The sequence below is a fragment of the Echeneis naucrates genome, chromosome 5, assembly GCF_900963305.1.
Source record: "Echeneis naucrates chromosome 5, fEcheNa1.1, whole genome shotgun sequence".
Classification (NCBI taxonomy): Eukaryota; Metazoa; Chordata; class Actinopteri; order Carangiformes; family Echeneidae; genus Echeneis; species Echeneis naucrates.
Window position 1 is genome coordinate 6,539,001 of NC_042515.1, and position 142,159 is coordinate 6,681,159.

Consider the following 142,159-nt stretch of genomic DNA (forward strand, 5'->3'; position numbering starts at 1 on the left):
ACTCTAAAATTATTTGTTTTGCCTCAGAACCCTTTTATATCTCCTGCACAAGCATACATTAATTGTTTGTAGAAATCTGACTTACATTTCCTTAAAAAGCAGTATAAAAATGTGGTCAGTTGTACCTTTTTTTTTTTAAAGAAATGGGAAATTAAAAATGTATCGTGGAAAAAAACTGATATAACTCTTGTTGCACCCTTGGCAATCCCTCAGGCCACCCCAGGGTTTAGTGAAATCCTTTTAAGGAACTACTAGGTTGAAGTTTTTAAGAATAAGTCTAAAGACTGGGTCACATGACTTATGAGAAATAAATCAGTTTTTTTGGTTAGAATAAATGGCATGGCCTTTTGAAATTTTACCTCTTACTGCTTTCTCTACTGTTAGATATTAAAGAGTAGCCTGTAAAGGCGTGATTGGTATTGTTGCTTCTAACAGTGGGTATCTTTTATCCTGTGTACAGACTTATTCATCTATGTTTTCCTCTCTCATTGTGGGTCATAGCACCTGTCTCTGCTCGGGCTATGAATCTGACAGTTATGCCTGCTTCATCCAACGACGTTGTCACGCAAAGTAAAGCCTGACAGTCATTCAGACGTGTATTACTGCCTAATCGTAATTACCTTCTGTGTACAGCCTGAACCTGCTCAGGCCCAACCAGCTCAGGTTCAAGTGCATCCTTATTTTGGGACACAGCAACTGTTGTCTCTGAGCTGAGCTGTCAGGGTGGGACAAGGAGTGGGTGATTGATGCGTTTCCCAGAGTGGCGGATTGTTCCGCTGAGTTGCCTCACGCACCAATAATGACACATGATGGAAACCCCTGTCAGTGAGCCATGATAGGAAATGAAGATGGATAGTGTCTTGGATAGGAAGTGATTTTGTTGAGGAGGAAGTTAAGAACGTTTTTGTAGCGATAATAATCTTGCACAATAACCGCCCGCAGTGCAGCTCTGAACTACCGAGGCCACAACTCCAGATAACATGCTTTCATTGTCATTTTTAGGAATCTCTAATGTTTTCAATAGCTTTAAACTTTTATGACTCCATTTTGTAATTGATTTGCTTGCAAATTAAAAGCTTGCATTTGTGTATTGACTGCTGACTCAATACTGTAAAAGAAAGAACATCCTTTAAATAAATCTATGAGGAGAAAAGAATGGGTAGCAGTCTGAGGATTAATAAACCTGCTTTAGGTTTAATACACCAGTCACAAACATGGTTTATTATTCACAGAATTAATAATGTCTTTCATCTTCAATGGATTACTTATCAATTTGGACTACATGCCTCTCACTGTCACACACATTTCTATCTATTATGAGCCCAGGAGCCTGAGATGCTAATAATTATATGAAGAACTCTAGCACACAGCCGGAAAAGATCAGATTTATTCAAAATATTTAATATTTTCAATGCCACCCTGTTATCTTAGCAGATGATACATTTGAGTGGGCAATTGTCTTAGGCTTACACTGCCGATTTCAGTGAAATGAATCATTGTGTGGCCACAGCTCACTGAGTAAAGCTGCAAGCAAAGGCGGCAACCGCACTGTCGTTAGAAACCAGAGCTTGTGCCCTCCTCCTTCCTTTGGTTTATGGCTTTAGTCTCTTCACTTGAGCTGGGTGATTTTAATTTGTCAAAACTGTTTACCAGCATGCCTCCAAGGCTATTACTGGTGTGTCATGAGGGAGCAGATAGGTAATGAAAAGCATACAAATGGCAAATGAAAAAAAGCCTTGCCGAGAAGGAGAGAAGGGTTGTGTGGATAATGTTGTTGGATGATTCATGTAAAAGAGGCCGGCAGTGATTTATTATTCCATCTTTTCTTGAGAATCAATTATGCTAAAATGCTAATCAGGGACATTATGAATTTCTCCATTTGTTATGAATAATTCAAATATTTATTGGTATGGGTAGACATCTCAAACAAGTTCGTCCTTAGTATGATGCATAACCTATGCAACCTAATGAGGTGATGTCTGATTGTCCTCTTTTCTCACACAATGACTCACCTTTATCAAGTTCAATACTAATAAAAAGGCTGAAACGTCTGTCCTCAGATGCTTCAAACTAAATCCAACTGCACAAATAAACCCCTCCCACTGCCTTCCCTCCCTCCCTCCAGTGGCACAGACCTCTGCAACCATGAGAGCGGTACAATATGCCAGGGAAGAGGAGTGAAGTGGAGGAGGAGGAGGAGGAGGAGACATGTGACTGGCCAGAGAAGTAATGAGGCCACACAGACACAAGGATGACAAGGACACGTCTGGCTGGCTGTCGTCATTTAAGTCCCACAGAGCAGACCACCACACAGTCAACCCACATTAATGTCACACTGGCCCATCATGGGGAATTAATTACACACCTGTTAATGACAGGCCACTGGAGCAGTTCCTTCTAATATCCATCTGGGTGTGATACCTGATCACTTGGTGTTATGGCAGTCATTACTGCTCATAATCAAAACACACCAATGTGCCTGTGATCACGCTAACTACTGCAACATATGCTGTGTCTGCAGATGCTTTTATCTAAAATGCCACAGTGGCGTGACTGCATACATTTTCAGCATGAATGCTCCAGCAGGAAATCAAACCCTTCATATCTATAGCAAAAGCACAACCATATCCACCGAGCTATAAAGCAAGAATGTACAATATGTCATGGTCATTTAATCTGCTTCCTTGTTTACAGATGAACTGGTTAGTCTTCAGACTTGAACTGACACCATTACTTCAGTTGTTTTTACAAATTTAGAACAATTAGTCAAACAGAAAATAAATGTGATAATTTTTTTAAGTCATTCAAGACCACCTTGTTTAGATTGAACTAGATTAAACACTTAAGATTTCATTGAATTGATTTGCTAACCCTATTTATCAAAGTTTAGCACTAACCCTATTCCTCACCAAGAGCTTCAGCCATTGTTGCATTTATAAAGACAAGCAGTTATAATCCGCCCTCCTGAGCTAGTTGAACTGGTTAGCATGCTAACTTCATGAAAGGATAAGAAATGCAAGCACCAATAATGCTCTGTGAAGGAAGTCAATATAATATTGTAATTGCAACACTTCTAGATTGTTAAGTAAACAGCATGTAATGATAAAGAAGGCTATGGAGCAAGTATTGTAAGAATCGACAATCAGATTCCGGATATGATATTTTGGCTGACCAGGGAAAATTTTGTTTGCAATGATTAAAAACTGAAAAGAATCTAAGTTCACAGATCTTTTGGAATTAGTTAATGATTTATTATTTACTTTTCTGTTCTGATTATATGGTATATTGTCATATGGTTTATACCGCATCAACACTGCGCGCACCAACCTATCAGAGGCCTCCAGATGAGGCAAGAGTAGCTGCCAAACTGCATTTTGAGGAGGATTCAGTGAGTGAGTGTAGCAATGACATGCTAGTGTTAATTAGACAGCAGTAATCGAAGGATCGCTTGATCCAGTGCTCCAGCAGCCAACTGCAGCCTGGTAATCAGGTCACGCAGATTTATATGATAATCCCAGGGGCACAGCATGAAAGGAAAGGCTAACTCTGCATTGGCAGGGTGAGAGCCACGAATGTGAGGAGGAGATATCCCTCTGAAGTCAGACTCATTCTAAGGCCGTGGAAGGCAAGTCAAGCATTGAGGGGAGAGAGAGATTAGTTGAGGGAGAATAAGAGAGATAAATCATTCCTGCTATATAGATAATAATCTTGGCTACTATGGAATTTCGTTCAGCGGTAGAAAAAAGCTCAGGCTTGAGGTGTACAGAAAAGGCCAATACATGTGACAGCGGATTGGGCAGCATTACAGCATCCTATCATGTTCAGTGTGAAGCTGGTAGAGCTTAGGAACTAACAGTAAAAATAAGATGTTTTAGAAATCTTCATAGAAGTTTCTACAGAATAAGTTTCACTAAAAAGATTTTTTATTATTTTTGAAGAGTTCAGGAGGAGTGTGTACTATTAAGGCCTCTCCTTATTTTCTCTCAGTATTATCACAATAAAGCCAAACACCAAGCCAAAAGTCACATCTGATGGGCAAAGCTGTTAGCACGTTAGCAATTAGCTTGCCATCCATAGCAGTTCACAAACTACCCAACACAACAGTCACCAACAGTCAATACCTTCCCTAGGCTCTCCAAAAAAAATTGAATAAAGATGTTTTTTTGAATTTAACTGTGTTGCTCACCCAGACATAAAACAGGTTTTCAGGGGCTCAATAAATAATTCTAGCTATATGACTGAACTCATTTTGCTTTTATTTTGCAGTAACATATGAGGTTTACAGATATTGCACATGGACAACAACCCGAACACAGTCTGCAGTGATCAAATAAATGCAGGGGATAAGCACTGTTCATTTCATCTCGTTTTAGGGGGTTTTCTGAAAGTGCAATATCTCATCCTAATATCTATCCTATTTTTAGATAGCAGAGGCTGTGCACATATAGAACACCTGCCTACATATATGATGAAGAGCACATATCAGAGAGACGCTGTCCAACTTTGATTTTGATATGCATCAAGTTCACACGAACCAGTGTGTTTCCCGTATCAAAGACAGTCTGTGTGGCGGCATCAGAGCCATGTTGTTTGCCAGTCAGCAGTCACTCATCAGCATTGCACTTTCCCTGGCATTTGCAACCATATGCCATTACCAAAAATGTCTTGACTTTCCTGGAGTGACATTTTGCCCCTAAGTGAGGTATAGCACATCCACATTACACACTCAATATCTATTCTGTTTAAATGTTGAGAAAAAAACAAAAACACAGGGTGTCAGCTTGTAGAAAGGAAAAAAAAAAAAAAAAAAGCAAGAACAAAGGCAATACTTTTTATTCTTTATCTTTTTGTTTAGTTTGTTTTTGTTTTTTGTTTTGTTTTTAACATTCTACAGATAAGAAAAAAAATCTTTGACATTTTAGGCTACCACAAATTAGGGAGACAAATTTATGTGATGGATAATTAAACAGTAGTTCTTGGAACAACCAGACAGACACACAGCCGTGACATATTACAAACTTATAATTATAATTGCCTAATTGTTTTGGCAGCTACACACCCAGCAGACATTGAGCAACATTTGAAATTGTACTTCTGGCCACCTGGCAAATGTGAAGTCTGATATTCATTCTACTTTTTGCTTTGGTTTGGTCTGAAATAATCCTTTTGGTTTCTGGTCTTATGCGTGTAAGAATTCTAACAAACAATATCAGTCAAATGTTTAAGAATGGCCAAATTTTCATTTTTTTTAACCAAAATATACATAATGCATTAGCTCAGTTTGTTTCTTTAATTAAAAAAAAAAAACAAAACTAGAATCAATATCTCAAGATTGCTTCCCTCCACTTAACAAGTCCAAGAGAATGTTTTCTCCAAATATAATGGAATTCCCTCAAGGTGTTAATGGTAAATTACTGGTGCAGAGGTGTAAAACTGAATGCTAAACTCAGATTTGATTCCATCTCAACAGAAGTTGTCCATCATGTGACAGTTAGTGTATTCGCATCAAGAATTTTGTGAGTCAAAAAACGTTGGGGCACATACAGTCTGCATTAAGTTTCAAGACTTCATTGATGTCTATTGCTGCAGGTAAGATACTAATTAACAAATATCTTATTTATCTCTGCACAATTTATCACATTTCAGTAATTTCATGATTTTCTTATCTCAGGCTTATCTATTGTAGCATATTCACTCATTTACTGTAATAATACATACATATTCACACACACTGCTGTGTTGTCTATACGATGAGAAGTCTTTGCAGCAATTCTTCCTCCTACTTTCAGTTCCTATATCATTTAATTTCAGTGGCTAATGAGTCGTCACCAGAGGGTAGATATACACAAGTTGCACCTAGAACGCAATGTTCGGACAAGCAGACAGAAAGGAATGATAAGGATAGACTCAGACAAAGAGCCATTCTAGACAGCATGTGACCAACGAAGCGGCTTCACTTCTGAAAGGCTGCCTTGACCTTTTCAGTATTCATCACCAGATTGCATCTCCAGCCTCTAAACCAATCAGCACTGTGGAATCTCCAGGTCAGCAAAACAACCTCAAAGTAAAGGTCAGTATGGAGCATCAAGGGTCTGCGATAACTTCAAGACAGTGCATGGCCAAGAGGTTTATCTACCTGGTAAATGACATATTACTTCACTGCGGCCTAAGTCCACTTTAGTCAGCAGCAGGACTACTGCTGGCTACAGGAAAAAGCTTCTTATCCAAAAAACCACTGGGTTAGATAATATCAAACTTAGATCCAATGGTTTTTTTGTGATTAGAGTGAGGGCTATTTCTAGGTAAATATAAACCAAACACACAATTGTCAGCTTTATCTGCATTTATCCACTGCAGGAAACTGGAAAAATTGTTGTGCAATTACACAGGCTATTGGTGTTATTTTGTTTTATCTACTGTTAAAGAAGGTTTCCTGCTGGGTGGTGGTTGCTGCTTGACAAAGTTTTGGGTATTGTTACAATATGTCTTCTGAACTGATATCAGAAAGTAAGAGGCGGCAAAGATGGCTGGTTAGTCAGAAGAAGAAAATATATGATGGAGACTAGAGTTAACGGTGACAGCTGTTGGTGAGTGAAGGAATAAAGTTTGATGCCAAACTCACATCAAACCTTTCTTCTAGACTAGAAAGTACACTTTGTTAATGCTAATGCTGGCTATGCAGCAGTAACACATGCTACAAATCGTTCCTTTAACACCCAGATTTAGAGGATGGATTTCCTCAAATTGCCTCAGATTTTCACCTGTAGTTAAAGACTGCAAATAAAGATGGGCACAGCCTCCTTGACATCACCCTCAGGTCTTTGCAGACCGGTTTTACAAAACAGCAGGCTGTGTGTCGAGCTTGTCTTCTGTGTGCGTTAGTTTACCTCAAAGTGTCAGGCCCTCACAATTTCACAACGATATATGAAGACAAATTCAGCTGACACATGCTCCTTGTTTAAATAACGTCCACACCCCCTGAAATAATGTCACAGATACAAATGTGATTGCTTCTTGTATGAAAATTGTTAAATAAGGATATAAGAAACAGAAGAGATGACTCTTTGGCTCAACCCCCCCTCCCCAGCATGGCGCCATCTATTTCCAACAGTAGGTGGCTATCTGGAGTCTCATATTCTACCTCCCAGACATATAGATCAAAGATCTGATATTGAAACATAGATGGAAGAAAACGTGGGCCAGTCGACATTCAACCACCACTTCAGCTCACTCCAGCTTTATAACAGAGCTGTACAGTTTTGAGCTGGGAAAAATAAATGAAAATATGCTAAATCCATCCAGACACAGGCTTAAATGGTGGGGTTATTTTTGTTTGGTTGTTTAATGAAAGAATAAAAAGGTAATAAAAGCAAGATTTAGTTTTGTAATATTTCTACACCAGACAAGGATAATTCCAGTCATTTTGTCAGCTATGTGGAAACAATAAAAAAAAAAAAAACTGCAATAAGCAAAGAATAGACAAACACAAAAGCTTGACTAAATAGTACTTATTTTCCTCTTTATTATAAACACATCACTTATTGTGCATTTGCATCATAACAACAATTTCTGTCTGTACTTTACAGGTTATTAAGAGTAGATTTTCGCAGTTAATCAGTCATTATGCAACAGTGATTCAAAAAAGCTCAGCAAAAAAATTATATCTTCAAATCATTTATAGCATCCTTTCTGTGACAGTAAAGCAGGCTGATAAAAATTTGAATCTTTCACTAAGATCACCCAAATATTAGAAAAAAAAATCTAGTTATTTCTTTTACATTGAGTCACAGCATGAAGTGAATGGGCTGAGTATGGAGAACAACAACACATAACTGTAATGTCAGGACAATTAAAATGAAGAGAGAACTTTTGACAATTTTCTCTGGTACAGGAACGTCTTGATACAAGGACTGAGACAGCCCATTTGATTGCGTTGGCTGTTGATGTACTGACTCCAGCTGCTCCTACACCTTTTACTACAAAATGCATCCCTCCTTGTCAATTTCCATGAATGTGCTTAAAACAGCCAGCCCTTTCAATGATGATCTCATGTGTCTCACTTTCCTTGTGGAGGGCCTTGATGATTGGGTTCCGGATGACTGTCAAGCCAGCAGTTTGCCCAGAAGCTGTGGATGAACGCACTGAACTAGACAGGCGCCTGGTATTTAAACAATATAAAAAGTAATTTCACTAAATAAAATTATATCGAGTGATATTTTGAGAAACAGGATTTCTGCTTTTTATGAGCCTAAAGCCATAATCACTGAATTGAAAACAAAAAGTGGCCTACATGCTGACTGGCTGTCAGTAGCATATCTGAGTTGTTACCTAAAGGTCTCTTCTTTTGTTGTATAGTAAAAGAACATCAGTCCAACTGCACATCTCGTTGGTTATATGGTTCAGTTTCTTTCACAGATAGCCTAGATGGTAACACTAAGTTTTTACTTTTCTTTATCTTCGATTTTGCAGCTACAGAACTGAAGTGAATCATGATAGCGTGGAGTATTTGATAACTTGGAGCGGAGGTGCTGCCTTTGCCGGAGCCACTTTCTCAATGCAGCTCTGCTGCCGCCTGGCACTGATGATCAACAGTTGCTACTAAAACTCTACTGCTGGATATTTAATCACCTAATCAATCTTACCTGTGACAAAGGCTCCTTAGCCACTCTTGGCAAGAGCATCTCTCCCCGAAATCTCCACCACATTTCCCCACATCAATGGAACAGGAGAATAGGTGGAGAAGAGAAAAGACTGGGGGTGGGGGGGGGGGAGACGAGGGGAGGAGCGATGTAAGGAGAAGGAGGTGGGGGTGAGGGGGTGTTTAATCTACTGATTCAATTCAAGCCAATGCCCGTTGCTGTCCCTGCCTGTCAGAGAGGGCAAATGGAGCATGCAGACCAAATCACATTTTCTCACAACTTCTCAGTCTCACTCTTGCCATCTCTATGTCTATCTTTCACTCAGCCTTTTGCCCTTTTTAAAACATTTTCCTCCCCTTTCCTCATGCGCTTACTGAATGGCTCCATCTCTCCACATCTTTTTGCCTTATGAAAACAAAGCCTTTGTATCCAGCATTTATTTGAAATAAATAGTAACTCATGGACTTTGTGTTTGCTGGTCTAGATTACCATTTTGACACACAGACCTCGAAAATGCAGCTGAAAAACGACACATCCAGACCACTGAAGTTAACCTGCAAAAATTATTACCCATTCAATCCATTTGTTACATTAATAATACATGTAATAGGTGATGGAGTCCAGCCAGTCAGACACATTTGTCGAACAAAAGTGGGGAAATTTATTAACCATCACCTGCATATAATGGCACCTCGGATCAGAGGCACAATTTAGAAGGAAAAGAACTTCAGATTTCAAAAAGGTTCTTTTTAATTTCACATCAGTTAAAATGAAATCAGTGTGTAATAACAGTTGTTAAATCCCAAGCGCTTCTAGAGAAAATATTTAATTTGAATTAATTCAGAAGTTGGCAAATTGTGTTTTCTGGTGATCATTGTAAAATAGTCTTTCTAATTTTATTTGACAGGCAACGGTGAAGACATAGAACACAAGGGGAGAGAAGAGAGAATGACATGCTGCAGCAGTTTATGAGGCATGTGCTGCAATCATTTAGCCACAAAGGCACCTTCCTTTAAAAGCAATAGATTGACACAGTTATTACTCTTGTATGTTCCTGTCCAAGATGTAGTTAGGTACATAACGCCTATTAAACTATAATGTCGTTCTTTTAATGTTTTGTGGATTGGAGAAATTATGTGTGTGTGCACTGCTGAACTTCATAGGCACTGAGTTCAGATTTACTGACCCTGACAAAGTCACCAGGTTTGTGGTTTACCCCTTAAAATAAGCAAAGCTAACTATCTTCTAGCTGAAGTTTCATTATCTAGCAACCAAATATAAAATTGTTGTCAGTCTTCTTGTTTAACTGTTGGTGTGAGTGCAAATGATAATTCCCACAGTGTCAAACTCTTTTAAAATGTAGATTGGGCATCCGGATTAATGCTTATTCAGACTGGTGTATCACATTCTGTGTATTTTAAATAGGCTTGAATTAAATATGGGAGCAAATGTAAGAGCTCTTTCTTATTTAATACAAATGTTAAGCACTAGCCATGTCCTCACTCCCTAATTTGCTGCAATTAACTCATTAAATACCAAAGAAAGAAAGAAAGAAAGAAAGAAAAAAAAAAACTGCCTCTGTGAGCATTTGTGATGATGGGAACTGAAAAGATTTTTGTGAATAACTGCTACAACATAAATACGCCTGCAAGGTTAAATATATGTTATGAAATGATACTTATTATGCAACTGTATAATTTACCTCAGGCTTGTCTATGTCTAATTGTTTACCAGAGCCAGTTAAAGTGCTTTTCCTGTGGTTCTTCACCTTGCACCATGAGAAAGGGGGATACACAATTTGGTTGGATTACTCCCACAAGGTACACTGTGGTATAAATTATACTTTCAGTTTTCTGTTTAATTGTATTATTCATAAACTGTAAACTCCCATGCTACTGGAACAACTTTAAACTCTGGTTTAAGTGTCTGGCTTTGTTGTCTACCATAATCCCAGTTATGTGTCATTATCATGATGGGTATATGTAAAATTCAATATTTAAATCAGAGGCAACATATGAATAATATAAAGTTAAGCATACGCATAGTATGTAATTAGTAAAATATGTGTGTCTTATCTGCTTTGCATTGCTGTGTTCGAGATAAAACAGCTTTATTCATCCTTTTGCCAGCTTACTGAGTTGACACAGTAGCATACATGCCTTATGTTCTGTCTCTTGTTCTGTCCTCTTTTCATCTGTGCAGAGCCTAAGGCTGTGAGAGCCACTGTGCCGCTATAAGCTTTGCCAGCCTCACATGGGGCTTCTGGCTAGCCAGACCAACTCTCTCTTCAGCTCTCTCATTTATACCCAGCATAATTAAGAGCTTCAACCCTAAAAAGCTGGTGACTCTTGTAGAAATAACTCCCAGAGGATTCTACCGTAAAGCTGCCAAAGCAGCTCAGGGAGTTAAGTCAGAAATAACAGTGCAAACTTTCAGTGAGAGAGACTTCCTGCTCTGTGGAGTTACAGTTCACAAGACAAACCTAAGAGAGACATATTACTCCTATCACAACAGATGGTTAGTATAATCACTCTGCATTAATGGAGATGTCCTCCATTAGCAAATTCAGAAATATCACTTAAAGAAAATAAAAGGTATGAACATGTTCTCCTTCCTCTTTTACATCACAAGATAACTCTGAAATGTGCTGCTGAAATGTGCTTGTATTGTCATTTGCTCGTCTTTTTGACACATCAACAGCAGGTAGTCTAAAATGTACCTTCTTTTTTCTTCCGGTTTTATCTTTGTCAGTTGCTAAGTGAGTTGCAGTTGAAGTAATAAACTTACTGAGAGCATAAAACGAATAACATCATAATATGCATTCTAAATGGATGCATGAAACCAAAAGCAGAGGTCAATAATCCAAGCTGTTGATGGGATTTTGTGTACATATATGTTTTGCTAATCAGGTAAATTAAAGGCTCTTATTTTTAAACTCATAATACTGATGACTAGGAGTTGGAATCTTTTACCATCTCACGATTCGAATCGCAATTCTTATATGAATCGAATTTCTGGCGCACCCCTACTGATGACTGGGTCTGAGCAGTCTGTATCTCAACATAGGGATCTTTATAGGAAAGCCTACTTTCCTCTTTGTTGCTAAACAAATACAAGTCACTGTCCAGTGATGAAGGCAGTGTCTACAAAACAGCAAGTGGAATAAAGGTAGTGCAACAAAACTGGCAAAAAGAGATTTTCTGTGCCCACCTAGTCATCAGTTAGCTCTTTAATTGAGTCAGTTACCACTTTAATCCAACCCAAGCAAATTTCTCAGCCACTTGGACAAATGAATTCAAGACATTTAGATTTCACTAACAAGCTTCCATAATTAAGACGAGACTGAAACTCATTTTGTGTTCAATAACACACAGAACAATCAACAAGGCTTGTATCACACACCAACATACTGTGACCTTGCTTAGTATTCCATCAACAAGAGAGGCAATATTAACCATAGGATTACAGACAACACATGTGTAATGTATACACAGAACAGCTGGTGTGCAGGGTATACAACATGCCGGATAATAAAACTCACATTCGTACACAGGCTAGAAAGATCCCCCACATCAGAGATTAAAGAGGTGACCCTTATTTCCCGTAGGAGCACTTACATCCCGTCTCCCTTCATCCCCCGAAATCCCCGCTGAATATGTGATCATTGTTGAGACAGTGACCTGGAGGATTGGAGGTAAACATCCCAGAGAGAGAGAGAGAGAGAGAGAGAGGGAGAGAGAGAGAGAGACAGACAGAAAGAGAAGGTGGCTTCCCAGAGCTCCTTTATCAACTTGATGGGACGTGTTATTCCTTAAGCAGGCAGCCAATATCCATGATATCTGTCAAGGACAGGAGCAGGATGCCAGCGATAAGGCAGGAGACAACCCGAGAACGCATAACATCGTTTGTGAGTGCATATGTGCATAAATGCTCAAACACAAACACACACACACAAATCTTTAAGTTTTTGCACAATTCACCAAAAAGAGGGATTAAATACCTTCATCCTACAAACCCCATGTCATTACAAGACTGGGATTTCATTCTGAATTGTGAATGGAATATCATGTTTAAATTACACCACAAGAACGGCTGAAAGGCAACCCATTACAGTCGACATTGCACTCCACCTTATTCTGTGGCGGTATCCCTGAGAGCAGAAATAAGAAACATGAGTCATTGCTCTCCCCCACAGAACTGCCTGTTGAGTTTGTCTTTTACCATGGACACATCTGCTTGTCACATTTCATTTGTCTCTCTTTGCGTCACTGCAGTCGTCAAATGAAGGGCTAACTGACAATACATATTATGTCCATTACTATATAAAACATCGGACTGCATGTAAGTTTCTCACACACATTTCTTGGCTGTATAAAATTGGAATTGAAGTCCTGGGTGAAATCACCCTAACTTGTCCCTTTTTGTCTAAAATAATGACAACATATATATTTAATGTATTTCTCAAAAATGGTTATTATTAAAACGAAATAAAATATATATAATATTATAAATGTTCCTTTTTGTCTCAGGCTATAGACCCGAACTGCAACAGCAAACACATTTTATGAAATGTCCTAAACAAGTGCCTGGCACCAAGGTTCACATCCAGGCAATAAACAAAGCAATCAGGTTAAGGTAAGGGAAGGACATGTAGTGTCTGATGTCCCTGTGAATAATTTTAAAAGCGTAATAATGCTGAAGGCACTGCAAGACTGGATGTTTTGGTGGAGAACCAATTTGTTGTTGGGACCTTTCAGTATTGTCTTTCTGACATGAAGGTTATGGGTCTTCTTTGCCAGCATTATCAAAGACAGGTTTGTTGCAGTTCCTCTAGTGTGACTATACCTTCAGCTGTGCTCACAATGGCAACACTTTTCAGCTACGCTCTATAGTACTCTATAATACTCTATAATACTGGCCCATCCCAATCGTGCTGTTTTCAGACCTGACAAATTTACTGACTCTTGTCAGTAACGGGGATTATTACTTTTTAACTGCCTGTGATTGATTGTCTGTGCTGTTTCACCTGCACTTATGACTGTCCTTGTTGTGAACTGGCCTTGTAAAATCTCTCTTCAGAGCCAGAAAGATTAACACTACGTAATGGCCAGTAACACTCACTTAAGACTTTTTTCCAATGAAACTAATTTGGAGACAAAAGAAACAATATTTATTTGTTTATATAGCCCCGAAACACCCGTATGAAACCGCTCGACAAATCTGCTGTTGGGAAGAAAATCCAGGAGGAAATTTTAGGAAACTCAACTCTTTTTGTTCTCATTGACAGTTTTAGCAGTGACATCAAGTGCACTGTTGCCAATTCAGTACTGCCACATCGGTGTAATACTTTCCAATTCTGCAATTCCAGTTAAAAATGACACCCTCCTAGTATGTTTGTCAGAAAATAACAGTTTTCATGATGTCAGAGTTTTGTTAAAGGAAATCCTGCAACTTTGTATGCAGGAAGAATCCCGTTAAGTATGCATGTGCATTCTTCACCACTGAATTATTCTTCAGTAGCTGATTCATTCAGAATAGTCTGACCTTCAGAAATCAAAAAGTCATAATTTTTACTTCACTAGTTCCATAAAAAAATGTTGTAATTGTATTTTCTTGAATGAAAAAAAAAAAAAAAAAAGTCATAACACCAGGAAAGATTCTATTTAAATTGATCTCTCTTGAAGGTAAAGCAGACAGCTGCGTGCTGGGAAATTAAGGAGATTACTTTAAATACACATATACATACAAAAATCTCACCACATCCTCCTCTTTACAGAGGAGGGGATCTATGTGTATCACTGATGTTATCAAGTTGTTCTTAATCATCATTTTTATGACGACATGTCTGGTGTGCCCACAAACTATCTCCTTGTACCACAGAGGACCGTGTGATGCTGTTGAGCCAGAGGGCTGCATCTCAGCATCACTTGGAATGATGCACTCATTTCAGGAATTTAATCTGTCTACTTTTTGCCATCACACTTGTAGAGCAGAAAGCATTGTGGGGCCATCATTCTTTGTAAGTTGGCCCAGGTGCCCCTTGGTTTATTGTCAGGCGAAAGGGGGATGTCAGGGGCCGGTAGAACTGTTGAGCTGGAAGTCCCAGCTTCACGGCTTGTTGCTCCCACCTCTGCGACCCACAGCACAGGGAGCATGGCTCAGAGAAAGGATACCAGAGAGAGCAGGTGTGTGTGCTTGTGTAAGTGTGCTGGTGATTTGTGTCTATGTATAGTTCACAGAGTGTCATTGCACAGGCAGGGCAGCATGAGCATGCAGTGCATGTGTCCTCCCTAATTAATCTCTATGTAACACAATTAACAAAATATCCCAAAGGCAGATTGCATCCTGAACTTGAATCAAAAAAATGTTCCTGAAAAACAACCTCTACATTATATCTATTTGGTTCATTTACCTTTTTTCATGTCTAGGATGTGACTGCAAACAAAACATAATCTGAAATACATTCATTTGAAGTATGGAGACATTTCTCCAGATGTATAATTCATGCCACACACCTGTTGTCTTGACAGTCGCCATCACGCTGCCCATACTCCCTCTTTGTTTTGTATTCCACCATGTTCTTTCACCACAATATAATTATTCATTACAAGGGCCTTCAATCCACTGTGACAGAGTGCCATTATGATGAAGTGGGTTTTGTTTGAACTTGCACAGCTGGACAATCTGAATGCGTGATAAATGCACCTCTGCAGGTGTAATAGTACTGCACCTTTGTACCTTTTCTTGTTAATGTGGAACACCCTATCATCTTTCAGAGTGATCCTTTCATAATAATGTCCAGAGCAACAGTTGTCCTTCACTTCATTCATGTGTCATTGCTCATGAAACAATACTGGGAAGTTTGAATACCTGCAATGACAGTGATAAAACAGATTCCTAACAGTCTTTGTTCTGTAGTTTTCATGCGCTGAAATCGAGACTGAACAAATTCTGACAAAAGAAATCTTTCAAAAAAGAATTCCATCTCAACTGACCTTAACAACAATGACTAATGACACTTGTTACTGAGCAACTGACATATTCAGTGTCTGCAGTGGTATTTTCAACATGCTGAGCACGATGCCAAACAGCAAAGTAAGTGTTTATCCTGGAGGGGTGGTTTTATTTATTTATTTTTTCCTGCAGTGACTATTGGTTACCTTTGGAGTAAATTCAAAGTGACATGAATTTAAACTGACCACAGCTGCTGTTCTCTAAAAGGAAACAACTGCCAACTTTAAAATTCCACCTTTCACGTCCAGAAAGAGCAAGACTAATAATTAATAGGTAAAACAACAAGAAGGAAATTGTTGTGCAATTTCAGTGAATATCATTCTAGTCTGAAATAACAAAGCTGTTATTCAGGGGCTTTTATCATGTGTTATCTGTTATATTACTTTAATCATCACTGCCATTATTAATACTAAAAATAGTAACTGCTTGTTTGGGACTTGAAAACCAAAGTTTAGGACTTTACTTTGTACTTCAGTGCAAAGATATGAGACTTAGGTTGTAAATTCCAGAGCCACAGCTTTGTTCCAGCAGCTTTTATGGCATAACTTATTGCTACATATCAGTAAAAAAAAAAAAAAAAAAAAAAAAAAGTTTCACAGCCACGAGACAAAGCACTGAAAACTGGTTTTAAAAGCAAATAAAATGTTTCCATTGTTATTTATTTGCCTTCATTAATAGTTAACGTCATTGAGGTATTGGATTTCAGATGGGTGCTATAAGACATTTCTTATCAAGCTGATGCACCGTATCTTCTAAACGATGAAATAAAACATCAATTTGATTGACTATAGAAATAGTCATTCTAAGGGCAATTACAGAAGCTGACATGCTGGAGAGCTGCTTATTAACTCTGCCATTAAAAGGCTACAACAGAGAAATCCTCCAGCCAGAGCGGCTGCATGAACTGATTAAAACTAAATAACACAAAACCACACTGTTACAAAAAGTAATGCAATAAAGTTTTGTGGTTTCTTCACTGTGCATCAGCGGCATTGCTCATTCTCCTTAAGAGTCACCAAATGTGTCAAACAGTGCGTGTACTTGGCATCACCACCACCTCCTGGTAAGTGAATGTGAGAGGTAATAAGCGGAGGGGGCAGGGTTCAGGACATGTAGGAGGTTGATCTGTATTCTCCACAGGCAGCCAAGCCCCTGGACCCCTCTCTGGGGGTCACCCAGATCAGAGGCCGCCTACCACTGCAGCTGCTGCATTGCAAAGCAAGGCTGTGGCACCTCCATTACGAGGCAGCGACAAGGTAGAGGGCTAATGTTTTGAAGGCTTCATATAGAGGTTCATTAACACTCTGTCTGTTCATCAGTACCTTGAATTTCTCATCTAGGTCGTTTGCTTGGGAGGAAATAGCAGGGGAGGGCAAGGGGGGGCTGAAATCATACCAGCTGGGTAAGCATAATGTTACTCTAAATGGGTCAAACGAGACAGTGCTGATTACTGGAAGGAACTGAATAAAGTGTGGGTGGTTTGCCCTAAACCCACTGTGGGGCAACCTGAGAGTGTATTTATGAAAACTGCTGCCTACTTTCCAGCCTAAGAAGACTAAATACTTTACTTAAAAGGGCCATAGGGGATTTCTCTGGGCACTGTGTTGCACACAGGATACGTAGACAGGTACATTAGATACTTCAGATTTGCATCACTTACAGCACAATTCACTCCTTCACATTGTGATGTGCCACTCTGTACAACCTAGTGGATTTTTTTTAAAGCCCTTCTTAGTGTCATTTACAGTGAATCAATTTACATAGCTGCTCTCGGTGCATGCGCCATCTTCACAGTACCCGTTAAACAGCAAGGTTAGATGCTCTGTTATGCCATCTGACTATCGACTTACTCTCAGTCGGTGCGTTTGTGCTCTTTATATTGTAATTTTCCTTCCCTAGCACCCTGCCCTGCCCAGTTGCTTTTTGTTCCCCCTCGCTCTCCGTCAGGGAAGATCATTTCTCTTGACTCTGACCCCATGGGCCAATGAACCGCACCACGCATCACATCTAGTTACTTTAAGAAAACATAATCTTTTCAGGGTGGGAGACTGTTTAATCAATACCTGCGTTTTCTATAGGTCCTTTTTCATCAAATAATTGACGCTTCACACATATGTAAGTAAAAGTAAATAAATAAATAAGTAGACTTTATCTGCATTCAAACTGCTGTGAAATAAAAGAAAATTGATTAAAAAGGCTGAAATTAAACTGAAAGGGAGGGACCCTCGGGGACATGGTTAGCATATAAATGGTATAGGGAGAGAGAGGGAACTTCAGCAAAAGTTATTAGTGCAATTATTTAACTCCATTCCTTGGGGTTTAGTGGTGTATTTATTGAAGCAATCACACTTTCTATCACTGAAACCAACAGGTTTGTCACATTTTAAATATGACTGCTCCAGTCTTTAAAAGCTGTATAACATATTCTTTTTATGTTCTGAATTAATGATCTTCCTTTGAGAAGATGGGAAAACACTGTGAGGTATTGAGGAGGTGACTCATACCCTGTAGCATATCCATCTTAAATCCCCACAGCTAATACTGGTGATTATGACACTCTTAAAGGTCTCACACCAACTATTGTTAGCTGTGACTTAGCTGTGCTGGTGCATGACATACTACAGAATTTATGTCACTTCAGCTTTTTCATTTTTTGTATTCACCGCTCCTCAAATAAACAGGATGAAACACCCAGTACTCCTATTTTAAATTTAAAACTCTTTTACCATCTGTTTTATTCAGAACTTTTATTTCAATACAGTGAAAGACTTTCATCTGTACTGTCATCTTTCTCATCTCATGGCTCAAAGCATCCTACAAGCTCACTCTTGATATAGTGCATCACAGCGCGTCCCGGTTTTCTCACCTTACCCAAAGCACACTGTGAAAGCCTGCGCATCACACCAGGGTGTGATGATGGTCCACTCAATCACACAAGGGCATCTCAGACACCAGTGGTTTAGCATACATAAAGTAGATTCACCCTACATCACTGCTAAAAAGAAGAAGAGCACCCTTCAGCGGTTTTTGAAATCTTAGAGGTAATCAAAATAGTGGCAATATGCTACAAATATATAAATAACTAAATAAAGGTATAAGATAAAGTTCATTTGTTTTTGTGTGCATGAGCTCAAACATGCCCATGTGACCCAATTATATACTTTTTATTCAGTTTTATGTTACTATGTAAGGACCAATTCTGGTTCAGCACAGTCTGGCATTGTTAGCTTAGAGAGTTTAAATTCTGAATCAACGGAAAATTGATCTACTTTGTGAAACCTTGCCCATTACCTGAGGCTCGTATCCAAATCATCTAACTTTATTTTTTTATATATGTATATTGGAAGCACTTTCGAGGTGGATGTGAAAATCCAAACAGGGACAACTAACCACACAATTAAAGCATGACACACAGCTAATGCGCACTCTTTCCCAGATGGCAAATCAGCCCCTGTAGCTCAAAAGCAGCATGTAACTTCTACTTACCCATTTGCTGTTTGCAGTGGACATCGCAAACAATCAGCAACAAAGGCCAGAAGAAATAAGAAACTGATGCTGAATAACAAGTTTGTTTTTATGGGTTTTTTTTTTTTTTTTTTTTTTTTTAATAACAAGAGTAAATAGATACTTTAGTCGATTTCATACTGGCTGAATATGCCGTTTTCTTAAATTTTATGAGCAGTTGACTCACACTGTGTAATTTCAAGGGTGATTATCAAAGTTAAAGACACGTTTTGGTACAGGAAGTTGTCTACAAAAATCAATTTTATTGTTAAAGTATCTCTACTACCACCACAACCGCACCTCATTAGGAGCTGCTTAGATATACAGCTAAATCTGTACTCCTTCAAGGTCTCATCACATCAACAACAGCTATTTTCTCCTCCAAGCAGCTTCTCTATGAGAACCACAGAGCACACACAACTCATGCATGTATATCCCAAAATGCAGGAACAAGCATTTTTTTGTTTACATTCATTCACTCTAATCAGAAAAGAGGATCTATTCCGTCATCATCCATTTAGACCCAAGCTTATTATGAAGACACAGGTGAAAACTGCTAGCCCTCTCTGTCAAAAGCTAAATATGCCTTTTTGGGTTTTTTTTCCTTTTACAATAACCTACTGACTGTATGAATGCTGTTGTTTAACAGCATGTACAGCAGTGGTTAGGGTTGGGGTAACTGGGACAGACAGTGCGATTATCAGTGTCACTTCGGTTGCTTTTAATTAACTAAAAAACTCCAGAAGTCAAAATGTCTACCATATAACAAAGCCACATTTGAAATATTTAGCCTCAGAAATATTTAGCCATCAAACAAGGAAAAGAAAAAAAATAAATAAATAATGGACCACATCCAAGCTAATAGCAACAAAGCAAAGGGGTCTACAAACAATGAGCAAGGTAACATCTGAGGAAAGTCGCAGTGAGCCTAAGTGGATTCAGCACCGAAACATGCTATGTGAAACTATGTTAATGAAGTTAATATCAATATCAGTGCTGTTTAGCTGCAAATTGAGATCCCCAACAAAGGATAGCTTGATATTTTGACGTTGGAGAAACTGAAGTTGGACCTACTGACCAATGTTTATTTCTACACAATAGAAGAGAGGCCTCTTCACCCTGTTTCATCAGAGGATAAAGGGCACACTGATGTCTTTCATTAACTCTTTCTTAAGTGCCATAACTCACATGTGAACTGCTGGTCTTCCCTCAAGAAAAAGGCTGCTATCTTGAGTTCACAGTGTTTTTAGTTCCCCAGGATCAAGAACGGTCAAGCCTTGGCTGCAGCTGTTTCTTCTTGCTTTTTGATGTGTAGCAGGACTCATGTTATTTTGGTGGCCGAATGGTCCTTGGAATCATTAAAATCATGCAGACTCTGTGCTGCAATGTGCACAACAGGCAGTGTTGAAAGGGAGTCATCTCCTGGACTTGATCTTCAATTCTTTTTCTGCAGTTTTCTTTTATTTGACTTGCATGGATGTTTGATCCAGGTTTCATTAGATCTGAGAAGCATGTCCTCGCAAATGACAAGGGAGTACTGAAATATTGTGCCAAGAATTTTGAGTGATCCAAAACATTATTTGCAAACTAAAGAGGATAAATTATTCCACTAAACTTTGTAAGTTGTTATGTTTGGAAAAATACTTCCTACTTCTACTACTTCCTCTCAGTTCATCTCTTCTAAAATCCTTATATTTGATGACCAATTTGTAAGACTAAACTCAAGACGTTCCTAAAAAGAATAACATTGAAATACTACCCGACTTAACTTTCATAAACATGTCAAAATGGATAAAAATGATTGTTTTTACTCATTTGACATTTTTATTTGTTATTGTGCATGAATTGCATTCATAAATAATGTTGAGCTTCATATACATCTGATTGCTTTTTACTGATATTAGCTCTCCATTCCATTCCAATATCATGTCAGAGGAGAGTCATTGCCCCACCATTCAACAAACACTAAAAAGTTGCAACCTGTTATTGGGGACACACAAAGGACAAACATCAAAGCTGCCATGATAACTTGTCAGCAGTGGCTGCAGTGCTCTGGGTACTGTATCATTAAAAGAACAGTGCATAGTGGCAGGGATAGAAACATTAGGCCATACAGGAGCACTCATACACCTCTAAATGAAGGTGAGTGTTTTTCCTTGGAGCTTTGTGTCTTCTGAAGCTCTGTCTGCCAACCATGTAATGTTAAATCGAAAATAAAGTGAAGAGAGTAGTGAAATATTAAATAAATAAATATTAAAATACCAAATATGGCATTCCAGCAGGGTTGCACCTAACAAGGAATATTCAGTTTGGTTTCAGCACAAAAAATGAGGTGATGATTTGGTAATAAAAAAATACAAAAAAAAGGAGGAATGAAAAGTCTAAGCAACAGTATAATGATCAGAGAACTTTTGTTAAGGGTATATTGATAAATCCATGGTCAAGGTTAGGTAGTGCGGATCTTGCAAATGGAAATGTAAAATAACCATCAGAGCACGTCATTGATGAGGGAAAGTTAGATTAAATTAGATAATATCACAAAATTACTTCTTTTGTTGCAGGTGACAGTTGAAAATTGAAATATATGACGATGTTTATTATATACAGTTACAAAAATATTAAAAATAAAATTAACCAACTGAATTGCAAATATCACCTACTCCCTTGACAGACCTAGGTAAAATATGTCCCAAATCATTTCGCCCTCTAATGCATGTCCCTGCTCTACTATTATTCAGCTGGCCTATTTTCAGAGACTGGGCATGGGGCAGTGTCAAGCCAAACAACAACAACATCAACAACAACAACCACTGGCTGATGAATGACTGCTGAGATGGAGAAGGGGATCGAAGGGATTGATCCACGCCCTGCTATCTCATCCCTGTTTTTACCCTCTGTCAAACAGGTGCAGAGGGGAGATGGATTCTGTCTGCCAAAGGAGTGGATTAATGGCTGTAGGAGAGGGGGGTCTGGCTGTGCCCTGGACCCAGCTGAGTGGTGCTCTCCTCTGGGCAGAATGGAGGTGGCAGAGGTGTTATTGACACGGCTCCAGGAGGAGAGGAGGTGCCTATGCCTCAGGTAGAGTGGAGAGAGGATTGAGAGAGGAGAAACTCACTTCACCCTCACGCATGGCAACGAATGTGTGCAAGTGCACACACGCACACACACACACTCCTAAGCATGTGTATGGACACAAACTCACCACAGCAACCACTAGCAAGCAGGCATAATGATGGATGGTTAGAGGGTTCAGCTTCTCATTCACCTTTGCACAGACTTGCTCTGTGAATTGAGTGGCCATTGTAATGAATATGCATGCATGCGTTGGATGATGTTCACAAGCTCAACACAGGGCATATAAATTGGCAATTGCACTGAGTTAATGACACAAACATAACCCTTTGTTCAATTTCCATTCAATTATTGTGCACTAAATTAATTGTCTGGTTTCCAATTACAATGGATATTTTTAGTGCATGGTGATGTATTCTGTAAACATAGATTACATTAGTCTAATTGAGAAGAAAGAAAGAAAATATGTCTAAATCACTCCTGATATCACATCAGTGCTAATGGCAAAACAAATGGGGCAAGTTCATTCATCTTTGCCAACAATAACTAAATTAACTATAATACAATACATTTAACGTTGAAGTGGTCACACTCGATTGGTGTTTGTGGTAAACTTTGAAGGTCACAGTCCACAAGTTCTACTTGGGTGGAAAGCTGTTATGGATTCACTTGCTAGCTAGGAAGCCCCAAGTGTTGTGAAGAGGGAGAGCAGAAAAGCTCAGTATGCCACTGGCATTCGTCTCTCCCTCTCTCACTCTTGGCACATCTCTCCCGTGAAACATCACTGACAATTTCTCAATGCTGCAGAAGTGCTAATGCTGGTTTTTATAAAAGATGCTCAGCAAGACAACAGGGTGTGCCCTGTCTCAGATTAATGAGCACTCAAATGCAAGCAGACAGCGGTGGAATTAACAACCTCATCTCCTTCGATTCCTTCCTCCTTTCCTCTCACTGCCTTTTGTTTTCTCAAGACTGACAACTAATTAAAGATACTGCATCATAAAATGTGTGTTTCCCTCTTATCACTGCTTAGTTCTTCATCGCTAAGAGTGATTTCCAATATCAGAATCACATACATCGCTTATGACATACATTGCATTCTCTGTGTTAAACTTTGGCGAGGTCTGACACACACACACACACACACACACACACACACACACACACACACACACACACACGAGAAAAACTGTTGCCATGCATTGTGATTTCTAGGTGAAAATTATCTGAAATTACTACGATACAAACCAACGTCCCAGTTAAAACTTATGTCTAATTTTTAAGGGGTGAGGCATCAGTCCTGCTTTAAACTAAATTAAAATTTACCAAACCAAATAAAGCTGGAGTTGGAGGCCTGGTACATAGGGCACAGAGAGCTCTGTGTCAAATTCAAAATACACAACTGTTTAAAAAAAAAAAAAACAAGATTTAAGATGGAAATTCTCTCTATTTACATTGTTGTCTACAAATCAAATGAAACATTTCTAATTCTTGAATAAAAAGGGACGCAAAATTATGGTTAAAAACTCTAAAAAATAATGTTGAAATTCTTCGGCTGTGCTAGGTCATTTCCTAAAACTGCTGGCCGTGGCCAGTGTACAAAATGTAACTTCACAAGGAGATAAATAATCTACATTATTACTCATTCTGTGTACCAGTGAGTATTTATGGCACCAGGTTGTCTTCTCTGGGATATACATGTATTTGTTGTTTGTGACTCAAAAGTAAAATCAATAATCTACACCGACGTGTTTGTTTTTTTCTTTTCTTCTTCTTCTTTTATAGTCTTTGGACAACAACAGCAGACCAATGCAGTTATGACAGAGAAAAATATATAGTGAGCTTTTGTTTCACATGCAGTACTGTTCTTCTCATTATTTTTGTTGACTGATACAACAGTTTAGAGGACACAAACACTGATAAATAGCACAAAACATAATATTAGCCCTTTATGCGGAACAGTTCATAATGGGGATTTAGTTGTCTGGCAGGTTTGGTATATTATGTGTTTTTAACTTTAAAAAAAATAGATAAGCAGTACTTTCAAAAAGGACTCTTTCAAGTAACCGAGTCATCCAGCATGGTGTAAATCATAGGTGTAGATTGACCTTCTGCCAATCTATGGGTACCAGTTAGCCTCAGCTTATCTTCAAAATCCTCCTGCAGAAGGATTACAGGGTTGCATGCCCAAGATGTGCCATTCACTCATGAAAGAAAGCAGCAATAAAGTCAGGATGGATGTGTGGGTGGAATTGGGATTGGGATTTAAGCGATTTGCAGACAAGGCAGAGGCACAGGCTACGGGGTCGGCGGGTGCCTGATGGATCGTTTTGTGTGAACAGGCGAGAGGACTTGGAGTACTTTTTCTACTGTCCCCAATTGTCCCATTTATCTGTGTCACAGCAAAATACAGATGTGTGAGTGTAAGAGAGGAGTTCATTTTGAGGAGCATTTTGGAAGAAAGCAAAACCAAGTGATGATCCCTTTGATCTGCCACTCCATCTTAACCATACATTCCCTGAAAAGGTCCATAAGGAGAGCTCTATTTATATGCTAAACATTTTACTTTCGATTAAATTTCTGCATGTAGCATTTCATTGTCAATAAATCTTTATTATATTAATTTTGAGCCACCAGAACAAAGAGTGGTGAAAGCCGTATGGAAACATTCCAACATGTCACTTCCTTTAGTGAAGAAAAAGAAAAGAAACACATGCAGTAATGCCAGGAACACAGATGGGCGACTCAAACTTCTTCTGCATCACAGTGATTTTAAGCTTGGAAGCATACTAACAACTATGTGAGCGAGACCATTGTCATGTGCACACTAATATATTGCACTACCTCATATACACAATAGACTATCCAATTTTAAGTCTGTGAAACAGACTGATCATGCAAGTATTAAAATATCCATTGGTTGACAACCATGCTTTCTACATGCAAACTCACCCAACAGAGCTTAGTTTGTCACAATAATAAATCTCTCTCTCAGGGGTATCCAGTGACCAGGACCCGGCTAAGCATTTCTTGGATCAGTTATCTGTTTTAACTAAGCTTTACTGAATAATACGTGGTAGGAAGCTGATTATGAATTGCATCAGTTAACCCTGGGCTTTCCTATCCAGTAGCATGTATGATAATGTGAAACTGGAGGACTTGTTAATCGCAAGCATCATTGCCAGAACCATGAAGAAAGTAAAAACACATTAGAAGTGATTTCTAATTAATTACATCAGGCTAAAGATAGACTGTAAATAGAGACAGGAATGAATTGTTTCCTCATGATGTCTGATGAACAAACCATCATATATATATGAGGCAATAAAGAAAAACATAATTTCTCTTTCTGCCTCCAAAGCTCAGAGAAAAGAAGCAGTTCATGTCTGATGAGATCAGTCAGACTGAAATGTTCATTAATAATCATAGGAAGCATCCAACTGACCAAAAGACATCAGAGGCTTTCCTTTTTATTTCTAATTATTGTCATAAAATCACCTCATGTTATTCTGACTTGCAGTGATTGAGAATGTGGGTATAGCCATTATCATCCTGTCAGGATTAAAGACTCTTTGTTCAATTAAGATTAAGCTATAATGTTATTCTGTATTTATTTAATGAAATTGAATCTCCCTCCTTATATTTGAAGCTCATTTTTAAAACCAGAGTCAAAATGTGAAAAAAATATTTGACTGAAACTATGGTGACAACTGAACCACTTGTGTAACCCTGAAAACTGTGTTCAACCTGAAGGTACCTTGCTTATGCAAAATTGTGAAGGACTCAGAAAAGTCTCATTCAGTGACACAACCAGCTACTACAACAAAACCTAAGTGCAAACAACTGACCGCATGTCACTTCATTTACTATGTCACTTGATGCTTCTCTAGTCAATCAAATCCCTATAAATAATGATCCAATTGAAAAACAGACAGATAAGCCAACTTTTTTGAGATGGCTGAAATACACCCGCTATGCATCAAATAATATATAGCAACATCCAGAAAATGCCTGAAGCAGAATATTTATTTATGAAACCGTAAGTAGTGCTGATTGCATGACATAAACTGAAAATCTTCATGAGCACAATAAAGTTCAGTTCAAGAGCTCAGCACTTTAAATGTAGAGCAGGCTGTTACAAAAATCCATTGTTTTGAAATGAAATATTTCTCTAATGTTCAGTTGACTGTGAAGTCTGTGGAGAAAATGGGACTGTGACAACTCCTCGTACGTGTGGCAAACGCTTTCACTAAACCAGTAAATCCCCAAAACAAAGAGCAAAAGTAGGAACTTTGCTGATCAATTATTTCTGCAAAAATAGTAATGTACACATACACGCATGCCATTAAATAAAAAGACTATTCATATGGGATGAAATACATTCCTATTAACTCTTTCACTTCTACAGTATTTCATCAAAATGCAAAGTATTCACACAGCAAAAATATCACTGAATTCTCCAACAACCAACAACCAAACAGTAAAGCAGCTAAGTGACAATAATAAATTCATTCATAATGCAATCCATTTGAGATACAAATTAAATAAACAGGTAGATGGGTATGAGCATTAGAGCGGAAATAAAGAGCGAGCAGATGCCAAGAGACTAACCACAAAAGAGCAATTTGATCAAACAGAGCAAACAAACGCAATAGAAATGTGCTGCCTCCCCAATCCAACCTGTACACCAACCATAAACATCATTCACTCTGTCTTTGCTGCACAAGCTTAAACTTTAAAATGACACAGAACAATGCAATTATCAAAAGGTATTCCAGCCATTTATTCTTTTTCTTTTTCTTTTATATTTATGGAGACGCTCCTCCACCACTCCATGTTAAATAGCACTTCCATTTCCTTTCGAACCTTTGTCTTTTCGGCTGTAACCTTGTGGACAAGCCACAGCAGGGAGAGCACACAGCTCTGGCTCTACTAAATTAAAGATGTCTGAAATCCATTTAGCTGCTTCCCTTTTTTTAAGGTCCCCGTTATTGTTCGTACTGCTTCAGTGTCACGGATTAACCCCAAACAGTCTGACTGAACAGAAACATCGTTGATGTTGGCGGTAACAACACAAGTGCCGTCTTGTGACAGTTCATTTTGTTAGCAAAGCAAAAACCAACACCCAACTCCACATTAGCATGTGTAGCTAACACTTAGCTTGACGGAGATCAGAGGGAACCGCCGAGGATCCGGGGCGCCAACAGCCGGACATGAGAGCTCCTCTTTGGCGTCAAGTGGCGTTTGGAGCCCCTGTGGTCCTGTGGCGAACGGCCGACTAAATTAAGCCATTAAGCATCGTTTCTATTCACAAAAAGTGAACAAATGACAAAAAAAAATACCTGATGTTAACATCGTTTCCACCAAATACTGCCGCGGTATTTTGGTATCCTTGGCAGATTGTATCATTCCGCCATGTTCTTCTTCTTCTTCTTCTCCTTTGTGTTTCATGGCGGTTCCGCCATATTGTTTCGGTTTGTTCCGGTTTTTGGTTTTGTTTAGTTTTTTGTATTTTTTCAACTTTTTTCCTCAAAAGCTGTTCGCAAAACAATCTGTGCTGTGGACGTAGAGAAGAGTTGGCATTATAATATCTAACTATATTTATTGGATACAATGCCATATATGAATAGTGCATATTAGTTTGGGGTAATGCTAACTTTTAAATTTATAAGCAAAAAGTAAATAAATTTAATTTAGTGTATGGATCGTACTAAAAGAAGAAAAGAAAATTTGCTTCAGTGGTTGTTTAAATATACAGGGGTCTATTTTTCAAGATAAGGATGTAAATGGGGGGGGGGGGGGCATTTTATCAGTATTAACACACTAAGACAAGGTTTATTTTCATTTCATATCTTCAAATACTAGAATTGTAGATGTATAGCTGCCTGCCTTTCCCACCAGTATAATTACTTGGTCCTGATCGATCTTCCTCCTCATTCACCTGTTCCCTATTCTTTAATTTCTCCTTCCTTCCTATCCTTTCAACTTCCCTCTGCCAGATTGTCTTTGTGCCATATCCCTTAGCTTTCACATATGCTGTTCTTTGACTTTCTGTTTTGAGCCTGATTGTGCTTTGGACTCTTTCTGTGGCTTCTTTTTTTTTTTTTTTTTTTTTTTGGGGGGGGGGTGGATTATGCCTCAGCCTGACCCTTTGTACTTTGTTTGCCTGCTTGAATTTTTGTCTCCTTATGTTTTTTTTATTTATTTATTTTCCCCAAAATAAGGACTTGTTCATTTTATGGCCGCCTTTTGAGGTCTGCTCTTTTTTAAGAGCTCTGAGATAGAGATGGGCTGTGCTATTAACTTTGTAGAAGATCATCTGAGTGGAATATTACAAAAAAATAATAAAATAACATTTGGAAGAAAAACATTGAGGGGTTATAAAACATCTTAAAAGAGGCCAATGTACAAAGAAACAACCTTCCTCTTATTCTCCTTGATTTTTTCAACAGAACTCTACTCTCCCTGATCCCTGGCACACATCTGCAGAGCTGTCCCTTGCAAGCCTCCTGTCACACAAAATAAATTGCCTTTACTGTGAATGGGTCAAAACAACACAGAGATGTCATTATTTCAATGGAATTGATCATACCTTGGGAAACAAAAGTCAATAGTTTCTATAATTGCAGTGTCTCCAGCCCCCTCAGAGGTTCTTCCATGAGGGCTCCTCTGCTGCTTTTCATCTTCCCAGTGATTACAATTTTCATGTCTCATATTTTTACCATCCTTGAGAGGCAGCGCATTGAAAATATATGTATTTTAATGCTTGGTAGAGGCTGTCTCTATGATGGCTTTACACCTAACAACAATAGTTCAGACACATTACCTCACCATTATCCCTAACAAGTCGCAATACAAACACCACACTTTCATCTGTGACTTCTTTTCAGTGAGGCACTCAATAAACATATCCTACTTTGGATCCATGCCAGCATTTTTGTTTTTTATTTTTTTGGGATGAAAACTATGAGGGGGCAGCACGGCGGCGTAGTGGGTAGCGCTGTTGCCCCACAATAAGAAGGTCGAGCATTTGGTTCCCATCCTTTCTGTGTGGAGTTTGTACATTCTCCCTGTGTCTGCATGAGTTTCCTCCCACCGTCCAAAGACATGCGTGTACAGGTTAACTGGAGACTCTAAATTGTCCGTAGGTATGAATGCGATGGACTGGCGACCTGTCCAGGGTGTACCCCACCCCTCGCCTGATGTGAGCTGGGATTGGCTCCAGCAGCCCTGCAACCCGGATGTGGATGAAGATGAGTGAGGGAGTGAGTGAAAACTATGATTTTCAGACTGCCAAAAGCAAAGACAAGTTCAGAACAAACAGTAGCCAATGAATGGGAGCCATAGCTTGGGCCAGGATAACAGTTTGCAGATACTGAGCTTTCATCAAAAATGTGCCAAAATGATTAGTGGGTTTCCTTTTTAATAAAAATTTGTATTTATCTCACAGTTGATTTTTAAATTGGCTGTCTATGGGACACCATTGACACAAATTCATTTCTATTTGACATTTTGTTTCTCTGATCATTATGATCATTGATAATATGTGTAGATTTTCCATTTATTTGTTTCAAAACTAAGGCTTTTCCACGCTGCTGAGGATGAATGTCACTGCACAAATAGACTAGAAAAATACAGTCAGTCAATGAATCCTCCCTCAGCTGCTCAGCTGCCTTCTTGCTTTATCTAGCCAGCTTATCTATTTAATAAAATCATCATCTTCAAATTTAAATAACAGCCAACATGTGTCAGCCAAAAAATTTACACTTATCACAAACATAATGAATTTCTTAGAGGTAATTTTTGACTGAGACACTAAACATTTGTTGGCTGCAGTTTCTCATAAGTGAATAATAGCTTTGCTTTCCTGTTCAAAAGAAATGTATTGAGGTTTGGTGGGAAAATAGGAGTAATTAGAAGACATTTTTTAATACATTTTAGAGCATTTTATAGACTTAGACAATTGAGAACAATCAATAACATTAGTTTCAGTTTATATTTATTATAAGTCGCATGAGATAAAGTTGTGAAGTTTGTTTCATTGTTTCATTCCACTACCATGATACTATACACATAATTAAATTCAGCAAGAGGCAACTTACCTTATATTGCCCTCATAAAACAGATTATGCAGTAGAACTTCAAATGTATAAAACAAAGTGAAAACTGGTGGTGCTGTGCAGAGAGCAGGCTGAACAAATGCTGGTGTGCTGAGACTCACATGGAGTTTAATGAAAGTGAAGTCCTGCAGTGTGGTTCCAACCAAACCTTCTGTTATAGGCCTTACATGTTTGCACACAAGAGGAAAAAGTGTATAATCTACACGAGAAAGCATTCCCCCTCTTTGTAGTCCAAATACAATCAGGTTTGATATGTGTCCCAGTTTTTAAGTTTTACTTTGATTCTCTACAGATGAACAAAGCCGTTTTAAACCTAAAGAGTTAGTAGTCAATTGTTAATAGAATATGTTGTAAAACTATGAATATGTGAATATGCGAGATGAGACTGTACACACACAAACAGACACAGCGGAGGTATTTAAGTTTGGTTTCACACACATGATCACTTCCCAATATCATAATGTCATACACACACAGAAAACAGGTAATTTATTCATACTCACACACAAATACACAGACATATTCACACACTGCATTGTGTCAGTATCATCAGTCCCTAATGTAACCATCTGCTCCACACTGTATTTCTTTTATGCATAAAGCACTAACCGTCTCTTGGCAAGAAGCCCTCACTCACCATCTCATATGCATCACAGCAAATTAATGAGTTACCTGAGAGAGAACACGAATAGAGCTTTTGTGGGTCTAATGGGAAATTAAAAATGGCTAACAACCCTGAATCAGCCAAACTAATGGAGAGTGCTGCTGAGGCCTTTCTGGACTATGCCAAAAACTGCACCTAAACTGCCAATGTGCTGTGAAATAAGCAGGAGGACCAGTATGGTGGTTTCATAACTCGCAAGCCTAATGAGAGATAAAAAAACACACACACACACATACACACATACACACACAAAAACCAAGCAGGGGTGAATGGAGAGGAGCATGAAACATCGCTTGGTTAGAATCACTCCCTTAAGCAATGAAGCATTGGTTTATTATCGGAAACAGTCTATCTATAATGAATCTGCATGCTTTAAATTTATCATTTAAGATGTGAAGATTTATGCTGAGCTGTTCTAAAATCTGCTTCACCAGTCTATTGGTTCTACATAGTTACTTTACTGCTGCATTTACAGCGATGTTACAGCTGGGATCATTTCTAATAACGATATCAGTATCAAATCACTATATATATATATACATACATACATACATATATATATATATATATATATATAAATCTTTTAATGGGAGAGAATTTAATCAGAATAAAATATTGTAAAACATTATGGTTTGCCTCAAGCACAAGGACTGCAATATTTTATCATTATTATTTCGAAGATATTTTTTATTTCATATCCCTTGCTTTGAATCGGGCAGCATGGCAGAATAGTGGTTAGCACTGTTGCCTCACAACAAGAAGGTTGTGGGTTTGGTTCCCAGGCAGTGGTGTAGGTCTGGTCTGTGAGTGGTTGTTGGTCTCTGTCTGTCTCTGTATGTTGGCCCTGCGATGGACTGGCAACCTGTCCAGGGTGTACCTCTCCCTCGCCCAACGTGACCTGGGTTAGGGGTGAGGGTGACCCAGAAACAGCGGATGAACGAATGCTTTGAATTACCTGGTATCCTATTAACCACACCCATGAAGTTACATACAATGACAACAAAGAGAATAGCTGAGAGTTAAATATTGAACTTATTATTTAGTTAATGTTGCAGCCCTTATTTGGTTGACATAAATTGACATATTTATTATGTTACATTGAATTCCTATTTTTGAAGGCAAATGAAATGCAATAACATTAGCTTGATTTACTTCACTTGATTAATGTTAATGCTGATTTTAAGTTGATGTTGTACTTAATGTTTTAGGTGCAGTACCTTGGCACATCTAATGGATTTGTAAAAAATATCCATCCATCCATTCATCCCTTAACCATCAATCTAAGATCCTTGTATTGTGACAGTTGCTGCAACAGCTACTGGATTACGTGTGTACTCAGTGCTGCCACCTCCAGCTTAGTTTGTTCACCTTCTTTACCACAAACATGAGCACTGTTGTGTATTTAAGAAATCTGAATTGATTCTTTGTTACGAACCCGAATTGTATGATAATCTGTGATTTTATTTGTGTTATTAAGAACACTTGCACTCATTAAAATTATAAATGTGTTGATAACATGCACGATAACATTGTCATTAGCAGGTTAAAAATAGAATAACATGTCTATAAAAATTTAACACCGTTCAGTGTTCCGAGGTGAAAGATTGACAGGAAATATAACACTGTCTCATCATTCACCCTCCAAAAGCCTTAATGCTGAAACTCATTTAGAAGCAACTTTAAATTTAAAGGTGGTGGCATCAACACCCTTCAACCCCTCCTTTTACACCTCCTTTGACTTCACCTCTTCTATCAGCCAACATGGTTTAATCTGAAACACAAGCCTGGGGTTGCAGAAGTCACTCTACATCTTGTCAGAACAATATTTTCACTGCCTCCTTTTCCCAGTGGCGATGACCTTCCTGCGTCTCTCTGATCTGTGCAGCACAGACACCCAGCCCACATTGACAGGACTGCGAAAGGCAGCCAAGCATATCTTAATCCATTCTAGCTTTGCTTTGCTCAGGCCAGGGTTGTCTAAGGTGGTGCCAGAGTTCTCTCCATGCACAAAAAGGGTTTTCTCAACCCAGCTAGTCCATTAGTCCAGATAGAAGATGATAGTAGAGGGCTGGGGAGCTTTAGACAGCTGACAGAAGCAGAGGTATGTTATGTCGCTAAAGCCGCCATTTTTCTCTGACCTTGCCTCCTGAAATATTCACTCAGTGTTTGTGTAAGTGTGTTTCAATTTGCTCTCCATGTAAACGCTGTGTCGTTAAATTATTCATGTGGAATAAATGTGCCAACATGCTCATCTAGAACAGAGTTAAGCGCAGGAAACTCTTAACTCTATAACTAAATAATTATACTTGGTGAATCGGCTGTATAAAATTAATCTGACTGAACAGCAAATCAGAAATTACTTTAAAATGCTAATTTCCATTAAAGACCAGTAGCTATACCTGCTACTTTATATAACTCCTCACCCATTGAGCTTAAACAACAGGATGAAAGTGTCTTTGCACTTGAAAATAACAGCTGAAGGTGTGTGTATGACGTTGTGTGTTGCTAGTGGGCTTGTCTGTGTCTCTCCAGTTCCCTTCACAGATGGAGAGGAGTGCCCCAGGTAAGTGAAGACCAAGCCAAGGATATGGAACAGGAATGACCAGGCTCCCAGCGGAAGACAACAGAGGAACTAAGGGATTGTGGGATCTGTGCTACAATAGATAATTAGTCAGGAACATCTGTTGGAGGAAGTTCCTCTGTACCTCACGGGCCACAGATCTTAAATCACTCTTTGGCTCAGAACGGAGAGCAAGCCGCTCAGGCTATTTACTTTGATAAACCATTTGTATTAATCACCTAGGTCCACCTGTACACTTCCATATGGCTATGATGAGTTGTATTTGAACTTCAGTTGGTCAAAGTGAAAAATAAACCAAAATATCAAATAAAACGTAAATTAAAGAAACATCTTAAACAACTTTGAACACCCTTGGACCCAATCTTTTTCACTCTTTTGAACCTTAAAAAAACGGGCTGGGGAATGTGCGAGTAATCACATTTTGAAATTCATGCTCTCCATGAATGGCAAAGGAGGGAGGATTCTTACTCAAAAACTAAAGTGAGGTCTATATGAATTCTACTGGAGAGTGTATGAGTTGTTGTGAGTGTTCATCAAGGTGATAGTGACACAATACTCCCTTCTCATTATTTTATAAATATCCATTCATGAGACCAAGTCAGTAAGGACAAAAGGAAAGGCTTAGCTTTGTGGGGCTGTGCTTCGGCACCAAGGTGCTTTGAACTTGAAGCTATTATCATCAGGCAAACAGGCTCACAATGACAGCACACTGACATTTAGCAGGTAGAATGCTAACAATGTTTTCCATCCTAGTTTAGTGTGTTAGCATGTTGACATTTGCTAATTCACAGTAAATACAAAGTACAGCCGAGACTCACACCGAATGGTAATTCCTTTTTGCAGGTTTTGCTGTAGTGAAGCTTTGAATACATAAAATCTACACCCAGATGATGGTGCTGGATGAAAAGAGTAAGACTGCTGCAAAAGGTATTACACTTCATCTCGTAGGGCACTGGAATGTGGGCGTCACATCTTGTGGCAATCCATCAAATAGTTTTCACCGAAGAAAAGAAAAGGTCAATGTCATGGTGGCACAAGAGAAATGTCAGGGTGAACACGAAGTCAGTCTCTACCGACCGTGAATGCTGGTGCAAAATTTACTAGGAGTGCTTCCAATAGTTATCGTTAAAATGTGGCTAAAACCACAAGCAAGTTACATTTAAAAATGAAAAAGTAGTGGGATACTTGTTCACCACAAACATACTGGAAGATGCCTATTAGAATAATGACAGTCCATTGACTCTACCTACAACTGATAGGGAAATATAAAAACGTGTTAAGTTCACAAGCATCAATTTTTTGTGGCTTCCATCATCCAGTGCCGCTCAGGGACTGGCCCTGCTGCCGTTCCAGTGTAACCTGACTATTAGTAAAGAAATGGATTCTATTTACAGCATCAAGAAATGAGGTAAATAAATAAATAATTGCATAGTTGCGCACCACAAAATGGGCCCAAGGAGAAAAAAATCCATCAGAATGTCATTTTGTGGTCTCTGCCTTCCCTTCCTTGCCCATCCAGATGGGTATCAGCTCATTGCAAACCTCACTCCCATTAACCTATTCGTAGGTTGCCAAGAGAGGAGGCTGTATTTCTCACCTTTTATATCAACTCCCCCTGCCTATAGACGCCCACTCACCCCACATTCTTCTTCTCCTCCTCCTTACTTTTGGTCTGGCTGAGTTAGTTTCACAAAAGATAATTTTCCTTTTCAAATCACAGCAGGCCTTTTCACCGACCCAAGGGCATTGTGGTAATGAAGTGTGGGAGCAGAGAGTGTCTCTGATGAGGGATGATAGCAAATGCACTGCCCAGCATTAATGTCTTGTCAATGCTGAACTTGGACATGAACACCTTTAGGGTACTGGCACTGCTTCAGATTTGCTGAGCAGGGCAGCTCAGTCATGCGACTCTACAGCATTTTTGGCCACAGAAATACTCAGCATGCTTAGCTGCCACTTATATCACCCACTGGATGATGCATTTGCTGGTGCAGTGTGTGTGGTTTTAAATTACCAGAAAAAAAAAAAAACATCAACAACAACCAAAAAAAAAAACAGAACAAACTTTGGATATGAAGCCACAACAGTATGTGTGAATGACTTTCTGAAGCAGCCTGCAGGCTGTCGTGATTCATGGGCTAATCTCCTCATAGTCCAGTCAGGCATGAGAAACACAGAGGAGAAGGTTTCAGGTACAGCAAGGAATACTTAGATATTAGAATTCAAGGCATCTACGTCTTGCCTTGAGCAGGATAATCCCATTATGCCTCAGGTCACAGCAGTGCACAGAGAGAGAGAGGCACAACTCACTTCAAAATAAACTGCTTACGGTTGACAAGAATAACACAAACAGCCGTCAGAAATAACATCAAACTTCAACATAAACCGAATTAGAACGCCCAATTTAGGGACGAAAAATGCCGCTGAATTGAGAGGAGAGAATAACGCAATTAGATTATACAAGAGAGGTAAAGTTTCTCCAGCCAGAGTTTTACAGTTCATTCTGAGTGTTTTGAAGAACGAGCAGTTTTTCATTAGAGTCTGTCAGCTTTCATTATGAAATGAGAAATTCTAATTTTGTGTGGTGTAAATGACAGTTTTTTCAGACTAATTCACCCTGTCAAGACAAAGCCTTGGCAAACCCACCAGATGGTGTTTGTGTAACAAAGGGCTTTGTTTTCAGGGCACACATTTTTGTAAAGTGCAAGACCTGTCTTGATTTAGATCTAAGTGTGTGTTGTGTCTCGTTTCAGTTTTTCTTTGGGAGAAGGAAAAATGTCCTTACCAAGCTCTGATTAATATCTTGTTTAATCCAGACAACCCTGAAAAAGTAATTTATTTCAGACATTTCTCAACAAATATGTGATAAAATAGTACAAATAGAAAGCTGAAACTCAGATAAAGCTGAACTGTAATTTTATTATAATAGCCGCTCTCCATTAAAAATAGGACTGGCGAGGCATTGTCAATTGTTTCCAATAAGATGTGTGCACTTCCCCAACTGCAGCTAGAAAATGCCATTTCACTAATATTATTTTCTATTTCAGATGGCTGACCAGGGAATTTATTCCAAGGGGGAGTTGTGGGAGGATTTCAATCAACAGTTTCAGAGGCATCAGTCTGTAAAACCTGCAATGAAACCAGCTATATATAAGCTAATAACCTACACATTATCACCCACCTCAAAGAATTTCATTAGTAGGAGTTACACTGCAGAACTTTCATGTGCAGCATGATTTAAATGCAGGCTTTTGAGTATTTCTTCCATCTTCCAGATAGGAAAACCATTTCAGGATAAATTATTCATAATTTAACACAAAAATTATAACGTTTAAAGGACATTTGGCACTTTGTCTAGATAAAACGTTATTGGTTGTAAAGGAATCGTTCAATACTTTTGGAAAGATATTTATTCACATCCTTGCAGAGCGTAAGATGAGAAGATTGATGGCGCACAAATGGACTATAAATGTGAAGCTACATCTAGCATTCAGTTAGCTTAGCACAGCACAAAGAAGGACGCACTCGACTATTTCTTGACAAAACAAAGAGAACATCAGTAGATTTAGTTTCAGATGTAAAAACAGTTTCTTTGCTGTTTTCTTCTGTTACTGGTTTTTGTGCTAAGCTAACGGTTGTTGGCTTTAGACGCTTATGATCATTTAGCTTCTAAATCAGATACAAAACAAAAAACAATTTAAATTAATAACTAAAATTTAACTGAAAAAAAAAATATGCAAATGAACTCAGTGATAGTGAACTAAGTGTGAACTAATAGTGAACTAATTTCCACCATTTCAGTCTATTATCAATTTATCCATCTAACTCAAACCCAAACGCTGAACTACTGGGTTCAACATCTATGTCAGTCAAACCCGAGTTTATAGTGACAGACTATGGCAGGAGTGAAGATTGCAGCTGTTACAGGTTAATTGTCTACAGTCTGTGATCCGTGACCACCTCCAAATGTATTCTATGTGCATCCTGCCCAATTAATTTTTCTGCAGGGAGTTAAAAACTGAAGTCGGTGCCAGTACATAGAATAGTCAAACAAGCAGCCCCCCAGATTCTCACTGCGGTTTCCAAACACACAGAACACATTTCCATTCAACTTTTGTTAAGGACTTTTATGGCAGAGCAACAAAACCCAGCGGAGCTATGGTATGAAAAGATCTTTCATTATTAATAGAATATTAGCCCACATAAAGGTGAATGACTGAGGGATTGTGTTTCAACACTGCAGGGGCTGTAAAGTGCACAGAGGTTAATTCTCTGATCCAAGGGTAGATTTGTATCATTGTTTGTAGATAGAAAGGGCTTTTCCAGGGGATTGGATTCATGACTACTTTCTCTGTTCCTCCAAGCACTGTGGTGGATTGCCTGGTCTGATTAATCTTAATGAATTATGCAAATAGCCTTTATCTCAAATGATTTAGCAATGTTTCTGTATTGTTTTATTAATGCACTTTTGAATTACTCTGTATAATCACGTAGCCTTTCCTCAGCCGTTCGCTGTTTGTAATTCATCCCCAGCTCTTTATTAAATCCATGGTAGTCTCAGGCGGATTGCATGCAGGAATGAGAAATTAGTCATTACTGTAATTTAATGATTTCTAACCAAACAAGAGGCAACCTGGACTGCTAACCATAGCAGCCTTCCTCACTCCTCCCCTTCAGAGCTGCTCCCTCGGGTATGATTTTAGGGAGCAAGCCTTCTACATTTCTGCTTAATTAATTATGTTTAGTATAAGGAGCATTCTGCAGTGAATGCACAGTTTCAATTACAGACAAAAATTGACTTACAAAATATGAAATTAACACAGTTTACTCTCCTATTTGGAGGTTTCTGGATTTTTTTTTTCAAAGCTGTTGTTCTTGCGCTTGTTTTTCATAAGAGTCATAAGACACTTAAAAATTTACATTTCAGAGATTTGACATATTATCACATCAGAGGAGGGAGTGTGTACCTTAGTGTGCACCATAGTTTCCTGTCCCTAAGATGTTAATGTCATATGAAGGTAAACTACAAATACTGGTCCTACAGTTGTCTGTCTCCTCACAACAGTATGTTGATCTTGAGCTTATATAATATTCTTTTTGTCTCTGTCCATTTTCTACCACATCCCTGCTGCACCCGAACTAATCCTACCAGTCCTGAATTTTCTAGTACCTTGCAATAAATTTATGGGAAATTTATGGGAAATTATTTGAAGCACTGACAGAAAACAAAACTTAACCCCCCCCCCCCCCCCCCCCCCCCCCAAAAAAAAAAAAGAAGAAAAACAGTATTTGCTTGTTGGTGATGGGTAGTATTCATTTTCCACAATAAACAGATGCTTGGAAAGCAGCATCTTAGTTTGGACATGAATCAAACAGGATTAGTGTTGTTTCAGAGTCAGAGCTAATTATGAGCATCCCCCTGGACCAGTTTTCAGATGGCTTTTTTGTGAAGTCTGTTCATTTTAAGAACAGGGCAATTTCTCTTGTAGTTTTGAACATGTCCTATTTCTGCATTAGCTGGTTCTTGCATTTCATTTCCTCTGTCAATGTAACCAAATTTTGTTGCACATTTCTCATGCCCTGCTTTTTTCTTTTTGCTGTTTTTGTTGTTTTGTTGTTGTTTGACTCGGTAATTAAAAAAATTCCCCAAATCTTTGGCTCAAAGAGCATTGCGATTGTAACCTGATACAAAAAGAGCATTATCACAGATTGTAATAAAAAAAAAAAAAAAACAGTTTTATCCATTAATTTAGATTTATTGAGATAATACTGACATTTTTAATCAGCGGTTGTCACCAGGCTTCGAAAACAACAGGTACCATTAAAACATTTTGGCAGAACTCAGCTTTGTTGACCCTTGGTGACTTGTAGTCAAACATCATTACATTTTTTCCGGGTTTTATGGTTGTGGTATCGTCTTTTGTCTTTGAAAAGAAGACTTGATGTCCTAACAAACTTAAGAAAGCCAAACACTTTATAGTTTCAAATGAACAAAAATTAAGCAGAAGTGATATCTGCTCCACGAGGCTAAAAGGAATGGAAATGACCTCACTAGATCTTCAACACAGATACGCATCAGGAGTCCTGGGGTTCGCTGTGGCAAGAAAATAACACAAAAATTTCACATCACATGATTTTGTTTTAAGGGTGATTTCTTTTCTTTTTTTTCTTGAGTAACCTGCAGTCTTTTAGTCAATAATTACTTTTCATGGTAGAGTCTTCGAATCCATGGGAATAAAACTATAATACAAAGGGAAATTTGGTGAGCAGTAGAGTTCAGAGACAGCTACTGTTGATGCTGGATCTAAAGTCAGGAATCTTTTTGGACATGTCGTCTTGTATGATACTCTCCACTCCTTTTGCTCCATTTGTTCAGTGGAATGTCCGTGATTATCGTCCTTGTTGGTCCCTGGTCTCCACCAACCCAAAAAACACACAATATCCAAATGGTGTTGGTCAAAGAAATAACATCTGGTACCAAACAAGGTTATCCTGGACAACAGACGACTATCGTGTAACCTAGAAAGAAAGGGAAAGGGATTAGAGTTAAAAGTAGTGCTTTCTAATATTACACAGCCTTTATCATCATGGTGACAATAATAAACACATGGTTAAGGTTGTGGACTGGTCCTCATTAAAATGTACATTGCTGATGCAATAAAACACAGAAAACAAAGGTCCCCTGGGTGAAACTCATGACTTCCATCCTCCCCTCTAACCCTAACATAGACTTTGTGTTATACTGCGTCACCTGACCTCTTCCTGTGCTCCACTCATAATTGCTATGACCAACAAAGTGGACTGAAAATAAAATGTAACTGTGGCTTGTAATGAGCTACATACCAATTAATACTGTATGGCCTTCTTTTTTTATTTTTTTAAACAGAAGGTCATCCTCGTTAGGGGGAAATGTTTTCATGCTAAAATGCTCCACTAAGATGGTGGGCATGTAAACAGCAATGGCTAAATCTGCAAGTTAGCAATGTCCAAATTATGATAATAACATGCTGATGTTAGCTGCTAGCTGAGATCACTGTGTGTTGTGCCCAAATACAACCTCACAGAAACATCATGGCCATAGGTGCTTAGTCACGCTTTTGTCTATTGACTGATTGATCAATTGATGAATAATCTGAGCTCTACTTCAGATTGTGGCTATTTAATTAATTGTTTTGGTGCGTCACATCTTGAGATGGCCTATCTGTCAAAAGTGTGACAGGTTGAATGCGTGTATTCCCATCTGCTGTGTTTATAATTCAAACATCTGTGGCATTCTACAGCAGAAGTGAGAAGACAGTGAGCAGCTTGAAGTCAGACATAAAGCGATGTACATCATGCTCAATGATTTCCATTCGAACAGAGGGAATATTATTATTCATGATGGCATACTGTTGGCATAAGTATTAACAGACATTTTCATGAATATTAATCGGAAAGATTGAAAAATGCAGTTTATACTGGTCTCACTTAAAGCATAACTCAAGAAAACACTCTGCCAGGTGAACATTGATCTTTGTTGGTTTGCCCTTTAAAAGTAGAACACAAGTACCTTTTTGACTTTCACGCTTTGTACTGTCTACAAAATCAACACATACAGAAACAATTTGCACATTACTTTCATTGAATTAGCAGTTGTTGTGGTCTCACTAGTCAAGCCAATGAGGATTTTACCGCACAGAACCAGTCGACCAAGCATTGCAATTTAATACATCTGGTGGAAGTGTGATTTTTGTACTGCTCGGAGCAGGCGTTGAAGACAGTGGATGCTGTTTGGGGAGTCACAATTTAATTTACACTTCCATGTGACAATTCTCAGTAATCAAGGATGTGAGAGTGTGAGTGAATAAAAATAATTTGGTCTTGATATTGTTACAGCAGCAAGTCGTGGACATTAAACCACGTTGTTTGGTCAAAACATTATTAGATAATGAGGTAAATGTTTTAAGTGATGAGCTCCTGGAATGGCAGCCACTTTATTCCATCTACTGTTGTGGTACAATAATCACCTTATAAATGCCGTTCCATTCACAATTGTCTGATCATTGTTATACTGACAGTTATGTATTAATAACACACAAGAAACACATTTTTAAATGCAGGAACAGCTTTGCAAAGGAGATACATCTCAGAGACACATAGAGGCACTGATGGGCTTAGATAAGTACAGTTCAGTACAATTCACGCCTTTGGTAATTAGTCAAGTTGAAGAAAATATTCTCATAATTTCTTTTTTCTGAGTTACAGCATTCAATAATGACTTTTTGCAGAACATTATGATGTGGTAGTCAAAGTGAGTCTTGACCGTCAAACTATAAAATGCCACCACTTCATCATTTTATCCTATTATACATTTGTGTTGCATTGCATCTATTTGTGAGATTTACATTTGACCTTTTCCAACCAATTTCTAATCAGTTCATCTTTGAGACCAAACAAATGGCGAATCTGAACATCTGAAGGTCATGAGACATCACATTCAAGAGTTTGAGTGAGTGTTTGAATGAAGAAATTCCCTCAAGGCATAATTGTGATATCAAACTCGTGAAAATGGGACGGTTGTAAATCGATTTAGAGAGACAGGCAAACAACCTGTAAACCTCTCTGCCCCAGCAGCCACCGTGTGTGTTGTCAGTGGGTCAACATACAAAGGGGGAATGAGGAAGACGGAAAGCAGCTCCAAAGAGTTTGATGCTTCAGTTGTTCTCAGATGAAAATGCACATTTGACTGGTCAGCAGGGGTGGACTTTCACTCACTTTTACTTTAAGTAATATTTTGACAAAGCTACTTTTACTTGTATTGGAGTAATGTTTGACAAGGAGTATCTGTACTTTTCCCCAAGCAGTGAAGTACTCTCTCCACCTCTGCTGGTCAGCTGTAGGTTCAAAGTCTCGTTGGCAGATGAACGAGATACCTGCCACTGAAGCACACGTGTGTGCGCTCATGACACGCGTATGTAACCCACACTCATTATTAGAGAGCAAAAGGACAATCAACACCTCTGAATTTGATGCTTTGCCTCACTGTTTTAAAAATCGACTGGCACAATCAATGCCAGCCTCCAGTAATGTATTCATGAGCTTAAAAAATAAATAGATAAATAAATAATCTTTGCAGTCTGACTATCGACAACATGTCTCAATTCCTATTTCTCTTAAAAAAATTCAAAACAAATTTTATCCAATAGAGGGCACAGAAATATAATCCTACACAACAGATGGATTCCAGAGTTCACTTTCTTTTAAACCATTCAAGACAATATTTGATTTTCTTCAATTGGAAGCGTGAATTACTTTTATTTCTTATCCACTATGTCTAAAGGCAGTAATCTCCGTTATATCTATTTTATTATTTACTTTTGGTACTGTGTTAATGTTTAGGATTAGGCATGTAACAGCTGATTCCAAGGTCAAAAACATGTCAATTAAAATAAATAACAGTGGATGAATAGGAGAATTAACAATACCCAATTGAGAGATGAGCGCACTCAAATGACTAAACTTCAAGTAGCTAGAAAACAATTTTATGTCTCGGATATTATCTTTTCTAAACATGTCTTGAAGTACATTTTCATGATGTCTTAAGAACAAGTCTCACTCAGACAGCTATCCATTACAAGCCTTCAACACATTCCCTGCAACCGTCACAGCACCTGTCAAGTGAGAAGGCTCTGTGGTTCTTTTGCCTTCTGCCCTCTGATTGATAGGAACTGAAAAGCAGGAGCTGCTGCTGGGGTTATAATTCCTGACATTACCAGCAGGTCTATAAAACTAGCTGCTCCCGGACATGCAGAGAAAGAGGGAACAACTGGAGTTGTCCAAGAAAGGGCCTGCAGGGTGTTTAGACGTCTGATTTATTGATGTGCCTTCATCATGAAGTGAAACGACACCATCATTTTTTATCAACAATGCCACCGCTGGACATCTAAGAAGTAAGGATTTCCAGACTGTGTGTCGTATGCTTTGTTTACACATATAATAAGTATTCATATTTGCCAGGCCTTGTTTTTCTATGGCTTGCCTGTTGACATTTTTTTATGATTGAAATGATATTCAAATGATAATTATTTCAAATTGGGTTGTGCGCACAACTACGTTTTGTATTCTTTACAAAACTCTTCAATACACTAAAAAGGCCGTTTTGATTACTTTTTGTCAAACAGCTCTTTACTTTGAAACTACAATATCAAGTCCAACAGAGCAATTTGAAATTTGCTCGTTGGGACTTGACATGAAACTTTGAGCAGCTGTGGAAAATTATACAAAGAGAGTGAAAAAATCATATCAAAATATTCATGGAAATCTCATTTTAAAAACATTATCTTTATTTGGAGACTATACAGGTTTGATTGGTTTTGATTCACACTCATATTTATATTTATTCATATAACTTTCCTCAGAAAGTTGAAATTTCCTTCACAGCAGTGAACATTTGCTACACTGACATCATCGTCGTGAGCCTGAGCTCAATCCTCAGCAGAGCTCTTTCTTTCTTTCTTTCTTATACACTGATGTAGACTGTCCAGGAAACTCAGACACCAGCACACACAGGCCACCCCTTGCTGATTCGTGGTGGGAGGCAGCGAGGCCATGAGCAGAGAGTGATCCCGCTGACTCCCAAATAAAAAAAAAAAAAGTTGAGATTCTGAAGGGTTCTACTCGCCACCTGGACCCCCGCTTGTCTCTGGCTCTGTTTCTGCTCTCCTTTGGCTGTGTGAGGGGGCATGAATTATTAACCTGCATGGCTAAAATAAAAAGCTCTGCTTTGTCCAGGCCTCCTATAGCCATGAATAATGGAGGAGGCAGCTCAACTACAGGCGTTTGGTGAGTCAAGTACTGGACCGTGATGGATGGCTCAGGGCCCACTACGTCCCCCTCCTAACTCACCTAACATCCAGTTCAGGTCTACCACACCCTGAAACCTAAAACACATGTCTGGATAACCTCTATTAATCTCTGCAAGTGCTGCAGCTTGAGCCTGTGCTGCCTCAGCACATCCCACTTAACGATTTGGCTTCCTGGAGGTATTTTCGTTTGCTGTTTATTTGTCTATCTCTTGTTTTCATTTGCCTTTGTTTTACTTTTCTCTGGTGCTTTTGAAGCCATATGCATACCTAAAGCCTGCTCCGTCTTACCTTTAAAGCGGAAATCATGAGGATGAGATGGATACATGTGATCTGCATTTCTGCATTTCACCAAAAATGCTTTGTGATTGCTGAGTTTTACATTTTGTACCTATAAAGTCACTGGTGCATGATCACGCTGTTTATTACTGAAGTGATTATTGATTTTCCATTTGCAAATATGTCATGTGCTATGTGCATCCATATTTAATTTCACACATAAAACATCAAGTGACAAATCTCATGATGATAATGTCTATATTTATTTCGTCTATTTACATTTTGTGTGTGTGTGTGTGTGTGAGTCAAAACAAAGTTTACTTATGCTCTTAATGTCTTCAACAGAATAACTCTGACATATGTTCTTTCAAACCCAGGAAAAAGACTTGAGCAAAATTATGCAGTCAGTCAAAAAAAAAAAAAAAAAACAAGGCAAAGGTATTTCTGTATATGTTAATGTGGCACATCATGTATATTCATGAATAATTTTGACACGAAATAAATGTTTGGTTTCACAGCTTGAAAATCCACCGTGATCTCAGCTTGTGATGAGAACCCTGTAAGTCATTTCTGCTTATTGATGAGAATACTGCATAGAATAGGCATCATTTGTACATTTTTAAATGCAAATTACTTCTCAGTTAAATACATGAAATTGCTACTCAATTGCCCGAAATATCACATGGTTTGTCAGTCTACAGCAACTAATTTGACAAAACAATCTTCATAAATGTCATTATGTCATGATAGAGCAGTGACTATTGCGGCTAAATGCACATTTAAATGACATTACATTCAGACATGATGACATTAAGATATTTATGTCAGGTTGTCTGAGATGCAAATGAGCCTTTTTTCCACTAAACATTTATAGTTGTTTGTTCGTTTGTTCTGGTAGTGGAAGATCTCAAACCCTATCTGAACCACACAGGAAAACACAACAGATTTTTTTTTAAGACTCAACCAAAACAAAGGAAATGAGAAAGCTCCTTTAAAGGAATCAAAAAACCTATAATTTGTTTTCTCTGAACAAAATCAATGGATGAGTTGCTAAACTTGTTTTCCTGGTTGTTTGGCTTGTTTTCATACTAAAAAATAAATAAATTCAAGTAAACCAACTAAAGGCGGAAGCAGTTCAATGTCCAAGCTTGATTCCGTCCAGTTCAGACTAGCTGCTGGTCCCTGCTGATATCATTCATCTGCAATATGAACCTGGCTACCGGGGCCGTTCAGCTCAAATCTGCAGAACATGCTTGGTAGTCGGGGTCAGATTGAGGTTGAATCATATTCCCAGAAAATATGATTTAGTTCAGACTTCACTTTGAACTGTGCAGGCAAAATGTAGTACTACTTTTTGGGCTGATCGATCAGAAAACATCCTAAAACTTAAATGTCTCTTGATTCTTGCACATAGCTTTAACAGTAATCCAGGTGATTAAATATCCAGCTGAGATGTTGGTAGATTGCACGCGGCCTGCTATACCTGGCCAAAGAAAATATTAAGTTGCCTGTATTAACACTTTAACAACAAAATGTGAGACGTAGCTAAATAGACAGTTGAACCTAACTCAGCTCTTTGTACTGTTCCAAGCCGATTGCCTCAAGAAACACTTCACTGGCTCTCCCCCGTGAGTCACATTTTTCTCCACCGCTGCCTCCTGCTCTGCTCTCATCTAAAGTTGATAAAGAAAAAGTCTTCTTCAGTACTCTCTGTGGCCCTGGTTCCTTTATTGCTCAAACACTTTTCTCGCCCTCCTTCATTTTTCTAGGGTCTTGTTTTGTTCTAACTATTAACTGTGAATATTTTTAGGATTTGTTTTTTTTTTTTTTATCCTTTCAAAAATCTTTGGAATCTGATTGCATCTGACAAAGCTGAGAATTTACCGGTACTTATTGTCTTCCCACATATAATTGCGAATTAAACCCACCTTGGTTGTCTTGACTTTGTTTCCTGTACTGCAGCTCCATCCTTTGAGATCTGGCAGCACTTTACACTCTTCGCCGTCCATGCAGGGATGCATCTGGCACCACCACTTCTGTGCAACTATGGATGCTTTGTCGGGGGGGCAAAAGAAAGAGAGAAAGAAAAAAAAGATACAGAATATAATTACTAAAATGCTGTTTCAAAATAGATCTGTCCCTGCTGAAGCAACAACAAGCGTCCTTGGTTTCCACACACTTCAGAGTAATTGTAGACGAGTCTTTTGATCTTTGGCTGACAGTAGAGACCTGTCAGACATTTCACGGTGTGTTTTTAGGCCTGATTGCAGGGTGGGGGTCAATGTCAAGCTGGGGAGTTTTGTGTGCAGGGGCATTCAGCGTGAGGAGGGCGGATGCTTGTATACAGGAGGGAAGTAATACAGCATGCAGCAGAGGTTGGCGCATCAAGGTCTTGAGTTGCTCCAAGGAGGCCTACAGGGGAGAAACAGTTTCATAAAGTGAAAAGAACTGTCAAAATGGAGGAAGTTCCTGTCAGAGCCATTAGAGTGAAAGGAGGAAACGGATCGATTCACCTGTAACCAAGGCCACTTTTGACATGATATTAAATGACCGAACCTTCTGTCTACTCTGCTGAACACGAGGTCTGATACATCCACAAAACCAGACAGAGAATGAATGAACTAGTGGACCGTAGTATTTTGAAGATTATAAGACCTCTGGGAGCCATAACAACAAGAACATGAGATTCTCAAAAGCATTTTTGTTTTTTTTTTTGTCTTTGATACAATAAACCTCTCATACTCGAATAATCACTGAAATAAGCACCAGCGGCACAGTGACAGGTGTGACAGTTTTGAGGCGCATCACATTTCTACCCTCATCACAAGTTGGTCTCTGATCATTACAAGAACTGTAATGAGAAGCCGGGTGTACCGTCTACACAAGATGGAGCCGCTCTCGTTGTTCCCGCCACCTGTCCAGGAAAGCAGGAGCACTTGACAGTCTGGGATCTCTCTTCGATCTTGTTCTTGTTGCAGCATCGGTGGGCGGCAATCACCTCACAGGTTCCCGCTTTCACATGAACTGAAAGCACAAACAAACTGTTTGGTTAGAAAGCATGTGAAGGCTCATTCTACTTTTCTTGTGTTTTTTTTTTTTTTTTTAGCTTTTGCTTGTTTGTTTGTTTGTCTCTTTGCCAAAACATCAGAGCAGCAAATAACAGATCGGGGCTGTGGGTTGTTTCGGTCTTTTCTTATGTACCCAGATTTAAAGCACCCAGCTTCGAGGCCACACTTACTACCAAGTGCAATATCCCTTCCCCCCCAAAGACACCTACCTGCTGTAAATAATGACATTGTCATAATGTAAACTCTTTTGCACTACAGTATACACTGTTTCCCGTATTTATCATACCCATTCCCATATTTATCATAACCATTCCCGTATTTATCATACCTTGTAAATACTTATTTTATATTTTATATTTTATATTTTATATTGTTTTTATTGAGATATCGCGCTTTTGTGTTTTTCTTGTTTTTCTTTCTCGCTGCCATGTGGAGCTGCTAAGCATATTTTCACAGTTAATGTTGGTGACAATGTGAACAGTGACAATAAAGGATTCTATTCTATTCTATTCGAGCCCATTCTTTCCCAATGAAGGTGTAAATCTTAAAAAAAAAAAAAAAAGGCCACAAGAACATAATTTGATTTTGAAAAAATATAAGCAATATCCTAAAACAGCAGGGGTTGACTCAAAATAAAACAAACAGCCCATTTTCATGCAACGAGACATGTAGCTTGCTGATTTTTTAATAGTTTTTGGACAAGAGCGGAGGCATATTATACAGAGGAATCAGTAAAATCTGACTAACAGTGCAGACAATGCTAGTAGGTTGGATCAGTTTTTGGTTTTGGGCTTTTTAAGCTATTTTATCAAAATTCCACTTAAATACTTGATATACCTTTCATTCGCAATAAGAAGGCAAATATTTAGTTTAAACTGTGACCTTCACTTAAAGACACTTCAGGAACGCAAAAGAATTTTTACACATTTTGCAAAACAATTTTATTTCCTTTCCTTGCCACGACTTTGAAATAGTATTGTAATATCTGTAGAAAAAAACATGATGCTAGCACCAGCAGCATGCTCTCTTAGCTTAGCAAAAACAACTGGAAAGAGGACTCCTGGTGCTATAGAACTCAGTTGTTCCATAAAAATAAAATCAAAAACAGAAGAGGGGAAACAAAAGCCTTGGATGCGCTGGCAGGGTTCGAATTATTTTGTTACCCCGGGCCAGTCGCTTCCCCCTTGTCTCAAGTCTAACCAGCTGCTAGCTTTACCTTCATCTTTAACATGCAGATCATAGCAGCATTTAAGTTCGAGATGAGTACAGATCTCTGCTTTGTCAACAACCATGGAGCAAACCGATAAACTGGACCGCTCGCACTATTGACACGAATCTCCAGTGATCACAATTAGACTTTTCATATAAGGCCTGCAGAAGTCTGCTCGCCAGCCAGTCATGTATTATGCAGACTCAGGGAAGCTGTTCATAAAGTATAGAGCAGACAGTGCTGAGAAAATATTTAATACAGACACAGTGTTGAGGAAGAGAGGATTTTTGTTTTGTGTACTGCGATGCTCACAAAAACAGGTGGTAAAACTTTAATTCAGTGTATAAATCCAGCGCTACAGAAGGTCGAACAAGGTTTCCTCGGAGGTGTGCCTCCACGTCTCCTTCGGTATAAAGAAAGACAGTCCTGTGAGGATGTTTGAGTAATTTCTCAGCACAGTCTGGCTTCAAATATCCAAACACAATGGCTACTTGAAATCCAGGTCATCCCCCAGGTGGAGGACCCAGGCATTGACCCCCCACTTGTCTTTGTATCCTTGAACAGCACACTTAATCCACTGACCCTGCACCCCAACCAAAGGAGAGAACAGAGCAGTCCTCTACTGGGATACAACCAGTGAAGTAACATAACATTGAAATACTCATATACCTCCTGAAAAGGGCTTTATTAACATCACTAAGCTGCTTATTTTTGTTAAATAACATTACAATATCAATTACAATAGCACTATCACAACCACAACCACAGGCATTAAGCCGGATCAAACATCAATGCTGTGCTACATTTTCTATTCATTACTTTTGGCACGGACTCATCACCATTCTAAGCATGTTTGTGTATTTACACATAACAATCAGGATTGGATGCATCAAAAGCAGTTATAAAGTTTTGACATTCCTTTCAGACAAGCCTTAATTATGCCCGCAAAGATTTTCAATTTGGAGCTTGACTTGAGAATAGATTGCAGCAAGCTTCTATCTTCCCATTAGCTAGCAATCCAAAAATCTCATCTACAACATTAAAAACATTTTGCTTCCAATCAATAAGGTGCTTTTCACATTCCCACAAAAGGCAAGACAAAAATTGCCGATTGAGTGCTTTTCACTGAGCAGAAACTTAACGATGCAAAAACAGGTCAGGCTCCATGCCCTTGATGTGATTATCTTTAAGCCACCAGCACGCCCCCCCAGTCAAAGTTAATTTCAGAAGTTGGAATCGCTTTGGATAGAATATTCAAACTTTGTTTAAGTGATAGATGTGCGTGGACAATAGACAAATCACAAGAGGTGATCAACCGAGTTTAAAGGAAAGCAATTCTCCCTAATTCTTACAATCCAGCATCACCTTGACCATTAATCAGTGAAGACTGAACCTTTTTTAAATGATACATACATACATGCACACATGCATACATAGATAGATAGATAATATTATTCAAATATATTAATTATCTACTACTCCTACAATATAATTGAATTAGCTGTAAAAAGAGGAAAAGAAAGAGAGAAACTAGTTTCAAGGTCCCATTCAAATACTTTATCTTATCAAATACTAATCTTGTCTGTAAGTCTGGCACAGTCATAGACATGCAGGGGTGTAATTCTGCTGTTTGTACGTCCGCCCTGCTGTGGTAGGAAAAGGAAAATGGACTACTACAGCACAGGTTGACGATGGGTCTGTCTTGGGATTCTCATCTCGTTAAGGTGCAGGCAGCGGCTGGTTGGGGCTGCCCGTACGGAGAGAAGCTGATTAAATGTGGAGCTGCTTGCCAAGGTCGCTGACTCTGAGGCTGGACCTGAAACCTCCATGCAGTGTGGCCAGGACGAGAGGTCAGAGAACAGGGCACAGTGGTCAGCCTGAGCCGGTAACGACCATTATGAGAAAAAACAGATATGAACTGTCTGACCACTGTTGTGTAAATATTATAATCTGAATTTCTTAAAAAAAAAAATACAACAGCAACTCTTTTTTAAAAAACTATTTCTGTAATGTTTTGTGTTAGATATTCAGTGTACTCATGTTTAGTTTAACTGAGGATTAAACATATCTCTGTTTTTGGGGGGAGGTGTATTCTGTTTTTTGAATTACAGACTACACTGCGATTAAAGAAAAAAAAAAAGGGTGGGGGGGGGGGGTGCTACTTAACCTCTGATCTTGTGGTTGTAAAATGGTCAATCTACCCACCAGGGTCACCCTGTCAGCCTGTCTACAGCACAAACCAATTCTGTATACAGAGTCACTGAGTGTAAAGGCAGCGAAGTGTAAAATGCAAGATGACACACACATCCAGGAGACACACACACAGCTGCTGCATGGCTCACAACACCTGTGATCAATACATTTCTATTAAAGCACTTAGGACACAGGGCATCCACACCAGAAGGGGGGGGGGGGGGGGGATGAAGGTGAAAAGACGGAGACCACTAATGAGAACTGGCACAAAGCCCAATCCTTAAAACCAGACAATGGCACTCTGAAGCAATGATAAATGCCAATATGCAACCAGAACCTGCACAGAGATGGAGAGGAACCCATCTGGCTTTGAAATAAATTACTGTGCATCTTATTTCAGGCCTGCAAATGCTGTTTTAACAGCGACCATACCAGTAAACACTTTGCCTTTCCCTGGGTTGCCATGTGGAAGAAAAGAAAGTATTTGATACTGAATTCTAGCAGTTCATGTAATTCAAGGCTGTACAGAGCTGCACAATATCAAGGCTCTTCCCTCGAGACAGGTCTGATTGATTTATGCACATCTGCTCTGTGAAAGGTTTGATGTGACAGATGATGTTAAACATCTTAAAGGAACCGAGGAAAAGTGAATGTGGATAGCAAATGCTGTTGTTGGAAAATAAAAAGAAAGAAAGAAAAGAAAGTGAAAACGACGGATATGAGCACATACATGTAATCCACCACAAGAAACAAACAGGGAAAGCGGACTGAGACTCCATTACACCATCTGAGTATGTGCAAAACTCATACACTAATCTGGTATAAAAGGTCAATGTCATGTAATTTTTATTTAAAACTGAAGATTAACTACAATGAATGATTGAATTAATCTGCTGGAAAATGATGCTTTTCACAGTAAGTCAGCTCCATTCTCTAAGTGCATCAGCGGTCAATGATGAGGAACATCTAAAAGCAGAAAATACAAACCTGTCATTACTTTTGTGAGGGTATAGGGGCATTTATAAATAACTGCGTGCAATGTGTGAATCCTCTGTCACACACAGAAAAAGCACCGATGGATGCACTCTTCAATTTGCTTATTTTACCTGTCACATTGCCGGTTACGCTGTCTTTGACTTCTTAACATGTTTGTCATGCAGAAATTTGCTAATATGATGACAGGAGGAAGGCAGAAAAGCAAGACAATATCTCCCCTGAGTTTATTTATATAATGTCTTCATGGGTAAATTTACATATTTATATTAGATGGGCATTTTGTTTTTCACGAACATCTTTTTATGTGCTTAAACAAACAAATAGGAAAAACAAAAAGAGAAATCTGAATCAGTCACACTTTAAAAACACTGATTATACATGGAGGAATTATGCCGGTGGCATAGATAAAACCAGAAAAGGGACATCCAGGAGTTCTCTGCAAAATTACCTACACAGGCCTAATCTACATTGAAAGTACATTTAAATGTGTCCCATAACTCAGAATAAATCATGTCCCAGCTCCGAAAGCCCTTCAGATATTCCCAAAAGTCTAGTCCAGAGGTCTCCAAATCCGGTCCTGGAGCGCCACTGTCCTGCTCCAACACTCCTGATTCAAATGATCAGCTTGTCATCAAGCTCTGCTGAGGTCTGATTAGGAGCCACTCATTTGAATCAGGAGTGTTGGAGCAGGACAGTGGCTCTCCAGGACCGGATTTGGAGACCTCTGGTGTAGACCTGATGGGTCAGATTGCGACATTAATTTCTGTATGAAAAGTTGATGCCAGTCAAAGGGCAAAGTGCTCTCCTGTTGTCCTCATCACAGAGCTAATCATACAGGTTAGAGCGAAGCCACGGCTCGCTCTCAGCTTCTCCGGCAAGCAAACAATTGATCTAACATGCAGGTAGGGAGGCATCAAGAACAACACAGCACTCCGCCTGTCAGCTGCATGACTGGCCCCATCAGCCTCACCTGGCCAGTCAAGCACGAGAATACAGTAATAGAAGCTCAACAGGGGGATACATGAAGAACAGGAGAGGAGCGCTCATTCTGCTGCTGACAGGGAAACTTCCCTGACTGCAACAAAGCAGAATTAGAAACACCTTCATGCAAAGAATGTTTCAATGGAAGGCAAAAGAAAAAAAAAAAAAATTCCTTTCTGAACCAGATATGTAGTACAAAGCCCTAAAACGTCTGTCACTGGGGGACAGTTATGAAGAATTTCTTGAATATTTTTGAAACAAAGCAGAGACTTCTCATCTGTCATCACGGAACGAAATCAAACATTTGAGGCCCAACAGGTGAATAAAGGCTCAGTGAGATGGTGATTGGTTAAAGGAAGACCAGAAGAAAACGCCATAAAGTGAGATTAATGTACCGTGGAATGGAAGCGCATTTCTTCTTCACTGTTAACAAATAACAACCTAACAAGCTGATGTCCGCAACCAAACAACTACATCAGACTCAGTGAAGACACCGGTGCTACATCTGCTAACCATTTTGGCCTCAGAGTTGTTGGTATATAAGAGCACAGTTCACCCTTTTCTAAAAATAATGAAGGTAGTGGCAACAAAATGGTTCCTAAAGTCCTAAAATTAATACTAGAAATATTTATGTAAATAAGACTATCCAACTAGATTTAATGCCGAGTGAGCCTGAACAATATCACCTATCTCTCAGTGTCTGCATGTATTTCATCTAATAGGCAGAAGAAATCTCATACTGCACAGGAGAGGTTATTATTTTGCCCATTTCTTGGCCGGGAGCAGTGGAGCCTTATCAACACTGACTGGCACAGCCAAGAAACAGAGAAAATCCCAACCTGCCATCTTTATACCACATCATCTTGTGTAAAGATTAAACAAATAAGATACAGCTTGTTAATTAGTGAGCTTTGAATGTGCTGATTGGCAGATTTTGTCATATTTGGACAGAACCAGCCAAGCTGTTTCCTTCTGCTTTCATTCTTTACGCAGAGTTGCTTTAGGTGTGTATTGGTCTGTCACCAACATGGTTTGAAAGCGCCTGATTTATTTTGGGATTGTCATATTACTGAAACAGCTGTTGACACAGAATTGGAAGCGACAAAAGATTTTCCTCAAAAAAAAAATATTGATGCTACAGGCTTTATATCCTCTTTTTCAAAAGAAAAGGAGACCAGGCAAGAGACCGTAAGACGAAAGATTGAATAAAACCAATCCTTCATTTTAGGTGCATTGTTTGGTTAAAATATATTTCATCTTACACGCTCTTGTCTTATTTTTATTTATTTTTTTGGGCACAAGAATTAGGTTCATGTCCCCTGCTTGAACCTATATTGCATATCCTAGTCCTCTCTGTCAGTACCTCTCTCCTCCCAGTGTTGTCAGTGTGGATCTCTCCTGGGAACTAAAAATTCAAATATATCTGAGGCAGATTTAGCATGAGTGAATGTCATTAAGCAACAGACACCAAATGATGTCAGTACAATCAGACAACCACATTCTATATATATATATATATCATTTCTCGTTATCTTATGATAATGGGAACCACTTTATTTATAACGTATGATTACAACACAATAAATCGCATCCTTAATATGAAAAGAAATGCTTCTTTCAAGCTTGAGTGCATCATTACATACCCAGGAGAACCAAATTGGCTTTAATTCATTAAGTAATTGTGTCATTGTAAATTAGAAAAGACACAAAATCTTAAGAGTCAACGACCTGTGACATAAACTCAGACAGGCAAATATTCAGATAAGGCTACTTCATGGTTTGCTACCCCACTTGATGATTCTAATTCTCTGACACAAGAGCAACAAAAGCAGCGATAAGGCAAATATGAGGCCTAATATGATTCATTTATTCAGGACCAAAATGCAGAGAGGAATCAATTCAGTGAAACTCAGATTAGGCTGTCCAGTGATCAGCTGTGCAATCCTGCGTGTCTACATGTCTGCTTCGAGTGCTGAGATTGTATAAGAGAAAGAGCACAATGACAGAAGTAAAGCACAGCCTAAACACTTTCATATTTAGACCATTTACTCAGCAATTTATAGAGCAAGTCAGATCTAAAACAGAACTAATCAACACCCTGGTCATCTGAACACCAAGTACAGAGATCAAACAAGCACACTTGACTTGGACTCACAGCAGGTTGAACCACAGGCCTAAAAATGTTCACTTGAATTAGCATCAACTCAGATGCTATTTCCTGACCGCCTTGTTGACATGAACAGACATATCAGCCTGACAGGAAACAAACTTCTTTCATCCGTTGAGGCATGAAGCAACAAGTCCAGCGTCAGCGTGCTTTTAACAAAGGACAGGACAGAGAGCACAATATGCAGTGTGTACTTTTTTGTTCCAATCTGGCCTCATGCAGCGTTTCTCCCAGTCGGCCTTTTTCAGTCAGGAAATGCAGGGGCAGATCAAACCACAGAGACAGAGTCACGTCCTGGCCGCAGGCCCAGACCACAGAAACAGCAGCATCCATAAAAACAGAGGTTTTAGGCCACTGAACAGAGACACCATATGAATTAGTAATGATTCAAATCACCCTGTATGCTCCAGATACTGATAACCCATTTTGACGATTCATAAGCCTCCAGATGCCGAGAAAAACTAACTGCAACATATTTTTCAGTTAAAAAAGAACATACGATGCTGAAGACCACAGCTGCCAATTCCACACAGCCAAAATACTCATTCAAAGGACATCGATATTAAAAATAGGTCCAGATAAAAGGATTCAAATGACCACATTAAAAAAAGAAAAATCATTTAATGTGGCAGCAAACGCACCAGAGACACACTGAGGTCTTGGTTTCATGAAATATTCATTACTTTAGCCTGGTGAGAAACACTATGAGAACCCTCACAAGACCAGCGTTTAATTGGATTACGGTATTTGGAAAAGATTGACTCATTTCTACCCAGCTGTAAACCTGCTGAGCCGACAATCAGGCCCAGCAAGGCCCATGAATAAGCCCCCATCAGAGAGAGACTGAGGCAGGAATTAAGTTTAAAGGGAAATTATTAAGATGTTCGCATATATCTAGTCAAGATTTTGATACTCAACTCAGCTGTAAGGATTAAAAAAGGAAAAGACAGAAATTGGGACCAGGAGCATATACAATCAATGGCTCTCTAACAAATATATGAAAGCTCAGCTGATTATTTGTACACAGCAGACATGAGGAAAATAACGTGAAACATGACAAGACTTCCCGACTCTCAGAGAGCGACCACCCAACTTTCAGCGCTTTTAGGCGATTGTTCTGGTGTTGGTTCACCTTTGCAGCATAATAATCACCACCATCGCCAGATGCAAGAGGCAGATGTTTAGAACAAAAACACTGATGAACCAACTGTATGCCTTGCACCAAACAATGAAGAGCGGGTGAACCTATTAGAGCATTTGTAGAATAAAGAGCCCGACATTCCCTCAGAAACTGGTGGAGACCGAAACAAAGCTAAACAGAGAGCGAATGTGGTGCCTAAATCTGCCAAGTATAAAATAACACAGGTCCAAATGAATAATAATGTTGCCTTATGTTCCAGCAATCAGTAAATACGCATGCAGTGGCTAACCCAGCTGCATAACAATTTATAAATGATTGTGTTATCATTGGTGTCACTGCCCTGAAGTGGTGAAAAAAGCAATTAACACAGCATGAATATATACAGCGTAATCTACCAGCCAATTTATTAAACTCTAATACATGATCATTTGAGATGATTAAAATGATCTTCGCCGGAAAAAAAAACTGGCAGCATTTGCACCTTGCTCAAACATGCATTTTTTGTGACAAAGAATGCCTTGCGGCTGTGTGACTACTAAGTCTAAGGTAAAATGAAAGCAGCTGAACGTTGGTTTCAAGTGTCAAGTTGCGGTTTGGTGGTTGGTGATGAGATTAAAAAAATAAACAAAATAAATACACTATAACTTGAATGTATTTACAATGCAGCATTGACAATTGTGGTGGTAACATTAGCGATTATGAACATTAACAAGGAATATGAACTGGGAGGACACAGAGCAGCGTGCATCTGTCATCGACAGACAACAATGTGAGTCACACAACCTTCTCTACACCGCGAAGAGGACAGACTTCCAAGAAATGACTTTAAAGGGGGAGAACCAAGCACATCATTCACATGTCCAGGAGAGGGAAACAAAAACACAGAGGGAAAGAGTAATGAGGACGCTGGGACTCCTGGAGGGCTAAGATCCACTTCCAAAACATGTGAAAGGAAGCACTGACAACCAGCAGGGGGACAGAGGACCCAGCATAGCTGATGGTCCAGGACTGAAAAAAGATAAGATGAGCATGAGAGAGAGAGACTTGATGGAATAGACAAACTGATGGTTGGAGAGATGTAGTGGTTATCAGAAAATGTACAAGAACCTAGTCAGCAGGACCACATGGACCGTACTGTACGAACTGCTTTAACGGATTCACTGACACTGAGAGCGGAAACGGGCAACAGGCCTGAGGAACCTCACTAAAGGTTACCGCAGTAAATATGAGTTTTGAGGTTCAGTGAAAGATGCCGGGAGCACCGGTAATCGCTCCTCAAGAGCAGTTCAAAGTCGATTGACTAATGTGTCGAGTGGTAAACGCATCAGCACCGAAGCTGCAAAGACAAGCTAACGGGTAGTCATCTGACAGAGTGCATGTGAGAGGGGAGACACCATCCCATGTGATAGAATTAGGTCAAGCTGTCGCCACTGCGGTCCCACCACCTATAAACATGCTCTCATCAGATTAAAGGAATTAAAATAAAACTCTGCGATCATTTTTTTTCTAATTCTTCTGTCAAATGTGAGTAAGGGTCTGATGAGCCGGACAAATCAAATTGTTGGTAATGAAGGTGGTTTTAACAGGAGAGCCTTAAAAGAGTTAAAACTGAGATGAAGGGATCATCCCTGCTTTTATTAGCTGCCCAAACAATATTAGACATTAGTGAATGATACAAATATTTCATGTTTCATATAAACAGATAAAAATCTAATTTTCCTTTCTCAGAAAAGATTAGAACAGAAAGGTATCTGAAATTTCTAAAACCAGATTCGTGGGACTCGTTCAGGCTATTTCACTGATGGGCCAAATTACTACTAATAGAATCAGGAAATTGGAATAGAACAAGGAATTTTTCTCTGGTTGACTTCACTCTCAGCATGCAAGCCTAATAGGATGATTGCGATTCGTTTTACCTTTTAGCAAATTCATGAAATGTTTTGGGTTAAATCTTTCCACCATCCACTGCACGGTTGATTCACGTATTTCAGGAGTGCCTGAGTAACGCAAATTGGTTTGATAGTCTGCATTCTTTAATCGTCTATGACCTGCCACGACTGGATTTCATCATCACCATCATCTTCATCATTAAATGATACTTGTAAAGACAAAGAATCGATGCTGTCACACCCAAACTTTCCTGTTAGCGTGCCAGCTCCTTCATAGCCAACCAAAAGCTCTTATTTTATCATTTAGTGCTGTGGACGAGTTGGATTTCTGGTTTTTGGAAAGCTCTTTGGGCCTTGTGAGCCGGCACTGTATCCCTGTTTATCCAGAGTAAAAGTCATATACCAATATATGGTAAAAAAAAACATGTTCAGTACTCCTGTGAAAATGACCCAACCACAACTCAGCTTCAACACAAAGCTTCTGCGAATGCACTACACAAGTGCAACATGGAGACTTTCAATTACGAAAGTAAAGTGCATGCATCGCTCGCACATCTGTCTTTGTCCTCACAGGCCAGCTTCGCAGCAGAAAGAGCAAATTTTCTTTCTCTTTTTTAATCTTTTACTTACGGGGTACAATCTTTAGAGAGAAAGAATACAGAAACAGATGAGCTGGCTCTCACAGTCCCCGAGTGCATGCTTTAGTGGTTTAGATGAAGTCCATGTCAGTATCATTCATCTGGCTGCCACACTCTTAGAGACCACCACTGACTGATCAATTGGAGTCCCTCAAGGAATCATACAGCCTTATAAGTGAAAGGCTGCTGAAGTTATTAAATCCAGAGACAGTGGCAGCAGCAACAGACAGGCAGAAAGACTCGTACACAGACCACAAAGCCCTCTGTGTTGTCTCGGCACAGTTACTCATTCTCTAGCCTGCTGTTGGAAATCTAATAAGGAAGACACAGTATCAAAGAACCATTATTGTCTTTTTCGTTCCTTTTATCACATATAGTTTTCTGTTACTTTCAGCATCAGCCAATGTGTCCATTTCTGAATATCTTACCTCTACATTCCAGCTCAGATATGTTTCATATTTCAGCATTTTTTAATCTCACGAGCTTCTTTGTGATCCTACTGTTATCTATCACTACAAGTACACTCTACATTGTTGAAGGCGTGCTGTTTAAATATAAGAATTTGTCTTGTGAACAAAGACAAAGCCACAAGAACTTGTGTGTTATTTGTGGTGAAGTGCACCTTACCAGTATCTCTCTTGTGTCTTTACCAGCAGAGACAGTACAGTACCTTAGATTTAACTCTTTAATTTCTCAAAGTTGTAAAATAAAAAGAAAAATAAAGAAGGAATTATTTGACGACGGTATTCAGTCCCAAAAATTATTTATATTTTCTCACTCAATTCAGCGAATACATATTGAATTGATTTCACTTCTGTGCAAATTTAATTGAACCCAACAGGTGTGGAGGTTCGGCATAAAGGAATTGAAACAGAATTTAGACAGTATTTTAGTACAAGTACCATGTTTTGTAACTGAGACCATCTTAATGAAGACTGGTTTCTTTGGGTGGAAATACTATTTTATGCAAAAATATTAAACAGACATACTTTTGCCTGTGTTATTAGCACTTATCAGGTAGCTATACGTTTTTCCAAACCTCTTTTCTGACGACAAACGCCGGTTAAAGGATCACGAATAGCATCACAGAAAAATCTTTTGATTGGCAGGTTCCTAATTTATTTGCAACTTAGTCACAAGGCCATATACAAGCAAGTGGGAGAAGCACAAGTTATATATAAAAAAATATTTTATTCCAAAAGTGAACCATGAAAATGCTTTGCAAAAAAGGGGAGCAACTACAAAAGGGTTATCAGTTGCCAAAACACAGCAGCTAAATTGAATATGATTAAACAGACTTTAGTCATAACAAATGTTTGATTGTTTGTTTACTGATGTTGCAAACTCCAAAAGAACTCAAAACTTCATGCAGTAGCTTTAAATGGAGCGATATCTAGAGGCCCATATATATAACATGTTATTGCATCACTGAAACTGAATTAGCTCTTCCTGTCCAGATTCACTCCCTCCGTGTTGGGCTCCAAAGAGGCAGACAAAAGACAAGGCAGAGATCTTCTACTCCTGTCTCTGGTCTCTCATCTGACATGCACACATTCTGGTTATCTGTCAAACAGATGTCATATCTGCTCTAAACGGCTGACATCTCTGCTCTCCAACTGGATTCCCATGTTTTTCATCTTGAGCAGATTCCACTGATGCCTTTCACAACTGACTGACAGGCACAGTGTCACGTAGCAGAGATTTGGTTCTACTTAAAGGGGAAGAGGGTCCCCAGTTAAACTGTACATTTCTGTAGCAATGACAGAAGATCTGGGCCACAGACAGAGCTGTCTTCATTAGATAGAGGAGACACCAAACTGAAAAGTAGAGCAAGAAGGAGAGTCGCAAAATAAGAAAAATGTTCTGCTTAACATTGCTCATAGGTGAGCATCAGAGATGATGCTCCTGTAAATCAAACTGTCGTGTAATGACATTAGCGATGCTATTAACTGAGAGGTATATTTAAGCAGCAGCTCTAATTCAAACTTCACCCAGGAAAACAATATTATCTCGTTAGTAGTGAGGCAGCCACCGGCACTGATCCCCTGTTGAATTGCAGGCCGCCTGAGGACACTATTAAAGGAGCATCTGACCTGTCCACCTACTGACAGCTCAATATAAATGTCTCTCTTTTTAATAGACCATCTTGCTGAAAAATATGTCGACAAACCTTTTAAAAAAGCCATTTCAGGAGAACTCCAATGGTTCCACCCATTACATTTTATGCTCCAGTCCATTCACATAAACTTGATGCTCAGCCTCGGTTGCTGTTTTTATGGTTCGATGTGGACACTCGGCATTGCACTTCATTCCCGAGGAGATGTGAGCCAGAAGGGAAAAAGTCATAGAGCACAGCCGGAAGACGGAGGCCAGCAATTGATAGACTGCATTTTAGAAGCTTATATTTCACTTTATTCAGTTAGGATCCAGCCCCCTGGTGAATAACTACCAGGACATAGCGTGACATAACTTTAAAAGAAAAGAGGAAACTACCCAGGGCTGATTGGCTGACGAGTTTCCCGCCTACATCCTTCCCAACATTGCCTGAATACAGATGAATACTCATTAATGTCTGTTTGGATTTAAATTATCAAACTGTAAGGAGAAGAGGTTTCAGGGGACAGTTGTTGAGGCAAATGTGTAAAATTTACAATTGGGGGCTGCAAATTTGTAATAGTAAGTACATGGAATTAGCGTTTCGAGACGACATTAAACTCTCCTGACATATTCTAAGACATCTTGAAATAATACAGTATGCTGGTTAAGAGATAGATTTCGAATTTACAACATTTCACCACGACAACAACCATCCCTCTTGGGGAAGAGAAAGCCCCAAAGATGGATTTAAGTTGTTCATGACAAAAATTTTACATGTGTCAGAGCAAGCTGAAGAAAATTGTTCTTTCAAATGTGGATACAAAAGAAACCGTACACAAGGAACGCAATGAAAACATGTCTGATATATAGTTTTAAATAAAAAGGGGTCATGTGACAATGTGACGTGTCAAACATGTAGAAAAAGCTAGGAACTAGCTGTTGAACATTCAGGAAAACACAGAAGCGAACATACTTTGAGTTTTTCTAAGAAGAAACAAGCTGCTGGTGCTGACGTACTGGATCTCTGTGTGGCATGGCAGCTGCTCAGAGCGTCATCAATACCTCCCAGGAGATTATTGACTGCCTGCTTATTTGCTTTCTTTTGAGGACTTATTCAGTTCTAGCTGCCTAAGTAGTGCAGCCAACGTACTGAAAGGCCCGTCCAACCTTCGGCATCATTGGCCTGACCTGCTGCCCTCTCGTAGACCATCGCTTGCAGACAACAGACGAAAGTACTGCTCCTGCCTCAGAGCCATGGGACAACTGAGCACTGCCAAACACTAACTGCTTGGGACCAATGCGACTATCTGTATAACAACACTCTGAATTGCATTTACAGATCACTGCACAGAGGTTTACATTTTCAGCTGCACCTTTGTGTGTATTTATAATATTCCTCACTGCAGTACTTGCTTGTACAAGCACAGCACCGCAGCAAATGTGCAGCATTCAGATGCAATAACTATCTATAATGTATATAGAAGGGTGTCGATATTTTATTGTCTGTAGGTTGTGGACAATATTGAAATTTTTTCATTCATTCATCTTCTCCTGCTTATTCGTTCCTGGGTCACTGGGGAGCTCGCTCCGGATGAGGGCAGGGTCCACCCTGGACAGGTCTCCAGTCCATCTCAGGGCCAACACACAGAGACAGACAGAGACCAACAACCACTCACACTCACACCTACGGACAAAGTCACCAATTAATCTAAACATGATGTCTTTGGATGGTGGGAGACCCACGCAGACACGGGGAGAACATGCAAACTCTGCACAGAAAGGCCGCAGGCCTGGGAGCTGAACCCGCAACCTTCTTGTTGTGGGGCAACAGCGTTAATCACTATGTTGCCGTGCCGGCCCGATTGACATTTTATGTTTTATAAATATATTTTGCAGTTCAAATTAGGTTCATTTGAATTTGTAATTGCTGTTTGTTATGAGTGAATGAACTGTCCAGAGAATGACTGACTCTTAAATAGTGGAGCATTTCGCAGCTACAGGGCACAGTGTTTCACTCAGGAGTCAGGGGAGACTGCAGTGCAGGATGTTTGCAGAACTTATATTAATAAACACTAACGTTGCTCTGTGTCTGTTGGCTGTTTTAAATAGATATGCTTGAAAGCATGTTTGACATATCATCGTAAAATTCAACAGCATGAATGTTATATTCAAAGCTTGTCTCTGTTGCCCCCCAAACATCAATTATTTCTCTGTTTAACTCTATTAAGAACATTTGTAAATGTTGTAAAATGTTTTTTTTTTTTTTTTTTTTTTGTGCGTTATAAATGAATTGATTTAGCATAACTTTACCTCAGGCACTATAGAGCTTTGAGAATTTATTCACACTTTTCACATTCAGAAGTAATACATCACTGACCAACCACCATTGCACTTTTTGAAACTATGAGAACATAAAAAAATATTGTAAATGTTTTTTCAGTCTTTCAAACTTTTATGTATTCTTTCTGCTTGAACTCACAATAAGCTTAGCAGGTGGCTGTCGCTCTTTGAAGTCTTTAATCCCCCTCAATGCAACAGGAATCATCCAGACATCAGGTTTTAAATATCAAACAGGTTTGATAGGACAAGGGAAGTTTAGATCAGCCTGTGGTTAAGACTGAACTTGTAAACCCTTCGAACCAGCCGAGTATCTGCTCAAACTGTCTGTTTGGACTCTTTTCCTCTTGGTCACGTGCTTAAAATGAATGTATTGTTCTCTGATGCTGCTGCCTCGTATAAAATGGATTGCTGCAGTGGATTTGAGAGCGTAACGCAGCATAACTCATCATGTTTTCTAAAGCTTTTTTTTTTCTCCCTCCTGGTTTCAGTGAAAGTTAATCCTTTATTCTTTAGTTGTTTTCCTTTCTGTCGTCCATCTGAGTGGTTGTGCGCTTGTCTCAGGCATCTCCAGGTAAGGCGGCACCTGTGTGTTTGTTTCCTATTATGACTTAGGCGTCCATTCTTGCTCCGCTGAAGCTATTGAAACAACAGATACGCTCTCTAATCATGCACCGTATGCATGCCAAGCTGCTAAGTGAAACATAACTCAACCTAATAATAAACATGTACTATTCTTATAGCCGACAGTGGTTGATCCATTAAGAGCAGACAAGACTTTTGTATCATCCACACTTTTTAATTTTAACGAGGAAGTAACAATATATAAATCACTCCCATCACAGTTCGCCTGAAACCCAATCTGTTTTGACAAAAGTTCTCCCCATAACTTCTTCTATGACTCTTAAACTACCCAGGAAATAATAAAGGAAGGATTGGAATTTCAATGGACCTGGATCAGATTGTAGATATTCTACAATTTGTGAAGAGGAAACTAATACATTCTCATATAAAGTTGAACATTGTCTATAGACAGATTCCGAACAGTTAACATGTCCACGGTAAAAGACATAACTGGACGTAAGGTAGAAGACTGCTGGATATTGAATGTCTGCTTGTATCAGATCTTCAAGAGAATATAGATTTATGTTGAACAATACTTCTGGTCAAACAAACAAAGAGAAAAATATCGTTAATATTTAGAAAGGAAATGTGTAAATGCACGATATAAATGATTAGTAAGCAGAGAGCAGCGAGCTCATTACTTTGAATCAGTTGTCTCATACATGTCCTATATACGACAGCTAATACTACTTATGTCAGTTGTTTTTATTTATTTATTTATTTTATCTTCAATTTGGTAATTTGTGCCAAAACATTAATTAATATGGGTGAAAATGAAGGGCGTGTCAGAGTTATGAGCGAGCAGTATTCCCCACTTACTTTTAATATTAGCAACAATACCAGTGCAAAGCGACAATATGTTTGAAAGCTGAACCACGGCACCGTTCCTCTTTGTGATATATAAACTGTAAAAACTTCCTAATTTCAAAGTTAATGTTACATAGCGGCATGAATCAAACAGCCTCTCATATAACACAGTCTATGGAGCAGAGAATCACCACCACTAACAAATTAATCACCTCAAAAAATTCTCCTACACATTAAAATTTCAACAGAGCACAGAAAGCCTGTGATAAAAATATTGAGCTGTGCCAATTTCAAAGGGGGACTGTACCTCCTCGTGCTAAGCTTCACCAAAGCATAGACCATTAACAGCAATACAATTGACGAACTTTAAAGGAGGTTGCTCTAATTGCTGGGTAAGGGCAGGCTTTTAGTTTGCAAGACCCAATTACCACCATGCTGTTAGCACTTCTCCACTAATTGCATTCATCAGTTCAAATCGTTATCACTGGGCCCTCCTTCGATTTCTATCAAAATGCTAAAATTTTCTTGGCGTTTCAAAATAGCTAGAGGTAACTCACGATGTGGCAAGGGAAAATGGGTTTACATTTGAGCTGTAATTAAGGAGGGAACGGAGATGGAAGACTGCTGGCATATCTGATTCTGACAAAGCACAAACAGAGGCAGATTTGACTCTAAATTATTGTCCCACTCAGTGTTTGCTCGGAAACGCTGATCAGATCGGAGGCGCACATTATAGGCAGAGTACAGATACCGGGAGGAAGTGAGATTTTTCTTCATACAGTGACAGCGGATGAAAAGTAGATACCATAGAGGTGCAAAAATACACTGCTAAAAATAAAGGATGTGTGGTTTATATGTCATTATCTTCCTTTCCATGTGATGGGAGAATCAATACAGGCCAAATCCGAAGAGACCAAACCTCAACACATTGCAGGCTGTTTGACCCCTGCATGTCAGTTGTGGATCCACAACACCTCCACATCTGTTACTGTACTCCTGCGAAAGGAGAATGTGACTGTGTCCAATTTTGACATTTGTTTTATTGGTATACATATAAAAATAGCAAAACTGAAGTGAGAACATCAGAATGACAGTTAAAAAAAAAAAAAAAAAAGAGGAAGAAAGAAAAACAGCTAGTTGCACAGGAAAGCTTCCAGCATAACATTTAGTACAACTGCAATAAAAGATATATCCCAAAGCAGACATAGTCAGCAGGCTGGACAGCAGGAAGTCACTCTGTGCTGTTTATACAGCGCTGGACAGCACAGCCAGGCCTGTTTTCACATGTGCAGCCAGTCTCTCCGGTTTACATCTACTCTCCATGAATTTTGAGCGGCACATAAGCTCAGGTGATGAAATTTGATGGATGCCACTCGCCGCCAGATGACTACATGGACACGGATGGTATAATTTAATAAGTTAAACAGAGGAGTCAGGATGTCAGCACCATCATCTGGGGGAAAAAAATTTTTTTTAAATAACTTTGGCTGACGTGTGGTTTATCAAGCTCCTCCTTTTGTTCCTTCAGCACTGTCAGCACTTCCCTAGCCCTTTTGAAATTACTTGTTGTAATGTTAAAGCCAAATTTGCTGTGACAACAGACATGATAAAAAGGAACAAGCCAGGAATTAACTTTAATTTCCTCCAAGCATGTGAAGAAAACTATTGATATTTTCCCCACACACATACACAATCCCTTTGTCCCCCTGTTGGCTACACAACTGAACACACACACACACACAAAGGATACATCCAAGGCCACACGTAGCCACTCATGACTCATCTATACAGCTGCCATTCAGATGCGTATAGCAGAGGACGTTTGATGGTTTTCTAATCTCAGGAGCTGCCAGTGGGAGATGGGACGAACTGACCCCTGTCATCCCCACAGTGCATCTCAAACAGCCCCACATCTCCATCTCAATCTCCCTCCACTCGCTATCTCCATCCACCATTGTGTTGTCCACCTGCTCTCCAAATGTCAGAACGAATGCTCTGTAGCAGCATCCCGGCGCCTCCCCAGGGTGGGGGTGACCCGCTCTGCCGCCGTTTGGTATAATGTCATGCTATCCCTGGGCAAGGATTCCATGCTGACCTGCTGGGTGGAGCATGGAAGCTGGTGCGTGCTATCACACAGCAACAGAGCTCCAGATGTACTTTACTGCATCACAGGGCTCCTTCCGGGCCGGTAAACTAGGAGCGACCGCGTCTCCTGATGAGAAATAATGAGGTAGAAAATGCAGGTGCGGTTGATTCAGATCAAAATCTTCCCCCCAAAATGTTTCTTCATTTGGATTCTTCTTTCTTACTTTATGTAGTTAATTAAAAATAACAGCGACTAACTGACCTGTGAAACAGAGGCAGTAAAGCCAATGGCTCGTTATGTGCCAGTTCCCTTCACCCCTCTACGCTCACTTTTGGTCCATTTTTTTTTTTTTTTTAATCTGGCAGTGGCCAGTTTCCTGATTGATACTGGGGATATTAATTATTTTACCTAATAGAGGAATATTTATTAAATGAATGAAAAAAAAAAAAATCGATTCACTGAGTTCTTCTACATATTACCTGAAGTTATTTTATTTGATTTTTGTTTTCTTGTATTTTATGGTTTTTGGTCTCAGCACACAATGAGTCACACACGGCATTTCCTATTTTTGACACCACATGTCCAGATTGTTTCACACTGATATGACAATGAGGTGGCCATGTCCATGCACGTCCAGAGCATCGAGGCTCTAAGAGAACCAGCTACAGCACTGACACTCAATGTGCTCATTCCAGAAAAGGAAAAGGCATTTTTCACAAAGACCCCCATTAAAATTTGTATTTGTATCAACTATTTTGTTGAACCTGTTAAATGGTATTTTTGTATTTAACATGCGACTGCCTCTGATTTCTGTTGCTGGCGTAGGTGTGGTAGGTGTGGTCGGGCACACTTAATGGGCACCAGTGTTCCCAGTGCTCTAAGTGCACATCCATCTTTGGAGAGAGAAAATGGAAATTTAGCTTTTGCTGCTCCCAGTTCTCATCTTCCTTTTGCCTTTTTTACCATCCATTTCCACACTGAATCAATCATGCATGCACTCCTACGCCGCTGATTCACAGACAGCAACACATTTGACATTTTTGTGATTTTTTGTTAGATTTACATAAATCACAGGTTTTTTTCCTTTCAACTCCTTGCGTGACCTTTAATTATTTGTTTTTGAGCCAGTTACCACAATCATTTCATCTTGAATCCTGTCTTGAAATGAAACAGTGGGGAAACACGAACGCATGTGTGCAGAAGTGGGTCACACAACGTGGAATAAAATTAAAGTTTTGTCACTGTGTGCTGAATGATGAATGAAAAATTTCAAGTGAGTGAGTACCATCTTTGAATCTGGTACATTCTCTTTTCTTCCTTTATATATTTTATTTAGAGTGAGAGACTGCCTACAATGTAAGACAGAAATATAACACCGTTGATGTATTCCACCAGGGCAGCACGGTGGAATAGTGGTTAGTGCTGTTTCACAACAATAAGGTTGCGGGTTTGGTTCCCCGGGCTTTCTGTGCGGAGTTTTCATGTTCTCCCCATGCCTGTGTAGGTTTTCTCTGGGTACTCCGGTTTCCTCCCACCGTCCAATGAGATCATGTTTAGGTTAGTTGGTGACTCTAAATTGTCCAAAGGTCTAAGTGTGAAATGGTTGTTGGTCTCTGTCTGTCTCTGTGTGTTGGCTGTGCGATGGACTGGGGACCTGTCCAGTGTGACCGCACCCTCACCCAGAGTGAGCTGGGATTGGCTCCTGCACCCCCCCGCGACCCAGAAACAGATCAGCAACAGAAGATGAATGAATGAATGCACTCCACCAGAGTTTGAGCTTGAGGCTCATTCTCATCAGCAGTCTTGCAGGTCTTGATTGAACACACACAGTGAGAGGCTGAACAAAGCCGACAAAAACAGGAGACACAACACATACAGACACTGCAGACACCAGGCTGTAAGTAGGTACATGTGTGGCAAATTAACAGCTGGGAGACTGGTGTACCTTTGTAGCATTATCTTGCTATCCTCAAGTGCTATTTGTCCTCATCGAGTATGACAATGGAAGACAGATTTAAATTTCTTTTTGCTCTCCATTTCAATTATTCAACTAGCAGTATTTTTTATTCATGTCTTCAGTTATCTTTTTGACTTATCTGGGATTCTTCCTCTACCTTTTGTCAGCTATGGGGTGGCAAATTTGAATGAAGAGAAAAGAAAAAATGGGTTGAGTATAGAAGTAAGAGGCGAGTGGGGAGTATAAAAATAACTTCTTTTATTTAATAAGTTATTTCCCTTATATTAAATATTTATGGAGTGAAACACACAGAAATACTTCTCAACAGTCATAACACAATGACTAAATCTACTCCAGAGCTATTCCAAGTTAGACTATCACAAATTATATTACACTGAATTTTAAAAATAATTGAATCCTTTAAACACTAAAAAAAAAGTTCTACAGCTGCCGTTTTCTCATCAAGACCCATCAAGCATGAAAAGCTCTCCCTGCATCCATATCGCCTTTTTTCCCTCCAGGCTGGCACAGGGAAACAACTCTAATGTACCTAGTAATCATATTTTACTTAACAATTTTCATTCATGTGACATTTCACAATATATCTTTTCTAAAAAAATTATCTGGCCGGGACAGCAGGGAGGAAAAGAGTTTCTGCTGGACTCTGTCATCAATTTGAGCTCTGGAAAATCAGTTTGTTCCCAATATGAAACGTTGAAAATGAAAAGGGGGTAAAAAGTTAAAGCTAATTTACATAGAATACATTAAAAAAAAAAAAAATCCCCTGGAGCATTAAAATCAGCCTGAGAATGAGCCATTAGAGTGCATCACAGTTTTTGGAAAGTCTCTACCATAAGCAAATATGGAAATATTCCGCTGAATTCAAATGAGTGCCGGTGCACAGTTTCATCTTATTAATAAGGCAGCATGGCCCCGCATGTGCATGGAAATATAGAACAGGACCTTGATTTAAACCCAGCGTAAACCTGATCTCCAAAGTCATTTTGATTCCAATTTGTGGAGCCACTCGTGAGCCATGTGGCTTAATTCCTTATATTTAAAAATGTAACAGAGTTTACGACCTGTAAACGGCACTGCTTCGAGCGTTTTTTATCTCAGGAAGAGGGAGCTGCTGTCACGTTGCATCACACTGCCTCGCTGGGAAACGTGTTTTTCACGCCTCTTTTCCTCTCGAGCACATTTCAGCATTTGCCCTTGCAGACACCAACCAACAAACCACAGAGAGCTTGATTACTGTTTTTCAAATGAAACAGAGTGAGTTACTGAGAAGGGGGTGGGAAAAAAAAGCACATAAGTATCTAAATAGCTGAGCAATGAGGCTCTCATTTGACCTGGTCACATCCTCAGTCTAAATCTTATCGACGGGACCAAAACAAATTGTAGAGCCGAAAGGTACTTGTAATCGCACTCACTCTCTGGACCGCTCTCCCCTCGCCCGTCCTCTCCCTTGCAACTCTTTCATGACTAGCTAATGAATGTAGATGGTGCTCTGGGGGATGCAGTGGTCTTATTACAGGGGTTATGTGTGCACGCTGTAAGCTCAGCGTGCTTCAGTCAGGCTATGATGAAGGGTTCAATTGCTTTGGTGAAGCCCCCACCTCAATAAACAGAGGGGCTAAAGAGGTTTGTTTATTGGGCCCACCTTGACTTGACCTCCGTAGCTCTGGGACTGGCTGCGTGATTACCTTAGTGTCAGTGCAGCCACGGGAGAATGGGGCCAGGCTACTTTTGTTGGCCCTCTCTCTCTGCTAATAAATCACAGGAATAAGTGCACAAACCACAAGAGTGGGAAGAATGCAAAACCAAAGAGAGGCTGATGTAAGCCTGAAGATTAAATGGTTTATCCAGCATGTTTTCCTTCAAACAAGTGGGATTTAATACTGCGCTGTCAGTTGACAGTTCAATCATGAAACATATTCTGTAAACAGCTATAAAATGCACTGACTAAACTATAACATGAGAAGGTGAAAAGTAAACATGCGGTCGTCTGTGAATATTGCTAATGCCCTGAAAAGCCAAAAATTATGTGGACAAGTTATCATACTCTTGTGATTTCAGTTCAAAAGCGGCTATGAAAGCCTTCATTATTTTGGGAATGTTTTTATTTTTTCTCTCTTGTCCCCAGAGGAGTTTGGGATAGGACTGGATGAATTTTCTCCATCTCACCCCGAGGGGCATTAGTGAGGTGGTACACTGATGTTAAGCGGAAAGGCCTGGCTTTGCAGTTGGCGTTGCAGCCCATACCAAACATGTTTGGGTGAATTTGAGGTCAGAGCTCTGCGTAAGCCAAGTCAAATTCCTCTACACTCCACGACATTTATTTATGGACCTCCCACAGTTGTGTTTGAAGGAAACAATGAACGGCTATTTGTGCATTGTAATGCGAGACCGTAGCATTCAACAGCAGAAAAATATCAAGCAAGTTAGTCTGCATGCTAATTCATATTTTTAGCATAATTTAAGTGGATTTGGGACACAGAAAATTAAACAGCGTGGTGCCCTCCCCCAAAGGCCAATTAATTAAAATAAATGTAGCAATAATGCAGTACTTACACATACAAGACAAATAATCAAGCAGAAACGTGGGCTGAAGTAAGAGTGAACTGCTGTCTGTCTTAATTTGAAACACACCTCAACAGAACAGATGCAACAATGTACTTTTTTCCCTCCTATTTGTTCTATCATGGCCTCTTGATGCTCCATCAGTCTTTTGCTGGTCATATTTATTTATTTATTTAGGTTTTCAGTTCACATGGTGAGGCTTCCCTCCAGCCAATGTCCTCCGAGGGAATAAGACTCATTATTTCAATGTGTAGTCACAGTCTCCGCCGTTACGCCCAGGGATCAGGCCATCTCTCCATTAAGGGAAATCATTTTTGAAAGGCCTTGCCCACTGCCACACACACAATGAAGCGTTCACACACTTAGCGTACAGCAGTGGCAGCAAGACAAGTAGCGCTCGACAAATTGGAGCTAAAAGTAGACATCAATTAGAATGCTAATGAGGCAGAAGTGATATCGCTCCTCACATCTCACAACAGCGACGCCGTTCTGTCCCTGTTTCTGTTCATCTTGTAATTTACTGCTCTCTTGTGGCCAAAATAAGCTCTCCTGTCCAGGAGCTAGCTTGATTGCAAGCAGTTCCAGCGGATTGGAAAATTCTGGGATCTTTCAAATTTGACTTGTTGCAGCTAGCTGCAGAAAAGTCGCCACCGTTCTGACGCACACATATCCATGCATGTATGCGGCAAAAATAAAAAACAACAACAACAACAAAAAAAAAAACTAACAAAAAAAAACTAACACTCCTGTGAAAATATTAATTCGCTGTGGAAAATCTTTCCTGTATAAGCTGCAGAAGCTCAGTTCTCTTCTTCAGGCACGAAGGAGAACAGAAAGGGGGATATTTTGAGGTGGACAGCAGCATGACACAGGTGAGAGAAGACAAGACAAGCACCACAAAATCAGCAGACTAACCCTCAATTTAAGAGAGACCTGCTACTTCTACTGTCATAAAGAGGAGTGTTTTTGTCTGGTCCATTGGGGCATATTTACCTCTTCAGCTCTACTCCGTTCTTGGGCTCTTGCCTGCCTATGTCTACAATGGTCACTCCACAGTACTCCTTCACTAGTATCACAAGGCTTACACCACATCTTTACCTTCCTAGCGTGCAGCGAGAGCAAGAAAAAGCTCAGCCAATTATAACAGTTTCCTTCCAAAACGTCAGTCAAGTGAACTGTGGCCAACATGAGACTGGCCTGCACTGAAGAGAAGCAATCATTTGTGACATAGTACGCATGGTGCAGAGGTTTATTCCTGACATTCACATCACAACATGTGATGTTTTCATTTGCGATATGATGTAGTATAAGTTATTAAAGCATATTTAATATGAGGCATTTTGTTTGACCTTTTTGTTGGTGCATCTGCTGCATCTTTCCTCCCTGAACGCAGCTAAGAGGAGGACACAATTCGAATCTAGAGGTTGTTCGTTCAACTCTGGGAAATTGACAAACACAAACCAGAAACAATATACCGGGAAAGTCAAGGAGCAATGTCTGGTCCTTCTCAGCAAAGTCTATTATTCAGCAAACAGTCAAGAATAATGTCATGTGTGAAAAAAAGGTTGTTTGCTTTTCTTCTGAATCCCATTAAGGCCCCTGGCATTGTGTGGCTGCTAGTGTCTACTCTCCTTTTTCTCAAAATCTCCCATTAAGAAAGGGCTCCGGATGGACCTGTGTTCCAACTCTCATAGGCAGTGGTTGCAGTAAAGGAAACTTAAAAAAAAAAAAAAGAAAAAAAAAAGATATCTCTACTTTTTTTTATTTCTCAGTTTTGTGCATTAGACCGTTCAATCACCTTGAACAGACGTGTGTGTTTGTTTTTGTATGTGATGAATGAAAAGCTCAGTCATTCAACCCCCCACAAAAACCAAACAACATACAGCAACATATGCAGTGTCCGTACCTATGTGGCTTCTGTGTGACGACGCAATGGTCAGCTGTCCCCAGAGAGAGACCATACAGATGGTCAGCAGCAGCGCCCTTCTGCACATCCTCTGTAGGTCCCTCTTGCGCATTCTGGAAAGAAAGCAGAGGAAAAATAATAAAAAAAATCATCAGTCACTTGTGCATCATGTGAGCACTCAGACATGTCAGCTGGCACACTTGGGTTCATGCCAATGAGCTCCCAAAGCTTTGACTTGGCACTCAAAGCTGGTCAATTAGTGTAACTCCTGAAATCACAAAGCTCGGATCTACAGAGCTTTAACTGGATGCCTCGCCCCTTGTTAAGGATTAGCCTGCTGTGGGCCACGCACAACAGGGTTCCCCATGATCCACGAAATGCAGCTACATACTGCCAGGAAATGTCAAATAATTAGCTTGACAGCTCAAGTTCAGCGTCCAGACACATCGACACACCAAACATTTGTGACAAGTTTGGTTCTGTCAGTAGAACTGAGGTTGCCATCGAGTTCGCGCTTCCAATTTTCTTGCACCAACTTCATATTTATTGGACTCTGATATGCAAAGCCATGCTGCTGACTGATGCCAGTGCTGACCTTTGAGTACTCTGAGGTAGCTTGTGTAGCCAATTAGGTTTTCTGCAGACTCAACCATTCTTTAACCAAAAAAAGAAATACTTTACAAACAGCAGTGAGACAGGACCCAATGCTACCAATTGGGCTAGTACTGTTTGTTTTGGTTTTTTGTTTTTTTTTTTTGGACAAACTGTTTGTTTTGTTTTGTTTTTTTTTTTTTGCTGTTTACAAGTTACAAGTTATACATTTACAAGCTAAATAGGTTCGAGAAGTTTTCCGCACTTCTATAACTCCTTGAGATGATGTAAGATCCAAAGAACTGATTCCATGAGGAGTAAACAGTGCAGAGAAAACAGAAAGAAGGTAAGGCAACCAATACAAATTTATAATGCTCAAAAGTTCCTGACTGGATAGCGTGTTCGTCAACAGTTCACTACAAGAGTTCACCAGTCAGCCCCACAACTAGCTGCTAGTCTGCTGAGCTTGTATAGCTTCAAAAGTTTGACTACTTTCCCTGTGCTTCTATTCTTTAGTGACCCTGAATGCATCATAAAGCCTCATTATGCTTTAATATGATTCACGGATTCACACCAAGTAAGCTTAATCTAACAAAAATAAATCGGGTAACCTATTGGATGGTGATTCAACAAAATGTTGCATAGTGCACAGTGCAATTATCATTCCCTCTATGTGCTGTTTGGCTACATTCTTGTGGACGCATTCAGGGATAATTTTAGAAACTATAAACATACTGCAATTTATAATACCAATTTGGATCAGGAGACAGAGAACAAATGAAGTCTCTTTATGCTCTCAGTCTCTTCTCGCCCACTTGCTGTCATCTCGGTACCTGGGAGGTGAGTAATGCTGTTTGTGTGGTCTGTCTTAAGGTGCTCTGCTCAGTAATCTTCTTGTACTTTCAGAGGGCTGTTGTTCAGTAATTCTCCCCATCTCCATCTGAAAGGCCCATGGAGAGCGGAAAAAGCTATGCAATCAGTGGCTCATCTCACTGCCAACACAACTGGCCTCCTTTCTCACGAGGAAGCAGTCACAAATCACAGCTCTGCTTTGAACTCTGTTCTGGTGTAGTCAGTCAAATTAGTAAAATGCTTGGTTTCACGCATAGAGATCAATTCTTGCTTATCTGGCAGAGAATTGAATGTGAGGAAAATGTTTTTACTGTGGCTGCCTTTGTACTGACAGCCAGAAGTGGGTGAGATCTTAACGGGAGGATCTAAATTTGTACAGTCTGAGACAGCTGATGCAACCAGGATGTTATGAGCACAGCGTCTGCAACATCACCCACAGATTTATGAAGGGACTATTTGAAATCTGGGGTTTTCCATTTACTGTCATTACCATCTGCTCAGGTGCTGAGGCCAAATAATCTCGCTTTGGGCGAGAGGGGTTTGTGTGTAGATGGACCTCGGGTGAGAGGAGGTGGGGAAAAACAAGTGAACACAAGCTGACAGTGATAGAATGAGACATCTGTCAATGAAGACCGACTGTGCCCACACACACATCAAACCGAGCTTCAATATCCTCTGAAAGACAGCGGTCGTGCCACATTTGGAGCCATTTCAAAATGCTGATGCTGTTTTAAAAGTTGTGTCAAATGAATTAATATTGTATTTCTTGAGAGTTGAGGCTGTTTCTTAGCTGAAGACTGTGAATGAAAGTGCGACTTTGTATGCCTATAAACACACCACAAGGTACTTTGACATGTGAAGGCCTTTGAATGGAGTGTATTGCGGTTACCTGAAGGCATTGTGTGGATTTCTCTGAATTCGGCTAACTACAATATTACAGAGGAGATACACACTGCAGCATCCAGTAACTACAGTGACTAATTTGATCTTTTAGTTTGTTCAGTGGGGCCTGACCAGTTAAATTAACTCCTACTGAGCGAGAGAACTAATTCTACCTTCAGTCCTTCCAGTTCGGTTTTATACAAACACATTGCCTCCAACAACCGAATAAAATGAACTGGTAACAAGATAAAAAAAAAAAGAAAGGAAAAAAAAAAAGATTTATTTCATTTTGGCAGGCTGGAGTTGGAGCACTTGCAATTATAGTGGTTATAATGTGAGATCAGCTCAACACAACTCCCACACACTATGTTCATCACCTTTAATTTCTTTCACTTCTGTTTATCTCATAAAAGAAATATCAAACCCACATTAAATGTTTCAGCCCCTGTCCATAATTTTTACTTATTTGCAGTTATCTTACTGGTACTAAGAGGAGAGAAATGTAATAAATCTCTCTGACAGCTGAACTCCAGAAATAATTGGAAATTGAGTGTATGCTGCCCTTCTTGTTGAGAATGAAATGTCAAGCAGTTAAGTCTGTGAGTCTTTATAGATTTTTTTGGTTTGGACAGTAGGATGCCTGCTTTTATTCTAAACTTCATTTAAATGTACTCCAGCATCTCACAATCTCCATCTGGGTATTCTGGTCGTGTTCAGGTGGCTTGTTGGATCAGGTTAACAGGAAAATTATTGCACCTGATGGATGTGATGGAGACCAGGTGGCTCATCACAAAATGGGCCGATCGGAGTAAACCTGCTTACGCACAGGTTAGGTCTGATTTTAACATGCAGGAAGCACGCATAAAGATTTAGCGAGGTGATCTGATTGCATCCACTTTTATGCCATCTACATTGGTTTGGTTACACAGTCACATCTATCCAACAGCGCAGACTCGGTCTGAGTGTAGGTTAGGTGATGAGCACTGCAGAATATAAATAACTTAGTGAGGCCACTAGGACGGCATAAGTTATAATCTGCCTCATGTGTTGTTACTGTGCCTGTTGAGCAAAACTAAAGCTATTGCATGAAAATATGCTCTTCTGCCAATTTTAGTTATCACTCCTGTTTCTGCCAAGACGTCTCAAAGCAGCTGGTTAAGATCAGGGACAGACCATTTTCTTTTTCAATAAAAATGATCAACCAACTGTTTTGATAGCCTGAACATACTCAAGACCAGAACACCAGATTTTAACTTTGGTTTATTCAGTGAAAGCTTTGAGTGTTTTAACATTGACCCCAAGTCCTGCGTTTCAGCGCACATCCGCTGTGACCTGCTCATTGTGCGGCCTGTGAAGCTCTTAATACCATCTAACTGGAAGAATTGGCCAATTTTCTTCCATTAACTAGCCGGCATGTAATATATGTAGCCTGTGTGTAGAGAACATGGAGAAATTATAATCACCAGGAAGAAAAAAGTCCTATTTAAAATGCACTTGTGATAAAGTACTATGACAAAAACAAGTACATGCACGCACACACACACACACAATTCAGCATCTTCAATTCAATTCAGTGTCATTCAACAGAGAACTGGTGATTCATCTTTTTGTTGCCCACAATTACGGCAATCCACTTTGTAATTTCATAATAGCCACCTGATGCTCTGATGCTCTGATGTATGCTGTCAGCAACATTTGTATTACATCCCAAACACAGTAAAATAACTTTAACTTTGCACCCATTAGTCCTCGACTTTCTTTGGTATTAGAGATTGTCAGAACTAGCAATTTGAAAAATCTTCTCTGATTACAACCTAATGAGAAGACATAAGCAACACATAAATGTGTACACAAACACTCATGCAGAATAAACGTCCCCCAGAGCACATATTGCCTCGTAGCAGCAGTGAGTCAATGGGACGAGTGCAGCGGAGGAGTGTGTTTTACAGCTGATACATGACACACAGTGGACGAGCTTGAGGTGGCTGCTGTGGTTGGAGGGCAAAACAAAACCGGTTGTTGTGTTTTATGTTAGGCGTTTTTTGTTTACCTCTTATCTAAATGTGGCACACTGCTGGATGTGTACGCCTACCAGCAGTCATGCCCTGGGCCAAGCCTCCCTTCTGTTGCATAAAAAGTATTACAACAAAAAAACAAACAACAAAACATAAAGTGTGCAAAGACTTATACATCAGTCCAGCTGAATTAAACTTTAACTTCGGTGCCTTTTTTCTTGTTTTGTTTTGTTTTTTGTTTGTTTTTGTGTTTTTTGACAATGCAGAGAAAGAAAGAAAAAAGGGGAACATGGGGGATATGTCACGCAACAAAGGTCTCTCTGGCTGGGAATCCAATGGTGATTGTTGTGTTTATGTGGTTTGTACACCACCTAAATAACTATTTATCTGTCACTCTTTAACACTCTGAATTCATGTGTTTTATGTAATATGACCTCCCGTATTAAATCTACGTTCTTGCTGACATTAATACACATTTGAGTTGAGCTTATCCTTTTATATATAAATACCTGCACTGAGTGTAACGTTCACCCTCGATCATTCAATTAAGTGTAAATGTTTCCAATTTCTTGCAGATGAATGAATGAAAATTTCTCAAAAAACTCAGCCTGATATCTTTGCTTAGATTTTACCAATATTTAGCAGGACAGTGTGCAGTGACACGGAAGCCATGTCACCACTGTAAGAAGTCAACGAAACAGGCTTGAGATCTAAAACCAAATGATTTCTCTGATGATTTACAGCAAACATTGGCTGAGGAATAATGGCGTCTATACCGTACATAAGTCAAGCAGTAAGGCTACAGGTATGATAATGAAACGCACTGTTATTGAGTTATCATTAACTGAGTCAATAAAATGTTTCTAAGAGCCCTGTATTGTTTTGAATATCACAACCCGAAGACCTTCATGTTACATCAATATGACATTTCAATATTAAAAACTATCATAATAAATAAGTATTTGAATTAATCAACATTTGTCGTCATAACCAACCAAACTTTAAAGCCCAAAGTGCAAAATTAAGAGAGAAAGCGTTTTACATTGTAAATACTAATACTTCTACTGTGATACAACTCCACTTCACGTTGGGAGGAGCATAAACCATTAGTATGAGGAACATCTCTTTCTTTACGCCCTCACCCAAAGCAGATGTGTCATTTAAGTCACAACATTTTCAAGCATTCAACTGGTTCATTGACTTTGGGCTTAACTCACAGTGCTTTAGAAAATTAAGTCCCTGTCAAAGAAATGTACTTAACGTCAGGAAATGTGTTAAGAACAGCAGCAGCCAGGCTAAGGCGTGTAGTACAGTACATATACACACTGTATTCTGCGGCTAGGCATATGTTCCATTTCATATTGAGTGCATCAATGCACTCCTGCGTCAAAACACACCGTGCTCTGTCATTTCAGTGCATTACAGTTATAATTTTAATCCAACACTTGGGGTTTGGTGCATTTGACATGTTCTCCTTCAGTCATTTAATATAATGCATGCAAACAAAAACAAGACATGAATAGAAAAAGGACACACTTTCAGGACAATTAAACAATAGTTCCTTTGAATTATGTGTGACAACTCATGTGTCAAAGTCCAAATGACACAGTCAAACGAATATTACACAGATCAGAGAGCATCAGAGAGCATCAGCGATGACCTGCTGTTCTCTGGCTACTCCATCTCATTAAGTGAAGGTGTGGAATGAATGCTTACAGCGGTTAGCTTTGTGGTGATAATTATTAGTTCTTGTGCCATCCTCTCCCACGCACAGGGGAGATGTCTCTCATGCATTTATGTCCCTTGTTTGAAAAAGATCCCCTGATAATAGTGATAAGGTGAAATGCTGAAGTGTCTGAGAAGCAGAAGCTCTGCCAATCCAAATGCTTCTGGAACAAGTGTCTCACAAAAGGACTGTGATGATGGGATGAGTGGGAATGCTTGCAACCTAAATCCCCAGATGAATGGATTGAAGGAGTAGCCATTACCATAAAGTTATGGAATTTGCCCCGAGTGTGTTTTTCTATCCACAAATCCTGAGCAATCCTACAGATAAGTGGAAACAAGAAAAAAGATTTGCACATTACACAACTGACTGCCATGGGGGAAAAAAAATATCACACAGCAAGTGACAGATGAGTCTCAGACAGCCTGCCAGTGACGGCCCAAACTCAGCAGGACTGAATACCTTCTTATGGAGTTATACATGGCCTGTGATCAAATGTACAATTTATACAGCAGCATATGGCTCACTTGGCAGTCAAGTGCATGGTGTTGTAAGAATGTAAACATGACATCATCATACGAGGAAGGAAAGCAAATTGAAAACTGGGGCATAATCAGGCTTTTTTCTTTTCTTTTCTTTTTTTTTTTTTTTTAAATCTTTGTTTCAATATCTAGATTTAATGAACTTCTGCTTTAGCCTATAAAGCACCAGCAGAATTGAATTAGCATTAATGCAAATAATTCTGAAATTATCTAACATACTCCTTTTGTTCCATGTTTTATGAACAGACAGTACTCTCTCTGCTGCTCAGTTACAATAATAATGGGAAGAGAAAGAAGAACTACCTCAGTAACTGATCACAACGTTGGCATGTCTCAGATTACTGGGGATTACAATTTAAGATTACTACTACTGCTTTCGCCATGATTAATACATTTTTTCATTTGTGGATCTGCAACCATCGAGTCCTCTGATGGAAACTAATTTGCTTCTTGTCACTACTTGTTGCAGCAACCCGCTGCGACATCACCCATTTTTTGAAGACCTGAGTTTGTAAATGGTGGTGCGTGCCGAGGGGTGGATCTGCGCCGTGCTTTCTCAGACAGGTCATTGTGTGTTGTACACAGCAGCCACATCCCTGCTTTGTTTTGGAGTTTCCTCTAAATGAGTCCGTCATGTTAAAAAATTTAATTTGTGTTGTGGTGAAGAATACAAGAAACAACACTCATCATTGGCTTCACAGTAGAGACAAACAACAATCCAACAGAGAAGGTCCCGGATTTAGTGAATCCACGAATTTACCCCTTCACAGAGAGCAGAGGTCTTCAAACAATACGTAATTTTCGGCGGTAATTAACAGCTTGCAATGACGACCTGTGAGGTCTCCAGACAGCAGCTATTGAGAGTTAATGTTCTGATTAAAAGAGACTATAAAGTTCCTTTATCACCGATGAGCTGGAAAGGGCTTCAGTTGGCATTCAGACCTGAGTCAAATAACTCTGAAGTAGAAAAGGTATTTACCGGCTTTGGCTCCAATAAACACAGATGTAAACACACACACGGCTGAACCTTAACCTCTTTTCCCTCCATAACATCTGTCGGAGCGGGAGCACAGACCTTTAAACTAGAGTCACCTTTCTCTGAGGGAAATAACTTTACACACAATCACTGATCTGTAAAAAGAGTTTTTAAATCACTATTTGTTTTTGATATCAATACCAGTGACCAAAGTGATATAAGTGGCGTATGCCAATAAGAGCAAATGTAATGTGTGTGATATAACGAAAGGAAGTGATACTGAAAAGCATAATTTCAGTCACTATTATGCAGCAACGAGAGCGAGTGGTTTGCTCCCTCAATTGTGTTTCTCACTGTGCTCCCAGCAACAGCATTGGAAGATTTATTAGTCCGCACTGTTTAACATTGGCTCAGCAGAGGCTTTTACAGATAGGCAGGCAGTGCCAAAGAGCAAACTATCAATGATACTATCTCGTATTTGCATGCCTCAATATGCTGCTTTAAATTTCTCAACTGTCCCACAGAGAATTTTACACTTTATGTACGTTACACCGTTAACTGTCAATATGTAACTTAAATGAATGTAAGCAAAAGAAAGAAAAAGCTTAATCTCTCCATAACGAACGCAAACACATGTCCAAGGTGATCAGTAAAACAACTCTGAGTTTATAAAAGAATCTAGTCTGAACCCTCCCTTGTCAATGCTTTGGAAGAAAGGATCTAATGTGTAAATTCAGCATGAACTCATGCATTATCTTATCTGATGTCAGATTAGTGGAGGATGAATAAAGGTAGGCTTGACAAGAACACTTGTCACCTGTCAGTCATCCCAGTATTATTCACAAGTGCATGACTGAAAGCTTCAACTTGACGAACCTTCATGAATGGGACACAGCTGATTGACACAAAAGATGCAACGGTTCATTAAACTAGCTTCCAGGGACCAGAGTCTACTGTGGCCTCGTGATGATTACGCGATGAATCCTAGCAGGAGATATCAGATCATTTTTAGGACAGAGTGGCGTTCAGAGATGTTGGGACAATTCACTTCCACTTTGGGATTTTTCTAATTGATGTCTATTTTTAGCTGCAACTGGCCAAGCACCAAACTCCAGATATCTGGTGAACGAACTGCCTTCCTTTCAGACGATGTTTCTGACCGTCAATGTGCATTATCAACAAGGGAAGATTTGTAAGCACATGCGTGTGCAAACTTGGTTTTCATAGTTGTGTCCAGTTCAGTAACTTGCAACATTTAAACTCTTTGTAAGTTAAAACAAACAAACAAACAAACAAACAAAACTCCTAGTGTGCCTAATACTGGCAGAGAGAGTGCTGCCCTGATAGCACAGGCTAAGTTTAGTGGCTTGGGGTGGAGAACTGTGACAATAATCTAGCATTTACCCCCCACCAGGCTTGGTGTTACAGTGGAAATGGCAGACCAGAGGAGGCCGAGTACTTAGTTCCAGAAGCCAACATTAGGCTCAGACCTGTTGGAAAACATCCCCTCGGGGGTAGCAGCAGAGGCCATATCGTGCAGTTGGAGTTGCACTTGGCTGGCCCCTCCATCTCGTTCTGTCTCTCTCTATCTCTCCATCTCCCCCTGCTATTGTGGTTCAGCGAGGTCTACTTGCTTCTGACTCATCCTGTGTCCTCACAGCATGTTCTGTGCCACCGGACACACGGCGCAACACAGCAAGGATCAGATAGCTGTCCTAGTGCATCATCACACTGCACACTTAGAGAGAACAGAGGACGAGTGGGCCGCTGTGGTTTGAGAGTGCTGATAGCATTGGAGCATGCTTTATTTTTCCTTTCAGTCACTTTTTATGCAAATAATTCAACAAGCGCTATTCGGAGTGCTATACATCTCCATCCAAGCATCACAATGAGGATTGGATTGAGATTCAAAAGGGAAAAATTACTTACTGACTTACTGTACAATTACATTCATATTTATAAGTCACCGTTCGGTACTTTTTAATATGCTACGGGCAGATGAATGCATCCTCCTTAAACTCCTTAAAGAATAAAGATGCAAATGTTTTGTGTTTTGTATAAACCCACAAGCTTCACAAACCAGTAAGAATTTGATCTTAAAAAAGAAAATGTACAGTCAAAGCACACACTCAATTCTGTGCAGAAATGTTTTTCTGGTGAAGTTTTATCAATCCTGCAGCCATGTTTACTTTGGCCTTCCACTAAATCTGATCCCAAGTTGTCTTTTGAGTCAATCTTTGGTCAAACAATCAAGAGTACATTTGGTGATGAATAGTGGACAAATATCAACTAACTAAATCTTGTTGAATGTGTCTCACCAAGAGAAAACCAAACCAAAACCCATTTTCTAACTACCCCCATTATATAAGTGTTAAACACATCCCGGTGTTTGTGTTCTCCTACTAGTTCATTATTGAAAACAGAAGTGTTTATAGGAAAAACAATTAGGATAGAATTAGGAATAATTAGGAAAAGCTGTAGTTTACTAAAAACTATGTTGTAGCTGTGTTGTATTGGTGCAAATAAATTGGTTAAGTTATGGATAATTAGAAAAACGTTAAAGATTCAGTCTGCTGTCAAATGTAATTATCATGGTGGTGCAATATAGAGTAAAGTTTGGATTTCTGAAGGATTCCATCTCTAATCTTAAACTGTACCAGGTGTTTCACAAGTACTGAGGAAAAGACCAATAGAGCCAGTCAGAAACCAAACTATGGTGATGAAGGCTGTCTCTGCTGTTTTAAGGTTTCGCTCACACAAACCTGATCTTGGGAATACTTTTTACCAATTTGTATTTTGAACACCAACCCAGGCTTGTTGATTTTTCTGCTTCATTTGTTTAGATTATTTTTCTCTCAGCAGCACTGTTGCCATGTCCAATATTAAGTAAGTCACAAAATGTTGCTTTGGACTGTGTGCACTTCGTGTACTATACCAACTTAAATGAATATTCAAAAAATGTGACAAGTGTTTTGACATGAACTGAATTCATGAGCCTGGCATAAGCTGTAATAAGATCAAAGCGATGCTAACTGAATCTTGAAGCTTTATTTTCATATTTCATCCAACAATGTGTCTACTGGAGCAGAAAATTATTCTGCTGCTTTAAAGCAATATAAGTCACTCTAGAATAAACACTGCTCACTCGGGTCTACGCACAATTAAGCTCCAATAACTGACTGAGCAGATAAGAACTATCAAGGAGTGGAGCTTATGTAAAATAAGAAACGGCAGCAGGAGACCAACAATCTCAGTATGTGGAGTTTATGTTTCTCCTCAGGAGCAACCTGAGGTAGGAAACATTCCTAACTCTCTTCAATCATTTCCTGCATCCACATAAAACTGAATTTCTCTGCAACAAACAGCACAATGCAGTCCTGATTGCTCCCTCCGGTCCTTTTAAAGCCCTCAGTCAAGATTTGCTACTGCTGTACATTTGAAAGTACAATCTATGGATTATATGCTGTTCAGAGGGATAGACAGACAGACAGACAGATAGCTCTATCTACCTATCTATCTAATTTATTTCTACTCATGCAGGATATTTCACAAATCTCAGTCTTAAGTACGTTCACAAAATGGAGACTGCTGGATGCTGTCAACAAGGACAAATTCTTTGTACTCTTCGGACAAACTGGTGATTTGAGAGTAAGTTTGGGATCTACAGTAGGATGATAGGTCTTCTTTTTTCCTTAGCAGTGGAAAATCTAGAAAGGCAAATGAAGCCACAGAAATGTTTTTTTGTTTTCTCTCACCTGCTTTTTCAGCTTTTTAGACCATATCTAAAGACACAGGAGATTGCCGTTTGTTTCTTGTGAGAGTCAGCGTTGGTCCTAATGGCCATATCTATGGTCACTGTCTGGAGGAGCGATGCATCTGTCCGCCTGCACCTTACCAATCACCGATGTGATCTGCATTATGCATGTTTTCGCTCGTGTGTACTTCTTTCCCCATTCCTTTTCTCTTTTTTTTTTTTGCCTGCTTCTCAAACAAATCAAACCTGCCTCTGTTTGGTACCACACTTCTCCTGACCTAGATTCTGCGCCACTGCTAAAGTGACTCATGTGTCTCAGACTCTTGGAGAATGACAGCTCATGATATCTCACGTTCAATTCAATGAGCTGTACGGGGCTGCTACTGTACCGAGTTTTATGTAGGCCAATTGTAGCTCCAGAGATGAGCTGTAAAAAGCAAGATATGAGAGAAAGTGAGATAATGGCTGAGTGACCAGAGGCTCTTGTCACTGTTACAACTGCATCAGTTCTGGGTCATTGATAAATGTCTTAAATGGTCTTTTCTTTGAGCAGAAAGTTTTGTTTCTCTCGAAATCAACACTCAGCCATATTGTTTATGGGTCGATTGTGGCACAGCACAGCTATCGTGGAAAAACAAGCCACACTTACCAGTTGCTGTACCACTTGAATAATGAGTCTGCTCACTGCTGCTGCTGCTGCTACTGCTGTTGGACTCGCATCATTATAGGTGCGGGGCCAAAAAAAAACAAAAAAAAAAAACTTGGAACTATTGTTCTGCACCTCATTAGCCCCCCTTTAGGACAACTGAGTGGGTGCCAGAGACTCTGAAGGGCAACACTGTGGGATATGGGCCAGCATTCATATGGCTCCAAGACAACACAGTTCTCCACCACTCAAATGCCCACCAATATCTTTGAAAGACTGTAAGTTCATGCCAAATGCATTATTTACACCAGAGCAAGGAGGAGCACCCACTCCATTTGCTTCGGCAGAAGTAGCTTTGCATGCATTCATAAATAATAAACGTGCAGCGTAACGCGTGGGAACAGGAAAGAGCAGGCGTAAAGAGGAGCACAGTCGCACAGCATGAAAGAGAACAACCCATCTTAATCTGGGCATGGTAGAACACTGTCCGTGCAAGTGAGTCACCCATGAAGAACTAAACACCAGATGACAAAATGCACATAGAAACAACAACAAGGGTGAGCAGGCCACAAAAGAAAAACTAAATTTGCATCTCTAGCAACATTTGGGCAAAAAGCCACTGTGCTAAACTGATCTAATCGCCATCTGGCAGTCAGCAAGCCGAGATGGATATTTCATGTACTATAACACACAGTAAGGGGCTTTCAGCAGCACGTTTGACAACCAAGATGAAATACAGTGAGACACGGCCTGCTGCATGTTTTCATGCAACTGCCACTTATCTAATGCTTCTTCTAAGCTGCTGGTCGGAGCGCTGCACGGACTGTCAGCGCTGCCATAGACGTGAAGCTTTTGAATGTGGGATTACACATCTACCCCGGCCTCTCACCAATATAGCTGGGAAAATTTGCAGGACGTTTGAAACCATTTTTCATAAGAGAGCAGTTAATAAAAGGTGTTGCAGCCGATAGCCCTAAGAGAGCAGCAGTCGTAATTGAGCAGCCCAGCCTGACATGTTTGGACAGGCTAATTCTCAGCGCTATTTACAAATGTAGTTTTACTTCACACAAAGCTTCAACACGGTTTTCTCCTGACACCAACACAACACAAATATTTTCGGTGTGGCAGGCAACACAGAGAAATAATTAATACCAGTATTGATTAAGATAATATATAACCGATGCTGTGATCACTGTCATACTCAAACTATCCTCCATCACATGGAGACAAAGTGGTTCAAATTGGGAAAGGAAAACCGCAGAAAGAGGAAGCAAAAGGAAGAAGTAGAGGGGGAAAAAGGGTCCTTAGGATATATGGAAACAAAATAAGGTCACACTATGACGTAAGATAATAGGTCAGAACAAAGGATGGAGGAAGAACAGACAAGGTCACAATTAACATTCTGGTTGGTTTTGATGAGACAATAAATCTCAGAAAGGCCCTGCTCTTTGCAGAGGGAGAATTCAGTAAAGGTCACAACTGTGATTTTTAATTTGATGGTTGGCGATTCAAGCTTCATCGTCTTTCCAAAGATGTTTCCATCCGAAAGATATGCAACACTGTCAAAATCTCAATTTTGCATTGCTGCATGCCAGCACAACAAAAATCAATGCTGACTAAGGAGTCAGATGATGATCCTGGCTGCAATGGTTATCTCTATGAGCTGGATTTAGTGCGAGCTGATAAAAGGTCAACACTGGATGAAAATTGTCAGATAGATTTTAGAAATGAACCTCACGACTCCTTTCAAGATGTATTTGTTATTCCTGAAGCATCACAGATGCTTTAATAACCAAAGAAACTGCATGGTGTTGGATTTTTCTGATGTGTCAATTATGCCAACTACCGACACCAATACTTTCCCCGTGCTGGTCAGCTGGCAAATGCAGGAATAAAACATAAAGATTAAAATGACGTAAAAAGCATTGCTTATGAAAAATAAAACAAGCACTTTAACTCATACTATGAGACGGCCGATAGTCTGATTTCCAGTAAATAAAGGCTGATACCATTAATGTGCCAATAACATCCCGAAATGTAACCCATGCAAGCTCAAGCCATGTGGCAAGCACATTTATCAAATGCAAAGATCATCAAATGCTTAATCTGTGGATACCAAACTGATGATTATATCAGATTTAGAAGCAGACACCTCTGGCCCGCAAATCTGAAAAAAACTAAACAAAAAAAACAGGAGAAATGAGGCGGGACTTGATGACTGTGTTTGCACCACACAGATCTTTTGTTTTTAGTTACTTTGGTGTTGCACAACTCAACCAGCTTCATTAAAATGGTAGAGGCATTCTCAGGCCCATTCTCTAAAAATGAGATGTCAACACACCAACAACTGAGTCGAAAAGGTTAGAGGCTCTGGTGTAGTCGGAGATGTCTACGGAGATGTCGCTTCCTCCCTTTTCGCTGAGATGTTTTCTGAAAAGATTTCATGATTACTAGAACTTGTCAATGAAGCTACAGCCCCGCCTTGTCTGAAGGAAATGCTTCCGTGGGGAAGTGCAGGCGGACCTGAACACAAGCTTTCTCGAGCTTTCTTCAGTTTGTCAAGAGCAGGTAACCTCAGGCAAGCTTTTGATGATCTGCCTTCTGTTGCTGTTGATGACTCTTTAGAAGTGCTTAATATGAGTGCTACGAGTGCACAATGAGGAGAAACTGCTGCCATGCTGCCAGAAGTCTTGGACGTTTGGTATTCGTCGTTGCATCCTACAGTGACATCACGGAGAAAAACTGAGAGGCACACGTGAGATGCTCTGACATCTGTCAAACAGCGGTGATCACTTGACTTCTGCAGCGACTTTCTTTTCTCTAAGGCAGCTGAGTAAAGGACATGATGTCACCAGGAGGTGTGATGTATGAATTTAGCTATCGATAAAGACATTCTGCTAATAATAAGTAGTTTTACATAACATTTTAAAACGCACAGCTTTTACTTGTATCTAGTCATTTTCAGTATTTTTAAAGGATATTATTTTAGATAGTTTTTTGTCTGGACTGAACAGTGAGGCCAGCCACAAACATCTGTGACAGACTGCCTGATAATAGTTGTCTCATGGCTCGGGGTGATGCCTTTTAGCTGAGTTTGAGTTCCCCCTTTGGCTGTTGCTTTTCCAAAAATCCAAAATGTTCTCTTTTTTTTTTTTTTTTATTATTGGTATTTGGGGAGATTGTTATCTGCAGCACTGCCAAATTTGTGGATTTACTGGTATATCTAGACCTTTTATTTAAAAATAAAACACCTTGGATATCTCTCTGGGTAACTGCTGTTCAGTTAGTGACAGCGAGGAGGAGCAGCAGAGTCCTACCCAGACAGAGGCTGTGTGCTGTGTGAGAGACAAAATAAGGATTATATTCTGTCACAAAGTGATGTGGTCTATAGCACATATAGTTGAATCACAGCACACTCTGTGTATGTACTGAGTGCAAGCACAGAAGAGAAGCAGATAAACAGACAAAAGGGCTAAAAACGTCTGCCAGGTTTTGCTCACTCGGGCTCCACTTGTTCTAGATCCAAAATCTTGATTAGTTGTCTCATTGTGCCTTGAGAAACTACAAATCCACTTTGAATAGCTCGCAGATGTAACCAACCGTAGCCATACAATGAGCTACTACCAGCCACAACAGGCAGTCTCGTCCATCTGTGTTGTCCGTCTTCTGCCAAAAACACAGATCTTTGGACAATCATTTCAAAGTCATGACACTTCTGAAAAATGTGCTGCAGATGAGCCAAGACATTCTTTTTCTTTATTTGTGAAACTTATGCTAAAACTTTACAAGATCATCACGTTCCTTATCGTAATCGAAGCTGCAGGTCACTCGCCCCCCTGATTACAACTTTACTCCCACAGCACTATCAGCTCTTCCCTCTCATGGTGGTCCTAATACTTTATGGTATAAAACAGCCTACAGTACAGAGAGGGCTGAAATTATCAGAGCCATTTAGCGTCGATGGAACCAAGTCAGCAGTATGATTGTTCAGATATACTCCAACTTTCTTTTATGTCCTACCAGATGCTGGTAGGACAGAAGCAACCAGATACCAGAATTCGCACTTTAGTAACATTTTAGGGATTATGCTGTTTGTATTTATTTTTGTGACAATGATTTTATGTGGCCCTCTTGGCCAGGTCTTTTAAAACTGTGACTTTTGCGTCATTAAAATGAAAAGTTACAATGGTAAATAAGTGTGATAAAGATAATGAAGTAGTTGAAATATCTATAAACGCCAAACATAAATGCTCAGACGATCATGGCTTGATGATAAGGTTAAGCAGACGACTGACTTACAGACCAACTTCAGTGTATGTGGGACGAAATGAATAATTTCAAATCTGACGATCCTTAAATGACCTCCTGCAAACTAAAAAAAAAAAACCCCCCCCAAAAAAAACTGAAAACATTCATATGAAAACAACATGAACTGGTTTAAACCAAACTGAAGTCTCTAAATATCTGAATACACATGAAATGAACAAAACAAAAACATTACTCCGGCGTTTTCTTTGTAAAACAATAAGTGGTATTAACAGACTGTGTGAGGTTTTCCATGGCAGAGAGATCTGCAGTGTGGACTGCAGTGTCTTGGCAGGGGCCCATGTATTCTGGGAGAAGGAATGGCGAGGCAGAAGAGAGGAGCTAAAAGAATCCCTTTTCAAACCACAGCCAGTTTAATTTTTTGACAGGCCTGCTTAATTCCCTTTTAGAGCCTCTTCAAAAGATTTTGTTCTGTGTTGCTCCTTTGTGCCTCTGCAGCGAGGAGTCTGGTGTTTGTGTTTTCCATTCCAGCTTATTTATGCAGGCTAATTTAAAGTATAAATGAGGCTGCATTTTTGGTGAATGCACAGACAACTGCAAGTGGGAACAGAGTTTACTGTTTATTAGTTTCACCTATAGTCAGATGAGCAAGCATGCTGTGTCTCCTGCGACTTCCTGAGCGTGCTGCTGCATGTAATTACAGAATTCACTGAAACCCATAAATGTCACTGTAGCAAAGAGGTTTTGCAATAACTGATTTGCAGGTAACTCATTTATTTTTCAAATAAAGTCAGTCTTCCTGTCCTTTACCTCTCTAAAGAGACACAACATTTAGGAAAATCAAACCTGTGCCAACACTAGAAGCTGCCCTTTGGATCCCCCTCTCCAACATCTTTGTTAAGTTTGAGAAAAACATTCACTCATCAGCTCAACGTCAGTTCAGCTCACTGTACGCCTCAAATCCCATTTTTAATATATAACCAAGAAACCATCATTTTTATTTAAAAATGAACAGTTGCTTTGAGTCGCCTTAACATTACCATGAAAACATCAGATGTGATTGAATAGCTGCATCACCAAAACACAATAAAATCCTCAGACTGTGAGCATTTTGCAGATACATAGAACGGCTCCCATGGTGAGTTCATAAAAGCTGTTAAATAACATCGGGCTGTATTATGTTTCGCCAGGTATTCATTTGTTCTGCAATTTAGCTAATGATGAACATAACTTTCACGAGACTGTGATGTCAGAAATAACAGCTTCAGTATATAATTGATTCAGCAGTTGAAATATTCCCTAAAGCTTGAACAGCCTAAAGACATTCCCTCTTCAGGTTTCAGAGGGAGCTTTGCTGTTTTAACCATTATAGGGACTCTCAGTCAATACGCAATAATGTTTTGGGTCCAATACTCATCTTGCAGCAACCATCACGGTAGCATTAGAAGCTGGAAGATATCACTATAGGAGAGCACAGGTTCCCATTCCCATTAGCAACGACAGCAAGTGAAGGGCTGAGTGTGATGGAGCAGAGAGGGGCCGGGGTGTGGGGAGGGTTAATGTGGTGGTGAGTCCAGCTGTGTCTGCAGCTGTATTTTCATTTGACTGAAAACGCAATCGTGCAAAAGTTCTACTTTTTAATGATATACACGTTGTAATGATACACTTAGTTCCTGAATAAAACTACTTACATGTCAAAGCATCACAACGTTGTTGATGTACTACCAAAACGAAACATCTTTTCATTTGGAGATATGGAGGAATCTTCACACAACGATGGGAGTTTGTTTCTCAGCAGACCTTCCTGAGGTAACCTGAAGCTTACACGCCACCCCTAGATAATGGGTCCTCACTGAGCGTGCCAATGTGCAGTCATGCCAATGGTGCAGGCGAGCAGGAAGAGCCTGGAGGGGTTGTCCATATGGTGCAGGATTTGCCGCCTGAGGTTTTCATTTACGTTTGTGGAATACAAAGGAAATAGAGGGATACTGCAGTTCAACTGACATTTCTAAACCTGTAAATTCTTTTTCTACATTTTGCACCATCCGTCCAGTCAGAAATGAATAAAAATAAAAATTTCTCTAACTTACCAACTGCTTAATATGCCAGTTCAATCTCCTAATACGATTGTACCCGATTTTCTACTTCCCTGATGGATGCATCTTCAACAGAAGAAGAAAAAGCAATTGGCTCCAGTATTTAAATAAAACCATAACAATGTGATGTTTGTAAGTGTATGCATACGATTTAAAATGCTGCATTGCAAGCGCCTCATTTGAAGTAAGCTGCTGTGCTTTCTTGGGTTTTCTTCTTTTGTTTCGCCCTTTTCATTCAGCTGCAGTAGCACTGGAATCACAGTCCTTGTCAACTTCCCCCTGAAAGTATCTAAATACTGCACATACCTCCTGCCGGTGTGAGAGAAACCGCTCACAGCTTATCTTACAAACCTGCTCTGGGGAATTGATTAATTCATCACTGCGAGCTGTTTTTAATTACAGTGTCAAATGATCTGTTAATGGACAAAGTGAAATCTATTATATCATTCTATATATACGCAAACTTTCCGAGTCTAAGCCAACAATCTCTGCTCTCCTGTGGCCGAGGTCATACAGGATTACTGATATATGACACTGTATTCGGAGGCTTAAGAAACACTTAATTAGCTCCTGCCTGCTCACTTATCACTGTCTCAGTCTAATCCTGCAGCTCGGACACCATTTGACACCACTCTACAAAGGACATTTGCTTAAATGCGTCTTAAAGTGCCAATCAAGTGGAGACATAAAGGGACATAAAATTGTATAATCACCATCATAGTAATGAAACAAAGCAATGCAAATATCTTACACGAAACATGGTGTTGCTCAGTTTTAGTCACTTCATAAGCAGACATCAGCATAGTGAGGTGTTCAAAATGTGAAAAGCATGCAGCCTTGACATTGTGGTGAAATAATTGGTGCTGCAGTTGCCAGCCTGCAAGGCGAGCTCAAGGCCCCAAGGTTGAAAACTGCTTTCATTGCTTTTGGCCCGAAACGATAGCACAGCACATATTATAATGGCATTCCACCTAACGTCAGGTGAATGTTGATATGCGCTGTGTTATCAGTTTCACTGAGACACTTTGAAGGCTTTTTCTCTGCTTTGTACTTTATTCCATAAATGAAAATTTAATCTCCAGATCAAGGACAGTGCACTTCAATTATCTGTCTCACCGCAACATATGTCTAGACAATCTTATTATTTTTTTAGTTTTTTTTTAACCTCCCTTGGTTTTTGTTTATTTCTTGCACTTTCTTTTTGAGGAGCAAGCAGACAGGGTGGGGCAGAAATGACATTTTCCCATAAGAAAGATTAATGGACACCGACTGACCCAGAAATGTGAAGAATGCTAACATTGAATAAATCCCCTCACAGGACTGAGAAGCTCTGTTGTGTCGTTGTCGAGCAGCTTTACTATATACACACACATAGGAAGTAAGAAACCTGCATGAGTTGTTGACACAAATGAGTGCATTATCTCAGCTATCAGCCAGCTTTCACAGGCAGTTGAATGGAGACATTCGTTTGAGCTTTCCAAACAATGATGCCTTATTAACAACTCAAAAAGTCCTTCTAGACAACTGGAGACAAAACCTTCAACTGTAAACCCCGAGATGCAATTGCTGCACCAACAGCCAGAGCCCGATGCTGCACAATCTGCACGAGTCAACACACAAATGGAAATGTGTGTGTAATGAGGACCAGCGAGTGTTTTTGTTGAACAACATGCTTAAAAGCCTGAATGAGTGACAGCTCAGCAGCAGCATGTCTCTGTTTTGACCTGAGAGTGGAATCGGCTCAGCGGGGGCTCCAGTGATCATCTGCCTACCATCCGCTTATCAAAATATTACCTTACACTGCCACATCTGTTAACAACACCGTTCGTGCATGCTGAAGCCGATTTCCACTTTATTCTTGTTTCCTATCCGTTCTATCTTTTTTAAGCATGATTAACACTCTTTTCCACTTGCCCATATTCCCAGCAGGCCCTCAAGAGATGAGCCACACACGCACATGGGTGAGGACGAGAGGGAAGGAGATGCAGGGCATATGGGGGAGAACGCAGGCTATTAAACACAAACTGAGGAGTCCACTCTGCCTCAGATCTGTGCATGGCTCTCTCCAATTCCTCTAACCACCGCTCCTGAAGTGTGCTGGGCGTTAACACCCATCCGACCAGCGCTGGTGGCTGCGCACAAGCTCCACTCTCCGTGTGCTCTTGCCATGTAAGCTGCTGGATTGAACACAGAGCCAGGCCGTGCGTCAGGAAAGGCCCAACAGATCGGTTTTTAGTTTCTACAGTATCAATCCATGTTGCACATTGTTTACAGAGGAGAATTTAATAGCCTAGAAAAGTAATGAACAAGCAGAGGGTATAGTTGGGGGATAGCAAATAAATGTTCACACCTTCTAATTGATTTATTAGTTGCTGTGTCTCGCTTTTTATTGACCATTCCAGGGTAAACACAATTAACCTTTCTTTTTTTTTTTCCTTCTTCTTCTTCTCATTCTGCTGTGGCACATCAGCAGCAGACATATAAAGTTAATTTCAATTCAAATGTATGGCATCTTGTGCAAGTTCAAAATGACATCTGAGCCAACATTTCTCTGGTGGCATGAAGCCAGTAGCATGCAGTGTACACTGAGCAACAGCTGTGGGGCCATTAGCTTAGCAGTGCCAGGGAGCTGTAATGCCAGTGGACACTTGTTTATGTGCTGCAAAAACATATTCATGACTAATCCAATGCCAAGTTTCCAAGAGTACTTGGAAAAGATGACAAATTGACCATTTAATGGACCCTTCCCCTAGAAAGCCTGCGGACAGACAGCAGGTGTCTCAGTCCACAGGTCTTGAAGTGCCACACGTACAAGATGAAATAAAAGGCTGCTCCTGATGTTCTCGGCCCGTATCGATGCTATCAGAGCTTGGCTAACATGAGCTGCTGTGGACTGCCTCATGCAGCCAACTTCGCTGATATCGCCTTCAGTTAGCCATCTTCCGTCTTAACAGGTTTATGTTTTTGCTAACTTAAGTTGCACTTTCAAAAGAAAGAAAAAAGAACTTTACACAACAAGACTGATGCTTTGCCTCCTTTCTTTTCTCCATCTTCAGCATCAAAGCATGCTTCAGGTTTATTCAGCAAGGTAGAAACATGTAAAAGGTAGCAAGACAACATTTTCTACAAAATCATGTTAATGTTACAGCTGATAAAATTTGAAGAAACCTGAAGACTGCGTTTGTCAAAGTCTTTTTGAAATGGAAAAAAAAAAAGATGAATAATTTGATGTCAGATCTGCCTCCATTATCACTAAATGCTGTTCGACACACTGACATACTGTGATATCTGAGTGAGACAGGACTCAGCGAACTATTTGAACTTAAATTTTGATTTGCTGACACACACATCACATCCCGTATTCAGCTTCTCATTCATTCATTCAGTCATCTTCTACCGTTTGTCTGTTTCTGGGGTGCTGGAGCCAATCCCAGCTCACTCTGGGCGAGGGGCGGGCTACAGCCTGGACAGGCTGCCAGTCCATCACAGGGTCGACACCATATTATTTTTGGGGGATACTTTTACTTTCACTTCATTCATTCATTCATTTCCTGAGGTATTTTTTATATACTTAATTTTTTAAGCAAATACTTTTGTACTTTCACTTAAGTAATATTTTGATGAATCTACTTTTACTTGTATTGGAGTAATATTTGACAAGGAGTATCTGTACTTTTACTCAAGTGGTGAAGTTGTGTACTCTGTCCACCTCTGGCCAACACAGAGACAGAGACCAGCAACCACTCACCTTCACACTCAGACCTACGGACAATTTAGTCACCAATTAACCTGAACATGATGTCTTTGGATGGTGGGAGGAAACCCAAACAGACACGGGGAGAACATCCATAAAGAAACGCCCCAGCGCTGACCACTACGCCGCCTGTGCTGCCTGTTCAGCCTCTCATACACTGACACCGCATTAGATAATATCTCAGTTTAAAAGGATGTGATAAATAAAACTTTATGATTCTGAAATTAGAAACTGAAAGAAGCTCTGAGAAAACAAAAATGCAGCAGCTGCAACAAATGTTGTGTGTTAAGCTGTGTAAAATGACAGAACACTGTCAGTTTCACAGCAGAGGGATGACAGCTGATCTGAGTCAATGAGAAGTCAGCAGAGGCTTATTCCTGTGCGTTTCGTTTAATTGCCTCAATGAATGACATTTTTCAGACAGTGCGATCCCTTTAGATCACACTGAAGTTCAAATGTAAGTCACAAACTTCACAGTGTTTGTTCAAAATGCTTTAATGTGAAATTTTAAGGAATGAGAATTGATTTGTATATTCGTCCCGAGAGACACATATAGTTACTGTATGTTAGCGCTCTGATTTCTTCTTTTCTGCATTGTGGTTCAACAGCAGAGTTGTGGAGTGATGTTAAAGTGGTTACCTCAGTCACCAGTGAAAAGCAGACGATGTTTGTATTGTCACTAATGAAAGAAATCCGAAGCCCTGGCTTTTGTTTTTGGTTCCTCTTTGATCAGCAATTCATTGTGTGACTAAAATAGACATCAATTTCACCAGCTATTTTTTTTTTTTTATTGTTATTTCCCCAGGATTTATTTGGTCTGTGACTGTGCATGTTAATACTTTATTACAGCCTGTATGCTAAGTGGATTGTATAAGCTTTCTTAGCATAATCTCAGAAGTGTAAGCATATGCATCACAGCGCACCAAAAACCACACACACACACACACACACACATACACACACACACACAGACTGCTAACGAATGCAAAAGCTTCACTTGATCCATGAGCTTACTTACCAATTAGGTGGTGTTTTTTTTTTCTTTTAAAATCTAGGGGGCACTCATTTACAGTGTGTACACAGAAGTAACACAAAGAAGGTGCGTTGCTCGATACTCCCTTGCCCTCTTGTGGGTGCAGAGAAATCTAGAGAGCAGTATGACATGTTGCTGACTGCAGACTCCAAGGCTTTTTTTTTTTTCTACTCTCCTCTTTTCATCACATCTCCTTTCTTCCCCCTGATACACCCTCCACCCCTCCCTCTCTCTGTCCTTTCCTTCTCCCCCTTCTCGTCTCCATCTCTGCCTCTCCGGCAGCTGTCTGTTCGAGCTACCTGCGAGTACAGTATCACCTTTCAGACAGCGACGTGTACTTTGCAGCTCCCAAAAATCTGCTTATTTTCTGCACCACTGTTTTTCAGTAGAGGTGCAGATAAGGAAGAAAGGTCTGTAGCAAGTTTGACCCTTTTTTCCATTTTGGAGGAAAGCAAGAGCGTGCCAAAGCATTAAAATGGATCAAGTGAATAATCTGCCGGCATGAATGTAAAATATGCACAGAAGGTTTTTTTTTTCTTTTCTGTAATGTAAAAATAAAAACAACAGGCTGTACAAATGTACTCTTTAAAAAGAACAAAAATATTCCAAGAATAGCTGAAAATCACAGCTTATCCTAAATGTGTATGTTTTTGTTTGTGCTTTTCTTATCTTATGTTCTTTCATCAAATTTCACATTCAGTTCCTCTTGAATCTGATCAAAGCATCCCCACCTCCAATATTTCTCCCTTGCTCTTGGCGGGCAGATAAACAATATGCACTTCTGCTAGAATGCAATGAGAATAATAAAAAGCTACACTCCACATGACCCACAACACATTTGTTTGTATAGGAAAACTGGCAATAGAGGCATAGTAATCATTTCAAATAGGAAGGGATACAATCAAGAGAGACAAAAGAGAAACCACAAATCATTTCATGACCATCAGTCTCTAATTTAATGTCAACTTCACTTCACAGGGTTCAAACATTTAACAGTACTCTCAACGCACATGTACCCTTTCTGTATATTCGATACAGAATACTCTGAAACTGTTCTTCAATTTAATTAATTTACCAAAAGAAACCAAAGAGGTTAAAATGGCTACGATTTTTACATCCAATCAACACTTTATCAAGGACATAGAGAGCGCTTATTTTCCTTCACTGCATGTAAAAAAAACTGTATGTTGAAACAAAGTTTGTGTAATAGTTTCATGGCTGGCTTTTCTTTTCCCATCCATGTAAATTTGATCAACTTGTTCATGTGTTCTCAGCGCTTTTAGGATAATAATGAGCTGAGGTCCTTCAGAGTTCGCTTCGATAGCTGTGATGTTCTTTTCGTTTAGGCAGATCCATTCCAATGAGCCCATGACAAACAAACACTCCTGCCAAGGCCACTTCATACACTCACCAGTCAGTCACAGATTCCTGGCATGTTTGCTAGTCATCTCTCCAAAGTGCGGCAGAGTAGCGATCTGCTATTGACACCATCAGTCATCCTGAGTCATGTTCAGCTCTGTTATGTTGTATTACAAAGGACAACTTAAATGTGCCATCTGACAGGCAAGTGAATCCGACTGTGTGTAGACTCCGAGGTTGCGAGAGCTAAAATAGGCTGCATGCCTCACTTGGTAATGTTGCTATTTTCTACATGAGAGATAAGTTCAAATAAATCCTCATGTGGATGTTTTTTTCTTTTTTAAATCAGCTCATTTGTGTAACTTCCACTTTGGGGGACTGTTGTAGCGAGGGTGGAACAGCGTGGGTATAAATGTTGTGTCTTCATTAACTCATTGTACCTATTTCAAGGTAAGCTCCAGTTTATAGCAGATCAGAATTTCTGAAAGCACACAGGAGGCTGTGATGATATCATCATGTCACTGAGTTCAACAGTGACAGAAACACACACAACGCAATGAATTTCTTCTGTGTTGTCTGCTGTCACTAAAGCCCAAAAAGCACAAAAAGCACAAATAATCAGGAAAGAGGAATTCACACAATTATGGTTTCGGTGTTTTTGACGGGGTTCAAGGGGAGTTGATGGAATGATAGAAAATATTCAGACAGTAAAATGAATGCATTGAATGTGAAAACCCATTTGTTGGTCAGTTTTTAAGGGGAGGGGTGGAACTGCGAGATGTTGAAATCACGTACCACCCGGCATCCAGATGAATGGCTTCATGGAGCATTTACCACAAATAACATTTTCTCTCCATTTTTGAAAATTAGGCTATTATGCTTTGGAAAATTCCATTCATTGCTGTGCATTCAGAAAATTTATAACAGAAAAATAAAAAGTGTGCATTCATCTGAAAAGGCTCAGCAAAACTGCAGGAGACACACACACACACACACACACACACACACACACACACACACACACACACACACACACACACACACCAGCTACCAACACAAAAGCATTGTGAGAATGAGGAGGCAGTTCTACCATATCTGTTTCCATCACTCTTACCATGCAAACATACAATAAAAACAACTACTCAAACGCAACACAAGCAGGAGACACACACACACACACAACTTGCCGAGGGCTCATATGAGGATATCTGACAGAACTGCACATCAAACATCTGTACAGGACCGAGCGACCAATGAGATTGTTATCCGCTCAAGTCGGCCATCTTCAGACCAGACAACCTGATTCAATATTCAAAATGGTGAACATTGATTTCTCTATTAGTGTCTCTTCCTTTCTTTCTCCCTCCATGTCAAAGTCAGCGATGACTAACTCCCCCCCTCACCTTGTCACAGTGACTGTAGCTTATGGTGCATTTCAGCGAGCTAGGATCAATCCACCTGATATCATGACACCTCCAAGTATAAGGATAAAAATGAGGACCGATTCAAACCTTTCCTTGTAAACCTACTTCCTGATTAATATTACTATAACTCAAACACACCGGCCTTTAATTTCAACATTCCCAGCACAATTACTTTGACTTGAGATCCAGCATGTGCATGCACCTTGATGTCAAAAATTACAGTCTAATTAGTAGGTGTACACAAATATGAATACATACATATTTAATTTAAAATAACAAAAGATATCAACAGGGTGTGAAGAAGTCAAAGTTTTGAGATTTTTTTTTATATTATATTAGATTTCTTGAGTGTTGTTGCAGAGCTATACTGAAGACATCCCTAATTAATTAACCCTGTCTCAGAACCCCACGTTGTACTTGTACTTCAGAGGTGATCGTGCGTCACTATAACATCAGGTTTGTGCTCAGTACAAAATGAGAGCCGAATGAATTGAAATTTTTTATAGTTCTGTGTCAGAAAACTTGGCTAAAATTGGGGAAACATGACTGCAGATCTAAAGGGACTTCACACATTAAATAGGCCTGTTGACTTCTTAAATATTTCACCAAAATCATAATCTCTCCCTCGGCTTGAAATTGCATTCGATCATTTCTCGAGACACTTTAAGTCCGTGGAACGAGCAGACGGTGAGCAGCTAATATCCTTCCAGAAGACATCCAGCAAAGTTAATCATTAGAGTCTAAATGTATTTTGTTGGGAGACAGAGTTAATAAACGGAGTCACTCTTCATAGTTCTTGATTACATTGAATCATTTTCTACCTCACGTCTCAGACTCTGAGATTCAAACACAGATGTCTGTGCAAACCCCGACAGAGCACACAGGCAAACATGCTGAAACACACCAACACTCCATCATCACCCAAACAGACTCGTGAGTGACAAGACAAGTGGGCGGTGTTTTGAGTGCTGCTGGAGATGGGGTGAAGCCTCCTTACTAGACTGGTTAATGAATTGGCAACAGCCTGCTGCAGCCACGGCCAAACAGCACAGTATCAACAATACAGCTGAAGCATCTGTTTCTCAGCCAGGAGGGCCCATCCCTCCTTCATCCATTCTTTTTCCGCCTTCTTTTCTATTTATTCATCATCACTTTTTCAAGATCTTGTTTTTCTCCTGGAAGAGCAGCGTGTTTCTAATTACCTCAAGGCTATTCATTACAAATGACACTCTCCACATTGCACCGCAGAGATATTCAGTGTGCAGAAGAAAATGCGGTTTGTCTTCACATTGTGTTCTTCTGTGCTGATGAAAAGGGAGATAGAAGGGAGGAAAGCTTTTATCTTTTGACAAAATGCTGCGCTGGGGCAAGAATATCTGCTTTTATTGTCAGACTATCGTCTGTGTGAAGAATCTCTTAAAAGGGAGTTGGTCTTGCTTGAGAAAGCACAGAGAGAAAGTTGATTTGCGGCACTGAATCACCTGGAGGAGGCATTCACAAGTGACGTGATAAAGATTCATTACGCTAAAAAAAAAACCCCCAAAAAAAACCAAAAGAAACAAAAAAAAGAGAGAGAGAGACAGAAATCAAACCCCCTGGATGCTTTGAATCTAGTACAACTACTCTGCATTTCTATTTCTGCCACTGCCCTTTGTGTTTTAGAGGACACACCATTCTCCAAACCTCCTAAAATAAAAGCAATACTTGGTGGTGATAGCTGAACTAATCAGACAGCCAACTGCCTGCCTTTCTCTTGGACAGAAATTAAATAAACATATTCAATCAGCCCCCGGTGGTGAGCAGTATTTACTTCCTGCTTGTTAAGGCAGAGCAACTACAGCTGCAGACAAGTCTAATGTTGCAATCACACAATCAATGGCGTGGACATGATTGCTTTGTCCTCGCTGTTCAGTCGAAAGCAGAGTGGAAAACTCACAAAGACTGAAAGGTTTGTAATTATTGGGGAAAAAATGATTGAACAAAAGATAACTGGATGTATCTCCCCCCAAAATGTTTGCACAGAAATGCCACAGGAACTCCACTAGCATGAATAAAGCCCTCCATTGACCAATTTTTGTTTCAGTTTCACTTCTGATGCAGTTAGTGGAAAAATCTCAAGCATCTGCTGCTCACAGCAGGCTGAGAATTGTCAGTTAAACTAGACTTTCCCAGATGTGGCGTAAACCAATCCAGCTTGGACTAAACGACTGTCCCCAGCTAATAATGCTGGGGATTTTTTTTTTTTTTTTTTGGTCCTCTTGTATTCAGTTTTAAGTTATATCTAACAGTGCACATCTAAAGCAAAACAACCCAGACTGGATATGGATGGGAAAGATGAAGATGATTTTTTTTCTATTGTTATCCATTAATTATTTGCCAACTAGGGGATGCACCAGATGGCGGCTGAGCGATCAGAATGAATGGGAACCTAAGAGATTTATCACATCCCAACGTTATTTCCCTGTTTTTGTCTGTCTCCTTAAAAACTTAAACTTAAAAATCCTTTCTCTTTCAGTAACTTAAAAAATACTATAATAATATATAAAATACGCCATTTATACATTGTTGTTTGGGGATTTATTCGTCTGGTTTCTTGTTAAGGTGTAGGTGATGTATTTAGATATTTTTGAGCTACAAACAAGCTAGGTGGCACTGAAACTTAACTTATGTAACAAAAACACTAAATTTCAGGCTTCCTGTAGGTGTTTTTCACTCACAAAGAGCTCAAACTATTTTTATGTTGTTTGCCCCCCGAAAAAGCTCCCACTGGACTATTGGACCAAAATGCAGCAGTATATGACTTCTCCTGGAATAGATGTAAACTTACTTCCTCACTTTTATGTTTTTATTTTTTATTTTTTTCTTTTCAGCAGCAAAGCTAGAAGGTGTGGTGCATTTTCTGTATGCATTAAGGAAAATCTATCGCACAGTTAAGAGTTAAAAGGATGAGCACTTTTGCTCCAATAAAAACTAAATTCTGAGGAAAAAAAAAATTGTGATTCGAACTATTGTGCTAGACAATAAATGTTATCCCACTCTGCGTCATTGTCTGTAACACGCTTTAAGTACCAAGTAACACTACTTCCTAAGGAAAACTTCCTTTTAAAGACACGTTGGCGCACCTTCTTCACTGTTTGGGCTTGTGTTGCTCTACTACATAAACAGGACATCTTAAAAAATAATGAGAAGCTTTGGGTAATGAATAATTAGATAAGAGTATGAAGTAACAGCCAAGGGGTGGTTGATTTATTATAAAGGCTGGTAGTCTAGACTGGTAGTTTATTGCTGGTAATATTTCTTGGTGCCTTCAGTTGATAGTTTTGGAGCTCTGGACTGAGCCGGGCCGTCTGCCCCTGATTACAGTCTTTCAGCAAAGCTAAACAAATCATCTCCTGGCCCTAGATTTGTAGTCCAAGTAATTAGTCTTTCACTGATAAAAATCTGTTCGAAAAAAATAAATAAATAAAAAAAATAAAACATCAGCTGGGCTCGAGGCCACTACATCCCCGGTCAAAAAGTATCAGCCTTGGATGAGCACCAGTGAACAGTGAACATACTCAAGCAGAAATCAGAGGGCCGTCTGCGGCACCTCTCAGTGGAGGCAGGTGGGAGAGGATGGAGGAGTGATACTCAAGAGGGCACAGAGGAAGAGAGGGAGGCTGACAGAGCAAAGTGGGAGTGAAGAATCATGGGAGGTGAGGCAGAAAATGAAGAATTAAACAGAGGCTGTATAGAGCCGGGAATGAGGGCAGAAATTTGTAAGCGATGTAAGAGATGAAACGCTGTGGAGACCAGGAGGAGAGGGACACAGTTTGGGTGAAAACTGTGACTTGATGTATTTTAGATACAACAGAAGAGACAAGAAGAGGGAACAACATACAGATAGAGGAAAGAAAGAGGAGCGGCAGAGAGGGGGAGAAGCTGCTGTGAAAGGAACATAAGGGGAAAAACACAAGTGGGCGTATGACACTGAGATATATTCTGCCAGATATAATAAACAGTAGGAGCTCAATTATCCACATTTCCCGCTGCTTCTCACTCCACCTGTGATTGGACAGCCCAAATATATCACCTCTCACAGCAAACTAATTAGAGTTGGTTTGGGGCGATCATTTTAAACAAAGTTACATTTACCGTCTTTATCACACACAAAATTCCAAGCTGTTAGTGCATTGTAAATATTTGATTAAAATTAATTGAGCAGCGGGGGAGTGCTGTCAGAACAAGGAGCGGTGCAACAAATCAGATGTTTTGGAAAGACTGCTTACAGAGATGATGTCATTATGGGCTAATAATAACAATAATTCAGCACACTTTCTCAGCTGCTTGTGCTTGGCTTTCAGCTGCACCCCCCCCCCCCCATCTTCAGTCTTCTCAAAACCCGAACAAAACAACACACTCACACATACACAGAAACACGCACAAGTTGTATTGAAAATGGCAGAGGAGAGATCTCATGTATCTAAGGCTGACGGGGGCCAGATCAATAAAGCTTTTGGATATTTTAAGAAAATGACTGAGGAGGCACACAGACAGCCCAGAGCTGTGCCTCGGCTTTGCCACTGTGTGTATTTAGAGAGCTATTCCTGAGGGGAAGGCAAAGAGCATCAAAGCTCAAACAGAGCCACAGAGTCATTATTTTTAGTCCTGTTTGCTATGGGCTCGTTCGAAAACGCCCTCTCTCCTCCCCGGGAATAAAGAGCAGCAGCATGAGAAATGGAACAGGCCTCGAGGAGCGCGCACACAGGCACACACATCATTATAAAATCAGATACAACCATAATTATAATCACTCTCTTTCTTCTTCTTCTTCTTTTTTTTTTTTTTTTTAAACAGTCCGGCAAAGTCATTATGGTGCTAGGTGCTTGCTGGAAAAAGTGAACAGAGGGGCAAGAGCGGGAAATCGTATGTCTAGGCACAACTATTAGCATGCTGCACATCTGACTAAAACATTTTCCACATCAAACTACATTATACTTTGGCTTTTGTGCTGTTGGACTTTTACAGGTCATTAGACAGGAGGAAAGGTCTGAGACTGTGGCACTGTGGGATTTCAGTGCAGAAAATGCTCCTTTTTCATCGCCGCTCTGCTCTTCCCTGCAGGTGTGTGTGTGTTTGGGAATGTGTGTCTGCGTTGGACATGGGAGTAGATTTAAACGTTTGTGTGTGGACGTTGTGCGTGTGTCCACACCTGTCTATGTCTGTTCAAGTGTGTCTCAGTGTTCAGTGTCCTTGTACATGCATGCACGCACCAGTGAAGCACCAAAGACAGGAGCTCATTCTGGTAATACTAATACAGAACAAAGCAGAGCCAGAGATGACATCTATGATCTATCACACTGCTATCACACTGCCACCTGCTTCCCAAAAAGAAGGCCATTTAAATGCCACATCTGCTCCAGTGCACCACCATCCACCAACCATAAAACACAAAAGAACACCACAATACAGCCGTCGCAGAACACATTGAATATTTCACACATACATAAATGCAAGTGCACACACAAAGGAAGGTGTTTTTTAAATAGTGACAACTATTTAAAAAAAAAGAAAGAAAGAAAGTGTATATAACCTCATTTTTTATTTGCACTAACACACATAAGGCCGAGTGATGCACGTGCTGCTGGCTTTAGAAATGGCCGAGGATCACTTCAGAGGTCAGCCTGTCTGCACACACTGAGAACCAAAAGCCCATTGGTCACAGAGCAAATGAAGTCCAATAAAATCTGACCAACTGTCCGTGTTTGTTTGGCTCACTGTGCCAACTGGACTGCACTGGTGTGCGCAACAAATTAACGTGTTGTGCTGCTGTGCACTACCGCAAAATGATGACAAAGGCATTTGTGGAGCAGCAAGGAACGACCACCAGCTTCCAATTATTGGGTCCATTTCCCCACTGCCATGGACTTATGTCCATAAAGGGTTTCCTCCTGAATGTTTTCATTTCCTTTTATATATTTATTTTATATCTTTAGGACCTTCTGATGGATTTCAATCAAATTTGATGGAAATGGCAGCGCGGGTGATGGAGTGGTTAGTGTACATGACATGTTACCGGAGTGTCCCAGCGTGCAGGTCGCTCCCTGTTTCCTGTTGGCCGCTCTGCCAATAACTTATTCAATATAATGGCATACAAAGCTCCAAATGATAATAATAATAATAATAAATAGAAGATCTATGACATCCAAGTAAAGTAAATGTGTTACATATGGACCAAGATGCAGATTAAGTAGCAACTGAAGCAATCATTTTGACATAAAATCAGGACATTTGTTCACCATGTTCATCATTTTTTTGTGAACTAAAATTTACACTTGTTTCTGCTTTAACTTGTTTAGTGTAAATCTAAATACTTGCTTGAGTGTTGTCAATTAGATTGACCAATTAGATTTATCAAAGAGCACATTTTAGGTGCGACCAGAAGGGAAAAGCTAAATAAGTATCAAAGATTGCATTCAAAGCAGCGATGATTTCAGGTGGGACGTTGTTCTATTAAAAATAAAAATCTGGTGCTTACAGAGAAACTAGCCTGATTCAAGGCGACTACATCAGTCTGTGCAGCCTTTCTTCTTCTTGCTTTCTAATGAGTCAGTTTTGCCTTTTGGATTTTTCATCAACTTCCAAATTTAAAACAGAGAAGGTTTGACATGTTCTGTGTTGAATCAGTTACTTTGGGCTGCATGCCTTCCAGTCTCTATAAATGCCCCAAAACAACTTCATGACATTCATGACAAATAACTTCATGGCATTTTTGATGGATGTGCTGAATTTCGTCTTCAGCAAGATACCCAAATCATGCCACTGAAAATGCCACGTAATACTATAAACTGAGTACAAGGGTAATACGTGACATGACAAACAGAATTAAAGCATTCTTAAAGTGCATGTAAAGTGTAAATGCTCTCGTACATGCACTGTACTGCATGCTCATTTAAACTTCAGGGGAAAACCAGTGTTCAGACATTATCAGCATTCAATGTGATGCCTTCCCAAAGTTATTTTGTGACAAAATGTATTTTTATTTCTCTGTACACCCGCTCTCTGTCACTCTGCCTCACCTATTTGTCCTTAGTGTGATTTCCCAGCATGGCAACAATGATAGGGATTCCCTGTGCTTAATATGTGAAAGAAGACAGTGAGGGTGATTGTTAAATATAAGATATGCTTCCAGACAGCAAGGAGACGGATCGTGGAGAGAACAATGCCATACTGTGCCACAAGGAAAAGTTCAGGTTACAAAAGAAAAAGCAAAAACAACAATACAGTATGTATTACACACATAACAAATCTACAAAGGCCACAATGCATTATGATCCTTGAGCAGCATTCAAAAAAAGATACATCTCTGCATTTTTTGTCAGTGTCACATTCGGAGAGATATTCTGCATTCATATTTACAATAAACAAAGTCAAACTCAGCTGTACTCACCAAAGTAGAAAATACAGAGCAGCTCATATACAGTACATAAAGTTATCATATTCAAGGCACCGTGTGGATATATAGACAGGTATCCATAAACTCTCTACATAAAGACACGGGTGTTAAAGCAGAAGGTTCCTGCTGCGAGAACAACTCCTGCAGAAAACATTGCATCAGTGATGACTTCCATATGTAGGGCTTATACAGTGAGGAAGTGCATGAATAATATGTGATATACTTGTTCTGCCGCCAGTTTTCTCTGCAATCAAGGTCGAGTACAAAAGCAAGAGAAAAATATACTGTGGAACTAAAAAGGTTTCAGAAAGTGACATTTGTTTTTGTTATGAACAAGTGAGAGTCTGGTATTTCTTCGAGGTAGTTTATTTATCAGTGTTTAAACAAAAAAAAAAAAAAAATGCAATTCAGTTATTGTGTTTGTGGATGCTGCAAATTCTCACTGTGGTGCAAACATCCTGCACACATTTCAAGCGTTTTGACTTCTCTGCTGTCTCACATAGACCACGCTTCTTTTTTCATTTTCATTATTGTTTTCCTTTTTTAAGCAATAGCTCCAGCTGATATGTATGCATTGAGATCACTTTCTGACCCTGTGTGTTTTGCAGGGAACCCTGGCTGTGGTTCAGGAGATATGGAGGAGGCTGTGTGGGCTATTTTAATGAACTCCCTGCTTCAGAGTGATGAATAGGTGTGTCTGAGCTCAGTGTCTGCTCCACCCGTTCAGAGGGCTCAACTACCAGGGCGTTCATAAGCAGAACCTTGTGCTTCCCACACACGTACAAAGGCACAAATATTCATGTATGCTGATAATGAACACACGGCACTACACATAAAAAAAACAATTCAGCTGTGGAAGAGAAGAAGAAGAAAGAAATCAAAAACTGAGATTCTTGGTGAAAGCAGCAAGATGAAAGTGTATTAGATCCCAAGATTAATACTAAAGACTGTGACTGTTGCTTAAAATAAAGACTAATAGGGAGTGTGAGAGCAAATCACTATGACTGATGGGACGTTGGCCCTAAAAAAAAACAAAACAAAAAAACAACTATGATATCATCATTTCCATGGACCAATCAGAATTCAGCACCCCAAGAATGAAAAGGAAAATATCTGAGTATCTGAATTATGAGGTGGTGCCTCTGTTGCCATGGTGACGTCACTTGAATTGAAATGAAATCAAACCCAACTACTCTTGCACAGCTGTAATGAAATACATCCACTGAATATTTGAGTTATAAGCCGTTTCTGACGGCATCACCAATGACTCTCTGGAAACTTAAGCTCAGCTCAATTAGGTAAACAGATGGATGTTAACAGCGCAGGGCTGATAAATGAATTTAAACATTACAGAAAATACAATATATGCAACATTATACAATATCCACTCAGCAGAGGCTGTGCCAGCCTACGAATCATACCCCCCCAAACATAAAGGAACAATGCTGGATTTGGTACAAGACTCAAGAAACCCCAAATCATTTTTGTGTTTTTCTCTCATTGAGAAATGAAATGCTCATCGTGCAATAGCTGCCAAATCAATCTTTATTTAAACGTTATTTCAGCTCTAGTTAACACCATCACAGTTCAGGTGATATTCTATGATTTGCTTTCATCGAATAAATTTGGGTTACATTCATGTTGTCATTCAGCAGTTGTCCTTTAAAAATACAATTACTTATGTAATTAGCGCGAAGTTCACATGAAAGTTGGGTCTAAAATAGAATAAAGCCCCCTGGACCTTCAGTATGTGATGTTAGTGCTGTATGATGTATAGCAGGAGGTTTCCTGACAGCAAAAAGCTGAATGTATTAACCTTTATTCATGGTGGACTTGATGAGCTGAGGTGCTGTGACACCCATACAGCAAAATGCCTTGAGGGGGGGCGAACAAGAGTCATATATACACTACCATGACTGCAGTCTTATAGTTCTTCCTTGTCTTTTTCTCTTAACAGATGAAAGAGACAGCTTCTGTAACATATCACACTTCATTAGCAGTGAGGCTGAACCGTTTCATTTTCCTCCCTTTCCTAAGAACATTTATTCTTCTCCTCACAGCGGTCAGGATGATGTTCTGTCAGATTCTTACGGATGTGTCATCGAACGGGCTCTTTGGAAAAGACATGTTCTGTTTGGAGCCCGGACTTCTTCAGCTTTGCTTCCAGCACTATGGAAGCAAATGCTTTCACGTCCCCTGATTTAATGCAAAAGTCCGAGTTCACGTCCAAGTTTGTAGTCCCAGTGGTGCCCGAAGGGGCCTTTTGGGGGGAGGGGGGGGGGGTATGCCACATCTTAACACAGAAAGACTGTCGATCAGTTTTCACATCATTAATTGTATAGAAGCGCCACAAACGGTCAAGCTATCATCTCCCTCTCTCTCCCCTCTGTTTCTTTTACTTCTTATAGACCCCATTTGCAGATAATAGGCCATACAGGGGGAATTTTAATTATCACAAGGATTACAGGGTTTGACTTGCTCACAAATGCTAATACATAGATCGCAGCTGTGCATCTTTGCATAAGGAGGAGCACATTACCCTTCCATTTGGCCTCTGTTGCTGATGGCTTACAGATGATCTTTGCACACCTCATTTGACAGGAAAATAAGAGGCTGAAAAGCTCTGCATGGGAGACCTGTGAGCAGTAATGAAGTTCTGAGATCCGATTAGGGAGTAAATGCCAGAACTCACACAGTTAACAACAGAAATGAAAGATGGGATCAATCAGGGATTCGTCATGAATAACAAAGGATACTGATGAGGGTGATTTTATGGTCACGAGTTCGAACTCATAAATCAGATTACAATTGTGCTCCGAGCGAACAATTCTTCGCAGATGGGTGAAGTTTACAACACCGGGATGATTCAGTGGTTCAACCTTCAAACACAGGGTCCTCAAATGTTGGCTTTTTCAAAAAGAAGAAAAACGAAAGAAACCTGAAATCTATTTTCTACAATATGGCTTTGTTTGACACTGCATGAACTTGATGGGCATGAATACAGATATATCGTGTCTGACTCAAACACCCAAAAGACCCATTACAGAGCACTGACTCCACAGGCAGCACAGCGAGAAACACAATACTACAGTTGATGCCAAACACTGGCTTCAGAACTGTTGCCCGGCCATAAAATTGATGGTTTGCTGAGTCTATCTTTGCGCCAGTACACAGTAGAATATTTGTTAAAGGTTGAGTGAATCAATAGCATTCAGCGTTTTTATTAATTACAGATACTTTGCAGAGGTTCATATCATTTCAAATCACACACATGTTCTCTCTACACTCCCCAAACCCCACAGTAGAGACGCATTTGTTTTCTTCTCTTTAATTCTGTATTTTCTTCTTGGGTCGGTTGCGGCTACTTTGTCAGCGAATGTGGGAGACAAAATAATTGCCTCTATATTTCCTGAATTGATTTCTTGCACAGTTCTAATACAGCAGTCAGACTGGCATTCAGGCATCCATGACCAGGCCCTGTACTGCAGGTTTTGTATTTCAAAAAACAAAACACTTTTCTTTTCTTATTATTATTATTATTATTTTCTATAGCTTGTTATCTGGGTCAAACATTAGCTAATCAAAAAAAATCCATTGAGTAAATCTGAAGCTGCAGTTGTAGGGCACCCTGCAGGTGACAGCTAAGAGAATACCTTAACATTTTAATTACACACAAAGACTACTAGAAATGAATATGCTGGTGATTTTCCAACCTGAAGGTCAGCCCCAAGGATGACAGACCAAAAGAGAAGAACTGGCCTTTTATATTAGGTTCAATATAAGTAACAGTCAGTCAGCCACAACTTGTACTGCTCAAAGCAAGCAAAATTATTTATCAGCCAGAACCCAGTGTGGTAAGATTTGAGGCTCTGGCTATTTCCTGCAATGCGGAGAGCAATTGCTCCTGGCCAAGCCTAATTCTTCCTGCTGTCTATTCTCTGTGCAGAAACAACAGAGGGTCTCTTTTGTACAATTTCGCAGCTCTTAATTGCCTAACTTTTCATCTTGCTCCATGTGGTTGAATATTCAGTGTAATGACCCACTTGAACGTTCCCTTCTGGAGCAGACTGCTCTTTAAGTTAGACAACAGTAGAGGAGGTAACCAACGCCCACACACTGCGCTGAAATGATGGCGAACACGGGGCCTGGCTCCAGAGAAATGAATTGAGGACAGAACTTGAAAGAAACAGACAAACGCGCTGGGAAAATACTGAAATGTATGATATTTACTTCTACCGGTCTTGACTCCCACGGTCTGGCCATGAACCGAGTTTTCCTTGAGATCTAACCTCTTGTCTAACATAGCTTTTCCTCTTAGCGGGCCAGTGGGGGGAGGACACCCTTTGAACTTTTTTAGCACAAATTCATGACATCAAGCTATCTGAGAAAACCCTTCACGCCTTTCGTGTGAGAGAAGGAAAAGAAGACAATGCTGGTTCGACAGGGAAAGTGAGCAGAGAGGGAGAGTGCATTAGACCTCCGGTGTCAACCGAGGCATCAATTAATGAGCAGCCTGGGAATCCGTCCATCCAGACACACTCTGCACCGAGGTGCTGCGGGAGGCCAGGCCAGGTCCACAGACTATTAGGGGACATGAATAATGGAGGTACCAGTTTTAAATGTTTAAATGAATTAGGGCTGAGGGAAGAAGTGTTAAGAGATGTGCAACAGAGGGAAAAGGAACGGCAGCAAAAATATCTCCATTATGTCTCCAGTGACAAGGCAGAAAGGGGTCATGCATCAGTGTTAAGACCTGCTAAGTCATGTCATTAGGAGGGTAAAGCAAGTGCATGCTAAGGCCACATACGTGTTGGTATCAACAATCTTACCAAAAAGATCTGCATTCAACATAATTTCATTCAAACTGAGCAGCTGTAAGGCAATATCCTAGTCAGAGTCAGAGGAGGGTTTTGTGAAGACAGAGGCAGATCACAAATTGTTAAAGGCTGATAATGGTTTCCTATCACAATAGCTGGCCTCTCAGCGGACTTTGACAGATGCCAGTGAGACCTCAGGGCAAAGCTCGGCTAACTTTTCGTAGTGCAGACTGGATGTCTTATATTGAAGTGACCCCTAAGATCAGTAACTGCCTATTGAGTGTCACTGAGGAAAGGGGGTTTAAACAACAGCACCAACAATTCCAGACAGAAGCGTTCGTGGTCAATAGAAGACTTTCAGTTCTTATGCTCTTCGGCCATTTTCCAGATGCTAAGTGGTCAAACGGTGCTCTAGAGGCACCTCCATGATCAAATCAGAAGCAGTAAAATGTCATTTTAGAGGATATACAGAGATTTTTCATAACATAAAATCCTCTTTCACTTTATTTCATGTGTGGTGTTTTGTTTTGTTTGCTTAATCCACTGGGATTGGGATGCTGGTAGACAAAAGACTGAATATATTGGTCTGATATATTTTGACAAATGGTACTTGAATAAAAGGTATTCACTTTAAAACTTGTGCTACAGGGGCTACCCAGTAAGTTGTTCTAAACATTAACTTATAACAGATTTCTAAACATTAGTAAAATATTATTTAAGCACTGATAAGGCCACAAGCTACCGCTATAGGATATAACTAGGACTGGTTTTAATTAACACCCACGCAACATGGAGCATTCGATTTACTTGTAAAGGTGCATTAGAGCATCAATCATCAATGAAACAGCCAAAAAATGCATTTTAAATAGTTCCAAAGATAAAGAATCATTCAAACAAACTGCTTAAATAAAATGGAAACGTGACCCTAATTAGAGTTAAAATTACGTGAAAACAGATGAAGTGGGAATCTTCCGATTGAATAACACTTTACTGAAGTCTTTCTGTGTGACCTTCTTACCTGGATGTTCAAAAAACTCAGGCACTCACTCAACGCTTGAAAAAGTAGCCTCCTCTGGCCCTTGAAGTGGTGGTTGTAGCTGCTTTTCTTTTGCGCCATCTTTGTTTTCTATGACTAAATTTAAGGAGCAGACCTTGTCAATTTTGCTGATATGATCTGGTGATGAACCCACACAGAAATCAGTTCCCTAGCTGCTGGATCTAAAGCCATGAATGCAGACTGTGTGCATAACTTGATACTGTACAAGTGCCATCAAACCTATTTAAGCGTGATGTTTGCAGATAATTGTACAAAGTTGCAGTGTATGACACTGGAGCAGCTGATATTTGCAGCAGCCACTTGTCAGCAGGACACACAGAGTAAACAAAGCCTGCTTGGCAGCCGTTCCATTCTACGAAATTCAGCATTGGCGCTCACCTTAGATGCAAAAACAACACACTTGGATTTCAATTTCTCCTCACGGATGACAGCAACATGCACAACACATGTGATTTGTCTCCAGCACCTGAAACTGGAGAGTAAACAATGATCAAATTGACACAGTCCCAAAGAGGCTACATGCATGCTGGGTACTCCGGGCTCGGAGACAGAACAGACGGACGAGCAGCCAAAGAGATGAGAGGTGGTATCAAACTCCGTGAGTGTGGGCAGCTTCCTCTGAGCTGCCAGCGCACCACTGCTTCGCCCCTCTCTTTCATTTTCTCCATCACACCCTCTCTCTCTCTCACACCAAAGTCCAAACCCCAAGAGAAATTAGACACCCTGCACGCTGTGGTGAAAGAGTGTGTGTGTGTGTGTGCGCAGGAAAGAGCAAGTGAGAGGAAGAGGGAACAAAACAGTTTTTCCATCCTAAGGCTTATAACTCTGCTTTACATTTTTTAAAAAAGGCCTCAATCTAAGTATCAGATTTGTGTTGCAGCGACAAGAAAAGCCTGCCTGTACTGTACGGGCTTAACATCGGCCACACACAGACTCAGAAGGGGCTTAAACGAGAGCACAGCGTGGTGAAAACAACCTCTTAAAAACATAAAACGTTCCTGTCACTACAACCTCTGTCCACCTAATTGTCCTCCATAAAAAATCAAGGGCAGCATCGATGCTGTTAGCAAATCTTCCCTTTTTTAGATTAAGCTGTGTCAAGAGTATGTGCTGGGTTAAACTGGAGTTATGCTTCTGCTGGGACACACATAAAGCTTTTCTGGTGACCCCACGGAGAGATAAGTGTTATGGGCAGCAGTAGATGGCATCGGCTGCTCCTGCGAGGCAGTAAAACCTCCTTCCTGAACCTCAGCAACTCTTGGCTTAGTGTGGACCTGCATCTCAAGCCCGCCTATACGCCGATCCAGTCCCGAGTGGTGAGCTTAGTCTTCTCTGTTCTTTTTCGTCTGTCGGAGTTTGATCATTTGATTGTGCTTCTTGCACATCGTCAGAAAACGAACCAGGAGATCCACCAATATTCAGCACATGACATTATTCTAAATGTCAGCAGTTATCATATCTTGGTTTTACTTTGTCTTTTGTCATAACAATGATGTTAAAGTAAAAGAATCCATCCTGTCTTCTCTCAAATGACTTTTCATGTATAGAAAAATAACTCATTTTTAAAGGCTTAATATTACTGCATATTTATGCTGATAAATGTGTTTAATCTATTACTGGTGTGAATTTTTCTTTTCCTGATAAGAAATCAAAAATAAATGTGATGTATCGTTATAAAACATGCAAATTATTAATTCTTGTATTATTTGAATATGGTTTTGTAATAGTGGGTGCACACTTTTTACACTTTTTTCTTCTTGGATGGAGCCTCCTGGAGAGTAATATGTCGAAGCCTCCCACCCCAGACAACCCTGGCTAAAAAGTGTTATAAAGGATGATCATTACGGTACTACCCCCCCCCCCCCAAAAAAAAAAAAAAAAAATATCTTACTGTGAGAGAGCAATTAAAAGGGCATGCATTTATAGTGCACGTAGATTGTGCAGATAGCTGACTGACAAAGGAAGTGTGCTTGGACGGATGAAAGGGGAGCATGAACTGCAGCTACCCTTCAGCTCAATCTATCATGGTGGAGAGTTAACACAATTAGATTTTAGATTCCTATGTCTCGTTTTCATCATGAACATCAGATCGCGGCTCAGGCGATGGCTTCTGCACAACATATCTAATGGCATGGCCTCTCTTCTGAAGACAGCTCTTCCACCGTCGATGATCATCAATAACAGTCCATTTTAGTTTACAGCTCAAGCCGAACAATGTTCAGAGGTGCTGAAGATGACGAAGGAACCTGAGTGTAAGTGTAACAGTTCAGTGTAGTCACAGCAGAGGAGAATTGTGAAAAATAAATAAATTTAAAGAAACGCCTGAACATCAGCCCTCCTCTATAAAGCGAATTGAGAGACCTTCAACAGTAATTGCCAATTTTATTGACTTGCATTCATTTGAATATAATCACAAGAGGAATGCCATTCTCCTCCTTTCTCAGCAAAGGAATAACAAGCGTAGAAAATAGCAGGCTCCATAATTGCTATTTTCTCCTCAAATCGCAGTCTAATGATTACAGGCATGAGGTGGAGCTTGACAACACCACCAGAAAAGAACAGCAGAAAAAAAAAACAAAAAAAAACAAACGCACAAGTAAGGACCCTTAGGCACCACAAGAAAGGGAGACAGGGAGCAAGCAAGAGAGAGAGCGGGAGAAAAAAAATCTGCCAGAGAGCTTCTTTAGTCCCAAAGGAACTGGGGTTTAGAAGTGGGGCTTCTCAAAATCTGCAATTCCCCAACCTTTTCACTGGGCCAATGGCTAAGGGCTTGAAGAATTTAGTTCCTCGCTGCTGTGCTGAAGAAGGAGTTGATGGGAATCCAGCACAATGCCACAACACTGAGTGAAAGCTGCCAAATACTAACTACTTCGAGAAAAGGGAGCACGGGGAAGAAATTGAAGAAAGAGATGGAGAGAGGGAGAGAGGTGGGAGAAATGGTGATGCCTGACAAAGCTGAAAGCCATCTCCGTGGAAGACTGGATTCCTAAGCTCTGCTGAGGCTGTTTTCCACTCAAACTTCATTGTCCTCAGCATTGAATTCCCAGTCCAGATTCACAAAGTACCTTCAGGAGGGACGGGACTAACTGGTATTGGAAAATGTCAGTTTGCTGGCATACGTCACCCCGACACAAGAAGTAATCGGGGAATCCTGTAGACAACACGCTGAAGAGGCTTAAAAGCTCCTTTCCATCTGTTGACCATCGTGGGGGCGACTCGTCGTCTCCGAAGAAATGGCTCTACTTTTCATCTGATTTATTAGCTCTGTCAGTTAATAAATAAATATAAATAATAAAGTTTTTCTTATGACTCACAGGTCTCAATCACTACTTTAAAGTCTTCTTTCATACAACAGGATTTAATAAAAAAAATAAAATAAAAAAACAACATTGTGATCCATTTACAGGAAAAAAGATGGTAGGGCGGGGTATGAATTAGGGCATGGCCACAGTGTGACTGACACCTTCAATCACCCAGATCCACCTTCTCCAAATATGGTTTATTCTGGTTTTTAAATGCTAACATGGCGGCGGCCATTATACAAACTCAAGGCTTGAAAAAGTTGAGGAAGTTCACAAATCCATCCAACTGACGTACCTGCCAATCTCTGAGTGTCACAACGGGTTCATATTTATCCCAGCGAGCATGAAACTGAGCAGGAAGCAATGTCTACGCAGGACGCCGTTCAATTACTGGTCTCTCACATCGAGACTAACAACCATCCATGATTACACTCACACCCACAACGTATTTAAAGCTGCCACCCAACTAACATTACCCAGTTGGATACATTTGAAATTATAAACAAAAAATCCAAAAACAGCATGCATCAGCAGTTTCCAACCTTGGGATTGGGATCCGATAGAATAATAAAAAGAGACATTCTTTTTCCACCACAAACTGCGTCCACTTTTTCAATTTGCACTCTTTGCTTGAGCCAGAAAACACAAGATTTTGTTTAACTGAATCAAAAACATGAGGCCATAGTTGTACAATTATATTTTCATGTACATTTTACATAGAGAATTTGATAGTAAATTGGTGGTTTTATTTATATAATTTTCTCAGCAACATAATTTTGAGCTTCCGTCCACCATAATATTTTCATAAGAGTCACTTGGGCACCCTTTTATAATGCTGTGTTTGCTTACTAGGATGCGGTGACATCACTGCTCGGGCGGGGTGATGCAACAGAGTACGTTTCTGAGCACAGCAAACTTGACATTTTCAAAAAGAGAAGTCAGCAAAACATTGTTAAATTCCTCATTGTCCTTCGCACGTGCTTAGCGGTTCGTACCTTTGACATTTTTTACAGAACCAGAGTTCATTGAAACATAAATTAGTACTGATGATTCAGCTGACTTTCATGACGGGAGAGATTTTTCAATAGTTAGTTAAGGTGCTCCATCTGCTGAAAAAAAAAAAAAAAAAAAAAAAAAAAAGGATGAGAATCATCGGTGGTCTGAAAGGTCTAGCCACTTCAACACATAATCCAGGTAAAACAAGATGACTGGAACAAAGCCCTTCGATGCGAGACATGAGCAGAGTGATATGAACAAATCATTACCGAGCCACAGCAGCAGGATCATAGTCAGGAACACTGAATGGATAACAAAAAGAGCTGATATAATACAGTGAAATCACAATATACCGGACACACACGCACACACAGTATAAACAGTGTGATGCAACATATTGTAGCCTGCGCACACATGCCAGGAGCGTCCACATTACATCCACATAAACATTTTAGAAAACACACTTCTTCTTACAAACACTTCGGCTGTGCACACATACATTCCCTCTCCCTCACTTTCACCCATACGCACTTTTGCACGCACACAGCAAATCAGCATGAATAAATAAGAGATGGAGTTGTGCTTCGCAGCCTAATCTCTGAAGAAAAAACAGCTTGACGCATCGGCAAGGATCAGCCCGGGCGAGTGAGTGGGACACTGCTGGCTTCCAGGAAACCAATTTGTTTGTTTATTGTCTTGGTGTTTTGTCAGTGGTTACAGTTCATTGCAGCCACCCCATCTTGGGCATGCTTCTTTAAATGGCATCTATAAAACATGGGACATGCTCTCCCCCCATATCACCCACCTCCTCCTCCTCTCCCTCCTCCACACCCTCCAACCACCTCGTGCATGATGGAGCTGCATGAGTGTCACAGTGTTGCATCTCTTTAACTACGGTGGGGCTTGAATTTCCCTTTAAAAACCCAATGGATGCAACGATGCAGCTCGAGTTATTGCTTTGAGAGGTGGAACAAACTGTGCTTTCTGAACAAATTAGCCTATGAACGCCACTGAGCGGCAAACCTTGAGGTGCTGAAATGGGGTGTAATCATGTACATAGATGGATAACTTTTTATTGTTCTGCTAAGCCAAATCTGCAGAGCTGGTGGTGGATGCAGAGTTTTTGAAATGATGCAACACTCAGGATTTTATGGTTAACTCACAGTGCCGCAGCACTGTGTTCTCTGTGACAAGTCACGAGGCTTTCACATGTATATGTATCCTGCATAAACTTGGATGGCTTCACTACAGGAGATGCAAACATGTCAGTCATAGAAGGGAGACATCTGGAAGGACTGGAGTGGCGATCCCAAAAGAGCACCTATCCCAGCTTTTCACATTCATGTATAGAATGGAAAAATTTAAGTGCACGCATTGTTTCATATCACGCCTACAAACACAAGCCAGACTCTCATATTATGCCCTATTGATCTGACAGAGTGAGCAGGAAGCTGGCAGAGAACACAAATCCTGCCTGAGGTGACTCCTTAAAACTAGAGACAAGCCTCTTATCCACGCTGTTCTCTTCCTCTGGAAATCACCTGGTGGCTCATGCATATCAAGTGCTCTCTCCAAGGCTCAGTCTACGATTCTGCCTTTCTCAGACTCTGCTGTTTTGGGTTTTATTGGGGGGGGGGGGGGGGTTTAACGCTTATGTGATGGTGGCTTTGAAAACGGAGAAAACTGAAATTGCAAGCCAATCTGTCTAACCTCTCCATTCTGGTTATTTTTTGCAGAGACACGGTACATTTGTTGCCACAACAAAAGCAGAAGCATCCTCTCTTTCATTTTTTCTTTTGCTTCTGCCACCACTTGTTTGGAAATGTGCGAGCCACGGCGCAGTATGGTGAGGTTATGGTGGCAGGTTGTTTACAGGCACACATGCAATTTTATTCTAAGCCGTTAGCTAGATAACAAATTCTCACTTCAAGAGGACAAAAAATCGTTTCCAAGTTTGCAGTGTAACTGTCAAATACAGTGAAACTGTCAGAGGGATCCCATCTCCAATAATCCCATGGTGGCCTTTGCTCTGCCTGTCAGCAATACCAACCAATAACACTGCACAAAAAAAAACCCCTCCAGAACAACAGTGGGCTGCAGGCAACTTCAAGGGCTACTGACGGCGATCTATAAAACAATATAATGGCTTGCCTGTCAGTGAGTGTGAAACAGAAGATCTACGCCTCCTCTGACTCTCCGAGGGGATTTCAATTAATCACAGCAGAATTGTATCACTCCGCAATAGGAGTGTAAGGTTATTACCATCCCTGTATTCCACAGGATGAAATGTGATGATAGCACTAATTGAGGGGAAGGGGGGGGAGGAGGGAAAAAAAAAAAAAAAAACAGCTGACCGCACAATGCTTGTCAAGGGGCTGAAGGGCAGATAAAAGAACAAGGAGACAGACTGAGGTGGAAAAAAAAGACAAGATGAGGTGGGAGGGCTGGTAGAAAAAGGAATATTCACAGTGGTGTGTAAGAATCTCTAAACTGTGTGTGCGCAGAGCCGCTGACAGCAAATACAAGATCCCGTTTTCATTAAGTACTCCATCCGTGCCCCCTCAACATAATCCAGCAAGATGACAGCATTGTAGTTTCCTTAAGTCACAAACAAGCCGCTTAGAGCTGTTTTCTTCTTAATTCAGAGTTGAAGGGAATCACTCAGATGGACACGCTGTCAATTCAGCTCCAGGTCCCATTTCAGGCTGCATGTACTTACTTACTGTGGGGGAGCCGTGTTTATGTTTGGGGTTACCTTTCCAACATGATGGGCAGATGAAACGGCAACAAAATTAATGACACATTTCATAAAATATACTGCATTAGATAGATGCCATGATCACATGATAACTTGTCTGGATGCAAATGAGACCACATACGTCATCCATCTGTATTATAGCCAAAGATATTTAGGGAAATGAAGTTTGTGTGTGTGAGCACAGGGAAGTCCCTCCAAAGCTTTTGCACAACCTAAAATGAGTAACCTTGTCTCTCAAGAGGGGGGAAAACTTCATTTGTGTCCATGTTGATTTCATGTTGCTGCATAGAAGTGATTCTGTGGATCCTGACAGCACGAAGCCCACAGCTGCTCCTGCAGCCCTCTGTAAGTCTGGTGCCTCATAAGTTAATACCTATCTATCATGGACGTCAGCTAAATTCATTACATTAGTTGATTCACTGATTTTTCAGTCATGCCTCAGCTGTTTTCAGGTTTCACAACTTAACGATGTGAATTTTTTTGGATCCAGTAGTTTCTACTCAAATCGACGTTATATATAAATATTACATATAACGTATATAATAGAACATATAAAAAAACATTTTGGAGTTTAATGAGGCAACATTGAGCTTACCTGTCGTTGTGCAGTCAGTTAATCCCGGGAAAACGTCCCCTTCATTTATTCTCCATTGTCAACCACAAAAAAACCAGAGAGCTCTTCTTCACAGAAATGCCATTTCCTTGTCGCTTCAAGACGCCTTCGACAACACATAACCTAAAAAAAAACAACAACAACAACAAAACAAAACAAAAAAAAAACCCACTGATCTAATGTCCAAGCGCTCCAGACGCACAATCCCCGAGCCAAACAGGAGTGAAGTGCCGCTGCCGGCTACTTGCAGGTTGTGGACTTAAAAGTCTATAAAAGTTGCTGGTCCTCCGGTTGACTCACAACTTGACATCCGCCTGAGCGACACAGCAGCTGGGCTGACCGGGCCGTCACTCATAGTTTCTGGATTCGGCCGTGACGCGCTTTTTGACAATCCTCCTTCCACACACTGGCTGCATTTTGGCTTTTGGCAGCGTCTTGGCGCAGTTAGAGATCTGGATTTGAGGTGTCCGAGGGAATGACAGAGCAGCCGGATCCCGGTGTGTGTGTGTTTGTGTGTTGTGTGTGTGTTTGTGTGGGGCCAGGTGGTGGTAATGATGGTGGCGGCGCTGCTGGGTCGGTGTTACAGCGCCATCCAGTGGAGGCGATAACTGGATGGTGGAAGCCTCTCAAAGACAGCGAGATGGTTATCTGAGGCAGAGAAACAGCAGAGGAGTGACAACACCGGTGTTACCTATCAGTGTTATATCAGGTGTTTTAGAAAAGGCTGGAAGATTCCATAAAGTGCTTTCTAATAAATGTCCAGTCCAACTTTATTGAGGAGATATTTCCATTGAAACCAAACAAGCCTGTTTATGGGGTTATATGTGGCTGTAGAGAAAATAGCCCACTTTACAGGGTCAGTGGGTACGAACAAAAAAGATTTAGGGACTAAATGGAGCTTGCTCTCTCACTGTGTGGTTATGTGTGTGTGTGTGTGTGTGTGTGTGTGGATGTGTGCATGCCTGCATGTGTTTGTGTGTGTTTTTCTTGTCTTTTGATCATGCACGCCTCTGCGGCATGCACGAAAACCATCTGTTGAACCATCCATAAATGGTTTATTTTTTCAATTATAGATTTCACAAATATAAAACATGTAGCAAGTTTTAAAAAAAAATGCAGAGAGCAAAACTGAATAAATAACAATAAGAGATCATCCAATGCCCCCCCCCCCACAAAAAAAGTCCTTCCCATCAGCAAAAACACCATGTGTGCTATGACATGCATTTGACTTCCAACTACTCACTAAGCTTATGATAATGCATCTGTTTGTCTCTGACATTCAACTTCCTTTCTCCTTAAGCCTTGCTGTGCAGTCTACAAAGCACCCCCCCCCCCCCCCCCCCCCCCCCCCAAGTAATTGCATTATCATCTCTCCATTTCTCAAGCAGACTCTTTCATCTGTCCCCCCGCAAGGCAGGAATGGGTGGAATAATCAATACCAACCTTTGAAACAGCCTGTGGAGATCGGAGGCAAGCATTTGGATTTGGATTTGATTGATTTTGGACACCCTGAGAGAGTGTTATCATCATAAAGCCAAAACCATCTACTACCTCACAGACAGCTCTGTAAACACACACACACACACACACACACACATGCAAGCAGAATCAAAAGGGCAGAATACACAAATCCCAGGGGACTCAATATAAAAAATGTCAGCCCATTATCACTGACCGGGCAGAGCTATAACTTTCAAAGCAGATAGGTGGACCAGTGCCAGGCTTCACATCACTTCATGATTGCCTATGAATAGAGAAGCTGTTATTCTGATTCTATTTGCGTCATTTATGATATGATTCTCAAAGTCATCAAGTTTCTTTCTTTTTTCCCCACAGTTCCTCACCGACACACACACACACGCGCACACACACGGCGAGAGGAGATGACCTCATTAATCTTTCGAGCATTGTATAGACCTATCCTGTCATGGCCCTGACACTGTGGTTTGTGACACAGCTCCGCTCATTAAATCATATGACAGGATGAGGTCAGCCGTGAGGTAAGGCTCCTCAAGCTGTGCTAGAGCAGATAAAGCCGGCAGTATGTGCCTCTGGTGGAGAGCTCAACAACAAATGTACTGTAGGTGGCGGCTGGGATGAGTCATGAGGTAATCCTGGTGACTGAGCATTCGGCATCAGCATCTCTAAGAAGAAGTCTCTGCTTTGTCGCTTTGACGGAGAGGCACAGATCTGCTGCATTTGAGGTGTCGTGTCATGGAGGCCTCATGGAGGGACCCTCACCGCCTCACTTCAGGTCTGGCCACTGTAGGTGGCTCTTTGCATTGAAGCCATCATCACATGCTCTCCACCCTGTGACTACTTTGACTTCACACAGGGAGCAAAAGTTGTGGATGCTCCGAGGCCCATCGCTGATTGCGGTAGTTCAGCTTAAAATAAGAACACCCTGCAGGGAGCAGTGTTGGCCCTCTGCCTGAACCCTCACCCTGCCTTCATCGTTGAAGTGTGTTTGAAGACAGTGGGTTGTCTCGCAGAAAATTGCAAGAGGGAAAATCGGAGGCATAATGGCCTCGGGAATGGAGAAAGCCATCAATAATGCAGAGGAAGCAGCAGTTAATGCCGCCTTTAATTCAACAGGTCTGCAGAACCCAGGGGTAGTTTTTCTTCCCCCAGCTGCAGATGCTCGATGAAAGGCAGCTACATCAGGCTTTATGGTTTTGTTTGTGGTTGCCCTGCAAGCCCCCCTGCCCACCCCCACCCTCTATCCCAATTGCAGAGCCATTAATAGGTTTTCATCAGGGGCCCGCCCTAATGGACTTTCCAACTTTTAGATAGCAGTTGGGAGCTGTAACCAAAGAAAAAGAAATAATGTCCATTCACAACCGTCTTACATGAGTTCAGATTGGTCCGAGCAGTGGCACTACTGGCGGGTTTGATAAACAAAACCAAAACGCAACAGTCAAAACTAAGCATATATAACTTATCTAGTCCTGCAGGTCATATTAAGTTTAACACAAGCGAACTCATCCCCATTCACGGTGAGAAATTCACAATTATCTCTTCAATAAATTAGTGAGAGAATTTTCAAAAGCGCATGAAAATAAAAAAGAAACTTCTCAGTTTTCTGTAACTAATTCAAGGGAGAAAGCACTCATATGGTAGCTCGGATACAAAACAAGTCAGTTTTAACAATGATGGGTAAATACTCTCCAACCAAATTAACAATGTAAAAATATTCTCATTAGAGGTAAAAGTAGCAAAATGCAAAAAGGGGACTAGGTAGTTAAATGATCAAAAACAAAACTGCTTGCTCAACAGTAAAATGTCTCCTGTGACAGTTTACATTTTTATATCATTAATGCTGATGCAATAGTGTCGAAGCAGCATTGCAATGAGTTTGATGAGAAGACAAAAAATATATATCTACAATCGAATCTTTACCTTTTTTTGTTCTTCAATCTTTTATTTAGATTAATCATCTGGGAAGTTTAGGGGAAAAAATTATCTTTGGTAGAAGAAGTCACAGGTACGTGAAACTTCAAGTGAGTACTTCCAACTAGTTTCTACATTTTTGTAAACCAAAGAAGGATCCACGGTTGAATATGTAATCATAGATCACTTTATTAAGATCACTGAAAGATCCTTTTTGTATTATCTGTAAACAAGTCCCACATTAAGACCTGGACTGTAGTTGGGTGGATTGAAAGTCCTTTAAAATCAGTCAGCACCTCACTATAACACAATGGATACAAGTTTTCCTTCAGTTCTACCTGATTCGAAACAATTCGTGACACAATAGATAAGATAAACACTTTTGTTTGAATGAAAATTATCGCACATTCATTTTGTTCTGTTGCACATTGAAATATGAACTTCAGACGTGGTTTTTCTCGCCTCTTGTTTTCTCTCCTGAAGATCTAAACACAAGATGAACTTGAGATCTTCTAAACTGTGACCAGCATCTGCCCCACCGCCACAGACACATATACAAAGAGACAACAAATCCTCCTGCCATTTCCACTGTTCCTGTCAGATTCAGAGCAGTCTGCCTCAGCGGCCTCTGACGGAGAAGAAGTGGGTCATTCATCAGGAGGGAGATTAAATCTTCATCCTGCTGCTGGATGCTGAGAGTATTTCATCTTTGGGAGGCAAAATAAAAGTTTTTTTTTTTTTTAAGAAGATTCCATCCGCTGAGCCAAAGGAAATCATTTAATTTCTTTTTATCACTTGCCAGCATGTGCAATAAAACAGCTGTTGGACACAAACAGGCCATAAACAAAAAAATGTGTCAACATACAGATGGCTGTGGCAGGATACGTGTGCTTCCCGTTGAGCTGCACAGTGATATGAGCAAGTTACAACATACAAGATAGACACAGCTGCCATCCTTCTCCAAGATTACCAACTCAACTGTCCATACCATGATCCTGTTAGTCTGATATGATCTGATGGTGCTCTGGCTCCATCTACTGGAGAAAATACAGCATTGCACACCTCAACAGGTCTGTGAGATGCGTGATAAGGTGAGCAGAAAAGTGAAAACTACAAGGTACATCGTGAAGATTTCTTATTCTACAGCAGCGTTTTCCTCTTGTGGCTGGATAACAAGTCGTCTCATCTAAGCCAAAGATGAGCTACTTAGGTAAAATATGCACTGTGCTTGGTCAAAATTTGAATATTTTACTGGGGAATAAAGTAAACTGTATGAAATCAGATCAAATATAACGAAATTACGAATTTACGAATATGCACAGAAATGATATTAAAGTTCAGTCACAACTGGATTAAAAAAAATAAATTAAAACACACCAAGAAACTACACAAGTTACTCTGATTTCTGGTTTACTTCTTCAGACATACAACTGAGTCATAAAAAATAAAAATTAATAAATGAATAAATACATGAACTAAAACTGGGCCCTGGGCCGGACTGGACCTGTCCAGGGTGGCCACGCCCTCGCCCAATGTGAGCTGGGATTGGCTCCAGCACCCCACGTGACCCGGAAACATAATACGCGGTAGAAGATGAATGAATGAATGAATGAATGAACCAAAATTGAGTCAAAGCGAAGAAGAAGAAATCCTCTATCTCCCTGAAAACAATGGTCAGTAAAATTCTGCAGTGATTTGGAGTTCATTTGTCATTTTCCATATTTATTTAAGTTACATATTAGCCCCAAACCTTGAACACTATCAGCTGAAAGATAGTCAGTGAACTCAGATATAAATAATTATGCAACACAGGCAGCTCTCTCTGTTTCAACACAACTGCTACTCTTTCAAAACCAAAAGAAGGAATCTTGAAGAAATGCCAAACCCTACCTGCTGGTTAAATACGAAGAGCCACAGTGTTTTTGTGTTATCATGAAAAAACCTGATGTATTATCATTTTTGTTGGTTCTCCCATCTTACAGTACCAGTCCATAGTTACCACCCAATGTCCAGTCTATCCTTTCTAGATGAATTGTAGTTCTGAAGGTATTATTAGACCTCATTAGTTAATAGTCCTCCATGTTGGTGACCTTTAGCTGTGCCCTTTTTGGGTTGCCGAGCCTTAAAAAAATCTCCTGTATGAGCTTTGACTCTTAAATCCACTGAAACTCGTGACCTTTGACGGCGGCGGAAAATACTCCAGAGACCCATTCTAGTTATGATTAATGAAGAATTGATGGGCTTTTAATTTAAATTACCTTTTAATCACAAATGACAGAAAGTGAGACACCTGTGTAAAGTGAATTTACGGCCCTGGGCAGAAGGGATGGAGGAGGATGTGTTCAAATACACAAACACATAGACCCCCTTTTTTTTTTTTTACAGTCAACCTGAAATACTGCATCACAGAACCAAAGTTTAAGCAGGATTTCAAGTTAAAAACCTCTTTTATGAGTCCGGCCGAGTCAATCAAGTAGATGTCACTGTAAAACGTCACAAAAGAATATAGTGGAGTTATATTTTTCTCCAACATTTTTAAAGCAAATTCAAAATAAACTTTATCAGTCATTTAGAATAAGAGACTTGAGTCTTTTTTTATTTTATTTTACAGAAGGCAGACACTTATTGCTCTTTAATATTTACTCCACCCAAAGTTGCTGTCATTGTTGGGGATTTAGACCATTACAGTGTTTGTGTTTGTTAAATGTTGACTCCATTATTGCAGCTGAGTGTGTGAACGGTCTGCCTAAATTTACTCTCACACCCAGCTCCTGTAATCCTCATGACTAATGCGATATTTAAATGGCTCTTGTCCCTGATTTTGACGTGCGTGATATATTTTTTATTATTATTATTATTATTATTATTGTTGTTATTATGGGCAGCTCCTCTCCGTGAAGCCCTGCCTTCTCATATGAGGAACAGCCTGTAGAAGCCGGTTCAGGTTTTATTCTGTGTGCATGAGGAAAACATCGTGTCTGAAAGCTGTCACATGGGGCCAGTAAGGAGGAGGAGGAGGAGGAGGAGAAGGAGGAGGGGGGGGGGCGCTTCCTGAAATGATCCTCGTCACTGGCTCTGTGCTGTTGTGTTTTGTTTTCTTCTCTCATGTAATCTCTCATCGCCTTTAATTTCCCTCTCCGGATCTTATTTTCTAAGTCCTTTTTCTTTACGTTGTTGTTGTTTTGGGTTTGTGTTTCTTTTTTTTTTTTTCCCCTTTCTTTCTTTCTTTTTTTTTTTGGAGGGGGGGGGGGGGGGCCGATGATGATCAGCAAAGTTAAAAACGCCATGTCCACCTTGGTAGGAGGGATGATGCCGCACGGACACCACCACCATCACCACCACCACCCGGGTGGGGGCCAGCAGACCTGCGGAGCGGACACCCCGCCGCCGCGCTTCCCTTACGGCCGGCCGGATTTCTTGGACCTCACCCCGGAGCTCCTCCAGTACTCCACCGACCACGCATCGCGGCCGGTGCTGACGCTGAAGCGGGGCAGCAGGCTCCCCTGGGGAACGGGATACGCAGAGTGAGTCTACTTGGTGGAAAAATTCGCCCCAACATCTCCAAAAAACCTTTTTTTTTATTTTGAATTCATTGTCCTCTGTGTCAGGTCTGCAGGTCTGCTGCAGCCTCAGCTGCTGCGTTGTGCGCTGCAGCAGCCGGATGATGATGATGATGATGATGATGATGACGGCCAACATGGCCTTTATTTTTTATTTATTTTATTTTTTTGATGTTGCAGTTTCTGCAACATCCCCATGAGCTGCGGCGACAATGCCAATTTGTCTGCGCTGCAACTAGACCAAACGATCTTCCCCATCTTGACACCGATGTTTGTGCACAATGAATATTTAAAATGCAGGTTCCTCCACAGGTCAATTTAAAGAGTGATGCAGGAGATGCAAGACCATGCACAAACGAATGCAGGGAATGCCTACCTGCTCCTGTTTTATTCTCCCCGCAGTCATTCAGTTCAAGCAGCTAAATGTTTCATTGGTTTATGTATCAGCTGCTGAGTTGTCTCAAAGAGCTTCAGAGGCTTTTGTCTTTGTGTTTCATAAAAAGGTTTCCTGGCTACACAAAGCGCTGGTTCATTCACAGTTTGTGGGCATTAATGCGGAATCTCACTCCCTCTGCCTTGTTTTTTACTGCAGGTGCTCTTATATTCCGGCTATGACACCTGCATTTCTCTTGACAGGTCCATCACAGCACCATTCAATTCAGACTACTGTCTAGAATCTGCTGTTCAGGCGATTCCCGCTGAGGAAAAACACTTTCAGACATTCCACTCTTCCCTGGAAGGGGGGGGGGGAGTACAAATTAGGGAGGATTGAATAGCTTCACTCCTACTGTATGTGGGCTATGCTACCCCTGCCTGCCTTTACGCAGACAGTAAAACAGGCTGACTCAAGCAGAGAGTCTCAAGGGGACGGGGATGAGATTTGTGACGACAGCCGTCTCAGAAGACTGAATGGGAGAGGTCAGATGAAGATGCTGTGATGCCAAGAGGAAGGTTATTGTGTGGGAATGTGCACCGTCATCAGCGCCGTTTATCTGGATTCTGCAGCAAATCACTTAGATGTCAGTCACTGAAACTATAATCGCAGTATTAGCAGGGCTGTTTGCAGCACAGCGTAATCAGCTGATCTGTTCGTGGTTGAGCTGTCAGCGCTCATCCAAACAGCCCATGTCAATCTGTATTCAGTCATGACATTTCGTGTTGGCGGAAACCTGGCCTTAGTGTTGAAAACTCAGTCCGTTTTGGAAAGGAGGAATTGAAGCAGAGTTGCTGTTGCAGTTGGATTGTAAAGGTTGTACACAGGGAAGAACGCACACCAGTTTATGTGGAAGTAATTAATTTTTTATTTACTCACTCAGGTGATAAAGCTCTGAAGCTGTCAAAAGCTCTTATCTTAACTGCGATGTGTGTAGACTTCTGTAAAACAGGTAATTCGTTATTCAAAATATGACGAAATGATCACCTACACACAGAAATGTCTATCTGCAGAAGCATCTATCACATCCATTCAGCTTTTAAAATGATAAAGCGACGAGGCAAACAGCTTACGGACTGGAATGTCTTGGGTTTGATATCACTTCTGTAGTGACTGTCTGTCTGTAATGAAGAATTGCAGTAATTATTGTTGGTTTGGCTCGGCTTGTTATCACACCGATCAGGCAGTTCTTCATTCTGCACTTCCGTACGTTGTGAACCTGAAGGCCATCTGTAGCTTTTACAGCGCACCGGTTCAGGATGATCACAATCATGCTGGTGTACAACATTGTGTCAGCCTAAACACCCTGAGTGCGCCTGCAGGAAGCCACTCAGAGTGCTTTCATCAAATGACTACTTCATGCCATTTGATATGGGGCCACATTCGAGCTTTGACCATTGTTTTAGTGTGCGGAAGCAAAGACTAATGAGTATTCTAGCACCCTGAATCAAGTTTTTTTTTTTATGTTTTTATGGATATGTCCTCTTGTTTTAAACCAAAATGACATAATGACTAATCTGAATGACAAATACCATTGTGCTTGTACAGACTATGACATCATACATACGTCTGATTTCACAATAAATGTGAGGTACAAGTGAGACACTGAGAACAAGATGGAAATGATGGAAGTACACAAGATAATAACAAATAGCTACAAGTGTAAGGTCACAGAAAAGTCCCTGATGTTGTTCATCAATACTTAATGAATGCCTTCGTATTTAGAAAAGGTAATTATTTAACTGGATATTAACCTACTTTACAGTCTCATAGGCCGAATGCTTTAATTAATGCTCTCCTGTGTCCAGATCTTAAATTGACACAGTTTGCAAGGTGCACCATATTTTAATCACACTTCACAGTTTTACTGTCCTTCTAATGGTGTGTTTTTCACAGGTCTCACCTTTCAGGTTTTATTGCATTGAGTAACTCGCACCACGGCAAGTAACTTCCTCTTCCAGAAAAAGGAAATTCAGAATATTCCTATGGCTACAGATGAGGGTTTTACTTTTAGACTACCGAAGACTTTATTTACCAAACCTGCAGTGATTGTTTGTCTGCTAACTTCCAACCTGAGATAGTTTCACCCAGCAGCAACCAGGGATTTATAGTTGTCATGTTCAATTTGTAAGACTCCTCTGTTATATTCTGAAATGTATTTATAGTATGAGCAGAAGGATTAGATACACACCTAGAACAGGCCAGACTACATATTGTAGTTTTTGTTTGAAGGTCTGCGTAGACCAGCAGATAAGACAAAAGCGTCAGAACGAAAGATCTGTTTGATTGTTTTAGAGGGATGTCCTCTGACTGGATGTACTACTGAGCTGCCTATGACTGAACCACAAAAACTGCTTTCACTTCATTAAAACAGCCATTCCTCTGCAGCAGGATATGATGAGGAATGTAAGGGATTTATAAATAAACTCCTGTCTTGTGTAGACTATTCTTTGTCCCCGGAGAAAGCTGTTCATTAACACTAAACTTGAACAAACAGGCATTTTAACACATTTACAAAGTTGAGAGGTCCTGCAGATGCAATTAGAGAATTCACTGGAACTGTCTACTTCTGCTTTTGAACTGTCCTTTCCGAATATACAGTGACTCAGTTTCGACCAAACAATCACAATTTCACCATGCTACAGCGTTTCAGTCACAAGTTTTGAAAACATATGACCTAAAAGTCTGATATGGGAACGAGTTAGGAAAGAGTTACAGTGGGAAAGCTCAGACTCTTGGTTTAGAGCCGTATCCTCCCACACAGCCAGCATGAAGTTCAATTATAGCTCATTGAACACATGTGACTGCTTTCAAAACACAGAATAATTACTACATCTTTGAAGCAGGAGTGGTGAAAGTTTAATGCAGTGCAAAAATACAGAAACAAGGCTGACATTCACATTCACGTTTCTCTATTCGGTGTGGAATATATATGAACAGACAAAATAGGAGAGGAAAGGAAAGGTAACCCCCTGTATAGCGGGGGTCCCGTAAACCTCAGTTTCAGTCCAATTTTTGTGCCTGCAGTTAGCTTTTTATAGAAAGCTAATGAATTCGACAAAACGGGCCGAGGACTTGGTTAGGTAAGAGTGAAGCTAAGCAAACCAAGCAGAGCTCAGCCAAAAACAAGCCTGGCAGCACATCGCGAAACTGCTGCGGTCGTACTCTCAAATTGACGGAGAGTTGTTTCTCTGCATCCAGATATCTGAAAGTGTTCAGGCTTTGGCAGCAAGTGGACAACAAGCAGGCAACTTTAAATTCTTCCCTGTCATTCGTCCTATCGCAGGGAGCACAGTGCAGGACACTTGTGTCTGTCCACTACTTTCAGCTGATTTGAAACTGAAAGGGCTTTTTATAATCCAGATTTGGACACCAGTTGTATTTTGTGCCTCATATTCAGTGCTCTCTCTCTCTCTCTCTCTCTCTTATATCAGTTCTCAAAACAGCCATTTTCTCTAATGATTGTAATCAGTTGAACTGTTGGGATGGTGAGAGGTCAAAGGTCGTATTTGATGAGATCTTTTTTTCCCCCCAATATCTTCTCATCTGTTTTGTTTGACTGTGCACTTTGTCCTGTATCCCTTACACTGCCAGGCTCCCTTTGATTTTGGGTCTCTTTCTTTTTCTCTTTCTCTCACGAGCCCAACAGTAACTGATAACATACTAATCCCTTCCCTGAACAAGTCTGAGGGAAGATAAATGACGATAGTTGAATTGCTGTAATTGTGAAATCGGTTTTATGCCGCATTACCAAGTTAATGTGGTATGTATCTATAATTAAAACAGGAATTGTTACGTAACATGCCAGCATGAGGTCCAAGCTGGGGCCTTTCCAGGTTTCATGACAGCTCAGAGGACCGTACCAGTAGATGTTTCTATCCCGTACCCCACTATAAATTGGATTTTAAGGATAAAGTCTGCTTTAAATTTAATAACATGAGATTATTAGTCATGGCAATGCAGCTAAAGCTACTCTAATCAGCATTTTTGGTGGGACTGCAATGAGGTCACTCCTTTATCTGACTGACTTAGTTACGCCATCAGTCAGCTGATGTTGGTGTTTCCCCATTGATTGTTACTCTTCAAATTGCGTTTGTGCAAATAAGCTGTTTTGCAAAGTCACTGTTTCTCTATTTAAGAGGAGATCCAGCAACAAATCTTCTTTCTTGGAAACTTGTTTCTTGCTCAACATGTAGTCTGATGGCCAGGCGTTGGTCACTCCATTGACAGATGGAAGAAAAACACATAAATCAGACTGTAGCCGAGATAAAGCAGTCAGATAGGGCTGAATCTGACCGATAACCTGACTGAGCTCTCCTAAATCTCCTTTTCAAGGGCACCAAGAAGATATTGTAGGGGGAAACTTAATTTCCTTTATTTACTTATAATACTTCTGGCCACCCAGCAGCTAGATATTTCCCTGATGAGGTGGGTGGATGGGTGGATGGAGAGCAAAACGGAGCTAAAGAAAGAGTCAATATTGGATTTAAAATCAGCAAAGTGGCCAGAAACACAACTCCAAGCGAACACTAATGGGTGATGGATGCGTTAATAAGCAACAGCTTGTAGGTGATAATGCATAATTGGTGTGTTGAGCCTTCTCCAGTGTTCCTCCTAAGTAGCCAAGTAATCAATTGATGGAAGTTTAATATGCGAGAAAGGGTGCACTATATAACCATACAGTGATGTAATTCACCATTTTAATCTGTGGATTAACGATGATGGATTAGACGACAGCCCCACCAAAATTCAAGAATCTGCTAATTGATTTTCAAATGGAAAAAGGAAAGGTTGCCTAAAATTGCATTAGCATCTTAAACTGTGCACAATTTCAGACTATAACTGGCTGTAATCCTGTAACAGTTTTATTCTTATTAATTTCCATTTACAAAGGTGTTGAGCCCAGGTTCAGCACTCCTTTTAATATTGCACTTCACTGGAACCCCAAGTGAACTCTACTGCAGCATAGACATGATAAAAAAAAAATGTTACTAGAGTATGAAAAAGTGCTCTAAAGCCATTATCCTGCACGGGCATTAGCTCATAATAAAAACAATTAATTCTGCCTGCAAGTTCCCTCTGGACCATGGCTGCATCCTGCCCGGCTTCTTACCCCACTATTCATCCCTCTCTCCAGCTTGCTGCTGTTTTGTTTTCATATGGTTAGAAGAATAAGAGTAAACAATATGAATCATCTGACTCCAGGCTCACCTTAATTCATCGCCTCCTTCTCCAACAGGGTTATAAATGCGGGGAAGAGCATGCTGAACGAGGACCAGGCCTCATGTGAAAAACTGTTTGTGAAGAAGCCGAGTGGCAAACAGAGAAACTCCACTCTGCTGGAGGACAACGGGGTAAGCAAACATTTGACTCATAGGCCACAAGACAGGATTTAGGTATGAGAGATAATGCAAGGAAGTAACCAATGTTCATGTTCTTTCAATTCAGTCGACTTAAACTTCTTCACATTGTCTGTGAATTTATCATAGTTGGCGCTTTGGCACTTTTTTCCTGTCCTACTTGGCATCAGGGGAGTTACCTTTTTGCTTTTAATTCCCTTTCCATTGCCCTTTTCACTGTCTACACGATCATTCAAATACCTCTGGTATCCCTCTTTTTATAATCATAAAGCCAAGCAGCAGGAATGAGTTTCAAGGATTTAAAAGAATGCTTGTGTTTTTGTTTTTGTGCTTCTCAGAAGCACACAAAAAAACCCCAACGGTGCAACCTCAGTTTGTTGGTTAGTTCTGCACACAGCTTTTACATTATCCGATCAGATTCACCATTGCTTGTTCTGTTGTTGGTGGTGGTGTTTGTTTGTTTTTCTGGCCCACAATCTGTCGTGAGAATCTTTTTCAGCCTCGGGGTGGTAGCTGTTTTTATCAAGAAAGCTCTATATTCACCACTTTACGCTACCAGCTCAGCTCCAGATATAAGGCAGATAAACTTAATGAAGAAGATTGTAGACCATTTAGCTGCTAAAGAACCAGATATTTCTTGAAGAAGGAAGAGAGCAGAAGCAGGGCTAATAGAGGATGAATATTGGATATAAATTCATCAGGCAAATGAATACTAACCTTACTCCTCATGTGTTGAATGGGCACAAAGGCACTTGCTGCTAATAAGTTTGTCATATCATTTTAAAGGCCAATAATATGTCGATATATCTGCTACCCATAAATGGACAAACAAGCAGTTTCATGAAAAATGAGACTGACCACAGAGCTCAGGCCAAAATTAAAAGATTTCTAAATACCTTCTCCCTAACAGTCAGTATATATACACACTCTCACACTCGTGCATATCTTACAGCAATTTGGTGTAAATGAATGACATCATCCCTTGTTGCACCCCTCCCCCACTTAAGTCTAGCATCAGCGGGGTAAGCAGATGTCTTGTGCTTGCTCATCTGTTAGCCACTGCGGCCAGCTCTACTTGTAAACATGCCTGCAAACACAAAGGTGGCAACACCTCTCCCTCTTTCACTGCGTCATAGTCGAGAAGCAACAGGAAATATCTCCTGTAGTGTTTTCACTCAAGTAGCTTGTGTCAGGACAGATATCACATTTAATCAATGTTTAAGTTTAATTATAACGATAATAATGACAACCTGTGCATGTTTTAAGTGCCCTAGTGTTTAACATCGCTCTTCTGCATTGTTTTAAAAAGTATCATTTCAAAATAAGATTTTTTTTTTTTTATCTTGCCAGCTTTCCCATAATATTAAAATCTAGTTTTACAGCAGTTGTGATTCAGTAAGACCAGAAATGGAAGAAACACATTGTTTAGCATTACAAATGTTACCAGCTGCAATCCCAGAGCCGGTAAACCCTCACAAATCTGTGCCTTCTGTTCAGAGTTGTAATGTCATGGGTGTTTTTTTTTTTTTTTTTTTTATCACTCCCTTAACCATAGGTATTCTTATTCTTATGTAGATTTTTACCAGGGCTGCTTTCTCTATTCACATTTTTCTGACTTTGTAAATTTGTAGGATGGCACGGGGATTCCTCTCCACTTCTGGGGGGTGTTTGATGGACATGCAGGTTCTGGAGCTGCCATCATGGCCTCCAAGCTCCTTCACCGTCTCATCAGAGATCGCCTGGGAGAAATCTGCCACCTGCTCGAGAATCCCAGCAGTGCACCTCCCATCTGCCTGGCCAAGAACGGCAGCCCATACCAGGCGGAAACAAAGAAAGGAGCTTCACAGGACCCAGAGGATCCTGACGCTATAAATGACTCTACAGTTCGCTTTCACATGGAGAAGGTTGTCAGTTTGGAGAGTCTGGTGATGGGAGTCATAGAGACTGCCTTCAAACAGATGGTGAGCGGATGATAACTAACAAGGTTTCCTAAAAGAAAAAACATGAGACAACACATTGCATGGCGTAAATTGTTATTATTTGTATCTTCAAACTAGTCCTGAGAGACCTAAAAGGACGGCACCAAAATGAAGAAAACAGATTTCTTTCTAATGTAACTTCTTTAGCCTTGTTAGTGGTATGGATCAATATGTGTGACGATCTCAGTTCATCAGTCACCTGGTAGACTGGTGCACTCCTTTGGACTAAACTTAATTGAGTTCATCAAGTTGTTAGGAAACAACGTTTTGTACAGATGCAGATAGTAAACTGGCTCTGACGTGGAGGTGTTTGGACCTGGCAGAGTTATGTGCTCCGCTCAGTGTCACTCTAGTTGTCTACAGTAAATGGTGAGGCTTAAAGTAGAGCAAAGAGGCCAAGTCTGTTTGGTCTCGCTCAGAAAGGATGTTGCAACCGCACTTCCTGGTTGAGATGGTGTTGATTGTATACCACAGTATGGGAACTTCCACGTTGCTCTCCACTGCTGTTTTGTTTTAAATATGAATATAGAATGAAGAAATAAGAAACCTTCACTTGGATTTTTCTTTATTTCAGGACGACCTAATTGAAAAGGAGAAATTGTCCTACGCCATCTCTGGTGGGTGCTGCGCCTTAAGTGCCATTCACTTAATGGGGAAACTCTACATAGCGAATGCTGGAGATAGCAGGTGAGTAAACCGGAGGCAGAATAGTTTGATAGCTTTCAATGCTCTCATTTTCTGCACTTCTCTGTATGGAGTGTCACAGTCATGAGAAACCTTTTCGTACTCAAGAGCTTCTTGTGCCCCCTGGAGTTAATTCTGCACACTGCAGCATCATGTAACCATCAATACTCACTTTGATCAAGCTACTCCTCTGAAATGTTTGTACAATGTGCTTCTGTCATCTAACTCTCATGCCCCCCTCTCTCTTACTCTCTGCAGGGCCATAATCATACGAAATAATGAAGTTATTCCCATGACTAATGAATTCACACCTGAGTCAGAGAGACAGCGGCTACAGTATCTGGTATGGATTAAGAGTCCAGCAATCTGTCCAAGAGACTGAATGTCAAGCTGTGAAAAGAAGACCAGAGATATGTTCTGTGACTGGCTGTGTGAGGTTCAACGGACAGTAGAGAGTGAGCTGAGGATGATGACGAAGTAACCTGTAGAAGAGGGAGGAAATCCTGCAGCATATTTTTTCATGCTCATCGGTTGCCTGTTTTAGTGGCAGGTTGTAGTTGTGAGTCACCGAGTGGGTGGATGATGCTTGCTGCTAAAAAAGGGAGCTTTTTGTGCGTTTGAGGACACAGAATACATCACTGCAGGCCTTCTTACACACGTGTACTCTCAGAGCATTTCTCATTTAGGGGAGATAAGTGCTTGGTTGTGACAAATATTGAGGTTTAAGTAAAGTTTTTTATTCTGTAGTTTAATTCAACCTGCTCCATCTTGTGTGTCACCCCAGGGCTTCCTGAGGCCAGAGCTCCTGGGTGATGAGTTCACTCACATTGAGTTTCCTCGTAGGATCCAGCACAGCGAGCTGGGCAAAAAGATGCTCTACAGAGACCACACCATGACCGGCTGGTAAACCTGGAGATCGCTTTAATCTGGACTTATTGCTTGTGCAGTGTTTTGTACAAAATTATGAGAACATTGAAACAAAGATGACGAGAGATCATATTTAATTTATTTTGCCCTCTTTCGGCTTTTTCCGTATTTGGGGTCACCACAGCAAGTCAGCTCCATAACTTGCATGATTGATTTGGCCACACATTCAGGTTGCTTTTCTGACCAACTGTTTAAATCCCAATAAGCAAAACTATGCAACAAAATTGTAATTTAAGTCAATATAAAAAGATAAATATATAAATGAGTTAGATAGATGGATACCTTCCCATTCTTATTCATAAGAACCAGTAATTATTTTGCATTTTTGTCTTCAAAATCAAGAAAGAAATTTTTTTTTATTGGTCATCAAATTTGTTGATTTATGATATGATTAATTGATTTATTGTTTTTTGTCACTGTTAACAGTGACTGCGATCTCAGATCTGTGTGTTGTTTTGCTTTAGGTCCTACAAGACAATCGTTGAAGATGATCTGAAATTCCCGCTGATATACGGAGAGGGAAAAAAGGTGAGACAAGCCTTTTTTACTTTGTGTCTATGCAGATTCTTTAAAATTTTAAATCATAATTTTTACATCTCCCACTTGTACGCTCTAAATCCTAAATTACATCTTTGGGTCGAAATGAGACTCATTCAATACTTTAATTACTTTCTGAAAAGACCTGGTCTTCATTCAGTAATCACCGGTGTGTGTGTGTGTGTGTGTGTGTGTGTGTGTGTGTGTGTGTGTTTGCGGTATCTTTACTGTTTGTGTACCTGTGTCAATGTACAATATATGTTGATATCCACAGGCTCGAGTCATGGCAACAATTGGAGTGACCCGCGGGCTGGGAGATCATGACCTGAAGGTGTACAACTCCAACATTTACATCAAGCCCTTCCTGTCCTGCGTCCCTGAGGTGAGTCTGAGGAGTGAGAAGACGTTCTTGTTGTGGGGCAACATCACTAACCACTACGGCGCCGTGCTGCCCGACATGATGATTTCTTCCAGCCAAATTTCTGGGCAATATTTTTACAGTTACACACAAACTCAAGAGTGAGTATACCCGTGAGCAATACCGCCAATGTATCAGTGACAGACTTCATTAAAAATACATGCCCTCTTCAAAAGTCCAAACATAGTGAAATGTGAGGACAGTTGTGATCACTGCAACAGAAGTAAAGAGCCATACTACCAAGAACAGAAAGTGCAGTGGCTGTTCTCAAAAAATGACGCCATATTAATTTCACAATGTACACAAGCTTGTATTGAAGAGCTGATGGGAATTGGCAGACGTGTTATCTGTAGACATCAGTGTCTCAGTGACTGAGTAGACAGTTCTAAGGTCAATGAGCTCGACCCGCACTGATTATGTCCATTAAGAAATCCATTGCTGACAAAGCTTTGCCAAAAAATATTAAAAGAAACCAATTGGATGTTGGCACCATATTCTTCTTCAGACAAACCCCACATTAATATGGATTGGTCAGATGAGATGGAGCACATTTGGTTTAGATCAGGCCAGGGCTGCCTCAGTGAGAGCTTAATGATGTGGGTGGGAGTGTGCTGATATCAGGGTGCAGGGGAGAGGACATAAATACGTGGCACAAATAACTCAAGGTGGCTTCCCAAATATTGAATGAAAACGTGAGTCCCTGTCACAGGAAGTTTGGCAAGAAGAAGAAATTCACTGATCCCAAACGCACTGCAAAAATCATTCAAGGGTTTACAAAGAACAGAGTATTTAAAACCTATGACCTGGTTCCAATGTCCTCTGACTTCTAATCCAAATAAATACAAAGTAGAAAGAAATGTGAATTATGAAAGATTATAAAGCATTTCTTCAAAGATGTGTACAAAGCTGGTAACACAAGAAGCTCACCTGTCATCAAAGATGAAAGCATAAAATTGAATTCAATCTTGAATCAATTTTTTTTTTTTTTCCAAGTAAATACTTAACATTCTTCGCAGGCTTTGAATAAAAACAAACAAAAAAAATATTAAATGGACTGAACTGAGAACATTTAAGTGCTACTGACCATGGGTTTGCTCAGTTTGGTACTGATTCCTACTTAATGCATTAGTAAGCCCTGATGGGGGGGCTGTTCTCTGCCTTTAACTAAATTTGCCTGAGGTTGTTATGCATATAGTCATGTTGCATAACGCTTTCAGTACCTCAACAATCATCACAGTGCTTCTGATGTCTGTGTTGTGGTGTTAAAAAGACTTTCCGCAATGTTACTTCATACCCAACATTGCAGGATTATTGTAACGTTATTGTAATGTATGCGTTTATGTTTACTGTCTCCTTGATGCAAATTCACCTCAAAATTATATAATAATATAAAATTATATGTTTATGAAACAGAAAAAAATCCAAAATATGTTTGTCAAATGCAGGTGAAGGTTTATAACCTGGATGAAAACAAACATGGCCCAGACGACGTCCTGGTCATGGGTACGGATGGACTGTGGGACGTAACGACGGACAGGGAAGTGGCAGATGCTGTGTCAGCCTACTTATCCTGCTGTGACCCCTCTGATCCTATGAGGTATGCAGTCTGCCAAATAATCCTTTACATTATGCTTTAGTTCTCCCAATGTACTCTGCTATGTGATGTGCAACCCTGCTGCAGCAGCTTTGTAAAATCCACTTCAGTATCAGTGTTTTTACTTGTAGTTACAAATACTTAGGTCTCTGTCTAAACTGTTCTTCTACTTAAAACATATTACATTTATTTATAAGTAATTAATAAATATAGATTATTGCATATAGTACAATGTAGCAGATATAGAAAGTTCTTCCAGCAACAACAGTTTGGATGATTAGGTACATCTGTGCAGTCTAACGGGCTGTAAATCCACTGAAACACTGACAAGTTTTTACATGTGTTTGTCTTATATTACAGTTTGTGTTACTGTTGTGATGACTGTTTTGTGTACTATGCAGGTACACACTGGCTGCCCAGGACCTGCTGATGAGGTCTCGAGGAGTGCTGAAAGAACGCGGTTGGCGGCTACCAAATGACAAACTGGGCTCAGGTGATGACATAACCGTGTTTGTCATCCCACTGGCAGGGATTGAGTCAGAGACATGACGAGTTCTCGTAGCGACCGCCATGACAGAGCTGACTCCTGAGGGTCTTTCTCACAGTCCCTCCAAGCTCCCTCAACAGTGGACCGAACCGGCAGCTGGAGATAAAAACACCATTGCTGGGCTGACCTTTATTTTCTCATCCAACACATTATTGTACCGTTGACTGTGTTATCTTACATGTGACTTCTAAAGCAAAATTAAACCGCACCAAACTGGACCTATGTCATAAGGAAGACTCGGTTCTGTGCCGTACCTTCATCAACCTAAGTCAGATCCTTCAGCTCAACCTCACCCAGGATCCCTTCTCCCTCTGTCTCGGTCATGTAACAAAAGATATTCAGTGATGTTGTAAGAGAAGTCACAATCTGTGTCTCCGACCTGCTGTTTGTGATGGTTGCCAGTGAGAATTAAACCCTCGTGATATTTTTGTTCCCTGTTCATGTTCAAGGCTGCACCGCTACTTACACCTTTTAACAGATTGTTCCTTTTCATGTCATGACCTAAATGTGAGTCTCTTTTGTAAAAAACTAAAAAACTAATAAAAAATAAAATAAAATTAAATCTTAACTTACAAAAGGGATTGCAGTGTAGAATGTGAGGAAACCAAAGAGATGGCATAATATTAAAATCTGTTTAAAAAAAAAAAAAATTAATTTAACACACAAGAAAAAGAACCTGAAAATTTGATTCATATATGTACATTAAAGAAGCATGGTGGATGTGAAAACAGAGGAATGGACCTTTAAAGCACTGGACCCAAGCAGAATCATTTGAGTCTGTGCATCCTCTGTTTATCTGATAATGAATGAAAGGCAACGCCTGAGGCACTTGAAGACTGTTGTACATACTCTTTGGTAGCCTGTTGATTTGTGTTATCATTTTTATTGAATGTGCCCGTTGATGGTTTGTATTGCTTTGTGTCATCACAGTGAGGAAAACAGAAGGTTTTACTTCTGTTCAGAAATAAGACATGAAGCAAGTTTTGTATGATTTGTATCATGGTACCATTTTTCCTGAGTTTAATGCTTGGAGGAGAATGGTTAATTATTCTCCATTAATATGTTGGTATAGTAAGATGTGATAATCTTCACACATATGCCTTATTAAGAGCCAAGATGGACTCCAGAGTTTGTTTGTTTGTTTTTTTCTTCAGAAGTAGAAATGGCAAAGAATATTGTATGTTCTTAAATGTACTGTATACCTCTTTGTACCATTTTTGTTATGTTGTCATTTAGAGTGTCCATGTATTTTTGAAAACAAATTTGGCTGTAAGCACTTTCAGAAGTTTTGGGTTTTTTTATGTTTCTATCCATACTTGCTTGTTTCAAAAGATGGTGCCCCAGAATTTGAGCTACCAAAATGTGAGGTAGGGATAATAGGGATAATATGTACCAGTTCAGAAATAAAATCAGATTTTTCCCATTTCATTCAACTGTGTTTTTTTTACACAGACCCACACATGCAAATGAGTCAGAACAGCTCAGAGTCTGTCTCTGACAATAATGCTGCCTGACTCCTAGCTTGAAAGATACGTGCAAGAGTTTTGATCTAAATTCAGAATTAATTTGACAACTGCAGGATTTTCTTTCTCCTGCACTGAATTCCAGGAGAGAACAAGTTTCCAAAATGTATTTTTATCTTTAAGGTCAGAAAAGTAATCATGACTTGTGAGGCAGAAACACCAAACCTTTGAGGGGACAGTGGTTTCTCCTTATTTAAAATCTAAATAAGCCATAACTTGCCCTGTCTTCTGTGTGTGTTTGTTTGTAAAATCCTGTTTTATTGTGATACTCACGTTCTTTCTTGTTTCAGGTCACCTTATTTCCTGGTGCCTCGTGTTTCCTGCTCCTGGGATTGCCCTTTTGTGCCTCACCTGCCTATCTAATCACCTCCCCCTGTCTATATATACCCCCTTCACCCTTGTGTTCTTTGCCAGATCGTTGTAGCATGTCTCATGTTCCAGCACTCCTGGTTTTTGACCCTGTTCGGATTACTTGGGTCCATCTTTTGCCTCTTCCCTTTGAGCTTCTGCCAATGCGGACTGACCACTGGTGTGGTGAACCCAGATTATTGAATCGATCCCTGTGTGTGAGAGTTGTGTTTTCAGGTCCTGTTCATTACAAAATGTCTTCTCTTCTGCGATCACATTAAAAATTTTACCTAATGATAAATCCTGAAGTGTCCAAATGGTTTTACTTATTAGTCATGTTTAGCAGTTGTGCATCCAGCCGTAATCTGTACTTCTTATTTGTCGAGACTGCGGTGTGGCTGGAGCCGATCCCAGTCGCTGAGTTCGGCCAAGAGCAGAGGACACCCCTGACAGGTTATCTGTCCATCGCAGGGCCGACATACAGAGACAAACAAACGTTCTGCAATTTGCAGTCATCAATCAATCGCCACAGTGGGAGGAGGCCAGACTTACAGGAGGGAACATGAAAACT

The 142,159-nt window shown here is 40.1% G+C and overlaps 2 protein-coding genes across 2 annotated transcripts; one reads left to right on the plus strand and one right to left on the minus strand.

The window, feature by feature from the left end:
• Positions 1-39,384: 39,384 nt before the first annotated feature.
• tafa3a (TAFA chemokine like family member 3a) lies at positions 39,385-120,420 on the minus strand. The gene is made up of 5 exons (XM_029502542.1): positions 120,271-120,420; positions 73,395-73,507; positions 47,589-47,738; positions 46,643-46,767; positions 39,385-40,113 (listed from the first exon to the last, which is right to left on the minus strand). The coding sequence occupies exons 2-5, from the start codon at positions 73,504-73,506 to the stop codon at positions 40,102-40,104; spliced, it is 399 nt and encodes a 132-aa protein (XP_029358402.1). The 5' UTR covers position 73,507; positions 120,271-120,420; the 3' UTR covers positions 39,385-40,101.
• A 6,485-nt stretch (positions 120,421-126,905) lies between these two features.
• Positions 126,906-140,417, plus strand: ppm1j (protein phosphatase, Mg2+/Mn2+ dependent, 1J). Its single transcript, XM_029501953.1, has 10 exons — positions 126,906-127,202; positions 132,911-133,025; positions 134,663-134,992; positions 135,585-135,697; positions 135,953-136,037; positions 136,479-136,597; positions 137,086-137,149; positions 137,433-137,540; positions 139,022-139,173; positions 139,572-140,417. Exons 1-10 carry the CDS (start codon positions 126,937-126,939, stop codon positions 139,717-139,719), a joined length of 1,500 nt encoding a protein of 499 aa, XP_029357813.1. The 5' UTR covers positions 126,906-126,936; the 3' UTR covers positions 139,720-140,417.
• The last annotated feature ends 1,742 nt before the right edge of the window (positions 140,418-142,159 follow it).

Bases quoted from the DNA above. Each gene is read 5' to 3' on its own strand.
- tafa3a (XM_029502542.1), bottom strand. From the start codon at position 73,506: ATGCGCAAGAGGGACCTACAGAGGATGTGCAGAAGGGCGCTGCTGCTG. The intron at 47,739-73,394 runs GTACGGACACTG...TTGTGCTTTCAG, and splicing joins GTCACACAGAAGCCACATAG to TTCATGTGAAAGCGGGAACC. The intron at 46,768-47,588 runs GTACACCCGGCT...CCCCCGACAAAG, and splicing joins GGCTCCATCTTGTGTAGACG to CATCCATAGTTGCACAGAAG.
- ppm1j (XM_029501953.1), top strand. From the start codon at position 126,937: ATGATGATCAGCAAAGTTAAAAACGCCATGTCCACCTTGGTAGGAGGG. The intron at 127,203-132,910 runs GTGAGTCTACTT...CTTCTCCAACAG, and splicing joins TGGGGAACGGGATACGCAGA to GGTTATAAATGCGGGGAAGA. The intron at 137,150-137,432 runs GTGAGACAAGCC...TGATATCCACAG, and splicing joins TATACGGAGAGGGAAAAAAG to GCTCGAGTCATGGCAACAAT.